Here is a 144179-nt window from a genome sequence, read left to right as displayed (position 1 = left end):
ACGCCCACAAGGTGATAATTAGAGGGAAACTGATCCAATTCTCTGCCAAATTAAAACGAGAACGGCAAGCAGACATTTTGAAGCTAGAGAAAGAGTTTAAAGACCTCAGTATTTCTCATAAACGAAATCCCAACCCCATTACCCTCTCTAAACTTGACACTATTAGATTGTCCCTCAACTCAGCCTTGACCTCCAATGCAGACAAACATCTTCACTGGATTAGTGGCAGTCACTATTTGCGCGCGAATAAATTTGGCCCCCAGTTAGCGGCCAAACTTACCCCGAAACATAGGTCTTTTGCCCTACCCAAAATAAAATCTCAGTCAGGCTCACTTACCCAAAATCCTGAAAAAATCCTAAAAACATTCCAATCATTTTACGCCAACCTTTATTCTGACAATTGTCCGATTTCCCAACAAAATTTAGACTAGTTTCTCGAGAAAATCCCACTGTCAAAAATCTCTGAATCACATCGCTCCATATTAGAGTCCCCATTTCTTGAAACTGAGATCCGAGCAGTCATAAAAGATCTTAGAAAAGATTCTGCCCCAGGCCCGGATGGATTCTCAAACTATTACTACAAAACCTTCACAGATGGTCTCTCTCCGTATCTGGTTCGTCTCTTCAACTACTTAAGCAAGTCCTCCCCTCTAGACCCTAATGCTAACCTAGCTTTCATCTCATATTCCTAAACCGGGTAAAGATCCCAGCGAAGTGAGCAACTACAGACCTATTTCATTGATCAATAACGATTTAAAAATTATGACGAAAATTTTATCGAACAGACTCGCTTCCTTTATAGGATCTTACATACATAAGGATCAGGTGGGGTTCATTCCGGGGAGACAGGGTCCAGGCCAGATACGGAGAGCAATTAATGCAGTTTCCCTAATGAAGTCTGGGTGGGATGGGGGGCCCCCTCAGGAGGGCCTCCTCCTATCCATTGATCTCCAAAAAGCATTTGACACGGTGGCTTGGCTCTACCTTTTCACGATCCTACGTAAATGGGGCTTTGGTCCAAACTTTATTAATGTCTTGGTAGCCCTATATCACCAACCTAAAGCACAGGTTAGAATACAAGGACACCTCTCGGACAGATTCACTATACAGAAGGGAACGAGGCAAGGATGCCCTCTCTCCCCTCTTCTTTTCGCAGTGGCTATCGAATCATTAGCCATTGCGATAAGACAACATCCGGATATCCATGGAGTCCGCTGTGGACAATTTATCCACAAATGCGCTTTATTCGCGGATGATGTCCTCCTGTTCACCACATCCCCCTTAATTTCTATCCCCAACATAATTCAACTGTTACACGACTTTGAACTCGCTTCCGGACTTAAGGTTAATGTCTCCAAATCAGTCGCCCTCAATGTATCCACCCCCCAAGACATTGAAAACAATCTAAGAAATAAATTTCCATTTTCGTGGAACCCCACCTCCATCCCTTATCTCGGCATTAACCTTACATCCAGTATCGACCTAATGTTTAAACATAACTTTCTTCCCATGTTCAAAAAACTCAATGATGACCTGACCCAATGGTCTCTTTATAATCTATCTTGGTTAGCCAAAGAACGCGGTCAAAATGACGCTTCTACCTAGGATTTTATACCTTTTTCGCTCCCTTCCTATCCCAGTCCCCAAATCGCACGTTCAACGCTTACAATCCGCCATAATCCGATTTATTTGGGACAAAAAAGGACATAGATTTTCAAAAGAGGTGCTGTTTAGACCCAGAAAGAAGGGAGGCCTTGACCTACCTAACCTATGGTGGTACTATCAGGCAGCACAGTTAAGCCAATTTTCCACAATTTACCTCAAGGGTTCCAAACCAGACTGGGTGAGCATGGAATGAGAGGCAACCCCCAACTTTACTTTGGATTATTTACTTTGGAACATCCCTAAAAAACGCCCCCCTATACTAGCTCCTACTTTGTCTCATTCAATGAAGTTATGTGACTCCCTCCATAAGCTAAGACCTCTAATATCTACTTGGCACCCACTTACACATATTTTCAGGAACCCCAACTTCCCCCCTGGCTTATACATTCGAGCATTCAAATGGTGGCTAGACAAAGGCCTCTACAGAATTGGACAATTCTTTAACTCTAATGGTCCCCTCACTTTGGCATACTGCACTTCTAAACTCGAAATGCCCCCAGCCGAAAAATTTAGGTTTTATCAATTATCACATTTCTTGAATCAGTTATGGAAGAGCGGTGACAACCATCTCTCAGTAACTCCCTATGAACAATGGTGCGCTTCAGCCTTAGACACAAGGGGAGGTATCTCTCTCATATATTCATCTTTAGCGGAGCCCTTTGAGAAAGCGGCCTACATGGTGAGCTGGGAGCGGGATCTTGGTTTCAGCTGGGATTTGGATGTTTGGCATTCTAACTTTGCCCGATCCTTCAAAGGTATTGTGAACACGTCTCTAAACGAAGCTAGTCTTAAGACTCTTACACGCTGGTACCTGGTACCTTCACGTCTGGCCAAATTTTACCCACAAACGTCACCTCTTTGTTTTAGAGGATGCATTCATACAGGTATGCTTTTACACATTCTATGGGAGTGCCCCAAAATTAGAATGTTTTGGAACAGGATTTTCTCTCTTATCCGTAGAACTTGTGATTGTGCGCTGAAACAAGATCCAACTATTGCTTTACTTAATGGCCCCATCCCTAAAATGTCCAAACATACTCAGAAATTGATTCGGTTTATCCTCTTGGGTGCCAAAATGACTATCACTCGGTCCTGGAAGTCACCGAAAGTATCCTTTCGGCTAGCTAAACAAAAAATGTTTTGGATTATGCTGCAAGAAAAGATCTCCAATACTATTCTGGATACCCTAGACAATTTCAAAATCACCTGGGAACCTTGGGCTACTTTCATTGGGTATCCCCTATACGCATGATCGGTAGTTCAGGTGTGCAGTCTCTTCTTGGGACGGTCTCCAGTTTCCTTCTCATGGTGGTCTCCTGTGCGCCTCCTTCCCTTTATCCTCTATGGTTAGCTCTCTACTTTATCTCACCCTACCTCTTCTGTTTCTTTCCCCTTCTATCTCTCCTCCTTTCACTCTTCAACATTTTTTTCTTATTAGTACTGTCTTCTCTGGCTCTCGGTATCCTCTAAGATTTTTGCTATTAACCTAAAGGTTGCTCTCGGGGTGGATCCCAGGGCATTGGTTTTTTCATGATCCTCAAGCACAGTATTTACCAGCTCTGGTTCACTGACTTCGGTCCAATCTGCACTGAGAGCTCAGTCCACTAGGATGTTTCTTTGACAAATTATTGATTGTTTCATTATGGTTTCATGGTGTTATTTATCTATCTTATAGATTCAAGCTCCTTTTCCCCCCCTTTTTTTTTTTTTTTTTTTTATCCCCAGCATATTATTACATTGTGTAGTGCTGCGGGCTTGGGGATTCCCAGTTCGCCAGAGCAGTTAGTTCCCGGATGGGGCTCTGGTGGCGAGAATACTTGAGACCATAGCGTCAGTTTACTTAATAAGAAAAAGGATTTTGACGTATTGATGTAGTCATTCATTATAATCGCTGTACTAATATTACACCATGTATTCGTTGAGCATTTTGCTCTCTTTTCTGTTTTATGTATTACTTTAATGCTTCAATAAACTTTATTTTAAACTCAAAAAAAAATAAAAAAAATAAAAAAAAAAACAAAAACAAAAAAAAAAGAAAGAGGGGCACCCGGTTCTAGATGTCCGGGTAAGGGGTTACTTTAGCAACAATGTTTTTTATTTCCTTCAAGAATGCTGACTGTATTATCAAAAAATGTAAATCTATTTATTAATTCATTATAATACAATGCATCAAAATTAGTACAACAACCTTTGATTAAAAATGTGGTATAAAATATATTTAATTAGGTCCAATAGAACCTAATTACTGCGTACATGATATTTTGACAAACTAGACAAAACAAAAAACGATACAAAAAACAAAAAACAAACAACGCATGACAACGTCCGAAAGCTTGTGGATCTTGCAGGGTGTCAATTGGTAATAAAGGTAATAAATGTAATAAATGTAACTTCTTGGTGGGATATTAATGTCCCATATTGACCAAAAAGAACCATATGACAGCGAGAAAGATCCAGTGGGGGTAAGTGGGGATGGGTAGAGGAGAGAGGAGAAGGGAAGTGCAACCTACTAATTGGTGGGTATACCCTGGTTCTATGGCTGGGGGGATGTTGATAGCCTGGCTGGTTGCATAAGAGCAATGAGAATCCAGAAGGTAACAATCAGTCCCATAAGATGATATAAGGTGATTTGAGGTTATTATATGGCAAGATTCAGCTTTGAGTGACGATCAGCATAAATGGTATAGCAAGAGTCACTTACAATAAAAGTCAAATAGATGTAAAAAACCTCTGTTAATGAAAATAATGGACTTTACCGTTTGTTGCTCTACTTCATTAGAAGGTGGTCCGATGGACTTGGATCAAGAGTGTTGCTGCATCATGGTGTGCACTTCATGGAGGGAGAGCTGTGCTGTATGTATGGGTTCCACCGTTAAATGGTGAGTCAGCTCCGTGTGTAGCGTCAATGGCTGGAGGGATGGTGGGAGATATGAAGCACCGCTATCTTCACCTCCTTCCTGATCGTGTGCCGAGACGCCTACCCACTGGATAAACATCCCGATTAAAGATGCGTCCCCAGTAAAATATGAATCCACAGGGAGTGGGGGAAGTCTTTAATCCTCTGAAGTATCGGGTCAAGCGGATCAGTCAGGCTGTCTCAGATCATCGGTGGCTGTAGCTGACTCCTCGTAATTCCTCTCACCCAAACCGCAGCGTCCGTGACGGGTCTGCGTTGATGACGTCAGCGCGTTTCGCTAATGCCTATAGCGTAGCTTCATCTTGGACGATACTTGGGCTGGTGGAGGCGCTCCTTTATATCGTGACGGCTGCGTTCTGTCACCGCCCAGATATGTTTAAGTTTTTACAGTGTACAGATCTCCAAAAAGGTAATCCTGTTTTAGTTATTCAATCTCATGCTGTCAGTTTGCCATTTTTAAGTGATTTTTAACAGTCATGTAATACTTGGAGAGGAAAGAACTCAAATCTTTTAAATTCATTTCAAAGTTACTTCATATTGCTATTATAATTCCATAGAAATATATAATTACCAAGCCTAACTTTGTGGGAGCTTAAGGCAAAAAACAAGAGGAAAAGGGTAGAGCATTCACATAAACACACACCTTAATCTAGATACAGGAAATAGTGAGCTCCACTACAAACCATTGTGGTCACAGAAGACTCACTCTCAAAGAAAAATGCATAAAGTGACAGAAAAACCTTTTTAAGTGAATTTTGGGAGTATTATGATGGGAAGATAAAATGTTTGAGATCAAAAACTGATTTTAATTATATCGGTATATGTGAGTGCACTGTGATAATGCACCGATATAATTAAATTGAGTGGGACTAATGTAATCATCTAAGTCGGTAAAAAGGGTTGCAAGTTTAATTCTGTATTTAACCCAACGGGAATAAGCGACTTTAGACGGTACTCCCACCATTTATCTTTTTGTAGGAGAATGCGATCAAAATCGCCACTTCTAGAGGGTAAATTTAGGGCATTTATGCCCTTTACCATCATTCCCCGAGAGCTGCCCCCATGAAATTGGGCAAAATGTTTTGCTAAGGGTTTTTCGTGAATTTTGGTTTTATCATTAATTTCTCGCAAGTGTTCACCAATGCGGACTCTTAGCTGTCTTTTTGTTTTGCCAATATAAATTTTAAGGCATGGGCATGTTATCATATAGATTATCCGAGAGGTGGAACAGTTGATCAAATCACGAATTTCAAATGACTCATTTCCATGTGCATCCATGAAGGTGGAGGTCCTATGTACATAAGGACAGATTTGACATCTATTACAAGGAAACATTCCCAAAGTTCGTGGGTAATTTGATAACCAAGAATTATCATGTTTATGGGTAAATTCTGATTGGATCAACATGTCTTCCAAGTTTTTGGCACGTCGGGCCACTAACTGGGGAGAAGTACCGACAATCTTACCCAAACCTGGTGCGTTGGTTAGTAAGCCCCAACGTCTTTCTAGAATTGAACGGATGTTATTCCACTGGGATCCAAAGGTAGTTATTATTCTTACTGGATCACTGGTTTTTAAATTGGATGTAAAGGAGTACTAGTTGGCTCAATTGATAACAAGCTCTGGCAGTTCCGAGCCGCTGCTTTCCTCCTTGCTCGCTTGATTTGCCGATGCGAGTAGCCTCGCTCTCTAAATCGAGCATAGAGATCATGGCTCTCCCTGCGATAGTCACTGGCCTTTGAACAATTTCTTTTTAAATGTAAAAATTGGCCTACCAGAATACCGTTTTTAATCCAATGAGGGTGATGGCTGGTGGCACTCAGAAAGGTATTTGCTGCCGTATCCTTAGGAAAAGTGGAAGTATGAAGTTGCCCATTCTCCAAACATATTTGCAGATCAAGAAAAGATCATTTTGTTTGATTAAAGGAATAAGTCAGGTGAACTTTAAATCCATTAACATTAAGTTCATGAATGAACTGCAACAACTTGGTCTGGGTGCCCCGTCAGATCATGAAGACATCGTCGATGTACCGTAACCAGGCGTGAACATGGTCACGGTACATCGACGAAGGAAAAACCACTTCTTCCTCCCAGAAGCTCAAATGGAGGCTTGCGTAGGATGGAGCCCACGCATCTCCCATGGAGGTACCACGAATTTGCTGATAGTAAACAGTTAGGAATTGAAAGTAATTATTCCCCAACATAAATTTCAACAGATCAATCAGAAATTCATTTTGTGGTCCTGATTCTGGGTAAGTGGTATTTAAAACAGTCTCAAGAGCTTTAATCCCGCATGCATGGGGTATTGAAGTATACAATGACTCAACGTCAATGCCTACAAGCCAAATTTCACCTAATTGGTCAAGATCTTTAAATTCTGACAATTTGGCTAAGACATGACGGGTGTCTTGTACAAAGGATTTTTGACCGCTGACCATATCTTTCAATAGTAGTTCCAAATACCTGCCGGTTCGTTCAAATGGGCCCTCACAGGCCGAAACGATCGGTCTTCTAGGTGGATCCTTTAAGTTTTTGTGTAATTTAGGGATTATGTAAAAAGTAGGTGTATTAAACTCTTGAAAAAAAAGATATTGAAATTCGTGCATGGTCAGCAATCCCTCATCCTTTGCAAATGTGAGTTTCCGATTTAACTCCTGAATTACTGCCGGAAAGGGGTTGTGGTCAAGTTTACGGTAAGTAGTCGCATCAATGAGTAGTTCCTTTGCTATTTTTTCATAATGTGATTCGTCTAGAACGACGACATTGCCCCCTTTGTCACTATTTTTTATTACAATGTTTTTTCTCTTCTTGAGATCCTTGAGGGCGTTTTTTTCGCCTTCGGTTAAATTATCAATGCCTCGTTTGTGCCAATTCACCTTCTCGAGATTGGACTGAACCATCTCCAAAAGAGACTTAGCCATCTATTTTTGGACAAGGGGGGCATTTTTTGTGATTTAATTTTTAGATCAACTGGTCGTTTTATTAGTGTGTGGGGTTCTTCACTAGGTCCTAGATTTTCATCCAATAGTGAATTCAATATGTCCAAGGCATTTTGGTCATCTGAATCAATAATGGTGTTAGCTGTTGATGCCTCACCTTTCCCTTCATATAGGGATCGTAGGAAGACTTTTCTCAAAAAGAGCGTGATGTCCTTGTACACAGTGAACTCATCCATAGCTGATGTCGGTGAAAAAGACATACCTTTAGCAAGAAGACTAATGTGATCAGGACTCAAGCACTGGCTGGATAAATTCACTACCTTCGGGTCATTAGGCCTCGGTTGATCACTCTGGGAGGGTAAGCTGGTCAATGTCTTTTTTGGCTTCTCGTGTATGTTCGGTCGCCTGATGATTTTGTCTGCTTCTGTTTTTGGGATCCTGTTTTGATTTTTTGTGCTGGAGGCGGCGCTTGTGAAATCTGTTGCTCCGCCCACCTTGTTCTAAAAAGGTGACTGACCTTGTTATTTCGTCGTCAGAATCGCTATGCGATTTATTTCGCCGTTGTCTTGATTGTTGACGTTGACCCCTCCCACGTGATCTGCTTCGGCCACGCCGGACTGTCAGGTCGAATACCTCATCCTTTTCAAAATCTGCAATATCCCGTTTGAATTTGCTTTGTTTTGTTATTTTAAGATTTAGTTGTGTCTTTTCCATTTCTTTTTTTAAGCATGTCGTTCTGTTTAGTGAATTCTTCTAAATGTTTTAATGCCTCCAAACCGCGGGCACTTTCCTCTATTTGAGCCTGTATATTTATCAATTGAGCCTTTTCCTCCTTGACTATAAGTCTCATCACGGCTAAACCGTGATTAATACAAAGTTCCTTCCACTTGGGTAAGAAACTTTCGGTGTGTAGATGTTCTGCTGGTATGGTCCTATCACGTAGTCCTCTGGGGACAATTTTGTGTGATATGTATGTTTCCTTGTCAAAAGAAGTTTATTGAGTATACAATGTTATAAAGATACATAAAGTAAGTTTACAAGGATCTATAAAGTAAGCTCATTGTTTTACAGTAGGGTTTATATAGGTAAATATCATGAAATTTCAAATATTAAACATTGGGTTCACGTAAACCTAAATTAAAGATATATATCATTTACTTAGTTACTTTTGTATGTATTTAAATGATTTATACCTACTATACATATTGTTTACAAGTAGAGTGTATATAGGTCAAATAAATTCTGATAATGAGCTTTAATCGTAAGGTGGAGAAAAGGAAAGAGAAAGAAGAAAAAGGGTTGAAAGGTAGAGGTATGGTCCACAAGGTTGTCCCGCTCGTCAGTTTATTATTCTTTTAAGTTCTCTTTGAAGCCTTAGAATGGGTGTCTCTGTAAGTCATTTAATCTGTTACCATGGCAACAGGACAGAGTCATTGAAGTTTGACAGGAACTGTTGTTTTATCCAAGGATGCCAAAGTTTTTCAAATTTTGGAATTTGATTTTGATCGATGGATACCATCTTAGCATGGGACATTGTATTATTCATTCTGTGAATTGTTTCTGCTAGTACCAATGTAGGAGATTTCCATGCCTTGGCCACTGTTTGTTTTGCAGCCGTTATTAGTTGGATCATAAGTTTGAATTGAGAGAGTGTTAACCATTCAGGTTTTAGATTAAGTAAAGTTAAATATGGATCTGGTTGTATTTTTTTTTTAATATTTTAGATGCAATCACGAAGACTTCCTTCCAGAAGGTTTGGATTACTGGGCACGTCCACCATATGTGTAAATATGTGCCTATTTCTGGGCATCCTCGAAAACAAAGAGCTGAGGTATTAGGTGAATATTTTGCCACTCTAGCGGGTACAAGGTACCAGCAAGTTAGGACTTTATAATTTCTCTCCAGTGCTAAGATGTTGGGTGAAGATGACTTAGATGTGAGCCATATGTTAGACCAGTCCGTGTCTTCTAAAGTTCGTCCCAGGTCCTCCTCCCACCTCTGAACGTAAGAGGGTCTATTAAGATTTGCTACTCCATATAATTGATTATAAAGTGATGAAATTGTACCTTTAGCAAATGGATCTTTTGTACAGATTGATTCAAAAATCGATAATTGGGATAATGGTGTATCCCCCTTTAGGAATGGTGTATAGAAATTTTTGATTTGGAGATATCTAAATATCTCAGAGTTTGGTAGATCATATTTTTCTCTAAGCGATGGGAATGAAAGGAATGATTTAGATGCTATGAAGTCATTTAGTGTCTGAATGCCTGATGTTGTCCAAGCTTTAAAAGAATTTGGGTAGATCCATGCCGGGTAAAAGGCCGGATTTCTGATAAAAGAAAGGAGAGGATTGTGTGGAGATTGTAACTGATATTTGGTTTTTAGTTTATCCCAGAGAGATAAGAAGTGTTTAGTTATGGGATTGTGAATTTTAAAGCGGTCTTTAGGATCAAGCCATAATAAATTTGATATTAATAGAGGGTCATTTTCTGAAGCCTCTATAAATACCCATAATGGGATTTCCTGTTTTGCATGGTATTTGGACAGACTGGCCAAATGTGCTGCTCTGTAGTAGTTAGTAAAATTAGGGTATCCCAGGCCTCCTTTATTTTTGGGAAGATGTAGTGTGTGTATAGGTATACGTGGTTTAGAAGAGCCCCATATAAACGATGTTGCTCTTTTTTGTACTATTCTCAAAAAATAGGAAGGAATTGGAATAGGGAGGACTCTGAATAGATAAAGCAATTTGGGTAGAATAGTCATTTTGATTGCATTAATCTTCCCTATCCAGGATAAAGGAAGTTGCGACCTTTGTTTTATTAGATTTGTGACCTGTCTTAATACAGGAGGATAATTGGTTGAGAATAAGTCAGAATGAGATGCTGTTAAATGAATTCCAAGATATGGGATTGATTTTTCTGCCCATGTGAATGGGAGTGCAGCCCTAGCCGGGATCAATTCCATGTTTGTGAGTGAAATATTAAGCACTAGGCATTTCTTAGGATTAATCATAAGGCCGGATAGGGCTGCAAATCCATCAAGAGCTGGTATTAAGTTAGGACCAGAGACCTGTGGTGATGATAGAAAAAGTAATATATCGTCTGCAAATATACATAATTTGTGTGTAATACCTCCTACTTCAATGCCAGTTATAGTTTGGTTTGTTCTGATGTATTGGGCCATGGGTTCGAGTATAAGGGCAAATAATAAGGGAGATAATGGGCAACCCTGTCGGGTACCTCTTTCGATATTAAAGGCTTCAGATTTGTATCCAGCATATTTTATATAGGCTTTGGGTTTATTATATAATGCTTTGATCCATGTTAAAAAGTGGGGTCCAAAACCCCATTTTTGTAATGAATATTGCATATATTGCCAGGATACTGTGTCAAATGCCTTCTTAATATCGAGAGATAGAAAACATAAAGGGATTTTCCGTTTTTTAGCAATATGTGCCAATAACACTGCCCTGCGTATATTATCGCCTGCCTGTCTATTTGGCATGAAGCCTACTTGATCTCTATGTATTAATTTTCCTATAATGCTATTGAGGCGTTTTGCTATTATTTTTGCTAATAATTTAATATCGAGGTTTAACAGAGAGATAGGCCGATAATTCACACAGGAAGTATCATCAGAAAGGGGTTTTGGGATCATACAAACAATTGCCATTAGTGTTTCTTGCCGAAAAGAATGTCCATCTAGAAGTTTGTTAAAAGTTTCAGTGAGAATGGGAGAGAGTATTTCTGAGAATGTTTTATAGTATAAAGCCGAGTAGCCGTCTGGGCCTGGTCTTTTGTTAAGTTTTAGGTCTTTTATGGCGTTAGCAACTTCATCTATAGTTATAGGCTCATCCAAACTGCTTTTTTGATTCTGAGATAACTCAGGTAAGGTTATTTTTGAGAAGAAGGATTCAGCCTCTGTAGGATTAAATTCATTGTTTGTCTTGTATAAAGTTGCGAGATGTTAGTGAAATTTATGGACTATTTTAACTGGATTACAAGTGTAAACATTTTTTGATAATTTCAAACGTATTGGTTTGAAAGATTTGTTAGTTGAATTTAATGCCCGAGCCAAATATGTACCTGGTTTGTTTGTATTCATGTAGAAATTGTGTTTGGAGCGTTTGAGGGATTTATCAACTGACTCAGTGAGAAATAGATCGTATTCCAATCTAGATTTTTCCAGATGAGATTTTGTACTCTGAGATGGATTATCTTGAAATGATATGTAGGCTGCATTAAAATTGAGTTCTAGTTTTTTTGCTAGATTTTTGCATTCCCGTTTAAATAGTGCCATTTGTCTTTGTATTGTACCACGCAAGACAGGCTTATGAGCTTCCCACAGTGTTATTGGGGAGATGTCTGTTGTATTATTAATTGATATATATTCCTTTAAAGCTTGTTCAATGGCCATCTGATGTAGTGGGTGTTTGAGCATTATGTCCGGTAAGTACCACGTTGGGTCATGCGCTTTTGGTATGGCTGAGGCTATAGTAGTGTATACTGCATTATGGTCAGACCACGGAATCGGAATTATATCTGATGCAATAATTTCTGGTATCATTCCTATTGTTAGAAAAATATGATCTATTCTGGTGAAGGTTTGATGAGGGTGCGAGAAATAAGTGAATTTCTTTTTCATTGGGTTACTTTCTCTCCATGAATCTACCAGATTGTATTTGGAAAGAAGTTGAGAAAAAGGTAATCTAGAGGTTATTTTGGATGGTGTAAAAGGTGATTTATCTAGAAATGGGAGGAGGACCTGGTTCGAATCCCCACACATTATCACTGTTCCTATTTTGTGTGTATTAATCACTTGTAATATATGTGAGAGGAATGGTGTAGGTTGTTTGTTAGGAGCGTAGTAGGAAATCACCGTGATTGCTGTATCCATTATATAACCCATGAGTATCAGGTATCTACCTTCTGGGTCTTTAATTTCTGATGATAAGGTGAATGGTGTGGATTGGTGAAATGCAATTAGAGTTCCCCTTTGCTTGGTACAGGCAGAAGCCGTGTAAATTTGTTGATAAAAAGGAGAAATATATTTTGGAGTAGAATCTTTGGTGAAGTGTGTTTCTTGGAGGCATACTATGTGAGCCTTCTTGTTATGGAAAGTACGGAAGGCTTTGGTCCTTTTTTGAGGGACATTTATTCCCTGAACATTCAGGGAAAGTATATTCAGTGGTGCCATGGCAACAGATCAAATAGTTTTGACTTACTTTTTGTTATGCAGAGCTGACTGCGCAGATCAACCTGTGTGGACTGAAGAGATGAATAGATAGAAAAGAAACCAGTGAATTCTGGAGTAAAGAGTAAACAAAAAACATATGAGATTAGATGATACATTGTATAAATTATTTTTTGCAAGTAATCACAATTTACCCGTGAAAAAGAATAAATATCTCTCTCAGGGGAATAAGTGCCTTCGTCACACTCCCACATAATATGGTTGGGAGAATGAGGAGGGCTAATGGGGGTACACGGATCTTCCGCTTACAGGAGAGAAGTGCTATGTCAAAAGACATCAAAATGATGTTTCATTAATTGGAGTGCAGAATATAGTTTTTGTTGAAATTATTTATTCCAGGGTGGTTGTATATGGTTAGTCTTGCCCTAGGCTAAATAATTCAGTTAGAAAGGTACTGTTAATAACTTTGGTATTGATGAAGATAGTTTGAATTATTTTGGGATTTTAACCCTTTTAGAGTAAACAATTACATATTTTATTCATATGTAACTGTTTAGATATGTTAACTCATAAAATTGAGGTTGTATTGCTTCAAATTAGAATAAACAAAAACATAATTCTAGGAACTAGTTAGGTACTAATATATTTGTTTTAAGAAAAGAAAGAAAAAGCTTCCATTACTTCTGGATTATTGAACATATTTGTCCTAAAAAGTAATAAATCTATTGTTATTACCTGATAATATATAACTGAACAAGAATTTCCTTATTTCACTTATATATTCTAAGGCTATATGAATCAGAAGTAATAAGAAATATAACTGGAATGTAACATGATCCCACACAGTGTGTGACTATCAGAATGCAGTTACATTCAGTTATAAATACAGGTTTTTTATAGAGAACCATCTCTTAGTATAATAAATGAAGAGATATCAGGAATTTGGATGTCAGTCCATTGAATCTTCTTGGTCCATGGATGATGTGGCATAACAGCCTCTTTTGTGAGAATGATGATTCCCATTATGTTCTGAAATTTTCTGAGTGCTGCCTGAAGGTGAAGATGATGCCATTCTTCTGCGTGTGGGAGAGTTGCTGCTTGTGGGTTCTGTCAGATTTAATTTTAAAAGGGTTTGTTGTAGTTCATCTGCTGATCTGCTTCTGTAAATTGTACCTTGGTAGTTAAATCTGACTGAAAAGGGGAAGCCCCATTGATACATAATGTTGTGGCGTTGCAGTTCCATTAGTTGGGGTTTCATGGAACGTCTTTTAGTAATAGTAAGTTGGGATAGGTCAGCAAAAATTTGATAATTGTGTCCTTGAAAATTAAGTTCCTTTTTTTCTCTTGCAGCAATTAGTATTTGTTCTTTCGTTCTGTAATAATGAAATTTTGTGATTATATCACGTGGGGGTCCATCTTTCTTTTTGGCTGTGAGGGCTCTGTGTACTCTGTCCAGTTCTAAACGTTCAATAGGGATATCTGGCTTTAGTTCTTGTAATAGAGCAGTAATAGTAGATTGCAGGTCTGTCACAGTTTCAGTTTCAGGTATTCCCCTTATGCGCAAGTTTGAACGTCTGGCTCTATTTTCGTAATCTTCGAGCTTAGTTTGAAGTATTAAATTCTCTTCTTTTAATTGTTCCAATTCTGTTATATTTACTTGGGTTGTAATTTCAATTTCATCCATTTTTATTTCTAGGGCTGCGGTGCGGTTTCCCAGCTCTCTTATTTCTTTGGTTAGGCTTTTTATTATTTGGTCTGAGGTTTGTTTTAAAGCCTTATGAAGCATCTTTTCAAATTGTAATAATATTATTGGGGATGCTGAGGAAGCTTGTGGAGAAGTTTGTGAGAGGATTTGTTCTGTATCTGACTCAAATGGAGAGTCTTGCTGTGACATTTTCTGTCTGTGAGAGCACCCTGATGCTGTATGTTGTGAGGTGACTGGAGCTGCTTTAGTTGCAGTGAGTGCCTGTGAGCTCTTTGTGAGGTGATTTTTATTTCTGCCACGGTTTCCTCCCAGTACCATATTTCCTGCCCAAACTTTCACAGTTTGTTCCCTGGGGCAAAAAGGTTCAAATGGATACCTTTTGAGCCTGCAGGCTCCGCTTTGTCCTTCTCTTCTCTCCTCAGCGGTGTGGAGCTCTAACAATGCATGTCTGCTCCACTAGGCTCCGCCCATCTCCCCCCCCGTGATATGTATGTTTCTAATGAGGACACTTCCTATTTTCTGTTGAGGTGCCTTATTAGTAATTTTTTATGTTCTTTGAATTTATTTCTAATCTCATCCTCTTGTTTGGTAGCTTGGGGGGTGAAATGCTGTTCTAATCTCAAGGTCTATATCCTCTCCTAGCATGAGTGCCATTTCTTCTAAAGATGGCTGGATAGAAACAATTTAATTGGTTGAGAGTGCCAGCTTAATAATGAATAGGATATGGTGTTTCTTGCTGGAAGTGACCATAAGAGGGGTCACGGTTCTAATAGACTAAACTAAAGGGAAGAGAATGGTGGAGCAAGTTACACCTAAAAGTGGTCAAATAATTGAAATGACCAACTTTTTATAAACAAGTATAGTATCTGTTGCTGTAACCGTAATCTGCATAAAAAGAAAGAGGGGCACCCGGTTCTAGATGTCCGGGTAAGGGGTTACTTTAGCAACAATGTTTTTTATTTCCTTCAATAATGCTGACTGTAAAATGTAAATCTATTTTTTAATTCATTATAATACAATGCATCAAAATTAGTACAACAACCTTTGATTAAAAATGTGGTATAAAATATATTTAATTAGGTCCAATAGAACCTAATTACTGCATACATGATATTTTGACTAGACAAAACAAAAAACGATACAAAAAACAAAAAACAAACAACGCATGACAACGTCCAGACGCTTGTGGATCTTGCAGGGTGTCAATTGGTAATAAAGGTAATAAATGTAATAAATGTAACTTCTTGGTGGGATATTAATGTCCCATATTGACCAAAAAGAACCGTATGACAGCGAGAAAGATCCAGTGGTGGTAAGTGGGGATGGGTGGAGGAGAGAGGAGAAGGGAAGTGCAACCTACTACCTTGTTTGTTTTTTGTATCGTTTTTTGTTTTGTCTAGTTTGCCAAAATATCATGTACGCAGTAATTAGGTTCTATTGGACCTAATTAAATATATTTTATACCACATTTTTAATCAAAGGTTGTTGTACTAATTTTGATGCATTGTATTATAATGAATTAATAAATAGATTTACATTTTTTTATAATACAGTCAGTATTCTTGAGGGAAATAAAAAACATTGTTGCTAAAGTAACCCCTTACCCGGACATCTAGAACCGGGTGCCCCTCTTTCTATTTTTGACAGGAACGTGAGCCTAGAGAGTGGGAGGAACACTGGTAGACAAATTTTCATTCATGTTCCCCAAGCTGCAGCGTATTGCCAAGTTGTATCCAGTGGTAATGATGAAGATGGAGGAGATGGAGATGATGATGATGAGGTCACTGATGCGACTTGGGTGCCATATAGAGCAGAGGAGGAAACTGAAGGTGAGGCAGCAAAACCCCAAGGAGGCCGACATCAAGAAAGAGTAGAGAGCAGCTATCCTATTCCATTCACATTCTGCAGCTGTTATCTCCGGGCCTACTCCCCAAAGCTCAGCTGTCTGGGCCTTTCAGCACATCTGCAGCAGATCGCACTGTTGCTATCTGCAAACTGTGTCTCAGGCACATCAAACCTGGCAAAAACACCAACCATTTGGGTACCACATGCTTAACAAGGCATTTAACGTCCAACCATTCAGCCCGTTGGCAAGAGCACCTAAAAGCCACACAAAAGGGGCACAAATCTGTCCCTCCTCCTCCTCATCCTTACCCACTTCAGTCTGCCCCTGCGATACTGAGTCATTACCTTTCAGCAGCCTCCACCGACAGGGATGGTGGTATAGCACAGGGTGTCCCAGGTCTTAGCAGCACATCTGCCAGCAGCACACCACCAACTGTAGACTGTAGCCAGCAAATATCTCTTACCCATCTGCTGCAGCGGAAAACAAAATACAGTCCCTGCCACCCACATGCCCAGTGTCTGAATGCAAGCTTGTGAAAGCTGTTGGCTCTCCAACTTCTGCCTTTCAGCCTGGTGGATTCTGCCCTCTTCTGTGAATTTGCACAATGTGCTGTACCACAATGGCAGGTTCCCAGTCGCTACTACTTTTCAGGTAAGGCTGTTCCATCTCTCTACCATCACGTGGAAGGGAATGTTCTGGCATCGTTGGGCAAGGCAGTCAGCTGTAAAATCCACCTTACTGCTGACACGTGGTCCAGCAAGCATGAGCAGGGACGATATATTTAGTTCACAGCACACTGGGTAACGCTGCTTGTAACTCGAAAGGATGCGGGACAGGGCTTGGGGCTGCAGCTTGTTGTGCCCCCACGTCTCCATACAGCTGGTGGTGAGGATGCCAGACCTGTGAGCTCTACCCCCTCCTCCTCCTCCTCCGCCACATCCATGCTCTCCTCTGCAGAATTGTCCTATGAACATCAGGTACCCCCTAAGTGTTCAAAGGGCTTTCCCAGAGTCAGGCTAAAAGGTGCCATGCAGTGCTTTAGCTGGTGTGTTTAGGGGACAGGAACCACACCGGAGCTGAGATTCTTGCAGCTCTGCAGGGACAGGCCCAGAGGTGGTTCACACCATGCCAGCTGGAGCCAGGAATGGTGGTGTGCGATGATGGCTCAAACCTCCTGTCTGCCCTTAGACAGGGAAAGTTGACACATGTGCCATGCCTGGCACATGTCCTCAATTTGGTGGTGCAGCGTTTCCTAAGTACGTACCCAGGGTTGCAAGATTACTAAGTACTAAAGCAGGCCAGAAGAGAAGTGCTCGGTTGGCTGAAATTCAGAGGGAATTCCACCTGCCCGTAAACTGCCTGATTTGTGACATGCCCACCAGGTGGAACTCAACTTTGGGAATGCAGTGGCTATACATGCAGCAGAGGGCCATCGACGAGTACCTGTGCCAGTACGGCAGGGCTACAGGCTCAGGCTGCCTCGGCTTTTCTACCCCACGCCAATGGCTGATCATTAAGGATGCATGCACTGTATTGTCACCATTTGAGGAGGCCACAAGGATGGTGAGCAGTGACAGTGCATGCATTAGTGACACAGTCCCTGTTGTGTTCCTGCTGGAGCAGACTCTGCATGGCATTATGGACAGGGAACTGGAGGCAGAGCAGCAGGAGGAAGAGGAGGACTTCTTTTCCTCTCAATGACCACTTTATCCAGACACCATCATTCCTATGTTACAGAACACACAGGAGGAGAGAGGGAGGAGGATGAGGAGGAGGATTCTGGCACTTTCATAGGCTTTGAAGAAGAGGAAGACATGCTTCAAAATGTAAGCGATGGCTTTCCAAACCCAGGCCCCTTGAGAGTAGTACGTGGCTGGGAGGAGGAAGTTCCAAATGCTGTCATCCTGAGTGACCCCGAGGAGGCTGCTTCTCAAGCCTCGGCAAATTTGAGGCACATGGGCAACCTCATGCTTCAAAGCCTGCAAAAGGACCCAAGAATACGTGGCATAAAGGAGAAGGATAATTACTGGTTGGCAACCCTCCTTGACCAACATTATAAGGGGAAGTTCCCAGAACTCATCCCGTCCCCACAGAGAGAAGATAAAATCTCTTGAGGACACATTAAAGAGGATTTTATTTAAAGTTTTTCCTGACTCCAGTAGGTTGCAGTGTTGTGGAAAACATAGTTTTGAGTCTTCTGTTGGTCAAGAGAGGAGCGTTGGAGAAGGCGTCCGCCTAAGTGAGGCATTTCAGCTTCCACATCCCATCGGCAGCATCTGCATCACATGGTGGATGATTACCTCAGGGATAAAACTGAGATGGAGAGCTTTCCAGCTGACGATCCACTGACTTACTGGGTCATGAGAATAGACCACTGGCCAGAACTTGCCCAGTATGATATTGAGTTGTTGGGCTGCCCTGCATCCAGTGTGCTTTCAGAACAGGCATTCAATGCTGCAGGAGGTTTTGTTACTGATTATAGAACGTGTCTGTCCACAGACTCCGTGGACCGTTTGACTTTTATAAAAATGAATCAGTCCTGGATTACCAGCTATGAAGCCCCTGATGCCGATGTCACTGATTAAGTCTTTTTGGGATGTGGAATCTCTGCAGGACTTCGAGGTTGCCTTGCTGGAAGAATGTTTTTGGTATAGGTTTCATGGGCACAATTAACACCCAAAGACCAATTTTTCAACACCTATTTGACAGGTGCATATCATTGCAATTTTTTACAGCAAGGCCAATTCTTGCTTTCATCAAGAGTACCTCTATAGGGTTACGGTGGGAAGGCACCACCGACATCCAAAGACCAATTTGTACACACCTGTTACTGTTATACAAAGTCAAAGTGACACCAGAATGTATCCAAAAAATCTTGAATCTTGTTCCCAGTGCACTACATTGTGGCCTCATCATACACACTGGCTCCCCAGCTGTTGCTGGGCAAAGTAAAGGCAGCTTGCAGGGAAAATGTCATTTTTTTGGCTTTATAAATGCAATTATTGCTGCAGCAGATTCTAGACATGGTACAGATCTGCCAATTTACAGGGAGACTAAGGAGACCCCCCAGGCACTATATTGGAAGGAATTTTTCATGTTTATGCTTTAACTTTAAAAATCAAAAAATCATTGCTCAGTTAAAAATGACGTTTTTCACAAACTTTTTTTATTGATACATGTCCCCCAGGGCAAGACCCGGACCTCTGTAACCATTGTATGCCCAATTACTTGCATATAAGCCTTCAAAATGGGCACTTTTGATTTTTGATGTTCGGGTCCCATTGACTTTAGTGAAGTTCGTTATTCGGGAACGAACTTTTGCAGTGTTCAAAAGTTCTGATGCGAATCGATCAGGGGTCGGTTTGGCCCATCCCTACTCCTGAGCAGCAAATAGACTGTTAAATTTTCAAGGAAAGTGGAACTTTGCAAGGGAATTTTTCCCCAAAGCTTAGTGAATGTAGTGAAGCTCTGCTAACTTCCATTATCCAACCACATGCAAGCCAAAATGCTGTTTTTTGTGTTTTTCTTGTACATGATTGGGTATTCTTAGCAAAGTGAAATCTTACCACATTTACCAAGCTCTGGGCAGAAAAAAAGAAACTTACCTTGGCAGTGAACAGCCCTGGAAGTGAATTGAATGTATATTTGTTCTCTATGAAATAATAAGCATTTGTGCATCAGTTTTGGATATTTTTTCTGCAATTGGTTTGAAAAAAGAATTGACATGACACCTTTACAATTTCCCTTAAACGTGGTCATTAAATATGTTTTATTTCTTTCCAGATATTCAGGAACAACACAAACAACATTTGTTGACAAAGACTCAGACTCTGGTGGAGCCTAGACCGCCAGGAACCACTCTGGGACTACAGAAATTCAATATCAATGAGCGTTACGTAAACCTGGTTGTTTTTTCAACTGACCAGTTCAGACAGCGTTCCCAGAATGAGCTAATAGAGACCGGGGCGAAACATGAGGAATGCTTGAAGGAGACTAGAATGGAGTACATTTCCCCCAACAAGCTATTCCGCTGGAGTCAAAAGTCACAATGCATACCACATGCAGTTATAGTGAGTGGGGTGCCAGGAATAGGGAAGACCACAATGATGCAGAAGTTTGTCTATGACTGGGTGACAGGAGAACTCTACCAAAGGTTTGCTTTTGTCTTTTTCCTCAAATTCCGGGAGCTTAATAAAAAGTGTGAAGTCAGTTTGGAGGAGATGATTCTTGAACAATGTCCGTATCTGGAGAACCAGCTTGGCAGTATTTTAGAACATCCTGAGAGACTTTTGTTTATCTTTGATGGCCTGGATGAAAGTATTCACCAAATGGATTTCAGATCCAGCAAATTGTGCACTAATACTAAAGATCGAAAACATTTTGGTGTCATTGCAGTCAGCTTGGTAAAGCAGAAGCTTCTTCAGGGTTGCTCTGTACTGATAACCAGCCGCCCAACCAGACTGGTATCAGTTGACATTTCTGCTTTCCAAAGGATAACAGAGATCATGGGATTCCTCCATAGCGACAGAAAGATCTACTTTGAACATTTCTTTGACAAAGAGGAATTCTCAGAAAAGGCTTTTCATTATGTGCAGGAGAACCCTATGCTCTACACATTCTGCTATATCCCATCATACTGCTGGATTGTCTGTACAGTGCTATCGATGTGCTTCAAAGCCCAGCCGACAAATAACGACAAGCTGATGGCTTCCTTGCCCAAAACAATGACTCAACTCTTTGTTATTTTTGTCTCCAACATTCTAACCAATCACAGCCCAAAAAGAGATGATGTGCGCTCAACCCGGGACCTGCTGACCTCTGTTGGATGGATGGCAGAACATGGAGTCATGAATCACATCATTGTTTTTGATGAACGTCACCTGAGGTCCTTCAACGTGAGCAATGATAGCCATCTCTTTTCAAGTTTCATGTTGGAATCTGGTCAGCCTCCAGCAGTGGATTATACCTTCTTACATCTCACCTTTCAGGAGTTCTTTGCTGCATTAGTTCATTTCATTAGCTATGATTCTGATAAATTACTAGACTCACTCAATAAGGCTAAATCTTACGAAGATGGTCGTGCCGAAATATTTCTTCGTTTCCTCTGTGGTCTGTCCGACAATTCAACTAGATCGATGTTGAAGTCTCACGTGAAATATCTGTCTATGCAGGCTTCCCGAGATGTCATCAACTGGATTCAGCAAAAAATTGCTGAAGAACAAAGAGACATGAAAGAGCTCCTCAATTCATTCTACTGTCTCTATGAGAGCAGGAATAATGCTCTGGTGTTAAAATGCATTGGATCCAAAAATGATACTGCTTTCTCATTTGTCCGCCTTAACCCTCTTGACTGCTCTGTGCTGTCATTCATTCTTGAGTCTCGCAGAGAGACGGAAGAGTTAAATCTAGGTTCATGTAACATTCAGGATGAGGGATTGAAGAAACTTGTACCAGCTCTCCACACTATCCAAAATTTGAGGTAAAATTAAAAAATGCTTTTTTTTTAAATGCTTAATTTTCTTTTAAAAATTACAGATTTATTATCGTATGCAATTTAGAGTCTTATTTGATGATGGGGATCAGGGAGGAATTCATTCCCTGTTACAGGAAGTAGGACTATGCTTTGGAAGGGTTTTTTTTTTGGATCAGCTGAAAGTTTAGGCTGTCTAAAGATGTCATATCTTTGAGATAAATCTACACCCCAAAACATTTTTCCAAAACCTTAACCCCTTCGCTCCTGCAGTCTGTAGGGCAACATTGCCCTAAACAACGTCCTATGCTAAGAAAATGTTAACCTACATTTTCCTTTTGACAGCTTGTAACCCACACTAAATAGTTACTACAGGCTGTCACTGAAAAATCTGGAACCAGTTGGAGTGGTTTCTGATCCTATGATCACCATGGCAGCTTTGTTATAGTGACCACATGCATGCTGAAAGCTTCATTAACAAAATTAACAAAATGAATATGATTATTAAAAAAATCACCCACCCTGGTAATGGCAGTGTGCCTCTGTTTTATAGGTTAGTAGATGTAATTACTATTTTAAAAAAATGTAATTGATTTATAATATAAATAATATAATTACTATATATATAGTGCATAGTAATAGTGAGCACACTTGTGGGTGGGGCTTAAGGCACCCTAGTGGGGGCACTGTGGAACTGCACTCGCTAATGCCTAAATCTTAGGCATTAGCTGCGGTCCTGTGAAATCAACAGTAAAGCTAGGTACACATGAAAGAGTTTTCCGACAACAAAACCGTGGATTTTTTTCCGAAGGATGTTGGCTCAAACTTGTCTTGCATACACACGGTCACACAAATGTTGTCGGAAATTTCAAACGTCAAGAACGCAGTGATGTACAACACGTACGACGAGCCAAGAAAAATGAAGTTCAATAGCCAGTGCGGCTCTTCTGCTTGATTCTGAGCATGCGTGGACTTTTGTGCGTTGGAATTGTGTACACACGCTCGGAATTTCCGACAACGGATTTTGTTGTCGGAAAATTTGAGAACCTGCTCTCAAACATTTGTTGGCGGAAATGCCGCCAACAAATGTTCTATGGAGCATACACACGGTCGGACTTTCCGACAACAAGCTCACATCCAACATTTGTTGTCGGAAAATCCTATCGTGTGTACAGGGCATAAGGCTGGACTCCAGACTTTAGAAGCGGGCAGCAACTTGCACGGTAACTCTTTTGTAATCTGTGGCCATACTTCTTACACTGTTAACACTAAGCACTTCGGACACAGCTTCTGTTAAAGAATACCACTTCCCCAGGTGTGCAGCATTTCTGAGCCGGTACCGCATGTACCAGTCTCCACCAATTTAGCAATCTTGTCACGCCACCCCAGTTACAATGTTCTGAATGTTACTATTGGACAAAGGAAATGCACTTTTCAATACCTTTATGCTTGTTCTCCTCCCGAGGCCTCTCTCCATAACTCTCATGACTCTCAGACTGGGTCTCTAAGTACTCTGTGCTGTGGATCTGGCCCCAGTATGTAGGGATCCCCTTCACTACAAGAGTATCCATCACCTCTGCCACATCACTAGTCTCCTGGCTGGTTGGCTGATTTAGCAAAAGACACATATGGCAGTCCTATAGCCTCCTCTGGACAGCATTCAGCTCGTTAGACTCTGTACTGTATCTTCGATAATTCTCAGTCCCCTGATGTAGGCCATGTTCTTTGATACACCTTACATGTACCCTTTGAGAGACATGAGACCAGGTATTTTAAATGAACAACTAAGATCATTAACTAAGGTAGTTGCAGGTAACAAACAGACTGTTCTCAAAGACATATTCCACACACTTTCTTGTACAAAGTTCTCTAGTACCCCATGAGGTAGTCCTATCTTAGACAGACGGCAAGTCCATAACAGCAATCCTTTCAAGGCAAGAGTCCATATTTGGCATTAAATCTACAAGAACTAGTAATAATCCACAAAAGGAATTCAACACAAGGTAACACAAGTCCATATAAGTCTACAGGCTCCAGACCCTACTGGGAACACCTCCCCATAAGGGATCCCGCCCAGCAGAGTAACCGCTACATCTTGATGGTGAACTGTCTCTCCTGGCCTGGGGCACAAATGAGCATCTATTTATATGGTATGACCTGTAGGGGGTGGTGATCCTCTGAAATAGAGCAGGAAAATCTTACCAGCAGAGTTAATCCGTTCTTTTCAGATCCACCAGCCTGTCAGGTCAACCAAGGACAAATGTTGCAGAAACATACATTTAGTCTATACATATAAACACAATTGACCTGAGTAACCCCAGAGCATGAACACAACAGAAGAAAAACTTTTAACCATTTGGAAGCACCTGCTTACACACTGTAAGGAATATCCAACACTGTTATCCCCTGTACACACGATCAGAAATTCCGCCAGCAAAAGTCGGATGTGAGCTTTTGGTCAGAAATTCCGACCGTGTGTATGCTCCATCGGACTTTTGCTGGCAGAATTCAGCCAGCAAAAGATTGAGAGCAGGTTCTCTATTTTTCGGTCGGAAAAAGTTCCTTTCCGAAAATGCATTTGTCTGTATGCAATTCGGACGCACAAAAAAACACGCATGCTTGGAAACAATTCGATGCATGCTTGGAAGCATCGAACTTCATTTTCTCAGCTTGTTGTAGTGTTGTACGTCACCGCATTCTTGACTTTCAAAAGTTCAGAGAACTTTTGTGTGACCGTGTGTATGCAAGGCAAGCTTGAGCGGAATTCCGTCAGAAAAAACATTTTTTCTGATGGATTTTCTGATCGTGTATATGGGGCATAAGGGCTAATTTTCACTAGTGTTAATTAGGGATGAGCCAAACACCCTCCTGTTCGGTTCGCAGCAGAAAATGCGAACAGGCAAAAAATTCGGCAGAACACACAAACACCGTTAAAGTCTATGGGACACGAACATGAATAATCAAAAGTGCTAATTTTAAAGGCTTATATGAAAGTTATAGTCATAAAAAGTGTTTGGGGACCCCGGGGCCCCAGGGGACATGTATCAATGCAAATTTTTTTTTTAAAAACGTCAGTTTTTTCGGGAGCAGTGATTTTTTAATGCTTAAAGTGAAACAATAAAAATGAAATATTCCTTTAAATATCGTGCCTGGGGGGTGTCTACAGTATGCCTCTAAAGTGGCGCATTTTTCCCATGTTTAGAACAGTACCACAGCAATACGATATTTCTAAAGGAAAAATTGTCATTTAAAACTGATGGCAGCTGTAATTAATTATCGGGTCTCGGCAATATAGATAAAACTCATTAAAAAAAAGAGCATGGGATCCCCCCTCAGTCCATTAGCAGGCCCTTTGGGTCTGGTATGAATATTAAGGAGAACCCCGAACCAAAATTTTTTAAAAAATGGCATAGAGGTCCCCCCAAAATCCATACCAGACCCTTATCCGAGCATGCAACCTGGCAGGCCGCAGGAAAAGAGGGGGGATGAGAGAGCACCCCCCTCCTGAACCATACCAGGCCACATGCCCTCAACATGGGGAGGATGCTTTGGGGTAGCCCCCAAAGAACCTTGTCTCCATGTTGATGGGGACAAGGGCCTCATCCCCATAACCCTTGATCGGTGGTTGTGGGGGTCTGTGGGTGGGGGGCTTATTGGAATCTGGAAAACCCCCTTTAACAAGGGGACCCCCAGGTCCCGGCCCCTCCCCTGTGTGAATTGGTAAAGGGTATCATTTAACAAAAAAAGTGTCAAAATGGTAAAAAAAAACAAGAGACAGCTTGGGACAAGTCCTTTATTAAAAAATAAAAAAATTAAAATGTCCCACGGTGTAAGTTCACGCCCTCTGACGGACCAAAAAGAGAAAAAGAAAGCTGCAACCGACACGCCTCCATGGGAGGCTCCCGCTGTCTGACGCATCTTCACTGTGACAGCTCTTATATAATTGAGGGTGGCCCCACCCGGTGATGTAACCGGGTGACCCTGCCCCCCTCTGACACACGGGGGCTTCCCCATGGCTTCCCCAAGCTGTTTCTTGTCTTTTTTACCATTTTGACACTTTTTTGTGAAATGGTAGGGGTACATTTGTACCCCATTACAAATTCACACAGGGGAGGGGCCAGAATCTGGGGGTCCTCTTGTTAAAGGGGGCTTCCAGATTCCGATAAGCCCCTCACCCAGAGACCCCCACAACCACCGGACAAGGGTTGTGGGGATGAGGTCAACATGGGGACAAGGCGATTTGGAGGGCTTCCCCAAAGCACCCTCTCATGTTGAGGGCATGTGGCCTGGTACAGTTCAGGAAGAGGGCGCTCTCTCGTCCCCCCTCTTTTCCTGCAACCTGCCAGGTTGCGTGCTCGGATCAGGGTCTGGTATGGATTTTGGGGGGACCCCACGCCATTTTTTTTTAAATTTGGCACAGGGTTCCCCTTAATTTCCATATCAGACCCGAAGGGCCTGTTATGGATTTTAGGGGGACCCCAAGCAATTTTTTTTTAATTTTGATTCTGGGTTCCCCTTAATATTCATATCAGACCCAAAGGGCCTGGTAATGGATCCCATGCTCTTTTTTTCAATTATCTGTATCTATATTGCCGAGACCCGACAATTCATTACAGCCGCAATCAGTTTTAAATGACAATTTTTCCTTTAGAAATTTCATTTTGCTGTGGTGCTGTTCTAAACACGGGAAAATGTGCCACTTTACAGGCATACTATAGACACCCCCAGGCACAATATTTAAAGGAATATTTCATTTTTATTGTTTAAATTCAAGCATTAAAAAACTCACTGTTCCCGAAAAAACAGCCATTTTTAAAAATATTTTTTGCATTGATAAATGTCCCCTGGGACAGGACCCAGGTCCCCAAATACATTTTATGACAATAACATGCATATAAGCCTTTAAAATTAGCACTTTTGATTTTTTCATGTTAGTGTCCCATAGACTTTAACGGTGTTCTGGCAGCTTTCGAATTTGCCGCGAACACCGCGCTTAAGTTCAACTCGAACATTGGGCTCATCCCTAGTGTTGATCTCTGAAGAGCAATATAAGCTTCACCAGACCAAAGAGCTAATGCATATCAAGGGCATCGACATTCCTTGTTGCATGTTGGCTGATACTGTTCACTGACATTCATTAAGGGGTAGTGATGGTTCACCAACATTTACGAATAGTGAGTGTTGGTGCCCCCAAAACATATTGTATACTAAAAGATTTTAGACTCTTGAATTTTGCTCTGATGGTATCATGAGACTTTTTACAAATATAGAGGTTCTAATTGCACAAACACTTTAACATCTTCTTTTCTTCTATAGCCTGTATCGTAATAATCTGACAAGCAGTTCCTGTACCCACCTGGCATCTGGAATACAAAATAACCAGACCATGAGAAAACTTGATTTATCTGTGAACAGTCTGGAGGGTCCTGATTTCTGTCACCTGATGACATCTGTACAAACCAGCCAGATAGAAGAATTACTGTAAGTGTAACGAGAATGACTAAATCAATTATATAATATAAATGTAGTGCCACCCCCCCATGAGGGCCACTGGAAGATGACTGACCCCAAAGGTTGCCCTGACCTTGCAAGCCTCCTGACACCTCTGACACCCTGGGTTCGGACATACACTATTTTACCAAAAGTAATGGGATGCCTGCCTTTACATGCACATGAACTTTAATGGCATCCCAGTCTTAGTCTGCAGGGTTCACTATTGAGTTGGTCCACCCTTTGCAGCTATAACTTTACTTTTATACCTGGGGTCATAGGTTCTTTCGGGACCTACTGGTTACTATTGTTTGGCTTATTGTGATTTTCTTTGCATTGCAGGCCCTTTGCATATTTAAGTTTAACACTGAAAGATATTTGCCTAAGTCATTCTTGTTCTCATCTGCTTCAGGAATCTTAAATAAAATACTTGTTTAGTTTGGTGTCTATGTAATTGCATTCTCACTTTGAAATACACTATTGTACCAAAAGCATTGGGACACCTGCCTTTACAGGCACATGAACTTTAATGGCATCCAAGTCTTAGTCCGTAGGGTTCAATATTGAGTTGGCCCACCCTTTGCAGCTATAACAGCTTCAACACTTCTGGGAAGGCTGTCTACAAGGTTTAGGTATGTGTCTATGGGACCATTCTTCCAGAAGCGAATTTGTGAGGTCAGGCACTGATGTAGGACGAGAAGGCCTGGCTCACAGTCTGCGCTCTAGTTCATCCCAAAGATGTTCTATCGGGTTGAGGTCAGGACCCTGTGCAAGCCAGTCAAGTTCCTCTACCCCAAATTTGCTCATCCATGTCTTTATGGACCTTGCTTTGTGCACTGGTCCAAATCATTTGGTGGAGGGGAGATTATGGTGCGGGGTTGTTTTTCAGGGGTTGGGCTTGGCCCCTTAGTTCCAGTGAAGGGAACTCTTAAGGCATCAGCATACAAAGACATTTTGGGTAAGTTCATGCTCCCAACTTTGTGGGAACAGTTTGGGGATGGCCCCTTCCTGTTCTAACATGACTGCATACCAATGCACAAACAAGGTGCTTAAAGACATGAATGAGTGAGCTTGGGGTGGAGGAACATCACTGACCTGCACTTAAAGTTCATGTAAATGCAGGTGTCCTAATACTTTTGGTAATATAGTGTATTTCAAAGTGATAATGCAATTACACAGACACCAGACTATAGCAAAGTAAACAAGTATTTTACTTAAGATTTCTGAAGCAGATGAGACAAGAATGACTTAGGCAGATATCTTTCAGTGTTAAACTTAAATATGCAAATGGTATGCAATGCAAAGAAAATCACAATAAGCCAAACAATAGTAAGCAGTAGGCCCTGAAAGAACCTATGACCCCAGGTATAAAAGGGAAGCAAATTACCTTTTATGTCAGACTGCTCCCTTCAAATCCTGGTGCCAAGGGCCCAACAAACTTTACCGCACAATAATAAAACAAGTTACAAGAAATGCAATACTTAATTTCGGAGCAGAGTTCCTCTTAAAGTGTGTAGATATTGTGCATAGAGTCATTTAAGTGGAGGGAGAAGAGAAGAGTGGAGGAGTACTTGACATGTAGATGTTCAGTGTTTTCAGCAAGTTCAACAAGGGCCCAGAAGGCTTGCTGTGCAATGACGACCAGCAACAGAAAATAGCATGTGCAAAGTGTTTCCTTTTTGAGGCAATAATGTAAATGGATGGGATAAAGGTGTCTGCATGCAGTGTCTTTGTGGGGTGTACACAGGGTGGACTTCTGCCCGCCCACCAATCCTGAGGATACCAAGGCTCAAGGGAATAGGATGTCCTAGAACAGGCTCCTGAAGAAGCTACAACCAGTGAAGGGTGCCTGGCCATTTACCTAGCGATGCTTGGATTCTAATATAACTGTACTGGTGAAAATGAGAGTGACCTCCGACAGTCACTCGACCGACAGGGAGCTTACAAAGGTGGATCTGCTCTCTTACTCGCTGAAGACTCTCCACGCCACATAGGCTGCAGCCCCTGGACGCAGTTGAAGGTCATGGTCCCAAGAGAAAGACTTCTCCATGGACCAGGATATTTATGTCCTCACCCAGCATTCTTCTCTCTCTCTCCCAGTTGACTGGAACATGTAGTCTGCAGCAGTCTGGCTCCGATGCAAATCCTGGCTACTCGGACCAAATATCCTATGACCCCTTGCTCTCTGCTGTGGTCTTTGCTTGCTCTGCATTCAGGAGATGATAAGTTGGTGACCAGGCTGAGCACTAGAGGGACAACCCATGCTGTATATGATACTTCAATCAATGCTTGGCAGGTTGCATAACTTTTTTTGTATATATGCCTGAAGTTCAGCTTTAATAAAATACATTTTAGGTATGGGTTACTGTTTTAAATCTTTTCTACATCTCTTTGTTTTTTTTATAGTTTGAGAAGTAATAACCTGACGGACCAGTCCTATGTCTACCTGGCTTGTGGAATAAGAAATAACAAGACACTGAGGAAACTCCACCTATCCGGTAACAATCTGGAGGGTCCCCACTTGAGGGACCTGATGGAGGCTTTACAAACAAGCCGGATAGAGGAGTTACAGTAAGTATAACAACTATTTTATTTCTTTAAATAAGTAATTGTTATTAAAAGTAAAAGGTACATTTTATCACAATGTATAGAATGGTACAAGTACATCCCATCAGGCATAACAATGTTAACTGAAGGCTGTAGCATGGTTCATAGTAGCATACGTATGTCAGTACACAAACGTCCAGTTAACCACTTGCAGACCACCCTATAGCAGATTTATTGCTACAGTGTGGCCGTTCTGTGCGGAGCCACATATATACATGATTCTGTACTTCCACAGAAGCTGATCAGCAGGTGCCAGCCAATAAATGGTAGCTGACACCTGCTGATTGGTGAGGAGACAGGCTGGACGAAGCCCTGCATATGTAAACAATGCAGAGCTCTGTCCTGTCAGTGGGGATGTGCTGGATTTTGTTTCCCTGCAAAGTAGGGGAAAAAAAGCAGCACACTCTCCAGAAAAAGCAGCACACTGTGTACACAAAAACACTGGTTAGGCACACATATAACCCTTTGATCGCCCTGATGTTAACCTCTTCCCATCCAATGTCATTTATACAGTAACAGTGCATGTTTTTAGCACTGATCACTGTATTAATGTCACTGGTTCTCACAAAGTGTCAAAAGTGTCAATGTCAGAATGTCTGCCGCAATATCGCAGTATAAAAAGGTTGGTGCGTCTGGGCGCACGTCGTAAGAACTGAAGAAGAGAGCTGTGCAGTGGAAGTGTATCTTGGAACCATTCTAGAGGAGATAAGGAGAGGGATATTCCAAGGAAGGATTACCAGTCCCATATTAAAACCTGATCCTCTATGTGTGACTATGAGGTGAGAGTTCTATGAGCACTGAGGTGATTGGTGAAAGCACAGCAGTTTTTGGATTTCAACAAAGAAGAACTAAACACTATATAGGAATAGATCACTTGGACACTTACTAGTTTATTGAACTATTCACATGCTTTGGTTTATTATTTTTGCACAGAATGTGTTGATTTATATTATTTATCACTTTTAACCATTGAATATATGGTATGAAGGTCGTATGTTGATTTTACACTGAAGCAACAGAGGAATTGCGCAACACCACTTACATCCTTAAAACCTTAAATCACCATTATTTGTGTATTAACTTAAAATATATCACTATATGTTATTTCACTACCTGGTACTTCAGGGGACAACCAACAAGCCGATTTAATATATAAAAAAAATTAATAAGTAAAAATTCCTGTATATACAGTATATCATAGTTTTAGATGCTATAACTTTTACGCAAAACCAATCAATATACTCTTATTGGATTTTTTTTACCAAAAATATGTAGCAGAATACATATTGGCTTAAATTTATGATGAAATTTGATTTTTTTTTAATGTTTTTATTGGATATGTTTTATAGCAGAATGTAAAAAAAAATTATTTTTTTTCAAAATTGTCGAAATTGTTTTAATTACAGCACAAAAAATAAAAAATCCAGCGGCGATCAAATACCACCAAAAGTAAGCTCTATTTGTGGGGAAAAAATGACATAAATTTAATTTATGTGCAGCATTGCCCAACTGCACAATTGTCAGTTAAAGTAATGCAGTGCAGTGTTGCAAAAAATGGGCTGGTCATTAAGAGGAGTAAAGGTCAAGTGGTTAAGGAACATGAGTGTTTTTTTTTTAAGATAGCTTAATTTTTAAAGTAAAATAGTCAAGTCAGTTAAACTCCCTGGATATTAATCTGGTCAGTTAAGTAACAGAGGGGGTTGTTAATCAGTTTCAGCAGCTTTAACATTAATGAAATGAACAACAGGTGCATTACATGGGAAACAATGAGACAACCTCCAAAACAGGAATGGTTTTACAGGTGGAGGCCACTGACATTTGTTTTACTACTCATCTTTTCTGACTGTTTTTAACTAGTTTTGCATTTGGCTAAGGTCAGTGTCACCAATGGTAGCATGAGGCGATACCTGGACCCTATAGAGGTTGCACAGGCAGTCCAACTCCTACAGGATGGCACATTAATACATGCCATTGCCAGAAGGTTTGCTGTGTCTCCCAGCACAGTCTCAAGAGCATGGAGGACATTCCAGGAGACAAGTAGTTACTCTAGGAGAGCTGGACAGGGGGCGTAGAAGGTCCTTAACCCATCAACAGGACCGGTATCTGCTCCTTTGTGCAAGGAGGAACAGAATGAGCACTGCCAGAGCCCTACAAAATGACCTCCAGCAGGCCACTGGTGTGAATGTCTCTGACCAAACATTCAGAAACAGACTTCAAGAGGGTGGCCTGAGGGCCTGACATCCTCTAGTGGGTCCTGTACTCACTGCCCGACAACGTGGAGCTCGATTGACATGTTACAACCAAAAAGGTAAATGTATTTTATTGGGATTTTATGTTATAGACCAACACAAACTGGCACATAATTGTGAAGTGGAAGGAAAATGATAAATGGTTTTCAATTCTTTTTTCAAATAAATATGTGAAAAGTGTGGCGTGCATTTGTATTCAGCCCCCTTTACTCTAATACCCCTAACTACAATATAGTGGAACCAATTGCCTTCAGAAGTCACCTAATTAGTAAATAGAGTCCACCTGTGTGTAATTTACTCTCAGTATCAATACAGCTGCTCTGTGAAGCCCTCAGAGGTTTGTTAGAGGACCTTAGTGAACAAACAGCATTATGAAGGCCAAGGAACACACCAGACAAGTCAGGAATAAAGTTGTGGAGAAGTTTAAAGCAGGGTTAGGTTATAAAAAAAAATCCCAAACTTTGAACATCTCAGGGGGCACTGTTCAATCCAGAATCCAAAAATGGAAAGAGTATGGCACAACTGCAAATGTACCAAGACATGGGCATCCACCTAAACTGACAGGCTGGGCAAGGAGAGCAATAATCAGAGAAGCAGCCAAGAGCCCATGGTAACTCTGGAGGAACTGCAGAGATCCACAGCTTAGGATGGAGAATCTGTCCACAGGATAACTATTAGTTGTGCACTCCACAAATCTGGCCTTTATGGAAGAGTGGCAAGAAGAAAGCCATTGTTGAAAGAAAGCCATAAGAAGTCCCATTTGCAGTTTGCGAGAAGCCATGTGGGGGACACAGCAAACATATGGAAGAAGGTGCTCTGGTCAGATGAGACCAAAATTTAACTTTTAAACTTGAAAGCAAAACGCTATGTGTGGTGGAAAATGAACACTGCACATCATCCTTAACACACTATTCCCACTGTGAAACATGGTGGGGACAGCATCATGTTGTGGGGATGCTTTTCTTCAGCAGAGACAGGGAAACTGGTCAGAGTTGATGGGAAGATGGATGGAGCCAAATACAGGGCAATCTTAAAAGAAAAACTGTAATGCCCCGTACACATGGTCCGATTTTCCTATGGAAAATGTTCAAAGGGACCTTGTTGTCGGAAATTCTGACCGTGTGTAGGCTCCATCACACATTTTCCATAGGAATTTCCGTCACACAAAATTTGAGATCTGGATCTCAAATTTTCCGACAAGAAAATCCGTTGTTGGAAGTTCTGATCGTGTGTACACAACTCCGACGCACAAAGTTCCACGCATGCTCAGAATCAAGCAGAAGAGCCGCACTGGCTATAGAACTTCATTTTTCTCGGCTCGTCGTACGTATTGTACGTCACCGTGTTCTTGACGTTCGGAATGTCCGACCAACTTTGTGTGATCGTGTGTATGCAAGACAAGTTTGAGCCTACATCCGTCGGAAAAAAACTATGGATTTTGTTTCGGAAAATCCTATCGTATGTACAGGGCATTAGAGTCTGCAAAAGACTTGTGTCCTTCCAGCAGGACAACGACCCTAAACATACAGCCAGAGCTACAATGGAATGGTTTAGATCAAAGCATATGCATGTGTTAGAATGGCCCAGTCAAAGTCCAGACCTAAATTCAATTGAGAATCTGTGGCAAGACTTGAAAATTGCTGTTAACAGACGCTCTCCATCCAATCTGACAAAGCTTGAGCTAATTTGCAAAGAATGTAACAAAAGAAATAGGGAGTCCGCGCTAATGGGTGTAATTAGAAGCCTAGGTGGGAAGTATATTCCTAAATCTATGGCTGCAACCCTTAGAAATAAACTAGTGCATAATGCACTTGATCCCCCAAAACAAATTAAAATAGGCAATAATTTAAAAGGCTTTTACAAATGTGGAAAATGTCTACCGTGTAGAGAAACCAAAAAAACAAACAAAAAAATTATGAAGTTCAAGTCCACAACAAACGGCAAAGAGTATACAATTAGGGACCTAATAACGTGTAACAATACACACGTTACGTATGTACTAGAATGCCCGTGCCGTAAACAGTATGTGGGACGCACTACCAGAAAACTGCACATTAGAATTAGAGAACACGTCACAAACATAAAGAACGGTTTTAAAAAACATAGCGTATCCAGACATTTTAGAGATCATCACAATAGGGACCCCAGTGGTATGCTTTTTTATGGAATTGACAAAATCAAGGGACACTGGAGGGGTGACAACAAGAAAACAAAGGTGTCACAAAATGAAACCAGATGGATCTTCCAGCTGGATACACTTCAACCGTCTGGAATGAACATAGATGTGGATCTCAGTTGCTTTCTTACCAATTACTGAGCGCCTTTTATATATAAAAAACCCCTCTTTTCTGATGATAAACGCTCCTTCTCTCTTTTCTAATGATAATGTTCCTCTCTTTGATGACAATGCTCCCCTTATTGGCTAACAAGTTATTCAAAATACTTTTAGTATTCTAATATACACCTACTATCTGCCTTATATAACTGGTACATGATTTTCTTGCCTCGCTTTTTTACATATTTTTAAACATATTTTTATTTTTACATATATCTTCATAATAAAATATTTATAACATTTTTAGCATTTTTAGCATTTTAAATATAACAATTTACCTGTTTGTATATCGTATTGCTAGGTTATATGTCATTTCATAAATTTTGAAGAACCACAATTTTAATATTTTAATCTTAATATGGTTTAGTATATTCTGTTGGATATTATTGTTGTCTATATCACTATTGTCTAGGTTTCCTAAGTAAGGGCAAACCATTTACTACATACCATATATTCTGTGCGGTAGAATTGTGCATAATAACGTAATAGTTACTACTGTGACACACATGCAATGGACCCATATATCAGTAAGGTAATTAGCGCTGTATTAGGCCGTTCCACAGGGATTTAATCACTTCATTGGGACTGCGGGCTTCAGTCTGCATTGTCCCAGGGAAAATGGCCGCCGACACACAAAAACATGGCTGCTGCCATGGGGATGCGGGCTTCGGTCTGCATTGTCCCAGGGAAAATGGCCACCGACACACAAAAACATGACCGCTGGAACACAAACACACACCAAATATGACCGCTGAAATGCAGATGCACTAAGGACCGCACAGCATATAAAGATAGGGGAGACGATGCAGGGACCACGCTCCCGTAGAAGTCCGTGTAACTAAACGTACGTAGGGCGTGGCCTTTGACTGAACGCCTTGCTGACATCTCCCTGCAGAGCTAAAGCTTAGGAACATTTTTGTAAGCATTGTACACCGCTCATTTTTTCTACTACAATGTGAGTACCCTTTTTATCTGACCAAATAAATAGTTTTTAAACGGTTTCACACTATGGAATCCTTTCTTCTTATGTCCTTATGATACCATCCTGGTCCTGGTCTTGCCAAGTACTGCTGTACAGTGGCACATACTGTGACTACTCGTTACCCCTGCAGGGGATATACAGCTGGTGAGTCTCTGCACAATCACAACGCGAGACACCAGCACTGGATTAACACCTGTTGTGTGCTTTGAGGAATCCTACAACGGACGCCTTTTTTCACTTATAGTGCACTGGGCACATACCCTATGAACTGTTTATTATCATAGAACCATTTGCATGACACGTGTGTTTAGTATTTCTCAGAGTGACCTCTTTATAGGGCACTTGTCACGTTGTTATGTGCAACGTTTGTAGAACAATATTTTAATATTTATATATTTAGCACCAGACACTTTAGAAATTTTTTGCATGTCACGTGTGATGTATTTATTGCAACTTTGTGTTTTTTAGTGTTTAGACACAGACCATTTCATGCTTTTGGCAGCGGCTAATACTGTTTTTCATTTGAGGGAATATAGCACTAGACACCTTGGATGCGATTTATTGCACTCATTATGCCTCTTATGTTTAAATCACCAGTCACTTTAACCCACAGGAGTGGTAATAACTGCCATACTTATTTCACTTAAAGGAATACACACATGACACTTTGGATATAATTGCATATATGCAGACATTTCTTTTACAACCCTGGGACAGCGCCACACTCACACACTTTTCTTTTTTCATAATTTGCAAAGAAGAATGGGCAAAAATGTAATTCTCTAGATGTGCAAAGCTGATAGAGACATCCCCAAAAAGACTTGCAGCTGTAATTACAGCAAAGGGTGGTTTTACAAAGTATTGGCTCAGGGGGGCTGAATACAAATGCATGCCATACTTTGCACATATTTATTTGTGCCACTTTGTGTTAGTCTATCACATAAAATCCCAATAAAATACATTTACATTTTTGGTTGCAACGTGATAAAGTGTGGAGAATTTCAAGTGGTATGAATACTTTTTCAAGACACTGTATATATATCTATATATCTATAGATATATATAGATATAAATATCTCTCTCTCTCTCTCTCTCTCTCTCTCTCTCTCTCTCTCTCTCTCTCTATCTATCTATCTATCTATCTATCTATCTATCTATCTATCTATATATATATATATATATATATATATATATATATAGTACATGAGTATACATGATTTAAAAAACAAATTCTGATAATGCTTTACTGCTTTCTACAGTTTGCAGTATAGCAAATTGACAGACAGTTCCTGTATCCACCTGGCATCTGGAATAAGTAATAATCAAACCCTGAGGAAATTTGACCTATCTCAAAACAATCTTGCTGGACCTCATTTCACTGATCTGGTGACAGCTGTGGAAACAAGCAGGATAGAGGAATTACTGTGAGTAAAGGACTAACTGAATCCATGATTTATTATTTGTTGCATGTTGGCAATCTTCCCACAAAAAGGTCATGGGGTAAAGGAGGAGCTCCAGTCTCCTTTGTAAAAATTCAAAGTCAGCAGCTACAAAAACTGTAGCTGCTGGCCAAGCCTGGACTGGGACAAAAAATAGGCCCGGACATTTTAGACTGAGCAGCCCATGACATATTAACAGGAGGCACGGAGAGCATGGGGGGAGACTAGGGGGGCCAAAGAGCACAGGAGGGTGAAGAGCACAGAGTGGTGGAGAGCACTAGGGGGAGCTGGAGAGCACAGGGGGGCTGGAGAGCACTAGAGGGGGTCGGAGAGCACTGAGGGGGCGGGGACCACAGGATGCTGGAGAGCACAAGCATGGGCAGAGAACATGGGGGGCTTAAGAGCATGGGAGGTGAAGAGCACAGGGGGGCGGAGAGTACAGGGGGGCCTAAGAGCACTGGGAGGGGCTGGAGAGCACTGGGGGGGCCAGAGAGCACAGGGGGCGATGAGCACAGGGGGGTCTGAGAACACTGGGAGGGCCTGGAGAGCACAGGGGGGGCTGGAGAGCACTAGAGGGGGTCGGAGAGCACTGAGGGGGCGGGGACCACAGGAGGCTGGAGAGCACAAGCATGGGCAGAGAACACGGGGGGCTTAAGAGCATGGGAGGCAAAGAGCACAGGGGCGGAGAGTACAGGGGGGCCTAAGAGCACTGGGAGGGGCTGGAGAGCACTGGGGGTCCAGAGAGCACAGGGGGGCGATGAGCACAGGGGGGTCTGAGAACACTGGGAGGGCCTGGATGAGCACGGGAGGGCTGGAGAGCATAGGGGGAGTTGGAGATCACTTGGGGGGCCCGGAAAGCACTGGGTTGGTCCAGAGAGCACTGGGGTGGGCCATGAGAGCACTGGGGGGGCTGGAGAGCAGTGGGGGAGCCTAAGAGCACAGGGGGGAGCCTAAGAACACGGGGAGCATGAGAGCACAGGAAGGGGCAGGAGAGCACGGGGGCTGGAGAGCATGGGGGGAGTTGGAGATCACTGGGGGGGCCATAGAGCACTGGGAGAGCTCGGAGAGCACTTGGGGAGTCTGAGAGCAGGGGGGCACCTCAGAGCATGGTGGGAGCCTGAGAGCACAGGGGTTGAGAGCACTAGGGGGCAGTAAAAAGAAGCTTAATAGGAGGAGTGGCTGCATACACAGTAGAAGAATCCATCTCTTTATATTTCTCCTACAGCCTCTGAATGCCCATGGGAGGGAGAGAAGGAGGAGCAGGAATTCAGAGACTGTAGGAGAAAAATAAAGAGATGGACTCTTCTACTGTGTATGCAGCCGCTCCTCCTATCCAGGCACACACACGGGGAGCCACACCCAATTTTCCTCCTGTCCGCCATCTCACGCTGGCATTTTAACTATGGGCACCCAGCTGTGAAGTTGCAAGCTGCGCATTGTGAATGGTCCTACTGTCGCAGAAGACTGTGGGGGGAAGGGGGGAGGAGAACTTCCACTTTCAATTGGCGGAGTGGGTACCTGTCAAAATCCCGGTACTCTCTCACCCCCTCCATAAAAGCTCCATTTTACAAACAGGAGTGGGTGGAGCTCCGCTTTTGGGTGGAGCTTTGCTTTAAGCACTACTCCTGAGGGTACATCAGCAAGCAGCCTGGGCTAAAAAGGAAATGCTGAGTAGACCAACGCGCAAGTAATGACAAGTGAACAAGGGGGTATGGATCTTTCCATTGTGAGCCCAGGTTGTGAAATGATGCATCAAAGGTCATATGTCATTCACAGCCTGGGCTCACAGGAAGTGGTTTGAATGAGGTGTGCTTTAAAGACTGCTTACTGAAAAATAATTCATAAGTTTACTGGCTCTTAGGTTTATATTGAGAGGTGCTTTTGCTTCTGTTTCACAGTATGTATGAAATTGGGCTGACAGATGAACATGCACCATTACTGGTGTCGCTGAGTAACAACAGGAACCTAACACACCTGGATCTGGGTCGTAATGGAATTTCTGATAATGCTTCTGGTTATATCCGGGATCTTATTGTGAACACATCTAGCCTGAGAGAAATTCGGTATGTATCAATTACAAAGGCAGGCTGGGAGATCAAGGGCAGAATTATCAGATGTTTTATGTAGATATCTTCCACCTCATTGTTATTCTTATTCATCTCAGATGTTCTTTAATTCCCACCTATTCCCAGGTTTTTATATATACTGCTAGACTATATCAGCAGCTCCTAATTTTTGTTCACCAAGGCCTCACCTTTTTTTTATTAAACTTTTTATATTGGTGGAAAAATATGCTGTGATGACAATAATATAAATAGTTATATATCCTTCATATCTCTATTATGAAGTGTCTGCGGTCCTTCTTTTAAATTTGCATACAGGACTGAATTTCTAGTTGAACACTTGTAGGCAGTGTGCCTCGGGCCCCTAAGGCCCACAAAGGACCAGAAGGTCCTTTCTTGACCACTGGACATATGTAACAAAGTCTAGCATGGAGCTCAGGGTAAAGACTGCATGGTGTACAAAAACACCGCAGAGCATACTGACAACAGGAAAGCAATAGGGTTGGGATCTACTTAGTGCTGGTATGAGCTTTGGCATGCCTCCACTAGTTTGCTCTTCAATATGGTGCCTCAGATTTCCTATTAGGCAAGGGGATGGGGGTGGGCAAGCATGAAATACAGTTAGATAGAAGAAGCATTTAAATAAAGGAATTGTCAAAAACTGTCTCTTGTCATTTTTAACATTTTTGACACTTTTTTTGTGAAATGGTAGGGGTACAGTACCCCCTTACCATTTCACACAGGGGGGGGGGTCCGGGATCTGGGGGTCCCCTTGTTAAAGGGAGCTTCCAGATTTCGATAAGCCCCCCGCCCGCAGACCCCCACAACCACCGGGCAAGGGTTGTGGGGATGAGGCCCTTGTCCTCATCAACATGCGGACAAGGTGCTTTGGGGGACCCCAAAGCACCCTCCCAATGTTGAGGGCATGTGGCCTAGTACGGTTCGGAGGGGTGCTCTCTCGTCCCCCCTCTTTTCCTGGGGCTTGCCAGGTTGCGTGCTCGGATAAGGGTCTGGTATGGATTTTTGGGGGGACCCCACGCCATTTTTTTTTAAATTTTGGTTCGGGGTTCCCCTTAAAATGCATACCAGGCCTGAAGGGTCTGGTATGCATTTTGAGGGGGACCCCCACACCTTTTTTTTTTTTTAATTTTGGCGCAGGGTTCCCTTTAATATCCATACCAGACCTGAAGGGCCTGGCATGGAATTTAGGGGGACCCCCACACCATTTTTTAAAAAATTTTGGTTCGGGGTTCCCCTGTGGGGAAATACCATGTCGTTTTTATCAATGAACTTATATGTGTATTGTCGGACTGACAATTCATATAGCCGCGAGTACTTTTAAATGACTTTTTTTCCTTTGAAATGTCATTTTGCTGTTAGACTGTTTTAAACACGGGAAACATGCGCCTCTTTACAGGCATACTATAGAAAGCCCCCAGGTACGAAATTTATAGGAATATTACACTTTTATTGTTTCACTTTAAGCATTATTAAAATCACTGCTCCCGAAAAAACGCCGTTTTTAAAACTTTTTTTTGCATTGATCCATGTCCCATGTCCCCTGGGGCAGGACCCAGGTCCCCAAAGGGTGTTCCGCAGCTTTAGAATTTGCCGCAAACACACCAAATTATTCGCTGTTCGGCGAACTTGCGAACAGCCAAAGCTCATCCCTAGTTAAAAACAGGGTTTTTTTGCTAGAAAATTACTTAGAACTCCCAAACATTATACATTTTTTTTCTAACACCCTAAAGAATAAAATATCGGTTGTTGCAATACTTTCTGTCACCCCGTATTTGTGCAGTGGTCTTACAAGCGCACTTTTTTTGGAAAAAGTACACTTTTTTGATTTAAAAAATAAGACAACAGTAAAGTTAGCCCAATTTTTTTTATTTTGTGAAAGATAATGTTACGCCGAGTAAATTGATACCCAACATGTCAAGCTTCAAAATTGCACCCACTCGTGGAATGGTGACAAACTTTCACCCTGAAAAATCTCCATAGGGGACTTTTTAAAAAATTCTATAGATTGCTTGTTTTGAGTTACAGAGGAGGTCTAGGGCTAGAATTATTGCTCTTGCTCTTCCAATTGGGGCGATACCTCACGTGTGTGGTTTGAACACCGTTTTCATATGCGGGCGCTACTCACATATGCATTTGCTTCTGCACGCGAGCTCGGCAGGCCAGGGCACATTTAAAATGTATTTATATTTTTCATATTTATTTTACCTTCTATTTTTTATTTTTACACTGTTCTTTAAAAAAAAAATGTGTCACTTTTGTTCCTATTACAAGGAATGTAAATATCCCTTGTAATAGAAAAAAAGCATGACAGGACCTCTTAAGTATGTGATCTGGGGTCAAAAAGACCTCATATCTCATATTTACACTAAAATGCAATAAAAAATGGCCCTTTAAGAGCTATGGGAAGTGACATTTTGACATCGCTTCCGCCCTGCAATGGTATGGAGACGGGTGGGGGCCATCTTCCCCTCACTCGTCTCCATGCCTAGTAGGAAGAAGGATCTGATTGCCTCCACTGCTGCCGACAGCACCGGAGAGTGACAGGAGGCGGGGGGCCCTCTCCCACCACCGATAAAAGAGATTCGCTGCACTATTATCGGAAACCGGACCGCCCACCGAAAAAGTGGCTGCTAACTGCTGCCATAACAAAGATATCCCTCTTCAAAGTTAGGATGTATATTGGCCTGCGGCGGTCCAGAAGTGGATAAGAGAGGCTCTGGAAAAATCCTGGAGGTGAGCATGGGAAGAGGTGACAAGAGAGTAGGAGGTCTTGGGAGGAACAAAGAGAACAATTTGATTGATATTTTGAGACTAGGTTAGTGATATAGCTGGGGGCCAAGTTGTGGATGGCTTTGTAAGTTATTGTTAGTATCTTGAATTTAATTTGTTGGGTGAGCAGAAGCCAGAGGAGGGATTGGCAGAAAGGGGTAACAGATGCCAAGCGGTTTGTAAGGCAGATGAGACTGGCAGCAGCATTCATGATGGTCTGAAGAGAGGATAACCCATTTAAAGGTAAGCCAATGAGGAGGAAGTTGCAGTAGTCGAGGCAAGAGATGACCAGGGAGTGGATTAGAAACTTTTTGGTGTCATTGGTTTTGAAGGGGAGTATTTTGGAGATGTTGAGATGGCAAGCTTTGGACAGTGATTGGATGTGGGGTCAAAAGGAGAGTTCAGAGTCTAGGATTACACCTAGGACCTTCAGTAGATTCAGCCAACAAAGGCAGCAGACACAACCCAGCCTGAAGGCCACTTCTCTCTTCTCTATAGCCATTCACAGATGAATGCCGGTGGTGTCAACGAAGTGCAACCATTTTTGTTTGCATCATTGCTTAGCTGTTATAGCGCAAGGAAGAAAGCCTAGAAACCCAGAATGGAGATGTATTCAGCCTTGGCATAAGGGTTTTGGCATGGATCTTCTATTCTGCTGTCAGTATGGTTTCTCAGGTTCCCTGTTGTGCAAGGGGATGGGGGTGATTATGCATCTGAAGTGCTATCATTGCTTGACTCTTCTAGCATGATGAAGAAAGTCTTGAGTACTGGTGACTTGCTCAACTCACACTATGATATTTAGTGTTGTGCTGCTTTACAGACGTGTCCCCTATTTTACCTCTCTATTTCTCCTCTCTTCTGCTTTCTTTATTGAAGACAGAATTGCAAAATGTCTCCCATAATCTTATTGCTTTAACCAAAAATTCCTTCCTTACTTCCCAAAGGCAATTGGGTGCTCCCTGGATCATCTATAAACAATGGTATTACTTTTAAATATTATTGGTATTTATATTTAATGACTTAAGAAACACCCCCAGGTTTTTTTCAGCAACCCTTGCAGTAAAAACATATTTACCTTACCATATGAAGGGGTTAAATCACTTTTCCAGTGTCTTTGTATTTTTTGGCAGTGACCTTAAAGAGGATCTTCACCTAGGAGCAAAAAATTAAAAGTCTATAGCTGCAAATACTGTAGCTGCTGACTTTTAATAAAAGGACACTTACCTATCCAAGGATCCAGCGTCATCCTCATCCGAGCCGGTTCTTCACCAGTATTCAACTCCCCAGTAACGGCATTTTTAGTGTGGGCAGCCGGCTATAGCTCCTTGCGAGTTCACAGCCAGCTTCCCACTGCCCATATACAAGCCTAGGTGATCCAAGTGAAAGTAGGAGCAGGCACCTGTCAAAACCAGGTACCTAATTCCCAAAATTAAAAAAAAGTTTCCAAATGTGGCAAAGGAAGGGGGAGGAGGTGGAAAAGCGCAATGTCCCCTTTTGGGTGAAGTTCTGCTTTAAAGTGAACAACTTTCCACTGAATTTTCCTTTGCGCCCATTTAGGTATTTAGAAAAGGTGAACATATTTCAGCTTAACCACCTATTTCCACAAAGTTTTGTGAGTTCCCTTTTTAAGAAAAAATGTAAAGGTGAACTAACATCAAACAACCTCCACCCCACACCCAGTCCCTGCTGTTGTTACCTCTAGCGGGCGGTGATGTCATCACGCTGGGTGGGACAAGGATGCCATTTTGCTGAAGCTCGGTTTGTGTATGACCCTGTGTCTCTATATGCGTTTTTTATCCATTCTATTGTGAGTGGCATTTTTTCATTTACAATAAATATTATCTAGCGGTCTACACTATTTGCCTTTCACCTTTGTGCTTTTGCATGGGTATATCTGCTGGAGGAGACATTTAAAGGACCAGGAGTCTGGCTGGCATTATTTGCATATGAAGCGCTTTTGACTTCCATTTACCAGTGGGGTCCACAAGATAAGGTAAGAAGACACTCATAGAGGTCTCTGGTGGTGGGCACACTGTTGGTCCAGGCTTTTTTAAAAAGTTTGATGTCTATTATAGGACTGAAAAGATTTGGGCTTTTATTGAACAATATTTAAATGTGGTATATGGGACTTGGCTACAGAGTGGACACTTATGCTGGTGCTGCTGCACTTCAAAACAGTTTTGATTGATCTCACATTACCAACTGGATTGTGTATGGGACTTTTGTTAGTCTTTAGAGCACTATACAGTATATTTTGCACTATTGATATATTTGCTATATACAGTGGGGATGGAAAGTATTTAGACCCCCTTAAATTTTTCACTCTTTGTTATATTGCAGCCATTTGCTAAAATCATTTAAGTTCATTTTTTTCCCATCAATGTACACACAGCACCCCATATTGACAGAAAAACACAGAATTGTTGACATTTTTGCAGATTTATTAAAAAAGAAAAACTGAAATATCACATGGTCCTAAGTATTCAGACCATTTGCTGTGACACTCATATATTTATGAGTGCTGTCCATTTCTTCTGATCATCCTTGAGATGGTTCTACGCCTTCATTTGAGTCCAGCTGTGTTTGATTATACTGATTGGACTTGATTAGGAAAGCCTCACACCTGTCTATATAAGAACTTACAGCTCACAGTGCATGTCAGAGCAAATGGGAATCATGAGGTCAAAGGAACTGCCTGAAGAGCTCAGAGACAGAATTGTAGCAAGGCACAGATCTGGCCATGGTTACAAAAAAATTTCTGTTGCACTTAAGGTTCCTAAGAGTACAGTGGCCTCCATAATCCTTAAATGGAAGACATTTGGGACAACCAGAACCCTTCCTCGAGCTGGCCGTCCGGCCAAACTGAGCTATCGGGGGAGAAGAGCCTTGGTGAGAGAGGTAAAGAAAAACCCAAAGATCCCTGTGGCTGAGCTCCAGAGATGCAGTCGGGAGATGGGAGGAAGTTGTAGAAAGTCAACCATCACTGCAGCCCTCCAAAATAGCCAATTCATCAAGATCTCCAATTACGCAATTTCCAGTTACTGTAACCCGTCAGTAATTGGAGATTTCAATGACTTGCTGTTTTGACACAACACTGGCAAGCGTGTATACTCTGGTACACAAAGACTTTGCTGTTTTTACACAACAGCGGGTAACCAGTAAACAGTTGTTGCTGCCATGGAGGCAGCCATTTTGTTGGTTAGTATCGGAGCGGACTAACAATATCCGCTCATAATACCATGTACGGGAGGGTATACAGTTGCCGGCGTTGTGTCAAAACAGCAAGTCATCGAAATCTCCAATTACTGACGGTTTACAGTAACCAAAAGTGACATAATTGGAGAGCTTGATGAATTGGCTGTTTTGACAGAACACCAGTACACGGCGATCATCATGAATTTACACAGGACAGGGCTCTGCCTATGTAAACAAGGCAAAGCCCTGTCCTGTCAGCGGAGTAGTACTAGATTTTCTTCCCCTAGTAAAAGCAGCTAAACACAGTACACCAAAACACTGGCTAGGCACACATTTAACCTTTTGATCGCCCTAGATGTTTAACCCCTTCCCAACCAGTGTCATTAGTGCAGTGCATATTTTTTAGCACTGATCACTGTATTAGTGTCACTGGTTCCCGCAAAGTGTCAAAAGTGTCAGTTAGTGTCACATTGTTCACCACAATATCGCAGTCCCGCTACAAGCCGCTGATCGCTGCTATTACATAACATGACAATGACCCTGAGCACACAGCTAAAATAACGAAGGCGTGGCTTCACAACAACTTGGTGACTGTTCTTGAATGGCCCAGCCAGAGCCCTGACTTAAACCCAATTGAGCATCTCTGGAGAGACCTAAAAATGGCTGTCCACCAACGTTTACCACCCAACCTGACAGAACTGGAGAGGATCTGCAAGGAGGAATGGCAGAGGATCCCCAAATCCAGGTGTGAAAAACTTGTTGCATCTTTCCCAAAAAGACTCATGGCTGTATTAGATCAAAAGGGTGCTTCTACTAAATACTGAGCAAAGGGTCTGAATACTTAGGACCATGTGATATTTCAGTTTTTCTTTTTTAATAAATCTGCAAAAATGTCAACAATTCTGTGTTTTTCTGTCAATATGGGGTGCTGTGTGTACATTAATGAGGAAAAAAATGAACTTAAATGATATTAGCAAATGGCTGCAATATAACAAAGAGTGAAAAATTTAAGGGGGTCTGAATACTTTCCGTCCCCACTATGTAATTTTGGATATATTTATACATATTCAGCATGTTGATATTTTACTATTTGGAGTGCTTCACTTTATTTTCTTTGTTTTATGTATTATACTAGTATGGTGTAAGAACTGTAGCAGCTCAATTTTCGTTTTTTATATACTTTTTTTTTGTTAGCTGACTTACATATAAGTGCAGGTTTGTTTTATTTTTTACATTTTTTGTTACCTCTGGGGTTGCTGAGCTGTCAACCTTTGCCCTAAAAGGAAAAAAAGCTGTTGCTGTAGCTGCCTAAAAAGTGTTAGCTGGAGTTTGGCTTCAACTTGTTAGTGTATCCAAATTTGCTAGTGCATCTAACATTCCCCTCCCCCAGATTAATAATACTCTCTGTCGTTAATATATCCAGCATGTAGGCACCCTAATACAAGAGGTGTGTTACTATCCAGGTCACCAGGGACCTTACCACATCTAATGATTGTTAAGCTGCAAATATACAGTATATACATTATTTCACTTTACATATGGACTTTTAAAGTTGTATTGTGGTCACAATGGAGTGGATGCAATTTCCACTGTTTCTATTCTAATCTGATGCCACACATTGGTGTCCTTTTTTTTTTTCTTTTTTTTTTTTTTTGTGATAGATGACAGTTTTGTTGTCTAGTCATTTTAGAGACTGCAAGGCATTCTTGTAAGAAAATGGCGCTAATATCTACTGATCACTTGCCTTCTCTCTTCTAGTCTCTTCTCTCACCACATGTCTCATACAGTAAGACGGGAACTTAAAAATCTAGAAAATCTTCGTCCAGAACTGAAGGTTTACATAGAATGAACCTGAAGAAAAAGCTGTGAATGGAGCCAGGACGTTGCACTGAACCATGACAAAGAGAACGGGCAAATAGTCATCATTGGTGAATTCATAGCCTCAAGGAAATTACATTGGTAAAACATTTCTGGGCATAAAGGAGACATAAAGGGTTTAAAGGTACATTTCCACAAATGTAGGGGCACATCCTCTTTACTTTCTGAGTGGAGTCCACTCTATATCTCAGGATTTATCTTAATGCAGCTGGCTGCCTCAATTGCTAATGCCGCGTACACACGGTCGGACTTTTCGTCTACAAAAGTCCAACGGACGCTGACGGACTAAAGCTGGCTGGTAATCCAATCGTGTGTGGGCTTCTCCGGACTTTCAACTGACTTTTTCAGCCTCAAATCCGACGGACTTTAGATTTGAAACATGCTTCAAATCTTTCCGACGGACTCGAGTCCGGTCGAAAAATCCGCTCGTCTGTATGCTAGTCTGACGGACAAAAACCCACGCTAGGGCAGCTATTGGCTACTGGCTATCAACTTCCTTATTTTAGTCCGGTGTACGTCATCACGTAAGAATTCGACGGACTTTTGTGTGATCGTGTGTAGGCAAGTCTGTTCGTTAGAAAGTCCGCCGCAAGTCCGTCGAAAGTCCGTCGAAAGTCTGTCGGACAGGCTGTCGGACTTTTGTAGCTGAAAAGTCCGACCGTGTGTACGCCCCATAAGGCCCTATCAGTGCCAGTGTCCTTATCTTCCAAATGGCCTCAAACTTGATCCAGAGAATATGAAGCCAAGAAGCTATGAGACTGTACGTGTACAAAAAAGAAAAAAAAAAAAGTTCTCTAAAATAATTAATTTATTTCCTATATTATCTTATTACCATTCTGATATGTTTTAATTTGGCAGAATAAAAGTGGAGTGACAGTGTGTTTCATTTTTATGCCACAAATTTCATCTAGACCACAAAATAAAATGATCGCTCACAAATAAACTAAATAACCACACCTAAAAATACAACGTTAACTTATCCCTTGATTTAAAACTTAACATGAATCTTTTCCTAAACCTAACTGTATACCTAACTCTTAACCAAAACCTAGCTGTAAATTATCCTTTAAAGTGGTTCTAAATGCAGAAGGGTTTTTTACCCTAATGCATTGTATGCATTAAGGTAAAAAACCTTCTGAGTGCAGCTCCCCCCACCCCCTGCCTTCCGTTAGACTTACCTGAGCCCCATCTCAATCCAGCGATGTGCAAGAGAGCATCAGCTCTCTCCTGCCTCTCTCACTCCTCATTGGCTCACACAGCAGCAGGAGCCATAGGCCCCTGCTACTGTTAATCAAAGCCAGCGAGCAGATGAGTAGAGAGTGGAGGGGGTGGTGGCTGGGCTGAGCCACTCTGTGTGTGAATGGACAATGTCCATTCACAGGAGAGCGGCTCGAGGGCAAGCCTGCTCAAGTAGCATTTCATCATGATGAAAAAACACCTTACAGTCACCGACCCCCTAGCCCCCCGTTTTACTTTCCTGAGCCCCGAATTTCTGTTGGCGCGTCCCCGCCGTCCTTCTCTCCACGGGTTCCCGGCTCTTGATTGGATAGATTGATAGAAGCACAGCCATTGGCTCCCGCTGCTGTCAATCAAATCCAATGATGCGGGCGTCGGGGGGTGGGGCCGAGTCCTGCACTCGGCCTCTATGGATGGCAAATGCTGGACTCGGGAACACGCCCACAAGGTAACCCCCTCGGGAGATCGCTTCTCCAAGGGGGTTATTTAATGCGGGTTGGAGCCACAAGAGCCGCCAAGGGACCCCAGAAATGGATGTTCGGGGCCAGTCTGTGCAAAACGAGCTGCACAGTGGAGGTAAGTATGACATGTTTGTTATTTAAAAAAAATAAAAAAACGATCCTTTAGTTTCACTTTAACTAATAACTTGAACTTATCCTTATATCTAACCCAAACCTTCACCAACCCCTAAACCAAACACTTAACTTCAAGTAACCCCCTAAACCTATTTTGAACCTACCAATAAACATAACCCTTATCCTGAACCTAACCCTAAAGATGGTTATACACTTTTAGAGTTTTCAAATAAAAATATGTACAAAAATTCTCAGTACATTTTAGGAATAGGGTTGAAAAATATGTTTTGCTTTTAACATTCAGTTTTGGAATGGACTTTCCAGAATGAAAACCAGAATGAAAATCATGTATACTGTTATAAATTAATTTGTTCTAGAAAAAAATTCCATCCTGTTCCTTTGAATTTTCTCATCACTGAGCATAGCACATAGCCATGGCTTATGCTCTAGACTCTTTTAACATCTAAAAGTGTCACTAAAGCAGAAGACATCTGGGGGATTTACTTTCCTTGGCTTAGACATATTGACTGGCACCAGAATACTAATGAGTCACATCATGGAAACTGCCTTTATGTACTATGGTGGGCTAAAAGGTGAAGGGAACTCTGGGTGAACTGAGATGACTCTCCCTCTCTACATCTGGCCCACAACACTGAGCTGATGGTCTACTCTTATGGCTGTGTTGAAGATGCCCTTTGCGCTAGATGCCATCTCAGCTTAGGTACTTGCAAGAAATTGAGCAAGGGAGATTACCCCCACTGCCCAAATTGAGCCACTGTTGAGAATATGTATATTCTTTGTCAATAACGTTGTTATTCAGTTCTAAAGGATTTTTTGTTTTTCTTGTATATCTTTATTGTATCATACCATATTCTTAATAGGCCTCCTGGCAGGATCATGTATATCAACGCTTGATAAATAAAGAAATCATATGAGGTCCAACACAAAAAAGTGAGGCTAACCCTATAGCTTGGGACCCAAGTGTGGAAGTGGAGAGACAAAGATATTGTTATAGGACATGTTCTAACCTGTCACCGTGAGACAAGGCACTCAACTTGATTTCTTCAGTTGAGCGGACATCTGTTCACATATAGACCTCTTGCCCTCAGGCAGAAAACGTTAAAGTTCAAGAGTGAACAACGAGTTAAAATCCAGTTTCTTGTGAAAACAGTTTTTAGATAATAAGAACATAACTGTGCTTGAGAATCCACCTTATTCCCTAGACCAGGCTCCCTGTGTCTTCTATTTCCTCCTAAAAATCAAATCGGTACTCAACGGAACCCATTTTTTTTGTTGGTAGAAGATGTGAAAGCAAAAACAGGGATCCCCGAGAGACTTTGGGAAAATGATCTGCAGAATTGCTTTTGAACATTGGCAGCATCATATGCATGTGTATCAACTCAGAAGGGAACTATTTTAAAGGTGATCATTGTTGATATTCTTATTTTGTACATTTCAAAGGTGTTGATTTTCTAAAACAGGAGAGTGCAAAATCTGGTGCATCTGTACATAGAAACCAATCAGCTTCCAGATTTTTATGTCCAGGCTTAATTCGAACAAGCTGAAGTTAGAAGCTGCTTGGCTACCATGCACAGCTGCACCAGGTTTTGCACGCTCCAGTTTTAGTAAATTAGCCACAAGGAGTCTCAGTTTTTGTGTGGGACCTCATATATTAACATCTTGCCAACCGAAACATGACTACAGTGTGGGCCTTAATTGCCAGGAGGGTGTCTATAGACGTCCTCCCAAGCATGCATTGTCTGCGCGTCCCTGTGGGTCACACATGGTGCGCCCTGTGATCAATGAGTCTATGAGACTCGGCTGATCACAGATCAGAGAATGGGGCCGATCGCAGCCCCTTACCACGTGAAAGCCTATGACAGCTGATCACGGGATGTAAACAGAAGATCTGTAATCAGTCATTTTTTTTCCCACATGCTGTCAGAGTTACATTGGTCCCTCACACAGAGAGCAATGGCTGCCTCATCTGTGCCCACCAGTGTCACCTGCCAGTGCCACCTATCAGTACCCACCAATGCCTCCTACCAGTGCCCACCGTGACACCTACCAGTGCCCACATCTCTACCTACCAATGCCTAGCAGTGCTGCCAATCAATGCCCACCAGTGCCTCCATCAGTGCCACTGATCAAGTGCTGCCCATCAGTGTCACCTGCCAATGCCCATCAGTGCCACCTATCAGTGCCAATTATCAGTGCCCTTCAGTTCCACCTATCAGTGCCCTTTAGTGCCACCCATCAATGCTAACCATCAGTGCCAACCATCAGTGCCACTCATCAGTGTCACCTATCAGTGCCCATCAGTGCTGCCTCACCAGTGGTTATCAGTGGCACCTATCAGTGCCCATTAATGCAGCCTATCAGTGCCCATCAGTACAGCCTCATCAGCACCCATCAATAAAGGAGAAAAATTACCTGTTTTCCAAATTTTATAACAAACAATTTTTTTTTCTAAATTTTCAGTCTTTTTTGTTTTTTTGGGAGCAGGAAGGGGGGTTAAGTGCCCAGTAGGCAAGTGGTTAAAGTAGGTACTGTTGCAACAGTCAAACCTGAATTGTGTGATTTTCAATTGTGTTTAGTGGGCACACAATGGCTAAGTGGTTAGCACTTCTGCCTAGCAGCACTTGGGTTGCGGGTGTGAATCACGACACTACCTGCCTGGAGTTTGCATGTTCTCCCTGTGCCTGCGTGGGTTTCCTCCCACACTCCAAAGACATGCTGGTAAGGTAAATTGGATCCTGTCTAAATTGGCCCTAATATGTATATGCATGAATGTAAGTTAGGGACCTTAGATTGTAAGCTCCTTGTGAATGTTCAATATCTATGTAAAGTGCTGCATAAATTGACAGCGCTATATAAGTACCTGTAATTAATAAATGTTGTTGACCATAAAATCATACATTACATGTACAGCTGTTCAAAATCCTTCTGCCTTCCATGAAACATTCTTGACTTTACTAAGTCTTTAGGAGGAGAACTAATTCCATTTTTATCATTCCTAATGTCTTGGCACCAAGTAAGCAACAATGTGGGCAAATATAGAGCCTAAGGGCCTGTGTCAATTTTTTGTTCATGTCAGAAATGTTTCCTTCCTCTTAGTAGTAAGCAGGAGTGCAAAACAGCTTAAAGCAGGTTGATGCATTTTAGAAGTAGGTCACATGCTAGTCAAAAGAAGATGAATGAATGCACCTGCCAATCAACCCATATCAAATTTTAGAAATGTCTTAAACTCAGTGGCGGCTAGTGCTCAAAATTTTTAGGGGGGCGCAAACAAACTGAAAGATTCTGAAAAAAAACATCAATTGCAGCCTCACTGTACCCATCAAAGGCAGCCACTGTGCCCATCAATTGCAGCCACTCTGCCATCAAACACAGCCACTGTGACCATCACTGTGACCATCAAACGCAGCCACTGTGCCCATCAATTGCCGCCGCTGTGTCCATCAATTGCAGCCACTGTGCCATAAAATGCAGCCACTGTGCCCATCAAACACTGCCACTGTGCCCATTAAACACTACTGTTATCCCCTCGCCAGCTCGCCGTCTGCCCGGCACTTACCCTGTCTTGGTGGGGCAGTGAGTGGCGGCGGTGAGCGGTGGCCTCCATGGGTCTCCTCCCGTCCTCTCCTCCCGTCCTCTCCTCCTGATAGGTGTCCAATCACAGCGCCTGTCGTTTTAGCCAATCAGGTGATGGGGAACAGACCCGAGTACCTGATTGGCGGAGAGGCGGTTCAGTGTTAGGAAAGCAAATATTAATTCGCTGTTCTAACACACCTAGGTGAACTGCGAGCGCCAAGCATGGCGCTCGCAGGTCACCTTTTTTGACGCCTTCTAGAGCCTAAGGCTCTAATCAGGTGCTTTAAAAACACCCCCCGCTGCTGTAATTCAGACGCCCGGTGCCCAAAAAGGGGCCGGGCACCTGAATAGGGGGTAGCAGCGGTGGCCATGGATAGATTCATGATATGCATTGGTCCAAGAGGGGGTGGCTGGAGAGAGGGGACAGCGCCCGTGCGCCCTTATGGGCACACCGCTATTGGGCGGGACATTGTTCCTTGCCGTTCGGGCAATTTAATCACACATGGAGATCGCCACTGATGCGGGCACAGGCAGGCTGCATATGACGGGCACTGGTAAAGCTGCATATGATGGGGCTGCTGGGCACTGGTGAGGCTGCATATGATGGGCACTGGCCGGCTGCATATGACAGGCACTTGTAGGACTGCTGGGCACTGGTGAGGCTGCATATGATGGGCACTGGCAGGCTGCATATGACAGGCACTGGTGGGGCTGCTGGGCATTATCGGGGTACAGCAATCCTCCCCCGGTGGCTCTGCACACCCCTCCTCGTGGCTCTGACAGCCTCCCCGCTTGCGGCTCTGAAGGCCCCCCACTAGCTGCTCTGACGCCCCCCCTGCTCGCAGCTCTGATGATATTCTCCCCACTCAGGGCTCTCTGACAGCACCTCCCCACACCCAGGTGGTCCGGCGCTTACCACCAGTCCTAAGTCCACCAGAGCAGCCATGGCGGCGGGGATGTCCGTCCTCATGTCTCCTCCAACCCCTCCTAAGCACCAGGCATCCAATAGGATGCCCTGGCACTTTGGCCAATCGGGAAACAGGTCTGAAGACCTGCCTCCCTGATTGGCGGGGAGGAGCGTTAGTGTGAAAATAGCGAAAATTCATTTGCTATCGTAACACAATTGGGTGGGATCAGGGAGCACTCTCTACGCCCAGAGCCCACCCTATTTTGAAGCCTATTAGAGCTCTAATCAGGTGCTTCAAAAAGTACCACCCCCTCCTGCCCCACCATAGGAATCCATGCATTCACATCCTGGGCCGGGCGCATGGATGGAGGGGTGGCAACCATGTGCCCACAATGCATGGGCCGCCCCTGCTTAAACTGATCTCAGATATGAGTGTGATGCTCTTTAAAGTAGAACATAACTGAACAGCACAAACACTATTTAAGTCATTTAAATACTTATAGAAAAATCACCCTTCTATTCACATCTCCATTCTTTATTTTGCTGAGAAAATAGGATTTTTAAATACAGCTTACCTGTAAAATACTTTTCTTGAGAGTACATCATGGGACACAGAGTATTCACTATATAGTGGGTTAGATAGGCACCATCGGTGATTGGACACTGGTTAACCCCAATTAAGGAGAATTCCTCCCCTATGTAACCACTCCCATACGGGGAGGACCTCAGTTTTGTAGCAAAGCAATAGGTAACCACGTAAAATCCATAGAAGGGTGGGAGCTCTGTGTCCCGTTATGTACTCTCAAGAAAAGGATTTTACAGGTAGGCTGTATTTAAAAATCCTATTTTCTTGATCATACATCACGGGACACAGAGTATTTATTACATAGTGGGATGTCCCAAAGCAATGCTCATTTGAGGGGAGGGAGACACAGATCAGAAAATATAGACCGCAAATGGACCAGAGGAACTAAACTGCAGCCTGCAGTACACTGCGCCCGAAGGCAGTATCCTCTTGCCCTCTTACATCCACCTGATAGAATCTGGTGAATGTATGGACTGAAGACCAAGTCGCAGCCTTACAGATCTGAGCCATGGAGGCCTGGTGATGCACTGCCCAAGAAGCACTAACAGCCCTAGTTGAGTGTGCTTTCACATGAAAAGGAGGAGTCTTCCTCTTTATATCATAAGCCTGAAAAATAACCTGTCTAATCCATCCAGAAAGAGTGGATTTCGATGCTGCTTGTCCTTTCTTATGGCCATCTGGCAGAATAAACAAACAATCAGTTTTTTGTATCTGAGCGGTTGCCTGCAGATAGACACTGACTGCTCTAACCACATCAAGAGTGTGCAAAGATTCTTCCTCCGCGGACTACAGATCTGGAGAAAAGGATGGTAGGACCACATCTTGATTCAAATGGAATCCTGAAACCACCTTAGGTAAGAAGGAACGATTAGGATGCATAACAATCCTGTCCTTGTGAATAATTAAATATGGCTCTTTACAAGAAAAAGCTGCCAATTCTGATACTCTCCTAGCAGAGGATATGGCTATCAAGAAGACTAATTTTTTTAGTCAAAAGCGCTAAAGGAGCCAGGTGCAGTGGCTCAAGGGGTTGTCCCTGTAAAGCTGACAACACCAAATTTAAATCCCATGGGAATACTGGAGGTTTGACTGGCGGATTCAACCGCAGTGCCCCCTGAATAAAGGCCCGGACAAGGGAATGTGAAGCAATTGGCTTCTGAAAAAAATACAGACAAAGCCGAAATTTGGACTTTGACAGTGCTCAAAGCCAATCTCATTTCTAGGCCTGACTGAAGAAAGGTCAAGATTCTGCTAATCATATACCTCCTAGGATGCCATCCCCTGGGTTCACACCAGGAAACATATGCCTTCCAGATTTTGTAGTAAATAAGCCTGGAGGCCGGCTTTCTGGCATTGACCCGAGTGGAAAGGACTGACTCCGAGAGCCCACGGTCTTTTAAAATGTGGGTTTCAGCAGCCAAGCCGTCAAATTTAGACTTCGTAAATCAGGGTGGCAAATCGGACCCTGTGTGAGCAGATCTGGCCGGAATGGGTGGATCCAAGGCCTGCCCACTGCCATCTTTACGATCTCTGTATACCAAGGTCGTCTGGGCCAAACCGGGGCTACTAAAAGGGCCAACTTTGCTTCCTTGACCCTTCCCAGGAACCGCGGAAGAAGTGGGTTCGGAGGGAAGGCATACATTAGATTGTACTGATCCCATGGGATTGTTAGAGCATCTGAACCCTGAGCAAGTACATCCCTTGTTCTGGACACAAATTTGTCCAGCTTCCTGTTGAATCTGGACACGAATAGATCCACATCTGGTGTTCCCCACCTTTGACATATGGTTTGGAATATGTCGGGGTGTAGGGACCATTCTCCTGGGCATAATTTCCGGCGGCTTAAGAAATCCGCTAGCCAATTTTCCACTCCTGGGATGAAAACCGCAGACAGGCAGGGAACATGGCTTTCTGCCCATGTAAGAATGCGATTCACCTCCCTTTGGGCATCCAGACTTCTGGTGCCTCCTTGGTGATTGATGTAAGCCACAGCCGTGGCATTGTCGGATTGTATCCAAATAGGATGACCTTGTAGCCTGTAAGACCAGTCCACGAGGGCCAAGTAAATTGCCCCAATTTCTAGAATATTGATGGGCAAGCGTCTCTCGGTTGCAGACCATCTTCCCTGCGTGCATGTTTCTTCCAGAACTGCTCCCCAGCCTGTCAGACGGGCATCTGTGGTTACGATCTTCCATTGTAGTTGAAGAAAGGCTTTGCCTTTCAAAGGATTTTTGGTTCGTAACCACCAATTGAGGCTTTTGCGTATCCTTGTGGATAGGCACATCGGAAGATCCAAGGCATGAGTCTTTTTGTTCCAAGCTGCGAGAATGCTTCTCTGCAGGGGCCTTGAGTGAAACTGGGCAAATGGAACAGCCTCGAAGGTGGTAACCATCTTTCCTAACAGTCTCATACATAGCTGAATAGATGGACTCTTTTTGCTTAATACTAAGTGGACTAGAGCTCTTATGGCCTTGACCTTTGGCTCTGGTAGAAACACCCTGCCTTGAGCCGTGTCTATGATCATGCCTAGATACTCCAACCTTGTTGAAGGTTGCAAAGAAGACTTTTCTAGGTTGATTATCCAGCCTAGTCTTTCCAAATGTCTTACTGTCTTGAAGACCGCGCGATTCAGGTGTGCCACCGATTGCTCTATGAGTAGCAAATCGTCTAGATAAGCTACCACAGTTATGCCCTGAGCTCTTAGATTTGGCTCTTTGAGAGGGTCTATTTTTGTAATAATTCGAGGAGCTGTAGCGAGACCGAATTAAGGGCCACAAACTGGAAATGGCGCTGGTCTACCGCGAACCTTAGATATCTTTGGTGAGACCACCGAATGAATTGACTGCATTCGGAAGGATCGAATGTGTAGAAACTGATTCAGATCCTTTAGATCTAGGATGGGTCTGACATCTCCATTTGGCTTTGGAACGGTGAAGAGATTCGAGTAGAACCCTGAACCCTGATCTTTTGGGTTCATTTCTACTATCACTCCCTGGGATAGTAAGTGATCTAAGGCCAGTAGTAGCGGTTCTCGCTTTACTGGATCTTTGGGAAATCTTGCTGGTGGAAGCTCTAGGAACTCTATTTTGTAACCTAGAGATACTGAAGAGACCACCCACTTGTCTTGAACCTCTTCCCGCCAGGCTCCTGAAAACTGTAAGAGCCTTCCCCCCACTCGGCCGAGTGGGGGCGCCCCTTCACAGGGATGTTTTGGGGCTCTGCTTGGCAGGCTTTCGTCCCCAAGCCTTTTTCTGCCCTTGGGTGTGACCCTGGGCCTTTCCTCTGAAAGTAGATTGGGAAGGCCGTCGCCACTGCTTAGAGCCTGATGTTCCAGGGGAAGGGAAAGAGTCCATTTGAATGGTGGACGTTTACTCCTCTTAACTGGTAGGAGTGTAGATTTACCACCTGTAATTTTTTGGATAAAATTATCTAGGTCATCCCCAAATAGGCGTTCCCCTTTGAATGGGAAGCCAGCTAAATATCTTTTGCATGAAAGCTCTGCTGCCCAACTTTTAAACCAAAGGGACCTGCGCATGTGTACCAACAGGAGAGACAAACGAGATGCTTGCTGGGCAGAATCCAGAATGGCATCAATCATAAAACACAGCACCTGTGGAAGGTCTGCATAGTTCTCCACTTCCTCACTGGGAAGGAGGCCAAGCATCTGCTTAACCTGTTCCTTGAGGAATTGACACAAACCCACAGTTGCGACTGTAGGTTGGACTACAGCGCCAGCCATGGAGAAGGAGGCTTTTAATAAAGTTTCCAGCTTTTTATCAGTTGGATCTTTAAACACCTGAGCATTGTCCAAGGGACAGGTCAGGTTTTTATTCACACAAGAGACAGCCGCGTCCACGGATGGGATCTCCCACTTCTTGGTGAAGCTTTCCTCCAGAGGATAAAGCATAGAAAACCTTTTAGGAGGAGTAAACAGTTTATGGGGATGTCCCCAGTCCTCATACAATTTATCCATTAAAGGATGAATTGGAATGGAAAAGGCAGTCTGTGGGATCCTTCTGACCCCCAGGGAAGAAACAGAGGATGTAGCGGCCTCAGCAGAGGGCATTTTAAATGTGGATCGCACTAGTTCACTATAATACTGAACCTGCTTTTTGAATGCCTGAGAGGAAGAAGCTCTCTCCTCTTCCTCTGAATCCTCAGACTGCTCTTGATCCCTATCCCTGGATAGGGATCTCTCCTCATTGTCAGAAGAATCATCTGAAAGAGAAAGTGCAGCAGAGGGAGGGGATCTACCCCTTTTTCTGCTATCTTTTAAGGAAGCTGAAATAAAATTCATAATTCTTCCCTCAATACCCTCCAATGTAGCCCTAAGGGAATCCTCTGTGACATATGCTGGGGCTGTAACATTAGGAGAGGCTGCAAAACCTGACAGGGGCAATGACTCATAGTGTGAGGCTGACTCCAGTCTTGCAGGGGGGGATGGTAATCTGCAGGCATCTTTAGGACCCCTAGACATAGGCGGTGACTTTCTTGTGCCTTTGTTACCTCCCCCCGAGACCCTCTTACAAGGAGACATAGTCCCAAGCTACAAAGCAGAGGTACTAGTACATATGCAATCATTGTTGTGCTAAAAGTCTCACAATATACATATATGCTTAATACTGCACAACCTGATGCCGAGTAGGTGTCTTAGGATTAGCCTGGATCCGACCACTTTAGGATGCTCACTGCCCACACTCTGTGTCCATCTGTTTACAGAGCTCTGAATGCTCTGGGCTTTTAAATTAGCCACCTGGCATCTACACACCTGCAGTGGAGGAAGTGAGCGGATTGGACACCAGCTTCACTGAGTGTGTATCTGAAAGGCACAAAAGTTACCTTACTCCCTCTAGTGGTGGAAATCAGGTAAGACATGCAACTACTCCATTGAAGAAAATCCATTTGTAATATAAATATATATATATAGGATTAACTTCTCTTACCTGTCCCCGCCAGAGGAACTGCTGAGAACAGACAGTTTCCAGCCTTCACCCATCACGGCGGGTAGCGTTGTGCCAACCTTCAGGGTCTTTTGGGTTCCTACTCAGAGAAACCTCTTACCTGGACCTGTAAAAGACTCTGCCAGACACTTTCATGCCACTGTTTTAATAGTACACCAAGCCTGGTTTTCTCAGAGCCCAGTCCTCCAAAGAGAGACTTACAGGCAAAACCTTGCTTCTTCGGATGACGAGTTCCGGGTACTATACCATCTTGGGAGTCAAAATATCGGCCCAAGATATGGATCCGGTCAGCACAGCCCCTTTAAGCCCCCGCTGGACCAAACTGGAGCTTTCTTCACAGCACATGTTTTACGTGACCAACCACCTTAGACACTGGTGAAAAAACTGAGGTCCTCCCAGTATGGGAGGGGTTATATAAGGGAGGAATTCTCCTTAATTGGGGTTAACCAGTGTCCAATCACCGATGGTGCCTATCTAACCCACTATGTAATGAATACTCTGTATCCCGTGATGTATGATCAAGAAATTACTTTGCAAAACACTCTCCTAGCATTTTCAGCCATGGCCATGTTGAGTAAGGGCAGATGATTCATGTAGCATTTACTTCCTGGAATCCATCTGCCCTTAGGTCAGGCATGCAGGCAGGAGTGTGTGCTTATCTGAGAAAACCCCTCTTTCCCTCTTTCAGATGAAAGAAAAAAAATAAGCTTATAAGACTCCTGGGATGTATGACATAATTTTGGCCTAGGGCAGAAATTGGAAAGAAAATGAAGAAATGTAAACCACTTGACCTCCAGAAGATTTACCCCCCTTCATGATCAGGCCATTTTTACGGTATGGCACTGCATTATTTAAACTGACAATTGCGTGGTCATGCGACACCGTACCCAAATAAAATTGATCCTTTTTGGTCCTTTTTCCCCCCACAAATAGAGCTTTCTTTTGGTGGCATTTGATCGCCTCTGCGTTTTTTATTTTTTGCGCTATAGGCAAAAAAGACCGACAATTTTGAAAAAAAAAAACAAAACAATATTTTTTACTTTCTGCTATAAAACACATCCAATAAAAAAAAATAAAAAAAAAATTCTTGATAAATTTAGGCCAATATGTAGGGACTTAAGAGCTAAATTGAGGAAAAGGACCTCCAAGTTAGTATTCTCAGGAACACTACCGATGCCTTGAGCCACACCAGAAAGGCAGAGGGAGATTAGGGAAGTAAACAAGTGGCTAAGGAGCTGGTGTAGTAAGGAGGGGTTTGGGTTCCTGGAAAACTGGGCCGACTGTTCAGTCGGTCACCAGTACTATAGAAGGGACGGACTGCACCTAAATGAGGAGGGTGCAGATCTGCTGGGAGTGAAGATGGACGAAAAGATAGAGGGGTTTTTAAACTAGGCAACGGGGAAGAGGGTCCAGAGGTAGAGATAGTCAGCAGTGAACATATTCCAGAGGGTAGTATTGGGGACATAAGTGGTAGGTTGACTAAAGCACATAAACCCGAGGTAAGTATAGTAACAAGTCCTATTTTCAATCTCAGAACACCCAATAAGAGGATAATATGCGACCGATCTAAACTATGTGGCATGTTCACCAATGCCAGGAGCCTGGTGGACAAGATGGGTGAACTAGAGATACTGTTGAACGAGGAGGATTTAGATTTTGTGGGAATTTCAGAGACCTGGTTCAACAGCTCTCATGATTGGCTGGCAACCATTTAAGGGTATTCCATTTATCGCAGGGATAGAGGGGGTAAAAAAGGGGGAGGGGTATGTCTATCAAGAATAATGTACAAGTGAATGTGAGAGATTACATCAATAAGGGAGCTAGGGAGTAGGTGGAATCCTTATGGGTAGAGCTCCAAAGGGATGAAGCTAAGGGGGAAATAATACTGGGAGTATGCTATAGGCCCCTTAACCTGAGGGAGGAGGGGGAGACGGACCTTCCTATCACAATTTGGATTAGCAGCAAGGATGGGAAGTGTGATCATAATGGGGGATTTTCATTATCCAGACATAGACTGGTCAGAGGGAACCATGCATTAGTATAAGGCTCGCCAGTTCTTAAATGTCTTGCAGGACAATTTCATGGGTCAGATGGTAGATGCACCAACTAGAAACAAGGCGTTACTAGATCTACTGATTAGCAACAATACAGAGCTGATTACGGATGTGGAAATATGGGGCAATTTAGGAAACAGCGATCACAGGTCTATTGGCTTCAGTATAAATCACACAAATAGGAAACATAAGGAGAAAACAAAGACACTGAATTTCAAAAAAGCCAACTTCTTTAAAAACGATGAACCTTGCTAGAAGGTATAAATTGGAATAAAATCTTAGAAACAAAGATCACGGAGGAGAGATGGGTTTGCTTTAAGAGCATATTAAATAAGGGCATTAGCCAATGCATCCCATTGGGAAATAAGTTTAAAAGAGCGAACAAAAGTCCTGGATGGCTTAACTCCAATGTAAAAATGCTTATAAAAGCAAAGGAAAAGGCCTTCAAAAAATACAAGGCTGAGGGATCATCATCAGCATTCAGACTTTACAAAGAATGCAACAAGATATGTAAGGGTGCAATTAGGGCAGCTAAGATAGAACACGAAAGACATATAGCGGAGGAGAGCAAAAAAAAAATACCAAGAAATTCTTTAAGTATATAAACAGTAAAAAAGGGAGGACAGACCATATTGGCCCCATAAAGACTGAGGAAGGACATCTGGTTACAAAGGATGGGGAGATGGCGAAGGTATTGAATTTATTCTTCTCCTCAGTCTTCACAAGGGAATTGGGGGGCTTCAGTAACCAAAACTGCAGTGTTTGTCCTCATGACACATCACAGGAAGCACCCTCATGGCTAACAGTATACAGAATTAGAATTAGACTTGGGAAACTTAACATTAATAAATCATAAGGACCAGATGGCTTGCACCCGAGGGTACTTAGGGAACTCAGTCAAGTAATTGCCAGACCATTGTTCCTAATTTTTACTGACAGTCTACTGACTGGAATTGTACCAGCTGATTGGAGAAAAGCCAATGTAGCACCAATATTTTTAAAAGGGCCAAAATACATGCCTGGGAATTACAGACCAGTTAGCTTAACATCAATAGTATGCAAGCTCTTAGAGGGAATGATAAGGGACTATATACAAGATTTTAGTAATGAAAACGGTATCATTAGCAGTATTCAGCATGGATTTATGAAGAATCATTCTTGCCAAACCAATCTATTAACCTTCTGTGAGGAGGTGAGCTGCCATCTAGATAAAGGAAGGCCCGTAGACGTGGTGTATCTGGATTTTGCAAAAGCATTTGACACAGTTCCCCATAAATGTTTACTGTACAAAGTAAGGTCCATTGGCATTGACCATAGGGTGAGTACATGGATTGAAAACTGGCTACAAGGGTGAATTCAGGGGGTGGTCATAAATGAGGAATACTCGGAATGGTCAGGGGTGGGAAGTGGGGTCCCCCAGGGTTCTGTGCTGGGACCAATCCTATTTAGTTTGTTCATAAGTGACCTGGAGGATGGGGTAAACAGTTCAATCTCCGTATTTGCGGACAACACTAAGCTAAGCAGGGCAATAACTTCTCCGCAGGATGTGGAAACCTTGCAAGAAGATCTGAACAAGTTAATGGAGTGGGCAACTACATGGCAAATGAGGTTTAATGTAGAAAAATTTAAAATAATGCATTTGGGTGGCAGAAATATGAATGCAATCTACGCACTAGGCGGTGAACCTCTGGGGGAATCTAGGATGGAAAAGGACCTAGGGGTCCTAGTAGATGACAAGCTCAGCAATGGCATGCAAGCTGCTGCTAACAAAGCAAACAGAATATTGGCATGCATTAAAAGGGGATTAACTCCAAGGATAAAGCGATAATTCTCCCACTCTACAAGACTTTGGTCCGGCCTCACCTGGAGTATGCTGTCCAGTTCTGGGCACCAGTCCTCAGGAAGGATGTACTGGAAATGGAGTGAGTATAAAGAAGGGTAACAAAGCTAATAAAGGGTCTGGAGGATATTAGTTATGAAGAAAGGTTACGAGCACTGAACTTATTCTCTCTGGAGAAGAGACGCTTGAGAGGGGATATGATTTCAATTTACAAATACTTTACTGCTGACCCCACAATAGGGATAAAACTTTTTCACAGAAGGGAGTTTAACAGGACACGGGGCCACTCACTAAAATTAGAATTAAAGTGATTTAAGCTTAAACTGCGTAGAGGGTTCTTTACTGTAAGAGCGGCAAGGATGTGGAATTTCCTTCCACAGGCGGTGGTCTCAGTGGGGAGCATCGATAGTTTCAAAAAACTATTAGATAAGCACCTGAACGACCACAACATACAGGGACATACAATGTAATACTGACATATAATCACACACATAGGTTGGATTTGATGGACTTGTGTCTTTTTTCAACCTCACTACTACGTAACTGTGTACTATTCTGCTATATATTTTTGGTTAAAAAATCCCAATAGGCGTATATTGATTGGTTTGCACAAAAGGTATAGCATCTACAAACTACGGTATATATATATATATATATATATATATATATATATATATATATATATATATATATATATATATATATATATATATATATATATATATATATATATATATATATATATATATATATATATATGTAGCGCCCTGCTCCTGAAGAGCAGACGCTATTCTTTTCAAATTTAAGTTAGTTGAAGCTACAGTTCAGCTCAGCTTATTATTACCTAAATTTACTGGTTTCTGTACCAGTTTGGCTAGACTGTGAAAATTTCCATCTGACCATGGGTGATGCTGTTACCATTGGTGGATGTTGTAAATACAGTCTGGTTGGACATATTGAATACTCTTTGCTCAGAGACAGTTCGGTGGGAGTGGTTCATCCACCGTGCATTCTGAGTAGGGGTATTTAAGAAGCAGACACCATCTTATTGGGGTTGGCGCTTTCTGACCTCATGGCCCTCCTGGCCTGGGGAATTGCTGTTGCTTAAGATTCTGCCTTGGGGTCGGCAGACCCAAGGCCCAGCTACTAGAAGAAGGCCCAAAGTTTTAGTGGCCTATTGGTCCATAGGATGGTCTCTTTGCTGTCTGGCCTGCAGAAAGAAGCAAGGGACTGTAGCGACCAGGGGAGGACTCTTCAGGAGAGGACCGAGCATAAGGCTGGTATCTTGAGAAGAGCCTGGGAACTCAGTCGGAGACGCATCTGTGATCAAGCACAGCAATCAGTTTATTCAAGATTGTCAGGTCTGTGGCAGAGACCGTATCAAGCACCGCAATCAATTTATTCAAGATTGTCAGGTCTGTGGCAGAGACCATATCAAGCACAGCAATCAGTTTATTTAAGATTGTCAGGTCTGTGGCAGAGACAGACCGTGTCCGAGCATCACATCGGCTGCTAGGTCGGTGAGAGAGACCTATCCGTTGGTTGCTAAATCCAGCTGCGGAAGTGCTGTTCGCTGGATATAGGAATTACCTCTAGCCGCAAGATTCAAGGTACCTGAGTCCCTTTCACCCTCTACCTTGCTATTGCATATTTTGTTTCTTCAATAAAACTTGGAAAAAGGACTAAGTGTTGGAGCCAGTGTTTTCATTTGAGTATCTACTATGGGACCCCTATGACGAACACTGTGAAGATGGTAACGGTAAGCCCAAATCAAAATATCAGCAGCTCCTTCGGGGGTCAGTGCTACATACATATATATTTTTTTTTACAAATAAATATGTGAAAAGTGTGGCGTGCATTTGTATTCAGCCCCCCTGAGTCAATACTTTGTAGAACCACCTTTCTCTGCAATTACAGCTGCAAGTCTTTTTGGGGATGTCTCTACCAGCTTTGCACATCTAGAGAGTGACATTTTTCCCATTCTTCTTTTCAAAATATCTCAAGCTCTGTCAGATTGGATGGAGAGAATCTGTGAACAGCAATTTTCAAGTCTTGCCACAGATTATCAATTGGAGTTTGACTGGGCCATTCTAACACATGAATATGCTTCGATCTAAACCCATTTGATCTAAACCATTCCATTGTAGCTCTGGCTGTATGTTTAGGGTCGTTGTCCTGCTGGAAGGTGAACCTCCACCCCAGTCGCAAGTCTTTTGCAGACTCTAACAGGTTTTCTCCTAAGATTGTCCTGTATTTGGTTCCATCCATCTTTCCATCAACTCTGACCAGCTTACCTGTCCCTGCTGAAGAAAAGCATCCCCACAATATGATGCTGCCACCACCATGTTTCACGGTGGGGATGGTGTGTTTAGGGTGATGTGCAGTGTTAGTGTCCTGCCACACATAACGTTTTGCTTTAAGGCCAAAAGGTTACATTTTGGTCTCATCTGACCAGAGCACCTTCTTCCACATGTTTGCTGTGTCCCCCACATGGCTTCTTGCAAACTGCAAATGGGACTTCTTATGGCTTTCTTTTAACAGTGGCTTTCTTCTTGCCACTTTTCCATAAAGGCCAGATTTGTATAGTGCACGACTAATAGTTGTCCTGTGGACAGATTCTCCCACCTAAGCTGTGGATCTCTGCAGTGGGATTGTAGTCATAACCAATAACAATTGATATTTAATAACATATTACATTATTTGAATGAATAATACTTTGTAAAATACCTGTGGTTTAAATTGGCAGTGGCCTTTTATTTATAGGTATAAATTATAAATCAATTCATATTAACTTTTAATAAATAAAAAATAATCATATTAAATATATTAATAGTACATCAATATAAATATATATCAGTAGCTCAGCCATGTAAGCTCAAGCTATATAAATAAAAACAAAAACAATTATCCATACGCCAGGCTCATAATCTTAAGAAGCCTGGCACCCCACCAAGGCAACAGCCAATTCAACACAGGTTTGAAAATCTAAATTTAAAATGTCTAGAGCAATATCAGATAAATGCACATTGTCTGGTCTATAAAAACCAGGCAAACCGCCTTCCAAGTTCACATGCTGAAAACACATACCATGAACCAAAGGCATGAATTTATCCAAAGACCTATTAATTCGTTTACAAATTTTCTCTAAATACCTATGCTCATAACATAGCAACCAATCAAGTCGAGGGATTGTTTCAGAAAAAATTAACACAGCATCAGGTAAGATAGCATGTAGGCATGACAGATTAAGCTTAATCTGAGAAAGCAATTCTAATGTCTTAGATTTACCAAGATCATTACCAGATAAATGAAAAATAATGATCTGAGGAACAGGCCAGCAATCATGTAAATAAGACAGAATAGAACGGAGATCGCTCCAACGCATGCCACGTCTTCCATACCAATGAACAGCAAAACCAGAATAAGGTAATCCTAAATTATTGCCATAGACTCTCCATTCAGCTCTCTTCTGAGCCCAAAAATATAAGAGTGTCCAATAATCCAGATGACACGTTGAGCTTCTAAAATTAAAAACAAACGTTAGGTCTAACATATGATCTATAACAGTTTGAGCTCCAACCACCAATATCCTTAATCATAGATTCAGTAAGACCTACCAAAGCCGCAGTAGTGGCTGAACATATACGAAACAAGTGAGACGTAATTCGCAGATGTTCCAAACGTAATGCTTTGAGGCATCTACGCAGAACAGCCTTGAACTGATAAATAGTCACCGGAGTACCCGTGACATGAATAAGCAATTGTCTAAAAGACACAGGTCTAATACATACAAATTGCTTAACCAAAGAGAAAACACAATAACGAGCACCAGGATTCGCTCTCAAAGTAATCCATCTACCATGACCCAAATGATCAGTCTTACTCTTACGAAGTAAAACTTGAATATAATCTATTCCAACAAAAATATCACGAAAGAACAAACCTGAGTCATCAGAAATTTTTAGCAGGAGCAATTCAGAAACTCTAAAGGCCCCAAAAAAACATAAGCAAAATGCCAAATTAAATAATAATGATTCATAAGGAGAAAAAACAAACATCCCTAGAAAGGTCACAAAGACGACCCAAAAGGTCAACAGAAATCGGCAATCTCGTATCAGCAATTAATCGATTCCTCTTGTAACCATTTAAGCATGCCTAACAGAGAAAAATGACATACAAGATCTGCCGCCTTGCATGCGCATGAAAAAGGAAACACCTGACAAAGTCTTAATGATATGAGAATGTGAATAACCACGAGACATCAATAAACCCAGAAAAGATAAAACCAATCCCTCAGAAAAAGGGGGCTGATGATTTTCAAAAGAGAGTAAGAAGGAACACCACAAAGACCACGCAGCTTTATAGGAAGCCCACGTGGAATTTGCCAAAGAAGCCCGAACAGCAGCGAAGACAGGATTCACCGAAGGTCCCATAAGTGAGGAGGGCATAATAGGCCAGTAGGATCTGCCTGCGGTACCAAAAGTCGGAATTCCTGAAACTGGGAACGGGACAGAGCATCAGCAATTAGATTGTCTTTACCAGGAATGCATTTGGCTTTGAGCCATATATTAAGATCTAAACATTTAAATACTAACAATCTAAGCACAGCAAGTACTGGAAGAGATTTAGAAGACAAACAATTAAGAGCAAAAACAACACCCTAATTATCAGAATATTGTAAAATACGACGATTCTTATTATGAACACCCCATAATTCCAAAGCCACTAAGACAGGAAAAATTTCCAACAAAACTATATTAGATGTCAGACCTGAATCTTTCCAAGACGTGGGGCACAAATCGGCAGACCAATGCCCATCCCAATAAGCACCATAGCCACAAGATCCAGCGGCATCAGTATGAAGATGTAACGCTGAAGCCGAACAAAAGGGGTTCTGCCATAAACAACTACCATTAAATGTAGATAAAAAACGACGCCACCCTAGAAGATCATCCCTCATTCCAGAAGTAATCCTCACAAAATGAAAAGGAGAAAAAATTCCCGAAATAGCGTGATACAACCGTAGAAAACACGACCCATTGGCAACACTCAAGACGCAAATGCCAACAAACCAAGCAAGGACTGTAAAACTTTCAATCTAACTTTGCATTTAGAAAGAACAAAATCCAATAAAATTCAAATTTTTACAATCTTCACATCAGGTAGACGAAACTCCATGGATACCGTATCAATTTGTATACCGAGAAATTCAAGGCAAGACGTAGGGTAGACAGATTTCTCATCAGCCAACGGTATACCAAACTCCCTACAAACAATCTTAAAAACCGTAAATAAATATAAACAATCAGATGAACCAGCCTTACCAATAAAAAGAAAATCATCTAAATAATGCAGTAAATCATTAGAACCCGTACGAAAACTAACAACCCATTCAATAAATGTAGAAAACAGTTCAAAATAATAACAAAAAAAAGCGAACACCCCATAGGGAGACACTTATTAAAGTAAAATTCATTTTGAAAATAAAAGCCTAAAGAGTTAAAAGCCGACGGGTGGATAGGAAGTAAACGAAATACAGACTGTATGTCAGCTTTAGCAAGCAAAGCAGAAGAACCAACGTTCCTAATTTTAAACAATGCATCATCAAATGAGGAATATTGTACAGAACACCATGACGAGTCAATATCATCGTTCAAAGAAAAACCGATAGGGAAAGATAGATGGTGTATCAACCTAAAAGAGTTTGGCTCCTTTTTCGGAACAATACCAAGTGGCAAAACGCGAAAATTCATGAAAGGAGGAGTAGAAAACTGACCCGCAATCCTACCGGCCTGTAATTCCTTATCTGATTTCTCACAAACAACAGACAAATGAATAGAAACTGAAGGCAAATTCGGAAATATGCGACAACCAGTCCCAGAAAAAGAAGGCAAATGAAAACCAAACAAAAAACCATCACGCAAGACGACTGCCTTCAGAGGCTCTGGGTACTTGTGAAGCCAAGGCAACATGTTTAGAATTTTCACCGGTGTTGTGGCTTTTAAGAAAAAGCTCTTTGGAAGGAGCAGAAGCACTAGAGGACAATTTCTTAAAACAGCGTGAAGCCGGGTGAGAACCAGCACAATGACTACATTCGTGTTTGTATTTACAGCTATTAGGCCATTTACATAGCCCATCATTGAAATGAAAACATACACCCCGGCAATAAATAGGAGCGGGATTGGAAGCATTAACTTTAAACAAAGGTTTCTGAGGCAACAAAAGATTGAGCCATAGACCAACATCTTTTGAGCCCCATTTCATAGATTTGTGTACAGACAATTTTTGGCAAAAGGCCTCATCATGATAAAACCACGAAAAACCAGGGAAATTCTTGTATGCTTCTAAAATGATCTCGACATGCTGGGCTCTACATGATCTCGACATGCTGAGCCTGAACACAGATCAGGATGCTTTTCACCGAACACGCCAGCGTAAATGCAAAACACCTGCAGCTAATTGTTAAAGGAGCGTGGCACAACTTTCTTCCTATCATCATCTCTCCTATCACCATCCCTCTTATCCAATCTATGTTCATGATTGGACCGAAGCAAAGACAAAATTTCAATATACTCCCTCGACCAAATTCTATCTTTCATTGTTCTAGTCAAATGAAAACCCAGGGGGGCATAATTGACACGTCACGACTTCCTTTAAACAAGAGTCTGGAATCAGTGGAGGAATTAGTACCCCAGGAGTATCAGGAAGCATAGGTGCAGTAGCTACCGTTATAGAGATGGAACACTATGCGAGACAGACAAAGGATCCAGCCATACTGAAGCTGCACTCGGAGTTGACTTGGGTTGGTCAACATTAACCCAACTAGCGAATGTGGACAAAAATTTAGAAAATTAACAAAACAGTTCTTGAAATCTTGAAGAATCAGCAAACTCACCAGTAGGGTTGGAAACAATAGCATCAGTATTATTCGCTGAATCAGAGAGCATAGGAGCCTGTGAAATCTCACATTCAGTAGATGTATGGTCAGGCACCATGACAACACGATCAGTCAGCAACGAAGGACCAGCAGAAGATACATTAGGCTGAGAAATACCTGGATCAAGAAAATAATTCAAATTAGGATCTAAAATTCATAATCACTTAACACTGTAGGTTGCAAAACAATACCTTTAGTTTTACAAAGACGCTTTTTTCCAATTTGCATCCTCTCAGCACCAGTCGCCATGACAAAGGGATCTGCAGTCTTTGAAAGACCTGCAGAAGAAGCCTGCGTCACTTTAGCAGAAGCAGCAACACTAGAAAGGGGTTAAAACAACAGTAGGACAATCAGGAAAATTAAAACAAACCAATACAGAAATTATAACACATCAAAAAGAAAATAACCTCTTATGAGTGAATTTCCTATTGACATGCCCATCCGGGGAATTGAACCTGCGAGGTCCTTGTAGATGTATCTGTGTTTTCCTGACAGAATGAACTGCGCATGTGCCAGTGATCCCGTCCGGAGTAGAAGAAGCAATATCATGGATGGAAGGAGGGCGCGGAGGAAACAAAGAAGGCGGAGATTACAACATCATAATCCGAGGCAGAGAGGAACTGTCATGCACTGTGCTGGAAGGAAAAGAAGAATGTCCACTCTGGAAAACCAGAGGATTAGGGGCAGAACAAGGGGAAAACCTGCCCTCAGTAGATAAATGAAGGGAAGAAGATGGGGGGCGAGAGGAACGAACGGACCAGGGAACCGGAGGGTCAGAAACAATGGAGCCAGAGGGGAAAACGGCAGAAGAAGATGGAGGAACCTGTTCCAGGATAGCAGAAGAGCCAGGAAGAGAGAGGCAGTGACGCATCCAAATGTCACCATCGTCAGATGCCGCCCGGTCCATCATCTGGCGAAGTAACTGCTCCATGACAGGTAAGTGTAGATGTGCTCCTCTTCTGATCTTCGCCGTCTTCTGCCCAGTAATGACGCATCCTCTTTTCTTTTATAGGCTGATGCTCATGCCAGAGAACTGTTTGGGGCAACTGACAAACTCATTAACCAATCAAAGGTAAGTAATTTTAGTAAGAATTATTATTTATTTAATTTTTTTTTAATTTTTTTTTTTTTAAATGACTTTAAATGACCACCCGCAGGTGTTGGGGGCAGGGACATTTCATGCCCCGCCCTTCACCTTTATTCCTCCAGAATTACCATGGGCCTCTTAGCTGCTATTCTGATGAATGCTCTCCTTGCCTGACCTGTCAGTTTAGGTGGAAGGCCATGTCTTGGTGGGTTTGCAGTTGTGCCATATTCTTTCCATTTTTGGATGATAGATTGAACAGTGCTCCTTGAGATGTTCAAAGCTTGGGGTATTTTTTTAAACCTAACACTGCTTTAAACTTCTCCACAACCTTATCCCTGACCTGTCTGGTGTGTTCCTTGGCCTTCATGATGCTGTTTGTTCACTAAGGTTCTCTAACAAATCTCCGAGGGCTTCACAGAACAGCTGAAATTATCCTGAGATTAAATTACATACAGGTGGACAAATTAGGTGACTTCTGAAGGCAATTGGTTCCACTAGATTTTAATTAGGCATATCAGAGCAAAGGGGGCTGAATACTAATGCACGCCACATTTTTCACATTTTTATTTGTAAAAAAAATTGAAAACCATTTCCTTCCACTTCACAATTATGTGTCACTTTGTGTTGGTCTATCACATAAAATCCCAATAAAATACATTTACCTTTTTGGCTGTAACATGACAAAATTAGGAAAATTCCAAGGAGTATGAATACTTTCTTAAGGCACTGTATTAAAAGGTTTATTTTAATTGCATATCTGCTTGTAGTAGCATCACTTTTTTTTATTACAAATCAGTTTTTAATAAATTTAATATTATTCATTATTATGTTATGTTTTAATATGATTCCAAGTAATTCAAAGATTAACCAACTAATGTCTGAACTTTGGAAGTACTGTTACCTAATACCAGAAAAACACTTTCCTTCCATCCTTAATTCAAATATTCTGCAAATTTGTTTGGATTGTACAATATAAACAGAGTTGATTAACTTTTGTCTGCCTTTTTTAATTGTCTTTAGTTTTTTAGCTGTTTTCTATAAAAAAAAAACTGTAACCAAATATATTAATACGTGTAGTGTCTTCTCATTATACAGTACACGCTGAATTTACGATATTCACAGTGATATTTCATGATGACATTTGTTTTATAGTCTTTGATTTATTGTGTTACATCACATTTTGTTGTGTTTTGTTGATTATGTAGATGTTCAATCGTTATAGTTTAGAGGGGGTGACTACGTTGTTACATTTTAACCACAGTGGGATTTTTAGATTGTCATTCAAGCGTTAATTTTGTTATGTATCTCGTTTCAATAAACTTTTGTAAAATTTTTTGTCATTTTTTTTTTTATTTCTTGCTTTTATATTATTTTTATGGTTTAGGATAGCTACATGTAAACACATTAACATTTTGTGATCTTTTTGCAGTACTTTATTTTTTAATAAGGTATACATGTAGTGTATATTTTGAAATTCTAATGAACTTTCTTAATTGGTAGAACAATGTCTAAAATGTAGTTCTTTGCAACGCAATGCATTCCGAGGACCCACTAAGTAATTTTATTTACACAGCAACAATTTTTATTAGTTTTAATAGAAAAATATAATGCTCTAATGACACTTCATTTTAAATAATAAATTGTAAATCTAACATAATAGTATAAATAATAAATACTGTAATATTTTTGAAAAATTTTTGAGCAGATTTTGTGTTGTTTCATATTTTTCAAGCAATGATGCTTTCCCACATTACAACATTAAAAAAAAAAATCAAAAGATACACGTTTTTATGTTCTCAGAAATATTATCTTTTAGTATACACAAGGATGTCCAATGCCCATTAAAACTCTAAAATTTTCAGAAATAAAGTTTTTAGTAGGAATGTCATTATTTTATACTGCAAGAAATGTAATTATGTCAATTATCATTGCTTAAATGTTTTCTTATTCACTTTCTTGGGAATGTCAATACATTTTCATCAGCGTGTTTGTCATCGGTTGTTTCCGTTCTTCATAGGACAGAGTTTAGAGTTCCATGTCCTGGGTGGTGGCATTTTCGTGTTAGTGACTTACTGCTGAGGCTATCCATAAATCAGTTGAGGTCTAGGAGTGGTAACCTGTGTATACAAAATAGATGTTTTAGTAATATTAATATTTGTAGTTGCAGTGTCAAAAATAAATAATAATACAAGGATCTGAGGAAATGTATGTGTATGGGGTGAATGGCGCTGCCTATCACCTGAAGAGTGATCCTCTCCAATAACTCACTCCTCCAAGTGAGTATACAATAGGTACATTTTTTGCTGCTATAAATAGAGTGTCCCGTCACCTGAAGGGCGACTCCACACATTGAGTCACTCTTCCCAGGTGAGTATGAAAATGAGTAACTGGTGCCTATTCCCATCAACTAAAAAGGTGATTGCCCATTGGGTCACTTTTACAAGGAAAATGAAAAGGTGTATGTTTAACCTGTGACCTATATTAAGTAATGTGCTAGTATGGCTCTATTCTTCGTGCTATTGGAAACTTTATATCCAACGCCTTGTTCTGAAGTGTTCGTGCAAAAAGTGATGCTAATCTCATCAATTCATCTAATACAGGCAATACTCATTCCTAGAGATACATATATGCAAATTCATATATAATAATAAAGTGATAGTGAATTAATTATGGTATTAAAGAAAAGTATCTAAAGCAAAATCCAGTATTAAAAAGTGTATCAAAAAAGATATAAAAATGAAAATGAATAAAAATGATTATTGAAAAAATATATAATAATGTCCAGTCTTAAATGGTGCAAAAAATCGCAGATTAGAAAGGGACTTGTGCTTTTCCAAAGTGACTCATGCCTGGATTTTCCCACCAGTGTGCAAAGAATCAAGTGACTTCCATTCTCCCCTTCAGTTCCCCACTCACCAGATTCTAGCACCCCTGCAGGGGTAAGACGCATATACTAAGTATACTGTCTGTATCCAGAATGGGCACCTCAACCTTTGGTTCGACAGACACTGGGGTATTCTAATCCCTCAACCTCCTCCTGGGGTGGATCTCTCTCACTGTGATGCTCGCTTCTTCCGTGGCAAAAACACAGGGTATACTTTCAGTCTCATTCAGAAAACACCCTGGTATGGGAAGACCTGGACAGCAAGAAGCCTGAACAGAAGTCTTACCCAAAGCAGCTCTGTGATTTTTTTGCACCATTTAAGACTGGACTTTATTACGGTATACATTTTTTCAACAATCATTTATTTGAATCATTCTAAAGGTAAACCTCCCAAAACAGTACGAGAACCCATTTATCACTCCACCAGATTCATAACCACATTTCACTACCGATATAAAAAAATGGAGAATATACTTAGCAACCACTGGAATATACTGCAACAGAACCCCCATTTAAGAAACATTCTTCCAGGGAAACCGAGAGTGACCTACCAAAAGGCCCCCAATCTCAAAAACAAGATAGCTCCCAATAAACTAAAACCTGTTCATATCAGTCCTAGTCCTCTGGTTCTTATACCCCTTGTGGGCATGTACCAGTGCCTAAAGGCTTTGTGCAAAACTTGTCAATTTGTCCAACATGGAAAGAAATCTTTTTGCACTAAGAGTAGAACTTAGCTGGACAACTTTTTCAATTGTTCATCAGACTTTGTGGTCTATGGACTCACTTGCCCCTGTGGGTTGATATATGTTGGCTGCACCATCCACCCTCTTAGGCAGAGGTTCGGCCAACATAGAAGACTCATTGAACGGGGCAAGGATAAACTTAGTGTCCCATAGTATTTTGCAGAGTTTCATCAAAAATCCACTGCTGGCCTGCAGGTGTGGGTGATAGAACAAATACCAAGGTCTCTCACGCAGAGCGTTTAAAAAAACTATGCGCAAGAGAGACCTTCTGGATTTACAATGGAGGCCTCAACGATGGCATTGAGATTGCCACAGTATTATAATCTTGGTCCATTGATCTGAATTGACTCTATAATAGATTATATATAGCCATGTGTGTGTGCTCTTATACTTATTACATCATTTATATTGATCTGTTCTTATTCATTTTTAATCACACCGTTTATCATTATCGCAGGATTTCATCTTCATTTCCCATGGGGGTAGCTGGGTCAAAGCCCTTGTGAGTATTCACCTTGAAGGCCTGGAGATGACCCACATAGTTACATTCTCCTCCCCTACCACCTTCCCCTCCTACATACTTCCTTTAGTTTCTCTCAGTTTCGCTCCTTTTTCTCTCCCCCCGCCTGCACACTTTGCCACTCTCTCTCACTTTTTCAATCCTGCTTGTATATATGTGTGTGCATGATTATATATACATGTGTATATGTCGTTATATTGAGAATGGTGCACACTGGACAGGTGACCACAGTCACCTTCTAGTGAGCTCTCTATAATCTATTAAGTCTATAATTAATCATGTAATAATCCTTCGATTAATTGTCTAACTTTTTATTAATTTGTTTTTTAATGAATCTATTTATTGATTCGTTAGTGTTGCATTTATGTATTTTAACATGAGCCTCTTTCCTTCTTTTTTTCTGTGTTTAGTAATATTCTTTTTCTTCTGTGTTCAGTAATACTGTGAGATTTTTATATGAATTTTACGTGTTCCCCATATCGTATGTGATGCACTTTATGTCTCCATCAATCATTGCATATGCACACCCACTGACTCCGCCCCTTGTCCCAGTATTTAAGACTGCTCCCCTATCCCATCCTTTATGCTTGAAAAAGGAGTGCGGCTGTCACACCAATCGCAGGGCGAAAGCTCGGAAACGCGTCGCATGTTAGTGACATCACAGCCCCACGCCTCCACATGCCTTACAAGCCTCGCTCTGGATGAGATCTGACACCGCATGGCGGTCTTTCATCTTGCAAGCGGTGATCAACGAGGACAAACAAGGAACAGCAGCGCTGAGAGCCCTGGCTTTGACAGCTCACCACCTTCACACCCTCCCCTGGATATTTGATGTCCCAGCAGGACTCCACTATACTAGTGAGAAGTGGACCTCACCGTGACCTGATCATCCACTTTGACCCTGCCCCTGGACGGTATCCAGCTCACCTATGTGCAACATTGCTTTCTCTCATGTGAGTTGATATTGCTTTTTTTTTAATTAAAGTGTATACTATTTATTCAGAGGCACCCCTCTCCTTGTTTTTCTCAGCTCTACTCGATTTCTGGCTTCTGGTCTATTTTGGTGGCAGCCCTGACTCGCAGACCCATTATCCATCATAATAATTTACCCATTGCTGGTTTTTATTATATTATGGTCATCTTTGAGGTACTAGTGTGTTGCGCCTTTTACTTGTATTTAGCCTTCTAATCTGGGATGTGGAAGGAGAGTGAGCTGAACCACTGAGTCAGTGACGAAGGGAGGAGCAGAGGGAGAAGACCAGCTCAGTCACTGCTAGGAGAGTGGGGGGAACTAGGTTGCTAAAAGAATTACTTGAATTACTACAGTGCTGTAAAGTTTTAAAGTGAATTGTTTCATAGTGTCCGCAGCTACCAACATAAGTGAGGGCGTGTTTAAAGCTAATTTTCTTGCTTGTGTAGCACCCTCTAGTTAGTGAGGTTTTTTCTGGCAGTGTAGGTAAATTTAGGCAGGCCTAGCTGGCTGCTAGGCCTGTTTGTTTTCATTCGGGGCTGGGAGTGGCTAAGGACAGCAGCTGATGACTCACAGGCACTTCTCGGTTTCCTCCCTCTTCCTTCTGCCATTTTCAAGAAGGAGAGGAGGGGAAGAGAGGTGGAGCTGCCTGTGGTATCTTAGGAATCCTTGACCAATCCCCAACTTGGATTGGCCGGGGGCAGGCCTCCTTAAATAACTGGGGTCAGCCCAGCTGGGGAGGAGTGGTCGGGTGGAAGAGATGGAGTGAGAGATGTGTCGTGGCTGTTGGGCCCCACAGGGAGCTCCCCAGTCTGGGGGGGTGACCCTGGGCTGGGCTCGGATGCATCCAGGAGGAGGGACGAGATCCTGGAAGGAGAGGCACATGAGAGAGCAAGTAGAGGACAGCGGGAGAGAACACTTTTAAGGGTCTGCATGGAGGACTACTGGTCGCAGCCAGGAGGGCTGGTGAGTGAGCACAGTCAGGAGGACTGGGGAGGCACACCAGAGAGAACTGGGAGATGTGGCCACAAGCAGACAAGGTTAACAGAGTTCACTCCAAGGTTCAGGGTCACAGGCAAACAGGGATGGTCGGGGACACGCCAAAGGTCAGGGTCACGAGCAGACAGGAATAGTTAAGAACAGGCCAAAGTCGGTAACTGGAATCAGACATAGGAAACAGAGCAAGTACACACAGGGGCTAACACACAATGGTTGATCAGCCCTGCTGTCTTGCAGTGCACAGGTTAATATAGTGTTCCCTGATAGGGCCTGGGGTGGGGCCATGCTTAGAGGAGAGGTTATAAAACCAGTCATGTGAGAGGCAGCTGGTCTTTAGAGATGAACACATGGAGACAAGTAAGCTGACAGAGAAACTCTATTGCATAACCATGACAAAGGGGTCTTTGCAGCCAGGCTGGCTGGCAGGGCCTGAAGAGAGCTATCGGGGAGCGGTAGCTGAATAGAGGACAGCTAGCACCTGGACTATTCTACGCCACAGGGGCCCGAGGTCCCTGGCTGCAAAAAGGCAGTTCATTGAGGCCTGGCTGAAGCAGTGTCAGGCCTACCCATGCAGTGCTAGCTGGTCTGGAGGAGTGACAGTCTGCAGCAAAGTAAGTGCTGGTGGAGGAACAGTCTGCAGCAAGAGAAGTGCTGGAGGAGAAAACGGTGAGCAGCAAGTGTTTATGCTGGAGAGAGAAGAGTGAAGTGTATATACAGGACTGTATATAGGAGTCCTCATCCCCTTCCAAGTTTAATCCCCCTCAGTGATCATTAAAATAAAGGACAGAAAGCTGCACAAGGGGAAATAAAAAATATAGAATCCTGCACACCAGAGCTCTGCTTTTGTTTTCAGAAGATCCTCCTATGCCATTCTGCATCCAGAATCCAATTGGTACATACCATAGCTCCTCCTGTTTGAAATGGCGAAGACCCTCCCATTACAGATGAAACTGTTGGTGGCCCTATCCAGAAAAAAATGCTCACCCCTCATTTGTCTCCATGCTGATGTTTGCAGGATGGGATAAATTTCACAATAATGCTTCCCCTAGTGGCATCTCCGGACCGTTCAACCTGAGCGTTTGCACCAGGGGTCTCAAACTGGCGGCCCTCCAGCTGTTGCAAAACTACAAGTCCCACGAGGCATTGCAAGGCTGGCATGACTCCCACAAGCAGAGGCATGATGGCATTTGTATTTTCACTTCAACTGGAGGGCCATCAGTTTGAGACTCCTGGTTTGCGCAATGTGCCCTCCTGCTTCCAACTTAGGTTAGTAGTGTCCACTCTAGGTTGTTCAAGTTCCACAGGTCTCCTTCCATAGCTTTGTGCGCTGCACACTACTCCCAATAGCAGCATCTGTCTTGGGAGGACCTTCAACATTCTATTGGGTGGAGCTGTGGTATGTACTACTTACTGGATATGGAATTGCAGTGGGATTTTCTGAACATCATCCTGAAAGGGAAGCTTACACTTAAGCTTATTTCCAGTAATCTGTAGAAATTGACCTGTTGTTGCATGCATCTGTTTATGTAGTTCTTAGATGCAAGGGTGAAAGTCAAAAAATACTTTGATGTCCTTTTTCTTTTAGCATAACCTAGCTGTGCCTTCTATTTTTTTCAAATATAAATCCATCTGCATCTAAAAATACAGTGAATATGAGGCTTTTTTCCACTATCTCGGCGCTAAAGATACGTCAGGTTTCATATGATAAATAGAACTTCCACACTTGTAACCATAAATGTCATCACTGTGTAATAATAATAAAAAACAGCTGCCGCTTAATATGCAAGCGCATAAATGTCGGTAAAAAGAATAATAATAACAATTGCACAGATCCAAATCAGGTGCCTAAAATTATAATAGCAGCACTACTATCATAAAGTTTATGATCAGCTTTCATGTGTATATAGTAAACATGCCATGCTGCTTCCTTATCAGACAAACTTGTCTGACAAGTTTGTCTGATAAGGAAGCAGCATGGCAGATAATTGAGATAACGGAATTACACTATTGGAGCCTTTTTTTGTACTCTGAGAACCGATGGATATGCTGTGATACCGCCCTTGTCTCTGAGGAAAGCTGTGGTTTATCAATCCATGCCTGATACATACAACCCTCTGGTGAGTGTAAATCCCAAAGGGGAGTGTGGTGCACAGATTGCGGTGTGGTGTATTTTATGATACAACATAGCAAGATTTCCATCTGAGGTTTCTCAGACTGTCTTCTCACATCATCTGTCAATTACCTACCTACTACTTATGTGTACCATATAAACATGAAAGCTGATCATAAACTTTATGATAGTAGCGCTGCTATAATAAATTCATCTGTAAACATATTATTTTTCTAATGAAAAGACAAGATTTTATCATGTGTCCCCTCACATACCTGCATTCCTGTGTTTACCCTTTCCATGGATGGTCGAAACCCACTGTCGTTTGAGTCAGAGCTCACAAATCCTAAAACAGACATACAGTACATATATAAAGACTTTAACATGATTACTATTAAATATTCCTGGAAATATATTAAAGTCTGTATCAATAATACTATATATATTTTTTTTTATCTTATGTACTCTATTTAATCCAGTATTAAACCCAATTCCAAAAAAGTAATACACTATATTAGCAAATGTATTGGGACGCCTGCCTTTACACGCACATGAACTTTAATGGCATCCCAGTCTTAGTCCATAGGGTTCAATATTGAGTTGGCCCACCCTTTGCAGCTATAACAGCTTCAACTCTTCTGGGAAGGCTGTCCACAAGGTTTAGGAGTGTGTCTATGGGAATGTTTGACCATTCTTCCAGAAGCGCATTTGTGAGGTCAGGCACTGATGTTGGACGAGAAGGCCTAATTCATCCCAAAGGTGTTCTATTGGGTTGAGGTCAGAGCTATGTGCATTCTAGTCAAGTTCCTCCACCCCAAACTTGCTCATCCATGTCTTTATGGACCTTGCTTTGTGCACTGGTCCAAATCATTTGGTGTAGGGGGGGATTATGGTGTGGGTTTTTTTTTTCAGGGGTTGGGCTTGGCCCCTTAGTTCCAGTGAAGGAAACTCTTAAGGTGTCAGCATACCAAGACATTTTTGACAATTTCATGCTCCCAACTTTGTGGGAACAGTTTGGGGATGGCTCCTTTCTGTTCCAACATGACTGCTCACCAGTGCACAAAGCAAGGTCCATAAAGACATGGATGAGCGAGTTTGGGGTGGAGGAACTTGACTCACTGTACTAACTATGCAATGTTAGTACAGCGATCTCCCCACTGAGGTATATTGTTCTGACAGGGGGACACACCAGTCAGCCCTTGCAACCATTGGCTGCAAATACTGATCGGATGCTGATCAGCAGCTGTTTTTCCAGCATGCCCATTTGACAGAAGCCAAACGTTCAGCCAGCTTCTGTCAGAAATAGCTGCTGTACACACGGGCCGAATATCAGCAGGTTTCTGTTGAACCAACCGATACCGGCCCATATCCCGGCATGTGTACCAGGCTTAATACTATTGTCAATGAATTCTGAATGATCATAGATGTGATCTGAAACTGATGTCTGACGTATGCCATCTGCACAAGCCCAAAGCTCACCAACACAGTCTAAAAATCTCTTCAAAGAGAATGAAATCCTCACATAAACAGTTTTCCCGACTGGAAGACTTCAGTTCAGTTTTTGTAACAACTCAAACTTTTGCACTTATCTTTATTTTAGGTTGTGGTGAAAGTCATCACTAGGACGATTTGAGAGGGTGACAGTAATAATACCTTGGGCAATTAGGAGGGTGATACACATGGCAGATGCTAGGGCACTGAATGGTTGTGATAAGAGTTAGGAACTGACCAAATGTGTCTTTTATGATCCCTCACCTTCTCTGGTCTTGTTTCTTGGGTTTCTTTGAAAACCATATGGCTCTCGGACGTCCTTATATGAACGCAATTCTGGCTGTATCATTCTAATTTTAGAAAAATAAAATATACATTTAAAAGTGGTAAGATAAAAAAAAAATGTATCTTCTGACATTTTTGCTAAATAGGCTATGATCCTTTAATTTATTTTTTTCTTTTGTATGAATAAATCACTCACTTCATTCTGTCTGAACGATACTGACGTCTATACGAGAAGTAGACCAGAATTAAAATTAAAACAAGGAGAACAACCAGACCAACAGTGACTCCAGCGATGACCCCAGGTTTACTGATAGCTGTTTCGCATTGATCCCCTGTGTACCAGTAGCTGGATGAAATCTGACAGCTGAGAAGAAGTTTTGAGAATGGAGAATGAGTACAGATCGCCTTGGTACAAAAATTAGAGTTTGCATTGTATGAATGCTAAAGAGGAGGGACAAGGAAAAATTACACGGAACAGACTTTGCTATAGACAGAGTAATGATTTTAGTAATTTGAATAGTAGATGACAGTGCCTTCTTGGAGCAGAAAGTATTTACATGGATTCTTTGCATCGAGTATTCTGCACCCTAAACCCTCTTCCCTACATTTTGTTCAAGATCTGCAATAAAAGGTAAAAAGACCCCTAAACTGAACCTGAACTTGTTGGTAGACAGCCTCTGGACTGGTAAGGGGGGCCCAATTTATTTCCAGCTACCACTTTGGAAGTTAGCACACAATATTGTGCTGTATCTGTGCTATAAACCAAATGTTCTGAAAGTTTAGTTGGAACAGAGCCATAAAGGAAGGGTTTGCATGACTTCAACAAATATCAAACATTGGGCAACCACTTACCGACCGCAATCTGTAAATATACGTTTTGGCTTGCAAGTGGTTTACCAGGGTTATGGCTAAAGTTTTCAGCCAGCAATTGTCTTTCTCATGAAAGTGGCCCGAGCGGCTAATTAGGTTGCTGTCAGAAGCAGCGGGAGGGGTCGTTCCCCCATCCTGCCGCTCACTGGTGTTTCTCAGGCTTGCCGTTTTTACTGGTCCGACGGTTCACACAGCTGGCCATAGAGGTCCTCTATGATCTTGGATGACTGGAGCAACATCATTACGTCACTTCTGGTTTAGGGCGGAAGTAAACTTTCTTTCTTTTGATCCTTTGCTTTTAAAAGTAGAAGAGAGATGGGGTCTTATAGACTAAAGATCTCTCCATAAAGAGGACCTGTCATCCCTTAAGTCTATTACAAGGGATGTTTACATTCCTTGCAATAGGAATAAAAGAGATAGAAAAATAAATAAATAATTGGACAATGTAAAAAAATAAATAAACAGTGTTTGCACCACACATGTGAGGTATCGACGTGAACGTTAGTGCAAGAGCAATAATTCTACTGCTGGACCTCCTCTGTAACTCTAAATAGGTAATCTGTGAAAAAATTTAAAGTGTCGTCTATGGAGATTTTTAAGTATAATAGTTTGTCGCCATTCCGCGAGTGTGCACAAATTTAAAGCGTGACATGTAATGTATATATGTACGCAGTATAACATCATTTTTTTTTAATATTGTATCAAAAATGTGGGTTATATATTGTGTTTTTTTGCATTACAATTCATTAAAAATTTGCAACAATCGTCATTTTATTCCCTAGGGTCTCTGCTAAATATATATATATCTCACAAAAAAGAGTAGACCCCTCACATTTTTGTAAATATTTTATTCTAACTTTTCATGTGACAACACTGAAGAAATGACACTTTGCTACAATGTAAAATAGTGAGTGTACAGCTTGTATAACAGTGTAAATTTGCTGTCTTCTCAAAATAACTCAACGCACGGCTATTAATGTCTACACCGCTGACAACAAAAGTGAGTACACCCCTAAGTGAAAATGTCCAAATTGGGCCCAATTAGCCATTTTCCCTCCCCGGTGTCATGTGACTTGTTAGTGTTACAAGGTCTCAAGTGTGAATGGTGAGCAAGTGTCTTAAATTTGGTGTTATCGTTCTCATTCTTTCATACTGGTCACTGGAAGTTCAACATGGCACCTCATGGCTAAGAACTCTCTGCAGATCTGAAAAAAAGAATAGTTGCTCTACATAAAGATGGCCTAGGCTATAGGAAGATTGCCAAAACCCTGAAACTGAGCTGCAGCACAGTGGCCAAGACCATACAGCGGTTTAACGGGACAGGTTCCACTCAGAACAGGCCTCACCATGGTCGACCAAAGAAGTTGAGTGCACGTGCTCAGCGTTATATCCAGAGGTTGACTTTGGGAAATAGACTTATGAGTGCTGCCAGCATTGCTGCAGAGGTTGAAGGGGTGGAGGGTCAACCTGTCAGTGCTCAGACCATACGCCGCACACTGCATCAAATTGGTCTGCATGGCTGTCATCCCAGAAGGAAGCCTCTTCTAAAGATGATGCACAAGAAAGGCTGCAAACAGTTTACTGAAGACAAGCAGACTAAGGACATGGATTACTGGAACCATGTCCTGTGGTCTGATGAGACCAAGATAAACTTATTTGATTCAGATGGTGTCAAGCGTGTGTGGCGGCAACCAGGTGAGGAGTACAAAGACAAATGTGTCTTGTCTACAGTCAAGCATGGTGGTGGGAGTGTACAGCTTGTATAACAGTGTAAATTTGCTGTCCCCTCAAAATAACTCAACACACAGCCATTAATGTCTAAACAGCTGGAAACAAAAGTGAGTACACCCCTAAGTGAAAATGTCCAAATTGGGCCCAAATTGTCAATATGTTGTGTGGCCACCATTATTTCCCAGCACTGTCTTAGCCCTCTTGGGTATGGAATTCACCAGAGCTTCACAGGTTGCCACTGGAGTCCTCTCCCACTCCTCCATGATGACATCACAGAGCTGGTGGATGTTAGAGACCTTGCGCTCCTGCACCTTCCGTTTGAGGATGCCCCACAGATGCTCAATATGGTTTAGGTCTGGAGACATGCTTTGCCAGTCCATCACCTTTACCCTTGGCTTCTTTAGGAAAGTCAGTAGTCGTCTTGGAGGTGTGTTTGGGGTCTTTTTCATGTTGGAATACTGCCATGTGGCCCAGTTTCCGAAGGGAGGGGATCATGCTTTGCTTCACAGTACATGTTGGCATTCATGGTTTCCTCAATGAACTGTAGCTCCCCAGTCCCGGCAAGCACTCATGCAGCCCCAGACCATAACACTCCCACCACCATGCTTGACTGTAGACAAGACACATTTGTCTTTGTACTCCTCACCTGGTTGCCGCCACACACGCTTGACACCATCTGAGTCAAATAAGTTTATCTTGGTCTCATCAGACCACAGGACATGGTTCCAGTAATCCATGTCCTTAGTCTGCTTGTCTTCAGTAAACTGTTTGCAGCCTTTCTTGTGCATCATCTTTAGAAGAGGCTTCCTTCTGGGATGACAGCCATGCAGACCAATTTGATGCAGTGTGCGGCGTATGGTCTGAGCACTGACAGGTTGACCCCCCACCCCTTCAACCTCTGCAGCAATGCTGGCAGCACTCGTAAGTCTATTTCCCAAAGTCAACCTCTGGATATAACGCTGAGCACGTGCACTCAACTTCTTTGGTCGACCATGGTGAGGCCTGTTCTGAGTGGAACCTGTCCCGTTAAACCGCTGTATGGTCTTGGCCACTGTGCTGCAGCTCAGTTTCAGGGTTTTGGCAATCTTCCTATAGCCTAGGCCATCTTTATGTAGAGCAACTATTCTTTTTTTCAGATCTGCAGAGAGTTCTTAGCCATGAGGTGCCATGTTGAACTTCCAGTGACCAGTATGAAAGAATGAGAACGATAACACCAAATTTAAGACACTTGCTCACCATTCACACTTGAGACCTTGTAACACTAACGAGTCACATGACACCGGGGAGGGAAAATGGCTAATTGGGCCCAATTTGGACATTTGCACTTAGGGGTGTACTCACTTTTGTTGTCAGCGGTGTAGACATTAATAGCCGTGCGTTGAGTTATTTTGAGAAGACAGCAAATTTACACTGTTATACAAGCTGTACACTCACTATTTTACATTGTAGCAAAGTGTCATTACTTCAGTGTTGTCACATGAAAAGATATAATAAAATATTTACAAAAATGTGAGAGGTGTACTCACTTCTGTGAGATACTATATATATATATATATATATGTATATATATATATATATATATATATATATATATATATATATATATATATATATATATGTATATATATATATATATATATATATATATATATGTGTAGCGCTGGTAGATTTTTCAATCTACCGCTTATAGGTAAATTTAGTGGGTCATCTGTTCTGTACATAGTTCAGATTCAGTTTATTGTCAGATTTAGCCTCTGTTCTAGTTTGGCTGTGTTGCATGTAGTTTCACACTGTGCCTGTGGGTGTCATTGTCACCATGGGTTGGTGTTGGAAAGGCAACATGCTGAAGTGTATGAGTGCTCCTCTGTCCCGGAGATAACTCGGCGGAGGTGGTCCTCCGAGTTGCATTCTGGGAGAGGGTATTTATGGGACAAACGCCATGTTTAGAGGGGTTTTTCCACCTCGAGGCCCTCCTGGCCTAGAGGTATGCGTCAGTGAGTTCTACCTCGTAGCTCTCCGGCCTGGAGGGTTACGTTGCTGCAGCCAGGTAGGTAGACCCAGAGGCCTGTCTGGGGTCTGCTGTCGTGGGGATGGTCCTGTGCTGTCTGTCCTGCGGTAAAAAGCTGGACAATCAGGAAGATCCAGGGGAGGACCCATCTTGGAAGGGACCATGCAAGGCTGGTCTTAAGAAGGGCCTGGTGACTCGATTGGAGGACGCATCCTAAACTACCCTACCGCACAAGTACTGCCGGGTTGGCTTAAAGGTCCTGGTACTGTGTTTGCTGTTCATCGAAAACCACTACATCCTGTGGCAGAGGATCGTACGGGTTTTATTCCACTCAAGTCTGTGGCAGAGACTTTTTGTTCATGCTGCGTACCGGCTACTAGGTTAGTGAAAGAGACCTATCCAGGCGGGCAAAGATTTAATCCTGAGCTGAGGAAACATTCATCCTAAAGATTTCAATTGCTTAGTGCTACGCCAAGAAAAGGTATTTGAACTTCCCTGCAACTCTTCTTCTACCTCTTTCCTGCTACTTTTTCCAGTTATCTCCCATTAAAGCATTGGAAAAAACACTCATGTGACTGGTGCCTACACTGTTTGACAGCAGCTCCACAGTGAGTTAGTGCTACATATGTATGTATGTGTATATATATATATATATATATATATATATATATATATATATATATATATATATATATATATGTATATATATATATGTATGTATATATATATGTATATATATATGTATATATGTATATATATATATATATATATATATATATATATATATATATATATATATACACACATGTATTTATGTATATATATATATATATATATATATATATATATATATATATATATATATATAATCGTTTGGGGTTGTAAGTACTTTTCTAGCAAAAAATACAGATTTTTACTTGTGAACAAAAAGTGCCCGAAAAGGCCTGGTCTTCAAGTGGGTAATATCATTTTTTGGAATTTGTGAGAGTTGCGGATACCTTTTTTTTAGAAAACTCTGCTGTGTTATACAAGGAGGAGGTAAAGTAAACTGTAAAAAGAAATCATAGTTTATAATTCTCTATTCAGGAATATTTCTCTAGGCAAACACAGAGTTTTTCTATGCATCTCTTTGATAGATACATCTCTGGCTAATATACTGTGTATGTTAAAGATAATAATGAATAAGAAGATAAGTTATGGTTGATACTTACTAGCACAGAGGACCTTTGTTTGCTAGTGAGCACTGTCCATGGTGACAGTCTAACCGATATTTATTCAATGTGAGGCCGCTGCAGTTGTTAACACAATAGAGCTCAGTGGTCCCATTTATACCATAATAATATTTCCGTAATTCTGGGTCGATGTCCACAAAAGAGCACAAATCTGAAATTTTAAGATAAAAAAACTTTTTGAAAAAAAAAGATACAGAACAATGAGTGATAGATAGAGTTAAATTTCTCAGTGCATTCTCTACACTGCACTTATGAACAAAGCAAAAATAAATGTAATAAAATGGAGAAAAGAGTACCTGATATATCGATTAATGTTGTGTTGACAATTGGGGACTTGAAGCAAAAGGTGTCTGCAAAATAAAGAAACAAATTTTTTAGGGCTACTTGGGGATTACAAAAGTTTAACTAGAAAGTTACATAAGAATGTATTTTATTATTTTTTTTGCTTAAAGTGGTTGTAAAGTCAGAAGGTTTTTTATCGTAATGCATTCCTTGCATTAGGATAAAAAGCCTTCTGTGTGTAGCAAGCCCCCTCAGACCCCCTAATACTTGCCTGAGGTCCCTCTAGCTCTAGCGATGTTGTAGGAATGTCTCAGCCATACGGGACTCCCCTCCTCAGTGGCTGAGACAGCAGCGTGGCGCCATTGTCTCCCGCTGCTGTCAATAAAAGTCAGTCAGCCAATAAGAATAGAAAGGGGGTGGGGCCAGGCTGCAGCTCTGTGTGTGAATGGACACAGGGAGCTGTGACTTTGCTCGGGTGCCCCCATGGCATGCTGCTTGCTGTGGGGGCACCCAACAGAAGGGAGGGGCCAAGAAAGCCGAAGAGGGACCCAAGAAGAGGAGGATCTGGGCTGCTCTGTGCAAATCCACTGCATCAGAGGAGGTAAGTATGATATGTTTGTTATTTTTAATTTAAAAAAAAACAAGACTTTACAATCGCTTTAACTTTCAAGTTTGCTTTAGCAATTTCTGTATCGTGGATTCAGCTACAGCTAACTACAATGTATTCTTTCTTATTTACATTTTAACAGTATTGTGTTTTAGCTGATCAATGCCAACATAGCTGCTGATATCGGCTATGATATATCAAAGTGACAACAGGTCTTAGCATTTGGTGGACTCCAGAGGTATGTCTTTGTATCTCTAACTGTAACCCCTGATACCTACCCCAGGTGACAAACTGTCCTAAATACAAGGATACCAAGTAGCTGTAGTTTGTATAAAGCCTAAAATCAAATGGGCAACTATGTGGCAATCGGGCAACTATGTGGCAAAAGAGGTCTAATGTTGATAAATGCAAAGTTATGCACTTGGGGGCTAAGAATATGCACACATCAAACATACTAGGGGAAGTACAACTGGGGGGATCAATGGTGGAGAAGGATCTGGGGGTTTTGGTAGATCATAAGCTTAATAATAGCATGCAATGCCAAGCTGTGGTTTCCAAAGTGAGCAAAGTCCTTTCTTGTATTAGGAGAGGTATGGACTCCAGAGAGAGAGATCTAATGTTGCCCCTGTACAAATCAACAGTAAGACCTCATCTGGAATATGCAGTTCAGTTTTGGGCACCAGTTCTCAAAAAGGATATCGGGGAACTGGAGACACAGGCCAACCAAACTGATAAGAGGAATGGAGGAGCTCAGCTATGAGAAAAGATTAGAGGAACTGAATTTATTCTCTTTTGAGAAGAGGAGATTAAGTGGGAATATGATCAACATGTACAAATACATAAGTGGTCCATATAGTGAACTTGGTGTTGAGTTATTCACTTTAAGGTCATTACAGAGGACATCTAGAAGAAAAAAGATTTACTCTCCAAATACAGAAAGGTTGTGGAATAAACATGAAATAGACTCCCTCAAGAGCTGGCCAGCTCAGTAGATAAAAAAAGTCCTGGATTCTTTCCTAAATGTACATAATATAACTGGGTACTAACATTCATAGGTAAAGCTGATCCAGGGAATATACAATTGTCTTTCGGGGGGATCAGGAAGGAATTTTTTCCCCTGCTGTAGCAAATTGGTTTGCTGGGGTTTTTCGCCTTCCTCTGGATCAACTGTTGGTATAGGATTGTGAATATAGGATTGTATGAATTTTCTTTTCTTTTTTATTGGTTGAACTAGATGGACGTGTGTCATTTTTTAACCTGACTAACTATGTAACTATGTAAAAGTTCACCTTCTATTATAGTAAGTCCACTTCAAAGAGAAGTATGCCCTAACATTTTTTGGCTACACTTCTCTTTTAGATCACAAAAGTACATTTACTAATGTTCTCCTGTGAGGCAGAGCCAAGGGACAGCTGCATAGTTTCATGGATGGTGCAGCATGGAGTTGAATATGTATGTCTGTTATTTTTTGCTAACCCCTATACTTTTTTTTCGTGTGTGTCCCATTGGGCATTTTTTTCTGTTTATTCCTGTCCCAGAGACACAACAGGAAGTGAGAGAAAAGCTCTACAAAATGAGGGGAAATTCCCTCTTAGAAAGATATCACCAGAACATGTGTCACCATTGCAAGATTTACCATCGCCCCTTGTGACAAACATAATGCTTTGAATGCCTATCACTTTCTGTCCTATTGACAGTGTTCACCAGTAAGAATGAGCTACCATATCAATTATTACATTACTTGGGGAAGCAAATTATAAACCTATATTATGATGTATTTAATTCTGAGCAGGATCACTAAGTTTGCTCCTCAAGTGGTTTATACCTGTTTTTAGGGTTGTCTTTTGGAGGGTACTGTGATGCATATGTGGTGGATTTGGATTTCTTACTCTCCCTTCTTAACCTTTTTCTTTTTTTCCTTTTCTCTTGAAAAGCTCACAGTTGGCTTGCTGTAGGCTGGGCGCCCATCCCCCTGGGAAATGTTTGTAGGTTGAACCATTGTTTTGGATGAGCAATACTATTTAATATTGGTTTTTCCATGCGATTTTCAACACTAGTATGAGTACGTAGATCATTTGTTTGCATGTTAAGGAACCTATATCCTTCACTGCTATCCAATTCAATTTCCTCATTGTATGTCACTTTTGAATGCTATTTGGGGTTTTAAGATTGATGTGGGATCCAACTATTTGAATTCTTGATTGTGGTGTATTAGGATGATCTACACTCATGACTTATATCTTTTCTCTGGTCTCATCCTGGTTTATTTTACTAGACTGTTACTATTCTATTTGTAAAATTATAATAAAGACAGTTAAAGATAAAATGTTTATATTTGATACATTTTAGGGTGAGCTTTGTTCTCCCATTTTAGATGGTACAACCCCATAGTACAGTGCCTTGAAATTTTCCAAATTTTGTCATGTTACAACCAAAAACGTAAATGTATTTTATTGGGATTTTATGTGATAGACCAACACAAAGTGGCACATAATTGTGAAGTGGAAAGAAAATGATAAATGGTTTTCAAAGTTTTTTTACAAATAAATATGTGAAAAGTGTGGCGTGCATTTGTATTCAGACCCTCTGAGTCAATACTTTTTAGAACCACCTTTCACTGCAATTCAAGTCTTTTTGGGGATGTCTCTACCAGCTTTGCACATCTAGAGAGTGAAATTTTTGCCCATTCTTCTTTGCAAAATAGCTCAAGCTCTGTCAGATTGGATGGAGAGCGTCTGTAAATAGCAATTTTCAAGTCTTGCCACAGATTCTCAATTGGATTTATGTCTGGACTTTGACTGGGCTATTCTAACACATAAAAATGCTTTGATCTAAACCATTCCATTGTAGCTCTGGCTGTATGTTTAGGGTCGTTGTCCTGCTGGAAAGTGAACCTCCACCCCAATCTCAAGTATTTTGCAGACTCTAACAGGTTTTCTTCTAAGATTACCCTGTATTTGTCTCCATCCATCTTCCCATCAACTCTGACCAGCTTCCTTGTCCCTGCTGAAGAAAAGCATCCCCACAACATGATGCTGCCACCACTATGTTTCACGGTGGGCATGGTGAGTTCAGGGTGATGTGCAGTGTTAGTTTTCTGCCACACATGGCGTTTTGCTTTTAGGCCAAAAAGTTACATTTTGGTCTCATCTGACAGAGCACTTTCTTTCACATGTTTGCTGTGTCCCCCACATGACTTCTCGCAAACTGCAAACAGGACTTCTTATGGCTCTCTTTCAACAATGTCTTTCTTCTTGCCACTCTTTCATAAAGGCCAGATTTGTGGAGAACACAAGTAATAGTTGTCCTGTGGACAGATTCTCCCACCTGAGCTGTGGATCTCTGCAGCTCCTCCAGAGTTACCATGGATCTCTTGGCTGCTTCTCTGATTAATGTTCTCCTTGCCCGGCCTGTCAGTTTAGGTGGACGGCCATGTCTTGGTAGGTTTGCAGTTGTGCCATACTCTTTCCATTTTCGGATGATGGATTGAACAGTGCTCCGTGAGATGTTCAAAGCTTGGAATATTTTTTTATAACTTAACCTTGCTTTAATCTTCTCCACAACTTTATCCTTGACCTGTCTGGTGTGTTCTTTGGCCTACATAAGGCTGTTTGTTCACTAAGATTCTCCAACAAACCTCTGAGGGCTTCACAGGACAGCTGTATTTATAGTGAGATTACATTACACACAGGTGGAATCTATTTACTAATTAGGTGACTTCTGAAGGCAATTGGTTTCACTAGATTTTAGTTTAGGGGTTATCAGAGTAAAGGGGGCTGAATACTAATGCACGACACACTTTTCACATATTTATTAGTAAAAAAAATTTAAAACCATTTATCATTTTCCTTCCACTTCACCACTTCACAATTATGTGCCACTTTGTGTTGGTCTGTCATATAAAACCCCAAAAAAATACTTTTATGTTTTTGGTTACAACATAAAAAAATTTCCAGGGGTATGACTACCTTTTCAAGGCACTGTATAATTCATGTAAAAAGATTCATACATTTTTTGTCTAATTTTAAGGATCGATTCACACCTAAATCGAATCTGGTGTGATTCCTGCACATTGGCGTGCAGTGCAATTTGGAAGCCCAATTTTTTGAACGGGCTTCAAATCACCCTGGAACGCAGTAAAAGCAGTACACACACACTACTTTTCACAAATGCGGGACTATGCAATCTGGTGCTCACAAATGCACTGCATTTGCGATCTGCATTTGGGGTGCCATGAACATTATACTGGCACCTGCAGCAGATTAAAGTTCATTTTGAGTGTGGTGTGGGAAATGTACACGGAATTTGCCTTTTTTGTACTGCATTGTGGTATGAACCGGCCCTAAAGCAAACCTGTTTAACCATTCAAGGCAAAGCAACTGGTTTGTTGTAGGCCTACCACCCCAACAGTAAGCTCACTATTTCTGAGTCCACCCGTACACCTCCCCACCAAGAGCTAAAGGAAATACCCAGTACTTCCAGGTATGTAGACACATGTGGTGACCCACCACACTCAATCCCACTTTTTCCCAGGACCATATACACCATCTGCAATAAGACAAATGACCAGTGATCAAGGATAGCAAACACAACCTCCTGGACAGGCAAACAATTCATAGCTGGTATAGAAACAACCTAGAAAGGGGTCAAGGGACCCTTTTAACAAGAATGTTAACATTGAGATAAAAGACAACTTAATTTGCTTGGGATCATGTAAACGTTTTCATCCTTTGTAATAGCAATAAAGTTGATGCGGAAAAAAATTAAATAGATAGTATAATAAAAAAAAATTAAAAGCACCCTATCCCCCCGTGCTCATGAGCAACTGTGAAGACACACGTAGCTCCCGCATACAGTATATAAATGGTGTTATCACCACATATGTGATCTATCGCTGCGAACACCAGAGTGACACCAATAATTCAAGCACCAGACCTCCCGTGGAACCATAAACTGGTAACCTGTAAAGTCTTTTAAATCTTTGTCTATGGATAATTTAATGTACCGTAGTTTGTCGCCATTCCATGTGATATGTTAGGTATCTATTTACTAGTAACATCATCTTTTATATTTCATCAGATATATTTTATTGTGTTTGTGTGCACTAATATTCATTAACCACTCGCCGACCACTCTATAGCACTTTTACTGCTACAGGGTGGCTGCGCTGTGCAGGATCACATATACTGTATATACATGATCCTGCACTTCCAGTATGGGGCACAAGTGCGCATCTCCAGTGAGTCTACACAGCTGGGGCTGATCAGCGGGTCCCCTGGACCCGATGTCTGCCAGCACCCTCTGATTGTTCTGTACACAGGCAGAACGGCAGTCTGTCTATGTAAAGAAGGCAGATTGCCGTTCTGTCAGTACAGAATGCATGGATCGGTGTTCCTACGCTGTTCCATGTCTTCCACTAGTAAAAGCACCTCCCTCACTACACTGAAACACCAGCTAGGCACACAGTTAAACCCTTTGCTTGCCCCCTGATGTTAACCCTTTCCCAGCCAGTGTCATTAGTACAGTGACAGTGCATATTTGTAGCATCGATCACTGTAATAATGTCACTGGTCCCCAATAAAGTGTCAAAAGTGTCAGTTAGTGTCCGATTTGTCCACCGCAATATTGCAGTCCCACTGTAAGTCACTGATCGCCACCACTACTAGTAGAAGAAAATAAAAAAATTAAAATTCCATAAATATGTCTCATAGTTTGTAGACACTATAACTTTTGCGCAAACCAATCAATATAGGCTTATTGGGATTTTTTTTATCAAAAATATGTAGCAGAATACATATTGGCCTAAACTTATGAAGAAATTTGATGTTTTACATTTTTTTATTGGATATGTTTTATAGCAGAAAGTAAAAAATATTGTTTTTTTTTTTTAAATTGTAGTACTTTATTTGTTTGTAGTGCAAAAATAAAAACTGCAGAGGTGATCAAATACCACCAAAAGAAAACTCTGTTTGTGGAAAAAAAGGACATCAATTTTATTTGGGTACAGCGTTGCATGCCCGCGCAATTGTCAGTAACGCAGTGCCGTATCGCAAAAATTGGCCTGGTCAGGAAGAGGGGTAAATCTTCCGGAGCTGAAGTGGTTAAAATGTTTATTTTCCTGAAAATTTGCATTTGATAAGCCACTACGCTAATTGTGTGAAAAAAAAAATTAAACGGTTACCATTTCATTCTCCAGGGCCTTTGCTTTCCGAAAATATGTAATGTTTTGAGGTTCCAAGTCATTTTCTAGCCAAAAAATGCTGATTTTTACATATATACGAGAAATATCAGAATTGTCCAAGATGACATAGTCTTTTTTTTATTCCAGGTGTGCTTACATTTAGGTACTGTTGATTTTTAGATAGGTAGTTGGTTCTAGGTTTATAATTTGCTTATGATAATATAGAATACTGTACTTTTTAGTATTAAGGGACTTTGGTTTAAGATCTAAGGTTTAAGGATAAGTGCAACTTGTTTATGTATTCTTTAAAGCACTGTGAAATATGTCAACGCCATATAAATTCACAAGATCAATAGAAGGAAACAAAGATAGATAGATAGATAGATAGATAGATAGATAGATAGATAGATAGATAGATAGATAGAGTGGCGGCCGGTGCTCAATTTTCTTGGGGGGGGGGGTCCAGCGCTCCCCCCCCAACCCCCCAGCACTCGCTTGCTCAATTCCCCCCCCCGTGCTCAATCAATCGATCACCTGTCGCCCGCCAATCCCCCCACCAGCCCCTGCACTTACCCCATCGAGGTAGTGGCTTCCCCCTCTGCGTCTGCTCCCGAGTCCCAGTGGTCACTTCTCCTCCCGGCCAATCAGGAGTAAGGATTCATGCCCAATCAGGTCTTAGGACTCGTGCCCAATTAGTACTCAGGACCTGCTTCCTGATTGGCCAGGAAGAAAAACAGGAAGACATTAGCGAATATTAATTCGCTAAGGTCACACAACTGGGTGGGCTCAGGGGGCAGTGTTCTGCGCCCCGAGCCTGCCCTTTTTGAAGACAATTAGAGCCTCAGGTTCTAATAATGCACTTCTAAAAAAAAAAAAAAAAAAAGAAAAAACATTGGAATCCATGCTTCTGGTGCCCTGAATGTAGATCAGGGGCTGAACGTATAAATTAGGGGGGGTGCCCCTGTGCCCCTAATGGACGGGCTGCCACTGGATAGACGGATAGACGGATAGATAGATAGATAGATAGATAGATAGATAGATAGATAGATAGATAGATAGATAGATAGATAGATAGATAGATAGATAGATAAGCAAGGAAGAAATAAAGAAAGGAAGACACGCTTACCCTGATCCATTGATGTATTGTATGTGCAGTTGTTGTATTCTGAATCATGTACAAGTTTTTCCACACGTTGTGCAAAGTTGGCTTGCTCTTCTGCATAATTATAGAAAGGGACTTCTGTACTGACTTCATGGTTCACAACAATACTTCCAGAACTAGAGTAATGACAAAAGTAATAGCAAAGTTAAAAGAAGCAATATACATGAAATGACTAAGAAAGTTGGGTCATTACATGTCAATATTGTAAAAGCGTTTGATAGATTAATAGCTTGATCATGGGAATATAAAGAGTTTTTAAACTCTTACATTTTCAAAGTGTTTACCCAACACTAAGGATAACTGCATGTAAACATCTAAAGCTCCTGATGATGACACTACATCAAAACGCGTAGGGTGGAGCCTTTTTGGAGTGACGTCATCCCGCACAGCCTGTCCGCTCGCAGCCAGAGATCATGGCTGGAGCCAACAGAGCTTTAAAAGTTTAGATGCTTTTATCCTTAGTGTCGGGTAGACACTTTGAAAATATAAGTGTGGCAAAAAAGACTTGAAGATTTACACTATTATGGACGCTTTCTCTATTCCTCACATGTGACTGTGAATGGGGTAAGAATGTGCTGGCGCAACCCTTTGGCTGCTGGAGACTATTAACCCTTTGATGACCAGAGAGGATAACATTGCTTTTTTTTTTTTTTTTTGCTTGAATGTCGTTGACTGGACACATGATAGTAGTTTAGCTGTACTGAACACCATTCATCATTTATTTGTCGTCCGTGGGTGTCTTACCATTTTTACTAAGGTAGTGGTCATCAGGGGTGGAGTGTGTACAATGAAGATCGCTGCTTGCATTATAATGGTAGATTAAAAATTCTGGATTTATTCATAATTTTATGGACACCGTTGACATTTTTAGTTTATGAATTATATTAAGAACTTGTCGCTTTTTATATAATTATTAATGATTTTGATACATTTTCATGTGATACATATAAATTATATATGTATATATATATATATATATATATATATATATATATATACAGTATGAGATATTTATTCATTTTCTTCATGTTTAATAAATTTATATGGTGATTGATGAATTGCTGATATTCGTTTTTTGCACGATATTTCATTTATTCATTCATCTGCAAGCGCAGTCACAATTATTTACACATTATAGTGAAATGTCCCGTTGACAATGAATTTGCCAGACCGGAAGTGAGGGAAGATCTGCAACAGGGACACAGGCAGAAATACAAATCTGACAGAGGTCTTATTAGGGCCAATTCACACCAGTGCATTGATCGTTTTAGCGCAGCTGTAGAATGTGAATCAATGGAAGGACGTCTGAAAAACAATACTTTCCAATATGTCCTATTTACATCATAATGCTGGGCATGCATGTCAACGGACGTCAAAATGTATGTTGATGGACATCAAAATGCATGTCAGCGGACACCAGCGTGCGTTAAAATGCGACTAAAATGGATGGAAATGTACATGCATTTTCCATACATTTTAGTCACAGTCAGTGTGAATTGGCCCTGAGTCTTCCCCTAGACTCCCCCTAGAGGGCAGAGGAGGGATCTGGGGTCTTAGACCCCAGATCTCTCCATAAGGAGTACATATCATGTGCCTATTGCTGTCACAAGGGATGTTTACATTCCTTGTGACAGCAATGAAAATAAATAAGTAAATAAAAATATTTTAAAGCAACAGCATAAAAAAAAAATAGATCATTTAAAAAAAAATTTAAGTGCTTCTGTCCCCCTGTGCTTTGTGTGGAAAGGCTAACGGAAGTTGGTCCCACACGCGCGCAAACAGCAATTGTCCCACACATGTGAGGTATAATTATAAACATTAGACCGTGGGCAGTAATTAATTATAGCACCAGGCCACCTGTGTAAATCTAAAGTAGTAACCTGTAAAAACCTTTAAAACATCACCTATGGATAGTAAAATTTACATAGTTTGTCATCGTTGCCCAATATTAAAGTGTGACATGTTTGGTGTCTATTTACTTGGCATTACATCATCTTTTATATTTTACCAGAAAATTGTATTGTATTGTGTTTTTTCCCAATATAGTTGAAAAAAGTGTATTTAAAAAAAAAAAAAATGCGTTTGAAAAACCGCCGTACAAATACCGTGTGACAAAAAATTGTAACACTTACCAATTTATTCTCTAGGGCCTCTGTTTCAAAAAAATATATCATGTTTGGGGGTTTGAAGAAACTTTCTAGCAAAAAAAAAAAAATGTAAACCAAAAGTGCCAGAAAAGGCCTGGGGGTCAAGTGCTGAACCTTTTACTTGAAGGCCTAGTTGACCGGGGGTAAATACATCCATGTCCCATGCAGGGCCATGTTTTACTGGCACGGGGATGCACAGGTGTTGTGTGCATTCCTGTTCCATCAGTCTTATTATTGTCAATTGGTACTCATCGGCTACACAGATACAGACGCTGCTCCCAATGTATTGTCTGGGTGCATGGTCCCTAATGCACCAAGGGTGACTTTGGGGACAACAGCCACACACACATGGATGTCATATTGGGACACAGCTGCTGTACGCATGAATGAGACTGTGCGCCCTCGTGTGGGTAAACACGGCCCTGCACGGGGCACAGATGTAATTTCCCCCTGTGAATGAGGCCAAAGGGTTTATTTGAGAGCAGGAAAATAAATATACCTCTATTTAGTATTTGGTACACACATAAGTTCTCATACCTGAAAGATATTAACCGGATTTTTACTAATCTATTCAGGGCTCTGTAGATCCTTTCCATCTGCAAGACAAAAATAAAACTTTGTGCTGTTTTTTCCCATATTACCAGAAAAAATAAAATCAAAAGCAAAATGAGAAAGTCAGATTTTTGTTCACACTATTAGGAAGCCCCCAGTCCGATTTTGCAGCATGATCCCGGTTTTAAAGTGAAATTCTAGCCTAAAGAAAAGTCCCTTCATCACTCCCAGTCTGCCTACAAGAGATTTTCCCAATTTCCTATCAACAGGAACGACAGGAGAGTTTTTTATTTTTGGGGGGGGGGGGGTTGTTGAAAAGACCCTCCAGCTGCTGAGGGTGTGTACCCTTAAATGTTGTTTTGTCACATTTACAAGAAGTAAGGAGAACCCTGACCAGTGGTTACATGGACTTTGAAGAATAAGATTCTGACTTTGAAGGAAATGCTAAAAATGTGGGTTGCATAGGAGGCACTTAGCAGAGCCCATGCATGCCTCCAGATCTCAACCCAAAACCCAGGTGCTGTTTTATGCACATACTGTAGATCATAAGTGAGGACCACTAATGAAGCATAGCAGGAGGAAAGTGGAATTAAGCTTAACTTTACTACTTCTGTAGCACCCCATGTTTTAGGGCTACCTGGGACTCCAAAAGAGATCCATTTTTATGTTAAAGTTCTCTTATATCTGTTTTTTGCTCTGTTTTGCTGACTCACTCTCCTTTTTAATTTATTTTTTACAGGTATTTATATAGTACTGACAATTTACCCAGTTCTTTACTTATATTTTGTACCCGTAGGTTTCTGCCAATTCTGTCACGAGAAGTCTAGCCAGAAGTGGTCTTCATGGAAGAAAGCCATATATAAGTGGCAGCCTGTCCATAGGGGGCGCACGGGTGCTGCCCCCCCCCCCCCAAGGCTAGTCACCATGAAAAAAAAAGGTCCTTTTAAGAAAAAAGTCCTTGAAGTGCACTGTGTACGAGCGCCGGACACAGTGCACTATGGGTAGCATGACATCTATTCAATCATGTGATTGCATGTAAGACACTTCATTTGCACGGTTTTGTGAGTCATTGCGGCGCAAAGCACTGTGCCACAACACTTCCGTCCTGCAGGCATTCTGCTTGCTGTGGGGTTTTCTAATGGCAGGTGCGTGGTGCTTTCCCCGGGCAGCAGTGTCACTTCCGGGTTCTATGCTAGTGGGAAGTTGTAACTCTAACCCTGTAGCTCCGTGGATGGAGAAGCCACACTGCCAAAGGTACTATCTATATATCTGCCTGTGATGTGATGATCTGACACCCTGCCTGTAGCAGTATCCTGTGATCGGACTGAAGGTGGAGGGAGGGGGGAGGACGTCCTGCTTCACCTCTGCCCCAAGCTATTCACTTGCAATCTGTTGGATCAGACAGAGACATGTGCCTGGCAGGAGAGGGGGGGGGAGGGGGGGAATGGGGGACTACTGATTGGAGCAAATGCTTCTCCCATTCACCACTAAATCCCTCTCTCATCTGTTTGTCTATCTATCTACCTATCTATCTATTTATCTGCCTGTATATCTATCTATCTGTCTATTTATCTGTCTGTATATCTATCGATCTGTCTATCTGTTGATCTCTCATTCTCCCCCTCCCACCCAATATCTGTCTGTCTGTCTGTCTCCCCCTCCCAACCAGTGTCTATCTATCTATCTATCTATCTATCTATCTATCTATCTATCTATCTATCTATCTATCTATCTATCTATCTATCTATCTATCTATCTACCTATCGGCCCTATTGTGGCCGCGTTACGGGAGGGGGGGGTATGGGGAAGGTTGGTGCTTTGTTTCCCCCTCCCCAAAAAAAATGGAGCACCAGCCGCCACTGCCATACATCCAACGTGGAAAGAAAGCTAAGGGATTCAACTATGCAGGAAAATACAGGAACTGGGTGCAGAAAAATATCAGCAGGTACTCTGGAGTCAAAACCTGAAATATCTGGCTTTAGTAAGAGGCAGTTTTTTGGCAAAGGGCTGGAGAGCGGTACAATAATTAGTGTACCCAGGCAACAGTGAAGCATGGTGGAGGTTCCTTGCAAGTCTGGGGCTGTATTTTTGCAAATGGAGTTGGAGATTTGATCAGGAGGATCAATAGTGTCCTCAATCCTAAGAAATACAGGCAGATACTTATTCCTCATGCTATACTATCTGGGAGGCATGTAATTGGCCCCAAATTCATTCTGCAGCAGGACAACCACTCCAAACATACAACCAATATCATTAAAATGTATCTCCAGTAGAAAGAAAAAGGAATTCTGGAAGTGATGGTTTGTCTCCCACAGAGCCCTGACCTCAACAACATGGAGTCTGTCTGGGATTACATGAAGAGACAGAAGGATTTGAGATGCCTACATCCTCAGAAGACTTGTGGTTAGTTCTCCAAGATGTTTGAAACAACTTACCTACCAAGTACCTTCAAAAATTGTGTGCAAGTGTACCTAGAAGAATCGATTCTGTTTTGAAGGCAAAGGGTGGTCACGCCAAATATCGATTTGATTTGGATTTCTCTTCTGTTCATTTACTTTCAATTTTGTTAATTTATAAAATTAAACCATTAACACTTCTATTTCTGAAAATATTCTTATGTTACATTATTGCCTAAAACTTTTGCACAATACACTGCCACTCCACAAGAGACATTGTACATGAAGAACAATAATTTGATAAACCAACACACAATTACCCATAATAACAATATCCACTAACAATAATAACAATATTCAATAATGTAGGGTTGTACAGGAGGTTTTGGACAGTCTAACACTCTGTACTCTGTACAATCAGGTACAAGTCATATGTCATTAGGCTATGTTCTTACTAGGTTGAGTGTTAATGATTTGTAAAGAGTAGCATGAATCAGGAAAATACCACATTATGGCCACTAGATGGAGCTGACAATCACATAAATAAATACTTATTTACTATGATCAACAGCTCCATCTAGTGGCCATAACGTGGTACTTTCCTAGTTAAGTGTATTCTTTATAAATGAATAGCATTCAACTTGGAGAGAAAATAGCTTAGTAACGTGATTTTATCCCCATTTGCACAGAAGTAATGTGCATGCAGTTTCACGGGATGAAAATTGTTTATAGATACACCCCTATATTGTATTTTTTTTTCATAAAGGTCTATCCTTCAGACAGGGAAGAGGGACATTTGAAGAGTAACAAGGGACAAGAGATTTGGTTTCGGTCTATAGGGACAGTCCCTTAAAATCAGGGACAATTGGGATCTATGGAGTATTTGGTGTCTGTTTTGAAGCTCAGTTTGTCTTCAAGATGGAGCCATCTGATAAAAGAAGACTCACTGCTTGTATATGTAAATTGCCTAAAAAGACTCATTAAGGTCTCTAAACAGCAAAGTTAGTAGGATGCGTAGCTAAGAATGTGAAATGGAGATGTACTGGGTTAAGAATTAATAAGTGTTCTGTTTAGGGGTCTGTAATCCAGACAAGAAAATACCTAAGGTTTTCTGTTTATATAAAGCGGGTAAAATAAGTATTGAACACGTCACCATTTTTCTAGGTAAATATATTTCTAAAGGTGCTATTGACATGAAATTTTCACCACACGTCGGTAACAACCCATGCAATCCATACATACAAAGACACCAAAACAAACAAGTTCAGAAATTAAGTTATGTATAATATAATGGAATGACAGAGGGAAAAAGTATTGAGCACATGAAGAAAGGGAGATTGAAAAAGGTATGGAAAGCCAAGACACCAGCTGAAATCTATCAGTATTTAGAAAGCAGTCCCTCTCCTTGTCAGTGCAAATTTATATGATATATGAGCTGATTCAGTCTCAAATGATGGCCTATACAAAGGTGTCTCATTACCAAGGTGTCACACAAGAAACATCTCATAATGGGTAAAAGCTAAGATCTCTTCCAAGACCTTTGCAACCTTTTTGTTGCAAAGCATGCTGATGACATTGGCTACAGAAGGATTTCTAAATTTCTGAATGTTCCAGCTGTTGGGACAATAATCTGGAAGTGGAAAGAACACCATTTCTCCATAAAACGGCCAGGACCAGGTGCTCCTCACGAGATTTCTGACAGAGGAGTGAAAAGAATTATTAGAAGAGTTTTCCAAGAGCTAAGGACCACTTGTGGAGAGCTTCAGAAAGACCTGGAATTAGCAGGTACAATTTTTTCAAAGAAAACAATAAGTAATGCACACAACCGCCATGGCCTGTATGCTGGCTCACCACACAAGACTCCATTTCTGAAGAAAAAGCATGTTGAAGCTCGTTTAAAGTTTGCTGCACAACATTTAGGCAAGCCTGTGAAATACTGGGAGAATATAGTCTGGTCAGATGAGACCAAAATTGAACTCTTTGGATGCCATTATACACGCCATGTTTGGAGGTCAAATGGCATGGCTCATGATCCCAAAAACACCCCATACCAACAGTGAAGTTTGGAGGTGGGAACATTATGGTGTGGGGCTGTTTTCCAGCATACAGTACTGGCAAACTTCATATCATTGAAGGAAGGATGAATGGAAAAATGTACCAAGGCATTCTTGATAAAAAGCTGCTGCCATATACCTGGATGATAAAGATGAAATGAGGGTGGACATTTCAGCAAGACAATGATCCCAAACACAAAGCCAAGGAAACTCTCAATTAGTTTCAAAGAAAGAAAAAAAAGATGCTAGAATGGCCCAGCCAATCACCTGACTTGAATCCAATAGAAAATCTATGGAAAGAACTAAAGATCAGAGTTCATAGAAGAGGCCCGCTGAACTTCCCAAGGTTTGAAGACTGTGTGGAAGAATGGGTCAAAATCACACCTGAGCAATGCATGCGACTAGTTTCTCCATACAGGAGGCATCTGGAAGCAGTCATTACCAACAAAGGATTTTGTACCAAGTATTGGTATAATAAATTTCAGTTAGCGCGTTCAATACTTTTTCCCTGTGTCATTCCATTTTATTACACATACCGTATATACTCGAGTATAAGTCGATCCGAGGCCCTAATTTACCACAAAAAAATGGAAAAAACTTATTGCCCCGAGTATAAGACGAGGGTGAGAAATGCAGCAGCTACTGTAAGTGGAAAAAGAGGGTCAACAATGCCCATCTGCAGCTGTATACCTCCCTGTGTCCTGTGCATGTGCCATGTGTCCTGTGCATATGTGCATGTGTCCTGTGTATATGTGCATGTGTATATGCGTATATGTGCATGAGTCATGTGTCCTGTGTATATGTGCATGTGTCCTGTGTATATGTGCATGTGTCATGTGTCCTGTGTATATGTGCATGTGTCATGTACCTGTGTCCTGTGTATATGTGCATGTGTCATGTGTATATGTGCATGTGTCCTGTACCTGTGTCCTGTGTATGTGCATGTGTCCTGTACCTGTGTCCTGTGTATATGTGCATGTGTCATGTGTATATGTGCATGTGTCCTGTACCTGTGTCCTGTGTATATGTGCATGTGTCCTGTACCTGTGTCCTGTGTATATGTGCATGTGTCATGTGTATATGTACCTGTGTATGTGTGTATGTGTCATGTGTATATGTACCTGTGTATGTGTACATGTGTCTGTGTGCATCCTACCTGTGTCCTGTGCATGCCTTCGTGTGCCACTCTGCGCCGATCAGCGAGTGCTATTACTATTTGGTGGCCATTCACTGTTCAAAAGCCATGCCTCCTCCTCGTCCATGATAGGCAGAAAACTCCATTTCCCGGCAGTCAGCAGTCAGCCTATCACAGACATTCTCTCATCCTCATACCACGGACGAGGATGAGAGAATGTCCGTGATAGGCTGTACACTGACTGCCTATCACAGACGAAGAGGAAGCGCGGCTTTGGAACAGTGAGAGGCTGCCGAGTGGTATGTAGCACACGCTGGCCGCTGTCTGCCTGCATGACACGCTGATCATGTAGGCAGACGGCGGTGACTCGAGTATAAGTCGAGGGGGGCACTTTCAGCCCCAAAAAAGGGGCTAAAAATTTTGACTTATACTCGAGTATATACGGTAACTTCATTCCTGAACTTATTTGTTTTGGTTTCTTTGTATGTATGGATTGCATGGGTTATTACCGACATGTGGTGAAAATTTAATGTCAATAGCACCTTTAGATACTGTATATATTTACCTATAAAAATCATGACGTGTTCAATACTTATTTTACCTGCTATATATATATATATATATATATATATATATATATATAGTTGTGCTCATAAGTTTACATACCCTGGCAGGATTTATGATTTCTTGGCCCATTTTCAGAGAATATGAATGATAACACAAAAACTTTTTTTTCACTCATGGTTAGTGTTTGGCTGAAGCCATTTATTATCAATCAACTGTGTTTACTCTTTTTAAATCATAATGACAAAAGAAACTACCCAAATGACCCTGATCAAAAGTTTACATACCCCAGTTTTTAATACTGTGTATTGCCCCCTTTAACATCAATGACAGCTTGAAGTCTTTTGTGGTATTTGTTGATGAGGCTCTTTATCTTCTCAGATGGTAAAGCTGCCCATTCCTGTTGGCAAAAAGCCTCCAGTTCCTGTAAATTCTTGGGCTGTCTTGCATGAACTGCACTTTGAGATCTCCCCAGAGTGGCTCAATGATATTGAGGTCAGGAGACTGAGATGGCCACTCCAGAACCTTCACTGCTGTAGCCAATGAAAGGTCAACTTGGCCTTGTGTTTTGGATCATTGTCATGTTGGAATGTCCAAGTACGTCCCATGCGCAGGTTCCTGGCTGATGAATGCAAATGTTCCTCCATCAATTTTGACCAAATTTCCTGTGCGCCTTCCTGTGCTCACACATCCCCAAAACATCAGCGATCCACCTCCGTGTTTCACAGTAGGAGTGGTGTACCTTTCATCATAGGCCTTGCTGACTCCTCTCCAAATGAAGCGTTTATGGTTGTGGCCAAAAAGCGAAATTTTGGTCTCATCACTCCAAATGACTTTGTGGTAGAAAGTTTGAGGCTTGTCTCTGTGCTGTTTGGAGTATTGTAAGCGGGATACTTTGTGGCATTTGCATAGTAATGGCTTTCTTCTGGCGACTCGACCATGCAGCCCATCTTTCTTCAAGTGCCTCCTTATTGTGCATCTTGAAACAGCCACACCACATGTTTTCAGAGAGTCCTGCATTTCCCCTGAAGTTATTTGTGGGTTTTTCTTTGCATCCCGAACAATATTCCTGGCAATTGTACCTGAAATTTTAGTTGGTCTACCTGACTGTGGTTTGGTTTCAACAGAACCCCTCATTTTCCACTTCTTGATTAGTTTGAACACTGCTGATTGGCATTCTCAATTCCTTGAATATCTTTATATATCCCTTTCCTGTTTTATACAGTTCAACTACTTTTTCCCGCAGATCCTTTGACAATTCTTTTGCTTTCCCCATGACTCAAAATCCAGAAATGTCAGTGCAGCACTGGATGAAAGATGCAAGAGTCTGTCAGGAGTCCAGAAACTTGTTGACCTTTTATACACACACACTAATTACAAGCAAACAGATCACAGGTGAGGATGGTTACCTTTAATAGCCATTCAAATCCCTTTGTGTCAACTTGTGTGCATGTTATCAGGCCAAAATCACTAGGGTATGTAAACTTTTGAACTTTTGCAAACTTATGAGCACAACTGTGTATATATATAAATATATATATATATATATATATATACATACATACATACATATATACACACAAATGCATTTCAATTTCAATACAACTTCAAATAAGATTGAATCATGAGATAGTAATCACAACATACATTACCTCACTCAGAAAATTCTCTTTATACTTTTTGTATTTGTCAGAGTTTTCATCCCTGAGGTCTTCAGTAAAGTTTTCTTCTATGGTAATCTTGACTGTTACTGTCACAGTGACGATTTCTATAAAGAGAAGCACATATCAAGTTCTAGTTTGTTTTCTGTTCACATTTTAAGTTATTAGCTTAAATATTATTTCAAATTTTTTTTGTGGTCATTTAACAGAATTCTCTTTACTAGCAATGTACTTTTTTTAATTTAAAGCTGAACTTTAGACAAAAGCTTATTATTCAGATGAAATTCTGTACTTTGTTGTACAGAAAGTTCTACATTGAAAGTTGTTTTACCTGCTAAAGGATTTATATTTCTGTCCATCCAGTCCTGAGATTTACAATGCTCTGCCACACACTGCACGGCCCTGTCTGTCTCTTCTGCAGTTTCACTTTTACTTACAGGTCCCCTCACTACATTCACTCTGTGACTGGACAGGGAAAGGAGAAACAACACACTAACAAGTTTATCTTTCCTCATCCCCTCTAAGCTCTAAGCTGTACAGACTGTAAAGTGGAATGAAAGATGCTCATGCCAAGCCAAATGCAGGTGTTTTCACTGCTTAAAATACAGAAAATATATGAATGTATTAATGGTTGATGAATTTTTCATTTGTGTCTTTTATATCTGCCTGGAGTTCAGCTTTAATTACAAGTGTTATTATTTATTTGGCTTATGTAGTGTTTTACAATACTTACTCAACTGTGTTCTACACTTTATAGAAGAACACAAGTCATGTGTGGTATGCCCCACACTTCTTTCCTAATGTCACTCCCATCATCACATTTTCCAGCAAATCTTGGCAGTCAAAATGACAGCCGGGAGTTGCTGTGTTACGTTACATGCACATGGACGTAATTAGGCATAAAATATGCCTAGCATTAATAAAATGGCATTTTCCCACATTTGGAGAGCTACAGAAAGGGAGTACAGCAACTATAGAAGGGAATGACTGTATGCCTCTGTACTCTGTACACATATAAATGCCAATGCTTCTCTGTATGCATGTGTACCAATTTTGAAAAAAACGCATTATTTTTTACTTTTTGCTATAATAAATATCCCCCAAAAATATATAAAAAAAAAAACTTTTTTTATTTTCCTCAGTTTAGGCCGATATGTATTCTTCTACATATTTTTGGTAAAAAAAAATCGCAGTAAGCGTATATTTATTGGTTTGCACAAAAGTTATAGCGTCTACAAAATAAGGGATAGTTTTATGGCATTTTTATTTTTTAATTTTTTTTATTAGTAATGGCGGCGATCTGCGATTTTTATCGGGACTGCGACATTATGGCGGACACATCGGACACTTTTGACACTATTTCGGGACCATTGTCATTTATACAGCGATCAGTGCTATACAAATGCACTGATTACTGTGTAAATGACACTGGCAGGGAAGGGGTTAACCACTAGGGGGCGATGAAGGGGTTAAGTGTGTCCTAGATAGTGATTCTAACTGTGCGGGGGTGGGCTTCAAGTCACATGACAGTGATCACTGCTATCAATGACATAGTGCAACACAGTGGAGACAGTCATCATCAAGTGGAGAAAATATGGCACAACAGTGACATTACCAAGAACTGGACGTTCCTCCAAAATGTATGAAAAGATGAGAAGAAAAACGGTCAGGGAGGCTGCCAAGAGGCCTAGAGCAGCATGATGGCAGCATCTTGTTTTGGGGCTGTTTTTCTTCAGCTGGAACAGGGGCCTTAGTCAAGGTAGAGGGAATTATGAATAGTATCAAATACCAGTCAATATTGGCACATAACCTTCAGGCTTCGGCTAGAAAGCTGAATATGAAGAGGAACTCCATCTTTCAGCATGACAACGACCCAAGGCATACATCCAAATCAACAAAGGAATGGCTTCACCAGAACAAGATTAAAGTTTTGGAATGTACCAACCAGAGCCCAGACCTGAATCTGATTGCAAATCTGTGGGGCAATCTGAAGAGGGCTGTGCACAGGAGATGCCCTCGCAACTTTACAGATTTGGAGTGATTTTGCAAAGAAGAGTGGGCAAATATTGCCAAGTCAAGATGTGCCATGCTGATAGACTCATACCCAAAAAGAGTGAGTGCTGTAATAGAATCAAAAGGTGCTTCAACAAAGTATTGGTTTAAGGGTGTGCACACTTATGCAACCATATTATTTTATTTTTTTTATTTTTACTTCCATCCACCTAAAAGATTTCAGTTTGTTGTTTAACTGAGTTGTACAGTTTATAGGTCACATTAAAGGTGGAAAAAGTTCTGAAATTAGTTATCTTTGTCTCATTTTTTTCCATCACAGAAACCCGACATTTTAACAGGGATGTGTAGACTTTTTATAACCACTGCCTTTACACGCACATGAACTTTAATGGCATACAAGTCTTAGTCCGTAGGGTTCAATATTGAGTTGGCCCACCCTTCACAGCTATAACAGCTTCAACTCTTCTGGGAAGGCTGTCCACAAGGTTTAGGAGTGTGTCTATGTTGATGTTTGACCATTCTTCCAGAAGCGCATTTGTGACGTCAGACACTGGCTCGCAGTCTCTGCTCTAATTCATCCCAAAGGTGTTCTATCAGGTTGAGGTCAGAACCAAGTGCCTCCACCCCAAACTTGCTCATCCATGTCTTTATGGACCTTTATGGACAGCCTTCCCAGAAGAGTTGAAGCTGTTATACCTGCAAAGCGTGGGCAAAGCGTGGGTCAACTCAATATTATTGTTTTTATATATATATAAAATTTTGTATTTTGTCCTTTTAAGGTTTTTTTTTTTACAAAATGGGTAAATAGCAACTTTTACACTTACAGATCACATGCTAGTATTATTGTGTCTTTAAAATGTTCAAGTTGTGATTCAGTCTCCTAGAAAATTTACAGATGTAATTATGCATCCCTATTTACAGCATTTGAATTAAATAAACTCTCTTCTAACAATATAACGCTATAAGAAGTCTTCTTATAGTTTACTTCTATTTTCATGGAAATTTGCAGTCATTACTGACCCTTAGATGGCCCAGTCCCTACCCAATTATGTCAAGCAAGGCTCAGATCGGACAATATACAGCCATTGTATATTTCATTGTTGTGAGAAGGAATGAGCTTCAAGTTTGAGTCGAACTCATGTTCGACTTGAACATTGGCTGTTCGCAAGTTCGCCGAACAGCGAACAATTTGGGGTGTTCGCGGCAAATTCGAATGCCGCGGAACACCCTTTAAAAGTCTATGGGAGAAATCAAAAGTGCTAATTTTAAAGGCTAATATGCAAGTTATTGTCATAAAAAGTGTTTGGGGACCTGTGTCTTGCTCCAGGGGACATGGATCAATGCAAAAAAAAGTTTTTAAAACGGCCGTTTTTTCAGGAGCAGTGATTTTAATAATGCTTAAAGTCAAACAATAAAAGTGTAATATCCCTTTAAATTTTGTACCTGGGGGGTGTCTATAGTATGCCTGTAAAGGGGCGCATGTTTCCTGTGTTTAGAACAGTCTGACAGCAAAATGACATTTTGAAGGAAAAAACTCATTTAAAACTACCCGCGGCTATTGCATTGCCGACAATACACATAGAAGTTCATTGATAAAAACGGCATGGGAATTCCCCAAAGGGGAACCCCGAACCAAAATTAAAAAAAAAAAATGATGTGGGAGTCCCCCTAAATTCCATACCAGGCCCTTCAGGTCTGATATGGATATTAAGGGGAACCCCGGCCAAAATTTAAAAAAAAAAAAGATGTGGGGTTCCCCCTAAATTCCATACCAGACCCTTCAGGTCTGGTATGGATTTTAAGGGGAACCCCGAGCCAAAAAAAAAAAAAAAACCGCGTGGGGTCCCCCCAAAAATCCATACCAGACCCTTATCCAAGCACGCAACCTGGCAGGCTGCAGGAAAAGAGGGGGGGATGAGAGTGCGGCCCCCCTCCTGAACCGTATCAGGCCACATGCCCTCAACATTGGGAGGGTGCTTTGGGGTAGCCCCCCAAAACACCTTGTCCCCATGTTGATGAGGACAAGGGCCTCATCCCCACAACCCTGGCCGGTGGTTGTGGGGGTCTGCGGGTGGGGGGCTTATCGGAATCTGGAAGCCCCCTTTAACAAGGGGACCCCCAGATCCCGCCCCCCCCGTGTGAAATGGTAAGGGGGTACTTACCCCTACCATTTCACTAAAAAACTGTCAAAAATGTTAAAAATGACACGAGACAGTTTTTGACAATTCCTTTATTTAAATACTTCTTCTTTCTTCTATCTTCCTTCATCTTCTTCTTCTTCCGGTTCTTCTGGCTCTTCTGGTTCTTCCTCCGGCGTTCTCGTCCAGCATCTCCTCCGCGGCGTCTTCTATCTTCTTCTCCTCGGGCCGCTCCGCACCCATGGCATGGGGGGAGGCTCCCGCTCTTCTCTTGTTCTTTTCTTCTCTTCTTCTCTTCTTCTCTTCTTCATTTTCTTCTCCGGGCCGCTCCGCATCCATGCTGGCATGGAGGGAGGCTCCCGATGTGTGACGGCGCTCCTTGTCTGACAGTTCTTAAATAACGGGGGCGGGGCCACCCGGTGGCCCCGCCCCCCTCTGACGCACGGGACATGACAGGACTTCCCTGTGGCATTCCCCGTGACGTCACAGGGAAGTCCCGTCAAGTCACCGTGCGTCAGAGGGGGGCGGGGTCACCGGGTGGCCCCGTCCCCCGTTATTTAAGAACTGTCAGACGAGGAGCGCCGTCACACAGCGGGAGCCTCCCTCCATGCCAGCATGGGTGCGGAGCGGCCCGGAGAAGAAAATGAAGAAGAGAAGAAGAGAAGAAAAGAACAAGAGAAGAGCGGGAGCCTCCCCCCATGCCATGGGTGCGGAGTGGCCCGAGGAGAAGAAGATAGAAGACGCAGCGGAGGAGATGCTGGACGAGAAAGCCGGAGGAAGAACCAGAAGAGCCAGAAGAACCAGAAGATGAAGGAAGATAGAAGAAAGAAGAAGCATTTAAATAAAGGAATTGTCAAAAACTGTCTCTTGTCATTTTTAACATTTTTGACAGTTTTTTAGTGAAATGGTAGGGGTAAGTACCCCCTTATCATTTCACACAGGGGGGGGGCCAGGATCTGGGGGTCCCCTTGTTAAAGGGGGCTTCCAGATTCCGATAAGCCCCCCGCCTGCAGACCCCCACAACCACCGGCCAGGGTTGTGGGGATGAGGCCCTTGTCCTCATCAACATGGGGACAAGGTGTTTTGGGGGGCTACCCCAAAGCACCCTCCCAATGTTGAGGGCATGTGGCCTGGTACGGTTCAGGAGGGGGGGCCCGCACTCTCGTCCCCCCCTCTTTTCCTGCGGCCTGCCAGGTTGCGTGCTCGGATAAGGGTCTGGTATGGATTTTTGGGGGGACCCCACGCCGTTTTTTTTTTTTTATTTTTGGCGCGGGGTTCCCCTTAAAATCCATACCAGACCTGAAGGGTCTGGTATGGAATTTAGGGGGAACCCCGCGTCATTTTTTTTTTTTTAATTTTGGCCGGGGTTCCCCTTAATATCCATATCAGACCTGAAGGGCCTGGTATGGAATTTAGGGGGACTCCCACGTCTTTTTTTTTTTTTAATTTTGGTTCGGGGTTCCCCTTTGGGGTATTCCCATGCCGTTTTTATCAATGAACTTCTATGTGTATTGTCGGCAATGCAATAGCCGCGGGTAGTTTTAAATGAGTTTTTTCCTTCAAAATGTCATTTTGCTGTCAGACTGTTCTAAACACAGGAAACATGCGCCCCTTTACAGGCATACTATAGACACCCCCCAGGTACGAAATTTAAAGGGATATTACACTTTTATTGTTTGACTTTAAGCATTATTAAAATCACTGCTCCTGAAAAAACGTCCGTTTTTAAAACTTTTTTTGCATTGATCCATGTCCCCTGGGGCAGGACCCAGGTCCCCAAACACTTTTTATGACAATAACTTGCATATTAGCCTTTAAAATTAGCACTTTTGATTATTCATGTTCGTGTCCCATAGACTTTAACAGTGTTCGCGTGTTCGAACGAACTTTTTTCCTGTTCGCATGTTCTGGTGCGAACCGAACAGGGGGGTGTTCGGCTCATCCCTAGTTGTGAGAACCTTGTGAATGCAATGCTGGGCATTCTAAATGATAACAAAATCTACATATTTTCTCAGATATCATGATCCACCATTAATGTATGTAATTCCTTTTATAGAATGGAAATAAACTTACCTTTTTTGATTTCACTCACAAGGAATTCACAACTGATCCCGTAGAAATTTTCATTTTTGCATACACACTTGTTTCCATCATAATAACCACCATTTTCACAATTGCCTCCTTCAAAGACATTACATAAAAACACGTGAGCTTACAAATTCCTGAATTTTTTCAATTTGTAAAAATATCACTCTGGCATTGGGATTTGTCCTGTACAATCATTTATTTCTTAAATCTGAACTTTTATCTGAGCACCACAAACTGAAAACTCAATTTAATTCATTTTTAATATTCAAAGCAAATTTGAAGATCTTCAATGTCTCCATGATTTATTTTGTTGAGAATTTTTTTTAAAAAAATACCCCCCCACCCTTGCATTTCTAGATTTCTAGCTGTGGGTAAGTGCAGATGTTTCATGTAGCAGGAAGGTGTGCTTAGCAGAGAAAGCCCCTCGTCTCCTCCTCCACATGAAAGACAAAAATGCCCATGAAGAATCCTGGGATGTATGACAGAGTTTAGTTCTGCTTTAATGTGAAAACATTGCGATCATGATCTTTTTGATGGCTATACACTTTGCAATTTGAATATACAATTTTGATTCCATCTCCTTTACATCTATAAAAATGAAGTAGCAGAAACCCTGTAGCAGCCCGTCCATAGGGGGCACAGGGGCACCGTCCCCCATAATCCATGCACCTGGCCCCTAATCTCCATGCAGGGCACAGGACACATGGATTTCACTGGGGTTTTTTTTTTAAGCACATGATTAGAGCCTGAGGCTCTAATTGGCTACAAAAAAGTTGTATGACAATAGCAAATTAATATTCGCTATTGTCTTCCTGATTCTTCTCCTGGCCAATCCGGAGAAGACCAGATTGGCCAAGAGGAGAAGCGCTCATATTGGTCACCGAGGGAAAGAGGAGGGAAGCTGCCAAGCAGGAAGGCACCATGAAGCCGGAGACGCAGGGTGAAGCCGCCAAGGAGGAAGCCGGAGCCGAGGAGAAGGAGAGGCAGGAAGGAGTCAAAGCTGCCCATGACTTAGATGGCAGAGGGATATCTTGTTTGCCACCCCAAATATACAGAACCAGGCGCCACTGCAGCAACCCAATTTTAACAATCCGCTCATTTTGCATTTGGTAAGATAAGCTTTCGCCCTGCCAAATTCTTGGTAGATCTAAAGAAAATGATTCAATTATAATGCATGGTAGGAGAAGAAGGTGATAAAAGAAAAATAAATGGTGATTTTCCTCTGGTTTTCAAAAAACAGTAAAAAATGTATAATTCACTAAGAATTGCTTTGTTTTCTTAATATGATTAAGAATAATACTACAAAAAGCAAGAATGCTTATTTTTGTTAAATTACATACTCAAAAAGGTGTATATAAAATGCAATATAAATTTGAGACTGGCATGTCTCTGCACATCTGATATAGCTGTAAAAAATTTACATTCTAAAAAATAAATATCTAATTATTGATATAATTGAGTCAATGAATAACAGTTTCTTTACCCTAAATATTAATACTAAATTTGAACATTAAAGTTTACATTTACCCTTTTTATAAAAATTGGCCTACAACATCATTTAACCTTTTTATAAAAATTGACCAACAACATCCCAGTCTCTGCTGTACTTACTGCCATAGGTAATGAGATGTCCACGCCTTCGCAGTATAGCAGTCCAGGGATTTGAAATGCGTATTTTTCTCCCCCTTCTTTCTGAAGGGCATCCAGGATGGATCAGAGCACTTCTGATTGGTCAGATTGGTCACATATCAGTGTTGACCAATCGGAAGCGCTCTGATCTGTCCAGGAAGACCTGGAGAAAAACGGGTCAAAGGAGCAGAGATTTATGATCCCTGGATTGCTAAAACGGTTGCGTTGGTGTTGACATCTCATCACCCATGGAGGTACAGTAAGTACAGAGGGAACTTGGAATAAATCCACTTAATCCATCAGGTGAAAAAAAAATGAAAAAAAAAAAAGATGAAAGGGCATGGTGAAAACTCACCTGGCTGTGTACTTGGCGGCTTTTTGGTAGTAGAGGTTGTTGGTGTGGACTGGGTAGAAGTCTTAGTAGACTGATCAGTGGATAATATGGTGGAGGGCTGTGTATAGAACTGTATAGTTGTACTAGAAGTGGGTCTACTTTCAGTAGAATGATTAGTGGATAATATGGTAGGTGATTGTGTAGAGGATTGTGAAGTTGTATTAGAAGTGGGTCTACTTTCAGTAGATTGATTAGTGGATAATATGGTGGGTGATTGTGTAGAGGATTGTGACGTTGTATTAGAAGTGGGTCTACTTTCAGTAGACTGATTAGTGGATAATATGATAGAGGGCAGTGTAGAGGACTGTATAGTTGTATTAGAAGTGGGTCTACTTTCAGTAGAATGATTAGTGGATAATATGGTGGGTGATTGTGTAGAGGATTGTGAAGTTGTATTAGAAGTGGGTCTACTTTCTGTAGACTGATTAGTGGATAATATGGTGGAGGGCAGTGTGGAGGACTGTATAGTTGTATTAAAAGTGGGTCTACTTTCAGTAGACTGGTTAGTGGATATTATTGTTGAGAGTTGTATAGAGGACGGTGTACCTGTGGATACAGATTTACTAGAATATTCAGTGAATGAGACTGTGGGTATCTCTGTTGTAAATGTTATAGATGTATCAGAAATGGGTACAGTTTCAGTAGAATAACCAGTTAATGAAGTTGTTGGTGTTTCTGTTGTAGACTGTGTGGATAGAGCAGAGGTGGCTAAAGTTGCAGTAGACTGCTCAGTAAATAAAGTTGTTGACATTTCTATTGTGGACTGTATAGATGTAATAGGGGTAGAAATAATTTCAGTAGAACGATCAGTGAATGAGGTTGTGGGTCTCTCTGTTGAGGACCGTGTGGATATATCTGAGGTAAGTACAATTTCAGTAGAATGATCAGTTAATGAGGTTTTGTGTATCTCTGTTGAGGACTGTATGGAAATATCAGAGGTGGGTTCAGTTTCAGTAGAATGATCAGTTAATAAGGTTGTGGGTATCTCTGTTGTAGACTGTAAGGATATAACAGAGGTGTGTACAGATTCAATAGAATGATCAGTTAATGAGGTTGTGGGTATCTGTGTTGACTGTACGGATATATCTAAGGTGGGTACAGTTTCAGTAGAATGTTCAGTGAATGAGGTTGTTGGTATCTTTGTTGTAGACTGTATGAAGATAACAGAGGTGGGTACAGTTTCAGTAGAATGATCAGTTAATGAGGTTGTGGGTGTCTCTGTTGAGGACTTTATGAAAATATCTGAGGTGGGAACAGATTCAGTAGAATGATCAGTTAATGAGGTTGTGGGTATCTCTGTTGAGGACTGTATAGATACATCTGAGGTGAGTACATTTTCAGTAGAATGATCAGTTAATGAAGTTGTGGGTATCTCTGTTGAGGACTGCATGGATATATCTGAGGTGAGTTCAGTTTCAGTAGTATGATCAGTTAATGAGGTTTTGGGTATCTTTGTTGAGGACTGTATAGGTATATCTGAGGTGGGTTCAGTTTTAATAGAAGGATCTGTTAATGAGGTTGTGGGTATCTCTGTTGTGGACGATATATATATATTTGAGGTGAGTTCAGTTTTAGTTGAGTAATCAGTTAATGAAGTTGTGGGTATCTTTGTTGAGGACTGCTTGGATATATCTGAGGTGGGTTCAGTTTCAGTAGAATGATCAGTTATTAAGGTTGGGGGTATCTCTGTTGTGGACAATATGGATATAACTGAGGTGGGCTCAGTTTCAGTAGAATGTTCAGTAAATGAGGTTGTTGGTATCTCTGTTATGGACGGTATGGATACATATGAGGTGGGATCAGTTTCAGTAGAATGATCAGTTAATGAGGTTGTGGGTATCTCTATTGTGGATGATATGGATATATTTGAGGTGGGTTCAGTTTCAGTAGAATGATCAGTTAATGAGGTTGTGGGTATCTCTGTTGTGGGCGATATGGATATTTCTGAGGTTGGTTCAGTTTCAGTTGAATGGTCAGTTAATGAGGTTTTGGGTATCTCTGTTGAGGACTGTGTGGAAATATCTGACGTGGGTTCAGTTTCAGTAGAGTGTTCAGTGAATGAGATTGTTGGTATATCTGTTGTGGATGGTATGGATATATCTGAGGTGGGTGCAGTTTCAGTAGAATGATCAGTTAATGAGGTTGTGGGTATCTCTGTTGTGGACGTTATGGATATATCTGAGGTGGGTTCAGATTCAGTAGAATGATCAGTTAATGAGGTTGTGGGTATCTCTGTTGAGGACTGTGTGGATATATCTGAGGTGGGTTCTGTTTCAGTAGAATGTTCAGTGAATGAGGTTGTTGGTATCTCTGTTGTGGACAGTATGGATATATCTGAGGTGGGTTCAGTTTCAGTAGAATGATCAGTTAATGAGGTTGTGGGCATTTCTGTTGAGGATGACTGCATGGTTATATCTGAGGTGGGTTCAGTTTCAGTAGAATGATCAGTTAATGAGGTTGTGGGTATCTCTGTTGTGGAAGATATGGATGTATCTGAGGTGGGTTCAGTTTCAGTAGAATGATCAGTTATTGAGGTTGTGGATATCTCTATTGAGGACTGTGTGGATATATATGAGGTGGGTTCTGTTTCAGTAGAATGTTCAGTGAAGGAGGTTGTGGGTATCTCTGTTGTGGACGATATGGATATATCTGAGGTGGGTTCAGTTTCAGTAGAATGATTAGTTAATGAGGTTGTGGGTATCTCTGTTGAGGAGTGTGTGGATATATCTGAGGTGGGTTCAGTTTCAGTAGAATGTTCAGTAAATGAGGTTGTTGGTATCTCTGTTGTGGACGGTATGGATACATCTGAGGTGGGATCAGTTTCAGTAGAATGATCAGTTAATGAGGTTGTGGGTATCTCTGTTGTGGGCGATATGGATATTTCTGAGGTGGGTTCAGTTTCAGTTGAATGATCAGTTAATGAGGTTGTGGGTATCTCTGTTGAGAACTGTGTGGATATATCTGAGGTGGGTTCTGTTTCAGTAGAATGTTCAGTGAATGAGGTTGTTGGTATCTCTGTTGTGGACAGTATGGATATATCTGAGGTGGGTTCAGTTTCAGTAGAATGATCAGTTAATGAGGTTGTGGGCATTTCTGTTGAGGATGACTGCATGGTTATATCTGAGGTGGGTTCAGTTTCAGTAGAATGATCAGTTAATGAGGTTGTGGGTATCTCTGTTGTGGAAGATATGGATGTATCTGAGGTGGGTTCAGTTTCAGTAGAATGATCAGTTATTGAGGTTGTGGATATCTCTATTGAGGACTGTGTGGATATATATGAGGTGGGTTCTGTTTCAGTAGAATGTTCAGTGAATGAGGTTGTGGGTATCTCTGTTGTGGACGATATGGATATATCTGAGGTGGGTTCAGTTTCAGTAGAATGATTAGTTAATGAGGTTGTGGGTATCTCTGTTGTGGACGGTATGGATACATCTGAGGTGGGATCAGTTTCAGTAGAATGATCAGTTAATGAGGTTGTGGGTATCTCTGTTGTGGGCGATATGGATATTTCTGAGGTGGATTCAGTTTCAGTTGAATGATCAGTTAATGAGGTTGTGGGTATCTCTGTTGAGAACTGTGTGGATATATCTGAGGTGGGTTCTGTTTCAGTAGAGTGTTCAGTGAATGAAGTTGTTGGTATTTCTGTTGTGGATGGTATGAATATATCTGAGGTGGGTGCAGTTTCAGTAGAATGATCAGTTAATGCGGTTGTGGGTATCTCTGTTGTGGACGTTATCGATATATCTGAGGTGGGTTCAGATTCAGTAGAATGATCAGTTAATGAGGTTGTGGGTATCTCTGTTGAGGACTGTGTGGATATATCTGAGGTGGGTTCTGTTTCAGTAGAATGTTCAGTGAATGAGGTTGTTGGTATCTCTGTTGTGGACAGTATGGATATATCTGAGGTGGGTTCAGTTTCAGTAGAATGATCAGTTAATGAGGTTGTGGGTATTTCTGTTGAGGATGACTGCATGGGTATATCTGAGGTGGGTTCAGTTTCAGTAGAATGATCAGTTAATGAGGTTGTGGGTATCTCTGTTGTGGAAGATATGGATGTATCTGAGGTGGGTTCAGTTTCAGTAGAATGATCAGTTATTGAGGTTGTGGATATCTCTATTGAGGACTGTGTGGATATATATGAGGTGGGTTCTGTTTCAGTAGAATGTTCAGTGAATGAGGTTGTGGGTATCTCTGTTGTGGACGATATGGATATATCTGAGGTGGGTTCAGTTTCAGTAGAATGATTAGTTAATGAGGTTGAGGGTATCTCTGTTGAGGAGTGTGTGGATATATCTGAGGTGGGTTCAGTTTCAGTAGAATGTTCAGTAAATGAGGTTGTTGGTATCTCTGTTGTGGATGGTATGGATACATCTGAGGTGGGATCAGTTTCAGTAGAATGATCAGTTAATGAGGTTATGGGTATCTCTGTTGTGGGCGATATGGATATTTCTGAGGTGGGTTCAGTTTCAGTTGAATGATCAGTTAATGAGGTTGTGGGTATCTCTGTTGAGAACTGTGTGGATATATCTGAGGTGGGTTCTGTTTCAGTAGAGTGTTCAGTGAATGAAGTTGTTGGTATTTCTGTTGTTAGTGGTATGAATATATCTGAGGTGGGTGCAGTTTCAGTAGAATGATCAGTTAATGCGGTTGTGGGTATCTCTGTTGTGGACGTTATCGATATATCTGAGGTGGGTTCAGATTCAGTAGAATGATCAGTTAATGAGGTTGTGGGTATCTCTGTTGAGGACTGTGTGGATATATTTGAGGTGGGTTCTGTTTCAGTAAAATGTTCAGTGAATGAGGTTGTTGATATCTCTGTTGTGGACAGTATGGATATATCTGAGGTGGGTTCAGTTTCAGTAGAATGATCAGTTAATGAGGTTGTGGGTATTTCTGTTGAGGATGACTGCATGGGTATATCTGAGGTGGGTTCAGTTTCAGTAGAATGATCAGTTGATGAGGTTGTGAGTATCTCTGTTGTGGAAGATATGGATGTATCTGAGGTGGGTTCAGTTTCAGTAGAATGATCAGTTATTGAGGTTGTGGATATCTCTATTGAGGACTGTGTAGATATATATGAGGTGGGTTCTGTTTCAGTAGAATGTTCAGTGAATGAGGTTGTGGGTATCTCTGTTGTGGACGATATGGATGTATCTGAGGTGGGTTCAGTTTCAGTAGAATGATTAGTTAATGAGGTTGTGGGTATCTCTGTTGAGGAGTGTGTGGATATATCTGAGGTGGGTTCAGTTTCAGTAGAATGTTCAGTAAATGAGGTTGTTGGTATCTCTCTTGTGGATGATATGGATATATTTGAGGGGGGTTCAGTTTCAGTAGAATGATAAGTTAAAGAGGTTGTGGGTATCTCTGTTGTGGGCGATAGGGATATTTCTGAGGTGGGTTCAGTTTTAGTTGAATGATCAGTTAATGAAGTTGTGGGTATCTCTGTTGAGAACTGTGTGGATATATCTGAGGTGGGTTCTGTTTCAGTAGAGTGTTCAGCGAATGAAGTTGTTGGTATTTCTGTTGTGGATGGTATGAATATATCTGAGGTAGGTGCAGTTTCAGTAGAATGATCAGTTAATGAGGTTGTGGATATCTCTGTTGTGGATGACATAGATATATCTGAGGTGGGTTCAGTTTCAGTAGGATGATCAGTTAATGAGGTTGTGGGCATTTCTGTTGAGGACTGCATGGATATATCTGAGGTGGGTTCAGTTTTAGTAGAATGATCAGTTAATGAGGTTGTGGGTATCTCTGTTGAGGACAGTGTGGATATATGTGAGGTGGGTTCTGTTTCAGTAGAATGTTCAGTGAATGAGGTTGTTGGTATCTCGGTTGTGGACGGTATGGATATACCTGAGGTAGGTTCAGTTTCAGTAGAATGATCAGTTATTGAGGTTGTGGGTATCTCTGTTGAGGAATGTCTGAATTTATCTGAGGTGGGTTCTGTTTCAGTAGGATGTTCAGTGAATGAGGTTGTTGGTATATCTGTTGTGGATGGTATGGATATATCTGAGGTGGGTTCAGTTTCAGTAGAATGATCAGTTAATGAGGTTGTGGGTATCTCTGTTGTGGACGATATGGATATATCTGAGGTAGATTCAGTTTCAGTAGAATGATCAGTTAATGAGGTTGTGGGTATCTCTGTTGAGGACTGTGTGGATATATCTGAGGTGGGTTCTGTTTCAGTAGAATGTTCGGTGAATGAGGTTGTTGGTATCTCTGTTGTGGATGATATGGAAATATCTGAGGTTGGTTCAGTTTCAGTAGAATGATCAATTAATGAGGTTGTGGGTATCTCTGTTGTGGACGATATGGATATATCTGAGGTGGGTTCAGTTTCAGTAGAATGATCAGTTAATGAGGTTGGGGGTTTCTCTGTTGTGGACGATATAGATATATCTGAGGTGGGTTTAGTTACAGTAGAATGATCAGTTAATGAGGTTGTGGGCGTTTCTGTTGAGGACTGCATGGGTATATCTGAGGTGGGTTCAGTTTCAGTAGAATGATCAGTTAATGAGGTTTTGGGTATCTCTGTTGTGGACGATATGGATATATCTGAGGTAGGTTCAGTTTCAGTAGAATGATCAGTTAATGAGGTTGTGGGTATCTCTGTAGAGGACTGTGTGGATATATCTGAGGTGGGTTCTGTTTCAGTAGAATGTTCAGTGAATGAGGTTGTTGGTATCTCTGCTGTGGATGGTATGGAAATATCTGAGGTGTGTTCAGTTTCAGTAGAATGATCACTTAATGAGGTTGTGGGTATCTCTGTTGTGGACAATATGGATATATCTGAGGTGGGTTCAGTTTCAGTAGAATGATCAGTTAATGAAGTTGGGGGTATCTCTGTTGTGGACGGTATGGATATATCTGAGGTGGGTTTTGTTTCAGTAGAATGTTCAGTGAATGAGGTTGTGGGTATCTCTGTTGTTGGCGGTACGGATACATCTGAGGTAGGATCAGTTTCAGTAGAATGATCAGTTAACGAGGTTGTGGGTATCTCTGTTGTGGATGATATGGATATATTTGAGGGGGGTTCAGTTGCAGTAGAATGATCAGTTAATGAGGTTGTGGGTATCTCTGTTGTGGGCGATATGGATATTTCTGAGGTGGGTTCAGTTTCAGTTGAATGATCAGTTAATGAGGTGGTGGATATCTCTGTTGAGAACTGTGTGGATATATCTGAGGTGGGTTCTGTTTTAGTAGAGTGTTCAGTGAATGAGGTTGTTGGTATTTCTGTTGTGGATGGTATGGATATATCTGAGGTGGGTTCAGTTTCAGTAGAATGATCAGTTAATGAGGTTGTGGGCATTTCTGTTGAGGACTGCATAGGTATATCTGAGGTGGGTTCAGTTTCAGTAGAATGATCAGTTAATGAGGTTTTGGGTATCTCTTTTGTGGACGATATGGATATATCTGAGGTGGGTTCAGTTTCTGTAGAATGATCAGTTAATGAGGTTGTGGGTATCTCTGTTGAGAACTGTGTGGATATATCTGAGGTGGGTTCTGTTTCAGTAGAATGTTCAGTGAATGAGGTTGTTGGTATCTCTGTTGTGGATGGTATGGAAATATCTGAGGTGGCTTCAGTTTCTGTAGAATGATCAGTTAATGAGGTTGTGGGTATCTCTGTTGTGGACGATATGGATATATCTGAGGTGGGTTCAGTTTCAGTAGAATGATCAGTTAATGAGGTTGTGGGCATTTCTGTTGAGGACTGCATAGGTATATCTGAGGTGGGTTCAGTTTCAGTAGAATGATCAGTTAATGAGGTTTTGGGTATCTCTGTTGTGGACGATATGGATATATCTGAGGTGGGTTCAGTTTCTGTAGAATGATCAGTTAATGAGGTTGTGGGTATCTCTGTTGAGAACTGTGTGGATATATCTGAGGTGGGTTCTGTTTCAGTAGAATGTTCAGTGAATGAGGTTGTTGGTATCTCTGTTGTGGATGGTATGGAAATATCTGAGGTGGCTTCAGTTTCAGTAGAATGATCAGTTAATGAGGTTTTGGGTATCTCTGTTGTGGACGATATGGATATATCTGAGGTGGGTTCAGTTTCTGTAGAATGATCAGTTAATGAGGTTGTGGGTATCTCTGTTGAGAACTGTGTGGATATATCTAAGGTGGGTTCTGTTTCAGTAGAATGTTCAGTGAATGAGGTTGTTGGTATCTCTGTTGTGGATGGTATGGAAATATCTGAGGTGGCTTCAGTTTCTGTAGAATGATCAGTTAATGAGGTTGTGGGTATCTCTGTTGTGGACGATATGGATATATCTGAGGTGGGTTCAGTTTCAGTAGAATGATCAGTTAATGAGGTTGTGGGCATTTCTGTTGAGGACTGCATAGGTATATCTGAGGTGGGTTCAGTTTCAGTAGAATGATCAGTTAATGAGGTTTTGGGTATCTCTGTTGGGGACGATATGGATATATCTGAGGTGGGTTCAGTTTCTGTAGAATGATCAGTTAATGAGGTTGTGGGTATCTCTGTTGAGAACTGTGTGGATATATCTGAGGTGGGTTCTGTTTCAGTAGAATGTTCAGTGAATGAGGTTGTTGGTATCTCTGTTGTGGATGGTATGGAAATATCTGAGGTAACTTCAGTTTCTGTAGAATGATCAGTTAATGAGGTTGTGGGTATCTCTGTTGTGGACAATATGGATATATCTGACGTGGGTTCAGTTTCAGTAGAATGATCAGTTAATGAGGTTGTGAGTATCTCTGTTGTGGACAATATGGATATATCTGAGGTGGGTTCAGTTTCTGTAGAATGATCAGTTAATGAGGTTGTGAGTATCTCTGTTGAGAACTGTGTGGATATATCTGAGGTGGGTTCCGTTTCAGTAGAATGTTCAGTGAATGAGGTTGTTGGTATCTCTGTTGTGGATGGTATGGAAATATCTGAGGTGGCTTCAGTTTCTGTAGAATGATCAGTTAATGAGGTTGTGAATATCTCTGTTGTGGACGATATGGATATATCTGACGTGGGTTCAGTTTCAGTAGAATGATCAGTTAATGAGGTTGTGGGCATTTCTGTTGAGGACTGCATGGGTATATCTGAGGTGGGTTCAGTTTCAGTAGAATTATCAGTTAATGAGGTTGTGGGTATCTCTGTTGTTGATGATATGGATATATCTGAGGTGGGTTCAGTTTCAGTAGAATGATCAGTTAATGAGGTTGTGGGTATCTCTGTTGTGGATGGTATGGAAATATCTGAGGTGGCTTCAGTTTCAGTAGAACGATCAGTTAATAAGGTTGTGGGTATCTCTGTTGTGGACGATATGGATATATCTGAGGTGGGTTCAGTTTCAGTAGAATGATCAGTTAATGAGGTTGGGGGTATCTCTGGTGTGGAGGGTATAGATATATCTGAGGTGGGTTCAGTTTCAGTAGAATGATCAGTTAATGAGGTTGTGGGTATCTCTGTTGTAGACCTTATGGATATATCTGAGGTGGGTTCAGTTTCAGTAGAATGATCAGTTAATGAGGTTGTGGGCATTTCTTTTGAGGACTGCATGGGTATATCTGAGGTAGGTTCAGTTTCAGTAGAATGATCAGTTAATGAGGTTGTGGGTATCTCTGTTGTGGATGATATGGATATATCTGAGGTGGGTTTAGTTTCAGTAGAATGATCAGTTAATGAGGTTGGGGGTATCTCTGGTGTGGAGGGTATAGATATATCTGAGGTGGCTTCAGTTTCAGTAGAACGATCAGTTAATGAGGTTGTGGGTATCTCTGTTGTGGACAGTATGGATATATCTGAAGTGGGTTCAGTTTCAGTAGAATGATCAGTTAATGAGGTTGTGGGCATTTCTGTTGAGGACTGCATGGGTATATCTGAGGTAGGTTCTGTTTCAGTAGAATGTTCAGTGATCGAGGTTGTTGGTATCTCTTTTGTGGATGTTATGGATATATCTGAGGTTGGTTCAGTTTCAGTAGAATGATCAGTTAATGGGGTTGTGGGTATCTCTGTTGTGGACGGTATGGATATATCTGGGGTGGGTTCAGTTTCATTAGAATGATCAGTTAATGAGGTTGGGGGTATCTCTGTTGTGGACGGTATGGATATATCTGAGGTGGGTTCAGTTTCAGTAGAATGATCAGTTAATGAGGTTGTGGGCATTTCTGTTGAGGACTGCTTGGGTATTTCTGAGGTGCGTTCAGTTTCAGTAGAATGATCAGTGAATGAGGTTGTGGGTATCTCTGTTGTGGACAGTATGGATATATATGAGGTGGGTTCAGTTTCAGTAGAATGATCAGTTAATGAGGTTGTGGGTATCTCTGTTGTGGACGGTATGGATATATATGAGGTGGGTTCAGTTTCATTAGAATGATCAGTTAATGAGGTTGAGGGTATCTCTGTTGTGGACGGTATGGATATATCTGAGGTGGGTTCAGTTTCAGTGGAATGATCAGTTAATGAGGTTGTGGGCATTTCTGTTGAGGACTGCATGGGTATTTCTGCGGTGGGTTCAGTTTCAGTAGAATGATCAGTCAATGAGGTTGTGGGCATCTCTGTTGTTGACAGTATGGATATATCTGAGGTGGGTTCAGTTTCAGTAGAATGATCAGTTAATGAGGTTGTGGGTATCTCTGTTGTGGACGGTATGGATATATCTGAGGTGGGTTCAGTTTCATTAGAATGATCAATTAATGAGGTTGGGGGTATCTCTGTTGTGGACGGTATGGATATATCTGAGGTGGGTTCAGTTTCAGTAGAATGATTAGTTAATGAGGTTGGGGGTGTCTCTGTTGTGGACGGTATGGATATATCTGAGGTGGGTTCAGTTTCAGAAGAATGATCAGTTAATGAGGTTGTGGGTATCTCTGTTGTGGACGGTATGGATATATCTGAGGTGGGTTCAGTTTCAGAAGAATGATCAGTTAATGAGGTTGTGGGTATCTCTGTTGGGGACTGTGTGGATATATCTGAGGTGGGTTCTGTTTCAGTAGAATGTTCAGTGAATGAGCTTGTTGGTATCTCTGTTGTGGACGATATGGATATATCTGAGGTGGGTTCAGTTTCAGTAGAATGATCAGTTAATGAGGTTGTGGGTATCTCTGTTGTGAACGATATGGATATATCTGAGATGGGTTCAGTTTCAGTAGAATGATCAGTTAATGAGGTTGTAGGTATCTCTGTTGAGGACTGTGTGGCTATATCTGAGGTGGGTTCTGTTTCAGTAGAATGTTCAGTGAATGAGATTGTTGGTATCTCTGTTGTGGATGGTATGGATATATCTGAGGTGGGTTCAGTTTCAGTAGAATGATCAGTTAATGAGGTTGTGGGTATCTCTGTTGAGGTCTGTGTGGATATATCTAAGGTGGGTTCTGTTTCAGTAGAATTTTCATTGAATGAGGTTGTTGGTATCTCTGTTGAGGACTGCATGGGTATATCTGAAGTGGGTTCAGTTTCAGTAGATTTTTCTGATGTTGCATCACTGGTTGTTGATGAAGTTAATTCTGTTTCTGGAGTAAACGAAAATATTATAGAATGTTATATTTATATAGTAGCTGATTCTGTTAGTGTTGTTAACAATAGATTTTGAACATGTTCATTGCCCGTACAGCAGAAGTTAAAAATGGTTATAGGTGTTGCGTTAATTTTCCTTATAAGTATAAAGTCATCAAGCTATCCAGGTTTAAGTTTCTTTCAGAAATTTTTGATCACTGTGAGCGATAAGTAAAAAATTCCATATTTCCCCATGGTGATGCCTCCTATATGTCTTTCAACCTGGAACACTGAGAACTTGCGGTGGAGAAGAGCTGCTACAGGGGGCAACTCCAGAAGGTGAGTATTGCAGTGTAAGTTTTTTCTTTACTGTATATCAGACATTTTGGGAACAAAAACTATATTATATTGCCTGGAGTTGTGCTTTCATCAGGTCATTGAAGTGTTGTTGTTTTTTTGACAAGTTTTCGAAAAGTTAAGCAGATATAAAAATTGATAAGATGTGAATGTATAATAAATATGTAACTCGCTGTGTAACTTGCCGGCATTATATAATTACCTGAAATAAATAAATAAATAAATAAATAAGAATTTTGAAAAGTAATGCTGTTAATGGAGCCCGAAGCAAGAATGTCTGCCTCCCTGCCCTTGAACTAAAGGCAATTGTTTTTCATTTTGGAAAGAGTAAGAGAGGGTCATAACTCCTGTTTTTTTGTTTTGCTATCTGTGTCCCATAGGGGAGATTTTCCTTCACTTCCTGTCCCGTAGCCAAACAGGAAGTAAAAACAAGTCCCTACAAACTGAGGGAATCCCTGGTTGTCACCAGAGCTAGTGTCCTAATTGGAAGATTTCCTCTCTGTTCCTGTTCTGGGGACAACCCAAAATTGGGGATTTTACTTTTACTTTCACGCTCGGTGATAATGGTAAACAGGACAAATAGAGAGAGTGAATCTCCTTAGCGAAGACACAGACAAAAATAAAAACCTGACAAGAGTTCTAATCCCTCTCCACTCTAAAACTAAATCTAAAAATAAAACTATAAAATAATATACAATATAGGGTATATATTACTATTTATGGTAGTAGTAGTCTGGGGTAATTTCACTATATTTTCAAAAGTATTGTGAAGTCTGCCTTTAAACACACATGAACTTTAATGGCATCCTAATCTTAGTCAGTGGGGCTTAATATTGAGTTGGCCCACCCTTTGCAGCTATAACAGCTTCAACACTTCTGGGAAGGCCGTCCACAAGGTTTAGGAGTGTGTCTATGGGAATGTTTGACCATTCTTCCAGAAGCGCATTTGTGAGATAAAGCACCGATATGGACAACAAGACCTGGCTCGCAGTCTCCGCTTTAATGCCCTGTACACAAGGTCGGACATTGATCGGACATTCCGACAACAAAATCCATGGATTTTTTCTGACGGATGTTGGCTCAAACTTGTCTTGCATACACGCGGTCGGACAAAGTTGTCGGAAAATCCGATTGTTCTGAATGGGGTGACGTAAAATACGTACGTCGGGACTATAAACGGGTCAGTAGCCAATAGCTTTCGTCTCTTAATTTATTCTGAGCATGCGTGGCACTTTGTGCGTCGGATTTGTGTACACACGATCGGAATTTCCGACAACGGATTTTGTTGTCGGAAAATTTTATAGCCTGCTCTCAAACTTTGTGTGTCGGAAATTCCGATGGAAAATGTGTGATAGAGTCTACACATGGTCGGAATTTCCGACTACAAGGTCCTATCACACATTTTCCTTCGGAAAATCCTATTGTGTGTACAGGGCATAATTCACCCCAAAGGTGTTCTATCGGGTTGAGCTCAGGACTCTGCGCAGGCCAGTTAAGTTCATCCACCCCAAACTCGCTCATTATGGTCCTTGCTTTGTGTACTGCTCAAAATCATTTGGTGGAGGGGTGATTATGGTGTGGGGTTCATTCATTTCAGTGAAGGGAACTGTTAAGGCGTCAGACAATTTGTAATGTCTTGGTATGCTGATGCCTTAGGAGTTCCCTTCACTGGAACTAAGGGGCCAAGACCAACCTCTGAAAAACAACCCCACACCATAATCCCCACTCCACCAAATGATTTGGACCAGTGCACAAAGCAAAGTCTATAAAAACATGGAAGAGCAAGTTTGAGGTGGAGGAACTTGACTGGCCTTCTCATCCAACATCAGTGCATGACCTCACAAATGCGTTTCTGGAAGAATGGTCAAACATTCCCATAGACACACTCCTAAACCTCGTGGACAGCCTTCCCAGAAGAGTTGAAGCTGTTATAGCTGCAAAGGGTGGGCCAATTCAATATTGAACCCTACGGACGAAGACTGGGATGTCATTAAAGATTGCGTGCGGTTAAAGGTAGGCGTCCCAATACTTTTGACAATAGAGTGTACATATTCTAACTTGTTTTTCACACAGGTTTGTATTTCAATGCACATCATTGGTGAGTTTTTAGGCTGGGTTCATACTATAACACGCAGCAGCTCACAGCAGGTGTCCGGTGTGTCTCCATTCACAGTTTCAGGTCCGATTTCAGCCCAAATTTTTGTCTAAATTCGGACCTGAAACGGCCCAAAAGACGCACAGGGCTCCTTTGCAAATCACATCGGAGCCGCTGCGGAGATGTGTGAATCAGTTCCATAGAGAGCCGGTCACAATCTCCTGCTATGCGAATTGGATGCAGAGAAATCCGTATCCAATTCGGATAGGTGTGAACCCAGCCTTAAAGGGGGTTGGAGACCCTGATTCAATGAACAAACTTTCTTTTCTATTGCAAGGTCCACTTCCAGTTGTGGTAATAGCACTTAATGTTTATTTAAACCATTAAAGAAAATGTAATATATGACAACTTACCAGCTCTTAGATGTGATGGCATCAGTGGCGACCCGTAGTGCAGGGCGTCTGGCCCCTTAATCTACATGCGGGGCGCCGAACACATAGATTCCAATCAGGTTTTATTTTTATTTTTTTGAACCACATGATTAGAGCCAGAGACTCTAATAGGCTTCACAAAAGGGTGGGCCGCCCAGTTGTGTGACAATAGCGAATGAAGCCCATCGCCTGGATGGAAGCTCTGCCCACGCCATAGACGGGATAAGTGCCAGGCTCGTAACCGACCAACCGTGGGGGGGGTTGTCGGTGCAGAAAACCCGACCGACTGCCGGACTGGGGGGGTGTGGCTGTGGGTGCTCGCTTTGCCACCCCCACCACGAAAAATTCACCACCAGCCGCCACTGGATGACATGATGCATTTTTTTTTTTTTTATTCCTTTATTTTTACATGGTGATCCTGCGAAAAACACATTTCCTGTCCTACGGTTACAACAGTCATATGCCCCGTACACACGATCGGACATTCCAACAACAAAATCCATGGATTTTTTCCGACGGATGTTGGCTCTAACTTGCCTTGCATACACACGGTCACACAAATCTTGTCGGAAATTCCGAACATCAAGAACGCGGTGACGTACAACACATACGACGAGCCGAGAAAAATGAAGTTTAATAGCCAGTGCGGCTCTTCTGCTTGATTCCAAGCACGCGTGGAACTTTGTGCTTCAGAATTGTGTACACACGATCGGAATTTACGCGAACGGATTTTGTTGTCGGAAAATTTGAGAACCAGATCTCAAATTTTGTGCGATGGAAATTCTGATGGAAACTGTCCAATGGAGCCTACACACGGTCAGAATTTCAAACAACAAGCTCCGATCGCACATTTTACGTCGGAAAATCCGACCGTGTGTACAGGGCAAAACATATTCTTTATGGAAGAACATAGTTGTCACCCTAAGACAGGAAGTGTTTACAGAAAGCCTTCCCCTCTGCAAATCCTCCATAACACAAGGAGGAGGTGTTCTGTAGTCTACAGATTTGAACAAAGCAGGGTTGATAACATTGGTTAAGATGAAACTGCTGAGAACACAGAAACTTGCAAGCTCACCGAATATATAGTGGGATTGAGAGGTAATTTTTGTACTTAGCAAACACAAATAACAAAAGGCTTTCAACTATATATTTACAGATAAAAGGATCAACTAAGAGCAATCCAATTTAATGCTGCGTACACGTGGTCAAATTTTCCAGCGGGAAATGTTGGATTTGAGCTTGTTGACGGAAAGTCCGACCGTGTGTATGCTCCATAGAACATTTGCTGTCGGACTTTCCGCCAACAAATGTTTGATAGCAGGTTCTCAAATTTTCCGCAAACAAAACTTAGTTGTCGGAAAGTCTGATCGTGTGTACTCAAGTCCGTCACACAAAAGTTCACGCATGCTCTGAATCAAGTAGAAGGAGCCACACTTGAACTTCATTTTTCTCGGCTCGTCGTTCGTCTTGTACATCACCGCATTCTTACGTTCGGAATTGTTGACCAACATTTGTGTGTCCGTGTATATGCAAGACAAGTTTGAGCCAACATCCTTCGAACAATAAAACACAGTTTTGTTGGTGGAAAGTCCGATTGTGTGTACGCGGCATTAGGGTTTCACAAACACTTTAAAGCATGACATTCAAATATACAATACACTGACTGAGATGCTACTTTAGCATGCCTTAGGAAAACTTTAGGAGGTCTTAAAGTGATACTAAAGTCTTGTTTTTTTTTCATTTGAAAATAGCAAACATGTTATACTTACCTGCTCTGTGTAATGGTTTTGCATAGAGTAGCCCCAATCCTCCTCCTCTTCTGGGGTCCCTCGCCAACGCTCCTGGCCCCTCCCTTCTGCCCCTACAGCAAGCAGCTTGCTATGGGGGCACCCAAACCGAGACACTGTTCTGTGTGTCCATTCAGACACGGAACAGTGGCTTAGTCCCTTCCCCTCTCTCTTCTCATGACTTTGATTGACAGCAGAGTCCTGGACAGCTGAGGCTCTTGTGCAACAGCTCTGGATCAAGATTGGGCTCAGGTAAGTATTAGGGGGGCTGCTGCACACAGAAGGATTTTTATCTTAATGCATAGAATATAGTAAGATAAAAAACCTTCTGCCTTTAGAACCACTTTAAGTGCTCTCTCAGCTCAATGAATCAGGGCTATTATGTGTGGTGTTGTAAAACCTGGTACAGGAACTGGACATTCCTTCACTCATATTTTCTAGTTGTTCCCTACCTCTTGCTGGAATAAGCTTGTTGTTGACAGAGCTCAATATCTCAAGCTAAAATTTACTTACACAAGTAAATGAAGGATTAAGTCCCAGGCGCTATTTACAGGAAAACCACATAATGCAATATATGTTCAGCTGAACCGTACTACTGTTTAATGGCAAAGGATCAAATGCTGCAATGCTGAAGACAAAAAGGGTTGACAACGCTCAGGAACTGAGCTGGAATTGATGGGAAAAGGCTGCAATGAACCACATGTATACTCAAAAAGGTTGCTGATGACTTATTCCAAAGAATAAAACAGTACAAATTTGAATGACAACGTCACTATAACGTGCGCAAAACCGGTAGTCACGGCAACAGAGACGCCCCTCCACCTTGGCCGCGGCTGGTTCCTTCTCCGATACCTCAGTTCTGGCTTGCCTTCGGTGACACCCCCTCCTTCGACGCTCACCACAGAGCTTTTCCCCTGGACACAGTCAGCTGCTTGGCTCTACGTACATTGCCAGTGTCAGTGACACCATCTTTCCTTGCCACAGGGTCTGGCCCTACACACCACACACTGCAGCTGATGTGTCTTTGTGGCTTTGCATGGTCGGTGTCCATTGGTGATCCATCAGTGCCTAAGCCAGCCTTACAGCCTTGTGGTAACGTTGTCATTCAAATTTGTACTGTTTTAATCTTTGGGATAAGTCACCAGCAACCTTTTTGAGTATACATGTGGTTCATTGCAGACATTACCCATCAATTCCAGCTTAGTTCCTGAGTACTGTCAACCCTTGTTCAGTATTACACAGGTAAGTGAGTCCTTTGGGTGCTTTAAATCAAAGGGATAAACATGAAACCCAGGTGCTGCATATTCTGTACTTTATGGATTGGGTCATGTTGACAACCATGTTTTAACCTCTTAGCTTTCCTAGTAGCTAAGCCGATAAGAAAATCTATCTCTGGCTGCTGGTACATGAACACATTCATGGCGATGGGTCACATACCTTTTCACAAAGGGTGATATTCATTCTCAACCAGCCAGTCATCATTTTTGTTCGAACGTGAATTCTTACCTTCGTCATTTGCCTTCTTACAAAAGGAAGCATTTGTGGTTAGGCAGAGCCTCTGATTGGCTGGCTCTTACTCCATTTGAAAAGGACCCATTGGGGCATCTGTGTTCAGGTACCAGTAACTGATGAAAGCCTAAAGGCTGTGACAGGTAGGTGCCACAAAACTTGTTTTATTAGTTTAGAGGATATCTGGGGGGGCTCCAGTGTATTTTCAGGAGTTGTGTGGCCTTCGCTACCTTTGATGTGGCAGCAGTCTACATAGCAAAAGGCATGAACCTAAAAACACCATCTCTGCTTTAGAGGTTAAAAGATTACCTCAGAGCAATTGTATTATAATTTAAATGATAGTGCCACAACTGCTCTCATTGACACTAGTGCTAATTGGATGCGGGTTTCCCCGCATCCAATTTGCATTACAGGAGATTGTGACTGGCTCTCTAGGGAGCCGGTTCACATATCTCCGTGGTGGCTTTGGAGAGGCTTGCACAGGAGTCCTGTGCTTCTTTGGCTCAGTTTCAGGGCTGAATTCAGCCAAAAATTTGACCCTGATTCGTCCCTGAAATGGAAGACAGGGACGCAACAGACCCCTGCTGCGAGCCACATCCGTCTGCAGTGTGAACCCAGCCTTAAAGTCAAACTTCACCTTCCCATCCAAGAAAGAAACCACAAAATACAGCCACAAATGATTCCCATTTACTGCTACATTTCTGTGATGATAGTTTTATAGAAGAAGATTTTACCTGGAGTTGGAGATGTTTCTTGCGCTGACGTATCTATAGTGAACAAATCATCAAAGAGAAATTAAATACCGTATTTATCGGCGTATAACACGCACAGGCGTATAACACGCACATTCATTTTAAGAGGGAAGTTTCAGGAAAAAACCTAAATTTTAAATAAGGAACTTTGAAGCAAAATAAGGGTCAGTGCCCATCTGCAGCCTCACCATTGCCATCAATGCAGCCTGATCAATGCCCATCTGCAGCCTCACCATTGCCATCAATGCAGCTTGATCAATGCCCATCTGCAGCCTCCCATTGCCATCAATACAGCCTGATCAATGCCCATCTGCAGCCTCACCATTTCCATCAATGCAGCACCCTTACCATTGCCATCAATGCAGCAGCCTCACCATTGCCATCAGTGCAGCCTGATCGATGCCCATCTGCAGCCTAGATGGGACAGGGAGGGGGGCGGGACGAGCGCCGACAGATTACATACAGTGAGAATCTCCTATGATAGACAAAACAGTGCTCCAATGGCGGCCCAGGAGACGGGACTTCCTATTACAGAGGCTGCCAAGTAAACAGGAGATTCTCACTGTATGTAATCTGATGGTGCTCGTCCCGCCATCCTCCCTGTCCCCTCCGAGGCAGCTAAAATTGAAGTATTGGCGTATAACACGCACACGCTATTTGCACCCGATTTTCATGGTGAAAAAGTGAGTGTTATACGCCAATAAATACAGTAGTTAACATTTTATACAACATACTAGCGTATTTACCAAGCTAAAGTGAGAAAAAAATTGCTAACCCAAAATTTGCCCAGATTTTTCTTCAGTTCAATCATGGTTTGCACAGTAATTTATTAAAAACAGGGTTTAAACGATAAAAGTGATTTTTTTGTAAAAAAAAAAAATTCTGAATAGAGTGCAGTGCAAGAATCCGCTCTACCCTGCTGTAGTTTTCTTTACTAATTAAATTTATTTACTAATTAAATATATATGGTAGTGGGTGCATTCCCTATAAGAAAACAACTCTAGGAAAAAAATAAACTGCATATAGCTAAAGGCAAAAAAATTACATGATAAGACAGATAAGCAGTTAAAAAGCTTAAGGGTACTGATAGTACTGATAGTTCATCAAGGACATTTAAAGAATGTTATAAAGTGCAAAATAAAATTGCTAATTATACTAAATTAAAGGAGAAGTACAAATGATGAAAGACTGTGCTACAAATCTGCACAATTTTTCTGTATTGAGTTTTAGAAAAAATACACAAATTATGAATGAAATGAGATTGTGAATGAAAGGCGACATATGAACCTATGAATGGAGGAGATGGGCCTTTCATTCATCATTCATAGAGCACTTTTCATCCAAGGAAGCTATAGTACAGCTTCTGTGAATGGAGGACGGGGGCGGAAAGGGCAGGTATAGACATATGACAGGTCCCTTCTACTCTTATTAACCCCTATGGCATCAGAAGATTACGACTACAGGGGTAGCAGTGGATCAGAGGACCAAGGATTTCAACCACAAATGGCAGCATAAGGGCCATTTTGCTTTGACTGTAAGTAAACTAAACTTAGTCATCCCCTACTCGTGTTGTTTGAAGGATTTGTGTATTTCCAATGCTGCCCATTAAGGCACCTATAAATGCACCTGAAAATACCCTCTCCCATATGATCATTTTACATTTTTTTCTACATTGGTACATGTTCCCTAGGGCAGTGTCCAAGCCCCCATGTGCTTTTTAACAATCACTTGCCTATGAGCCTTGAAACTGTCCAGAATTGGTTTAAAGGTTTGGCTCCCATTGATCTCAGTGTGTTTCAGATTGATGCCTGGGTGCGTTCAGCTCATCCCTAATCTGCATTAATACATCTAAGGTCAGTACAAGGATTTGGCAAATTCACATATTATTCTAAGGGCTGTACAATAAGAGAACATCAGTTGTATACGGTGAAAGACGATTTCATTGTAAGAATAGAAAAAGTACATCAAGAGCAAGTAAGCTGTGGAATGGCTTACTACAAAATGTAGTTATGGAAAAATTATTCATAGAATTTTAAAAGATATTGGATGATTTTCTAATTGTATCCATGGCTATAGTTATTATGGAAAAATATCTGGGCTGAGGTATAGATCTTTCTTGTATTTGCCTAGCCCAGAAGGATATTTGTTTCCTCCTATAAAGAATAATTGGAGCAGAGGGTTTGTTTAGCCTTCCTCTGGACCAAAATTGCAAAATCAGTTACACAATCCTTACACAAACCCAATAAAATGGGTGTTTGTTTAAAGAGAATGGAAATTTATAGGTCCTAAAAATTGCTTGTTGGTTGAATACAAATTGTAAACTAAAATATGCTGTGTCATTTCCATGAATTCCTATTGGTCTGGATGGATGAGGGGGGAGGGAGGTGTCTGGGGCACATTGAGGATCACTCACCATTGGACCGAACAAAGCTTCTGGTGGCTATTAGGGAAAAAGTGGGCAAGGCTGGATTCCTTTATATATAACTGATTGTGAACATGTTTGAAAAATTTTATATATTGTATCAAAGCATAGCAAGAGTTTAGGTTGCCATTCCCATAATATACAATGTGTAAAGACCATGTACATACAACTACGGTGTAGTCCACTGGAACTTTTAAGGTGTCAGAAAAGTCAAACAGCTGCAATATTATACAGATATAAAGCAAATCTTTTATTTTTTACAAAATAAGTCTGATATAGATCTTTTGAAAGCATGTTAGTAACAAATGTTGTAAAACATTACAAATCTCATCATAAATATCTCCATACATGTGTCCTGTTGTTTCCACTGTCTTAATAAACTTTACATATTTTTGGGGTTCCAGGCATGATTTTCGACTGTGTCATGCAGTGGAGCCAGGTCACTTTCTCGACGTGTTTCACAGAACTGTGCTTCCTCAGGGAAAGATCAGGGAAGTCATATAATAGACTATATGTCATTAATGTCACTAACCGCATGCGATAACACTGTCACGTGTAATGAGTCATGTGACTCATTTGCATAAATGATTGCATGCGGTTAATGAAGTCCATTTCACAAAAAAATAATGATTATGTAGTATTTACCACAAAATGAAAAATGTGCCGGTGAATATTGTCAAAAACCCATGCAGTAAGCTCTTAAGTCCAATTCACAAATGGAACAGAGAGTAAAAAAATATGCAAGTTTTGCTGGTGGTATCACATGTGGTATTTGTCAGAAACAGCTTGGGGTCCCTCCCAATAGATGGTTGCTAAGGAGCGGGCCGGGAAGCTGGCTCCCACATCCTTAACAACAGATGACTCATCAGCTGTCAGCTGGGCCGGTAACATCACAGGGGGAGGTGCCACCAGGTGACGCCGCCAGGTGGCCCCACCCCTTACCTATTTAAGAACTGTTACACGGCGGAGCATTTGTTGCGAGCGGAGCATTTCTTTTTTAGGGGCCGGCAGTGGTGGCAAGCAGCGTGATTTTCGCTTGCTTGCCCACCCCCCTTTTCTGACCTTCCAGGCTGCATGCTTGGATAAGGGTCTGGTATGGAATTTGGGAGGAGGGGCACGCATTTTTTCTTATTTTGGCGTGGGGTTCCCCTTAAAATCCATACCAGGGCATTTGGGGAGGACCCCACGCTGTTTATTTTTATAATTTTTTTAATTGCTGGGATTTTTTTATTTACATTCAGCTGCAGCAGGGAACCTGCTGACAGTTGATGAGTCATCTGCTGTTAAGGACAGGGAGGCCGACTTCCTGGCACGCTCCTTAGCAACCATCTCAATGCGAAAAATGACCGCATGAAAATATGCGGTAGATACCGCATTATCAAAACTTTACCGCAGTAGTTACAGTATCTCACCAAAGTGAGTAGACCCCTCACATTTTTGTAAATATTTTATTCTAACTTTTCATGTGACAACACTGAAGAAATGACACGTTGCTACAATGTAAAGTAGTGAGTGTACTGCTTCTATAATAGTGTAAATTTGCTGTCCCCTCAAAATAACTCAACACACAGCCATTAATGTCTAAACCGCTGGCAACAAAAGTGAGTACACCCCTAAGTGAAAAAGTTCAAATTGGGCCCAAATTGTCAATATTTTGTGTGGCCACCATTATTTCCCAGCAGTACCTTAACCCTCTTGGGCATGGAGTTCACCAGAGCTTCACAAGTTGCCACTGGAGTACTCTTCCTCTCCTTCATGACTACATCATGAAGCTGGTGGATGTTAGAGACCTTGCGCTCCTCCACCTTCAGTTTGAGGATGCCCCACAGATGCTCAATAGAGTTTAGGTCTGGAGATATGCTTGCCCAATCCATCACCTTTACCCTCAGCTTCTTCAGCAAGGCAGTGGTCATCTTGGAGGTGTGTTTGGGGTCGTTGTCATGTTGGAATACTGCCATGCGGCTCAGTCTCCGAAGAGAGGGGATCATGCTCTTCTTCAGTATGTCACAGTACATGTTGGCTTTCATGGTTCCCTCAATGAACTGTAGCTCCCTAGTGCTGACTGTAGGCAAGACACACTTGTCTTTGTACTCCTCACCTGGTTGCCGCCACACACACTTGACACCATCCGAACAAAATAAGTTTAACTTGGTCTCATTAGCCCTCAGGACATGGTTCCAGTAATCCATGTCCTTAGTCTGCTTGTCTTCAGCAAACTGTTTGCAGGCTTTCTTGTGCATCATCTTTAGAAGAGGCTTCCTTCTGGGACGACAGCCTCATAAGTCACTTCTTTGGTCAATCATGACGAGGCCTGTTCTAAGTGGAACCTTTCCTGTTAAACCAATGTATAACGAGTCACATGACACCGGGGAGGGAAAATGGCTAATTGGGCCCAATTTGGACATTATCACTTAGGGGTGTACTCACTTTTGTTGCCAGTGGTTTAGACATTAATGGCTGTGTGTTGAGTTATTTTGAGGGGACAGAAAATTTACACTGTTATTCAAGCTGTACACTCACTACTTTACATTGTAGCAAAGTGTCATTTCTTCAGTGTTGTCACATGAAAAGATAGAATAAAATATTTTTAAAAATGTGAGGGGTTTACTCACTTTTGTGAGATACTGTATTTATCGCACAATTCTTAGTGAGTTGGACATTTGCACAATTGCACAAGCATAAACACATACGTTATTTTACCTCATTTTTTTCAGCGTTATTTAACTCTTAGTGAATTGACCCCATCACCCCTAGTCAGTATAGAAGTTTTGTTAACACACTGTAAGTGACAGTCCATGGTTGGCTGAACTGGTTCACCTGTAATAGCGCAAGTATTCAAAAGGCATATTGCTTCCTGAGACAGTCCCCCTCAATTACATCTCAAAACAGCAGCAGAATCCTCCTTGCTTTGTTTTTTCCCAAAGGGCCACAGGAACACAAACACAGGATACCTGCCCTCGCTGCCGACCAGGCCCACCAGGGTGTTAAAATGCTCCATGCCATGTTTGCATTACATGCCTCCCAGTTCACCCATTAACAGAATGTCTAGTCAGGGAACTTGCATTTTTGAATGATTTATTTCATAACTTTATTTAATATCCTTTTTAACTAATGAAACCACCAAGCTACTTATTCACTCCCTTGTTATCACTCGCCTTCACAATTGCAACTCCCTCCTTATAGGCCTACCTCTCTATAGTCTATCATGAATGCTGCTGCCAGGCTCATTTACTATGCCAACCACTCAGTGTCTGCCACCCCTCTCCGCCAATCCCTACACCAGCTCCTGATCGCCCAGCAACTTAAATTCAAAATACTAACCACAACATACAAAGCCATTCACAACTCTGCCCCAGGTTAAATCACCAATTTTGTCTCCAAATATCACCCAAACCATCCTCTCCGCTCCACTCAAGACCTCTTGCTCTCAAGCTCCCTTGTCTCCTCCTCCCATGCTTGTCTCCAGAACTTCTCTAGAGCCTCTCCCATCTTCTGAAATTCTCTACCTCATTCTGTCTGGCTATCTTCTACTCAAGCTGCCTTCAGGCAATACCTGAAAACTCATCTCTTCAAGGAAGCCTATCACAACCTTATGTACCACCTGCCCCCACCCTATTAGATTGTAAGCTCTTCTGAGCAGGGCCCCCTTATTGTATTTTATTGTACTGTAACTGTATTGTCTCCATTTTATATTGTAAAGTGCTGCATAAACTGTTGGTGCTATATAAATCCTGTATAATAATAATAATAATAATGATTTTACAAGGTCCACATAAATGGCATAAAACACATGGTCCTGCATGAGGTATTGAATGACAGTGTAGGTCTGAGTCTATGCAGAGGCTAATCTCACATTTCATTAGCCTGACCATGCTGAACCAGGCCCAAACTGGGCCCCCGATGAGAGGGAGCATTAGCTCATCTAGCCATTTTACCTCCACCAAATGGGGTTCTTCATGCCTAACTCTTCCTATGCACAAACCAACCTAGCATCTCCCCCACACACATACTTTATATACCCCAGCCAAGAAAAAATGGAGCAAATACTGGCAGGCACAGGGTGCAGACCACCCTAAAAAAAGACACAAAGCCCCTTTTACAAGACATTCTTGACACAGCAAGCTGTTCTGCTTGCTTTTCCTTAAACATTTAGATTATTAGTATAATTTTGATCTTAAGGAAAAGAGGAAGTCATCACCCATAGGTGCCCAGGGCAGCATCGGTTAAATACAACCTGCACATATCCTGACATAATGGCAGGTAATACACTCAATTCACAAAGCCTGGACATAGAGATAAGTATCTCCATTTTAGCCATATGGCCAAAATCTTGTTTGGGTGAAAATAGCTGCCGCTCATAAATTGAGCCTCTTATCTGATATGTGTGTTCAGATATCAAATGCTTTTATTATGCCCTTGGGTACTATATTGATCGTAGATTTGGCTTTGCCATCTTATGGGGTACACAGTCTTAAATGGGGAGTCATTATGTACAGGTAGTGACAGTTGGTTTAGCAGGACAGGACAAAACCTACTTAGTGGACTCACACAACTTCAACATACAGAGTCTAACATATAAATATAGACCTATGAACTGCTTTTAGCCAAAATACAAACATATTTAATTCATCAAAACACATAAGAAAGACCATGGCTCATCCTAAAAACAAATGCCTCAAATATAGATTTAACCCCATTATACCCCAACATAATTCATAATCTTCATATTAAGTCCAAAAAAAACAACCAGCTTGGGTATTTTTCTTTTTGACATTTATAGCGGCTTCCCCCAAATGGTGGGCTCGGGCATCCGAAATGGTCAAGATATTATATGATAGAACTCTTATTTAAGTGAGCATAATGAACAGTAAAATCAAGACCAATGGTTCAGCCTCACTGAAAGGAATCTGCCACTACCGTGCCCAATGACTATGCACACCATTGATGGGTGGACATATGGACAAGGTAGATGTACTCTGGTGTACCAGCCAAGTGAATGTCCTTAAAATATCCAATACTCGGGTTTTGCATATTATTTAGGAAACAGCAGTCACATCAAATACTTTGTAATACATGCCAAGGTGTGTCCGATATGGAGAGTCAAAGGAGCATGGCAGGCACACCTTGTAGGTATCTGCCTATTAATGTCCTTTTGTACTCAAGGTGTATAAGTGCCTTGGAACTAGAGGCCTCAAAACACCATACAACAGTTTATACCCGTGTTTCTTTAACTGTCCATAGCTGTAATGGCTTTAGCACTAAAGGCTAAACATAGATGTTGAAGTCTTCACACTGGGGAAACCCCTTCACAAAAACATGTTAAAGTGTGAAGTTTTGCCTAAAGCCTACAATCAATCATACATTTTAATACTCAAAATAAGGGGCAATCATGACCCACAAAAGTTCAAAATATATGTCAAACTAAATCCATTCAGACTGTATTGTTGGTATATGACTGAAATCAATTATAATGGGTATGGAAAACAGCAGGATGCTTATCAAACATCCAGATCATCCTTAAAGAGCAGCAAACCATCCTTGTGATCCAAGCAATTCTGAATCCAAAACTAGAGATGCCCAGAAGGGAACTTTAAAATGTCAGGGTTTTAGCACTCAAATATTGGGATCCAGTGTCCCAAAGTTTAATCGATAAAAGCAAAATGCAGTTCCATGAGGGCCACATGTAGTGCGTAATCCATTTTAGGGAGTCAAACATTTTATGGCTTAAAAAAATGCAACCTTGTGTTCAGAGAGGAGCTTACTGGCATAATTCCCATACATATGCATTTAAACATGTATGTATGCATGTAAATTTACTCAGGTGGCTAGCATAAATGAGTATTCAAGCCAAGAGAATGAGTTTACATGCATACACTTCTAAACACTAAACTCACATTAACACACATGTAATTATACACCAAAATTTGCATTTTTGGATCCAGTGTAGATAGGACTATTTTAATATGCCTGTGTGCTTTAGCCCTTAGTAAATCAGCCCCATCAAGTATAAAATTGCAGACATTATACAAAGTGATGGTCTGCTTGGAAATTTGCCATATGGGGCTTCTGGTAGGAAAGACCATTTACTAAATATGTAACTAAATATTGAGAAAGATTTAACTGCTGCAAAGATCTGCTACAAAAATGTGCACCACACAACTAATAAACTAATCAAGCAAAAAGGGATAGCCTAAAACATCAGAAACAGCAAATGACAAAATACACTAAAACTGTAATATGTAACTGACCCTATTTTAATACAATGTTTAGCTGGTTTCAGTTAGTTTTTGATTTTTACCAAATTTTACTTTAAATGACAAAAAATGTTTCATTAAACAAAAAATAGTTAATCTGATTAATTTAAAGTGATAACTTACCAGAAGAATTACAGAAAAGAACCAGCAGCACAAGGATATGACCCCACTGAGTTTTCATTGTTGGGACCTTTGGTTATCTATGAAGGTTCCCACCTTGGGAACTATTGATTGTTCTTCCAATTCCCTATCAATTAAATCCTTTTAGATTGCTATTTTGTTCTTTATCATTCCTAAATTGACAATGAACTTAGACCCTTAAGCAGCATTTATTTATAGCAGAGGCTGTGATGCTGATAGGAGGAGGCAGAGAGATGACATAGTACGCAACCCCAACAGTGACGCAGGTAGAAATTATAAGAGAGGTCATGTATGGATATGAAGGACCTGCGTTTGAGAAATCTCCGAAACTCCCAGCAGGCGTCGATTTAAAGCACTTTGATAAGATAAGAGTTCTTGTAAATGGAAGTTGTAAAAACTTGTAAATCAACATGGAATTTTGCTGACTTAGAAAAAGAACATTATACTTAAAAAATTAGGCATGTTTGCCTTTCAATGTATGACTGTTCTACCACATATAAATCCTTGCCTCCATTAGACCAAAGAGCATTGAAGGTGCGACATTCTTACTGTTTGTCAAAACTTATTTCAAGGGCGTTGGCAAACAAATCAAAGTAGATGTAAACTGTAACTGTATGACAAGGGTTTGCCAAAAAACTGTTGGGGAAATTCATATAGTCAAAAAGACAGTTCATTTATCACAGTGTAAAAAACAATCCACCGCTGTGCTTATCCGTCCTAACTGAGATCAATACGTATGTATCCTTCACTATCCAAATTGCCTGCTCACCTTACAGATGAGTAAAAAACTCATATAATGGTCACTCCTTTCCTCTCCTCCACGATTTCTCTCCTCCACGCCACAACAGCTGATCCTCCTAGGCTCTCCAGGCAGTGTGCTCATGCTGACAGCTTCACTTAGATTAAATCAAGGCAGTTTTTCCTTTCCTCATCGCTTGGAGCTCAGCTCTGCTTCTCTCTCCAAACGATCATTAACATGTAATCACCGCTAACAGCTCAGCTCCGCTTCTCTCTCAAATCGATCGTTCACATGTAATAATAAACACAATCTCCATAGTGCTCACTGCTTGTTACTTTATTAAAAACAGGTCCTAAAATTAGGCACACTTACAGGATCCATGGATAAAAACCACATAAGAATAAACGTCCACTCGTTCACCACTACCATGGACTCACAGCGACTGTGTGACGTCACGGGCTCGGCACCTCCCCTCTATACGCGTGGCGCCCTCTGATTGGGCTTCATCAGTAGATGGAGATAGATAGATTTTTCACTAATAGATGTTATGCACATATGGACTGATTTCACTGGGATATCAATCACTATTTTGAATATATAAAAGTTGATTATTATTTTTTTTTAAGCTTTTTATATAAATATGTAAATGCTTTACAGCGCTTCACTATAAGGAAAAAAATTTCCAACTGTTGTGGTGAATCATTGTGAGTGTTATAGCAGCTGTAGGGAGGGTTTTTTCATATGATTTTTTTTTCATATTAATTTCGATATCTATATAGTTATATGCACATTGCACTTTAGATTTTTTTGGTGCTGATTGTCACTATACAATTCATATAAAGTGTCTGAGACACTGTATGTGTAGATAGGAAATGCTTTACTTCCAGCCCAACTGAAGTAAAGAAGGAGATGCCAAGCGGACTCAGGCAACGCTGCTCCACAATGCCCCCCCCCCCCCCAGGGAACCCCTAAGACGCTCAGCTTGAGACACTCTTTTAAATTCCCACATGTCTCTGCGTGGCAAATGTCGGTACAGGTGACAAATTCATGTACCTGTTGCAAAACAGGGTACATGAATCTGGGGCATGCACCACGTACAGAAGGGCATTAAGACCAGAATGTTCATATGAATACTTCATCCTCGGTGCAGTTGGCCTTCATCTTTACACTGCAGAGGTCACAGAGACATTACAGCAGCTGAGAAGTCTTGTGTCTGGGGAGGGGCGAGTCTAATGGTGCTTTACAGGCACTATTTTCCCATCAGGTCCACTCCCCTTGTGATTGACAGCAGGCAGTAAGTGGATCCATAGCCAAAAGACAGCTTGCTATCCGTCTACTGTCTGTTTTCGAACACAAGGAGAGAGTGGACCTGATGGGGAACTAGTGTCTCAGCTTCACCATCAGACTTCACCCACTGCAGCTTCACTGTGAAGCTTACAGCATCCCTGACAACCAGTGACAGATGGGAAGGGGAGGGCGTAGCAGGAGCAAACATGCCACTCTGCTACACAGCGTACAGATACAGGTACTCTGCCTGTCTCTGTACACCAACTTAGAGTTTGTCCTAATTGCTTCCAGATTCATTACCTTTGAACTGGAGGTATTTCTCTTTAATTTGGTGCAATAAAAAATGACCATAAAAGATTTGTTAAAATCATTGTTTGTTACAACTCTGTGCTGTTAATCTGCAGCCACTTCCTGTCTACATGCCCTCCATCAATTGCTGCCTAGCATTTCTCAGGGTGGGTTTCCTGAAGGAGATAGTAGTGGACCATTTCTGAGTAATGTGTTGAAATACACTATATTGTCCAAATCATTTGGTGGAGGGGGGATTATGGTGTGGGGTTGTTTTTCAGGGGTTGGGCTTGGCCCCTTAGTTCCAGTGAAGGGAACTCTTAAGGCGTCAGCATACCAAGACATTTTGGACAATTTCATGCTCCCAACTTTGTGGGAACAGTTTGGTGATGGCCCCTTCCTGTTCCAACATGACTCCGCACCAGTGCAGAAAGCAAGGTCCATAAAGACATGGATAAGCAAGTTTGGGGTGGAGGAACTTGACTGGCCTGCCTCAACCCAATAGAACGAGTTTGGGATGAATTAGAGCGCAGACTGCAAGCCAGGCCTTCTCCTCCAACATCAGTGCCTGACCTCACAAATGCGCTTCTGGAAGAATGGTCAAACACTCCCATAGACACACTCCTAAACCATGTGGACAGCCTTCCCAGAAGAGTTGAAGCTGTTATAGCTGCAAAGGGTGGGCCAACTCAATATTGAATCCTACAGACTAAGACTGGGATGCCATTAAAGTTCATGTGCGTGTAAAGGCAGGCGTCACAATACTTTTGACAATATAGTGTATATCAAGCCAAAGTGTTCTAGATTTGGATAGAGTGGGAAATCAATAGAACCCCTTTTGGGTTTTAACTGCTATCTAGGGATTTCATCTCACTACCTGACCTGCAGTGCTGACAACATTTGAAGGAAAAATACCAGGTCCCCAGCAAGTACGCCATGGCGCCATTGGACTGTGTACTTTCCACCTTTACTGCTTTTTACTTCATGATTTTGGTGACCTCTTTATATATATATATATATATATATATATATATATATATATATATATATTATACAAACAGTCTTTCTATATACTGCTGCTCCCTTTAATCGTTTAGGTCAAAAAATTACCTCAGCTGTACAGAAGGCTGAGCAGAAAGAAGATTATATTGTTGTTTTGCTAGATAAGTTTCTGCATATACCTACGAATGGTTGAGTTAGTTCAGGCTGTCACCAATGGTCTGTTAAAGTTCCTTCAAAAATGTTGTGGAAGCCTGTTCCTTCAGCAGATCATTTGGAA

At 41.5% G+C, this 144179-nt stretch overlaps 2 protein-coding genes across 2 annotated transcripts in view; one reads left to right on the top strand and one right to left on the bottom strand.

Moving 5' to 3' along the window:
- Positions 1–51499, top strand: part of LOC141133460 (NACHT, LRR and PYD domains-containing protein 3-like) — a 94646-nt gene extending 43147 nt beyond the window's left edge. The window contains exons 7-12 of the mRNA XM_073622847.1: positions 20052–21747; positions 27055–27219; positions 29635–29799; positions 36661–36825; positions 38739–38903; positions 46647–51499. Of these exons, the coding sequence (XP_073478948.1) occupies positions 20052–21747; positions 27055–27219; positions 29635–29799; positions 36661–36825; positions 38739–38903; positions 46647–46737 (2447 nt within the window). The 3' untranslated portion in view covers positions 46738–51499. The remainder of the gene's footprint in view (positions 1–20051; positions 21748–27054; positions 27220–29634; positions 29800–36660; positions 36826–38738; positions 38904–46646) is intronic.
- A 20454-nt stretch (positions 51500–71953) lies between these two features.
- LOC141133458 (uncharacterized) lies at positions 71954–140745 on the bottom strand. Its single transcript, XM_073622846.1, has 12 exons — positions 140569–140745; positions 113351–124855; positions 111352–111459; positions 105119–105234; positions 97303–97361; positions 94583–94734; positions 86683–86736; positions 86366–86537; positions 80742–80909; positions 80525–80610; positions 79045–79115; positions 71954–72660 (listed from the first exon to the last, which is right to left on the bottom strand). The coding sequence occupies exons 1-12, from the start codon at positions 140624–140626 to the stop codon at positions 72625–72627; spliced, it is 12585 nt and encodes a 4194-aa protein (XP_073478947.1). The 5' UTR covers positions 140627–140745; the 3' UTR covers positions 71954–72624.
- Between the last annotated feature and the right edge of the window lie 3434 nt (positions 140746–144179).

The sequence above is a fragment of the Aquarana catesbeiana genome, linkage group LG03, assembly GCF_042186555.1.
Source record: "Aquarana catesbeiana isolate 2022-GZ linkage group LG03, ASM4218655v1, whole genome shotgun sequence".
In the NCBI taxonomy this organism is placed as follows: Eukaryota; Metazoa; Chordata; class Amphibia; order Anura; family Ranidae; genus Aquarana; species Aquarana catesbeiana.
This window is presented reverse-complemented; position numbering and strand designations above follow the sequence as displayed.

Excerpts from the sequence above, each read along its gene's own strand:
- LOC141133458 (XM_073622846.1), bottom strand. The coding sequence starts at position 140,626 with ATGAAAACTCAGTGGGGTCATATCCTTGTGCTGCTGGTTCTTTTCTGT. Across the intron at positions 80,910-86,365 it reads AACAAAGGTCCTCTGTGCTA|CTGTCAGATTTCATCCAGCT; the intron begins GTAAGTATCAAC and ends ACTTCTTCTCAG. Across the intron at positions 80,611-80,741 it reads TATCGTTCAGACAGAATGAA|AATGATACAGCCAGAATTGC; the intron begins GTGAGTGATTTA and ends TTCTAAAATTAG.